Below are 144,179 nucleotides of genomic sequence, written 5' to 3' on the forward strand. Positions count from 1 at the left end.
CATCTGCAAGCGGAGCCAGCCTGCGTGGGGGGTTGCCGGGAGGGAGGCACGGACTCTCCCTGAGGTGATATCTTCCCTGCGAGGGACTCTCCGGGGTTTTGAAGCGTAGGCTGCAGAAACCTGTTTGATTCATAGATACATGTTGCTCTTTGAAAGAAAACAATCCCTTTCCCCGCCCCTCCCTGGGCTACTTTAAAATCTTCTTCTCCCATGAGGACTTCATCCAAAGAGAGAAGACTCTTCATTGCATTAAAGACAGCCCTGCTGGGTGTGAGCCACTGCACCAAATTCAAAATAATCCTGGAAAATATTGTCAATAATAATAATAATAATAGCCTGTGTGGTATGAGAAAACAATTTGCAAGCAAATTAAAATAGGAAAGCAAGGGGGAGTTTTCCTGAAGTGGAGCCCAGAGGATCTCTTAGGGCAAAGCCTGAGTGTTGCTGACCCATCTTCTGCCCCTCCACTCCTGCTCCTGTGTCCTCCCAGGTCTCCTGGCTCTACTCCATCAAACATTAACCAGTGTGCCGGATCCATCCCACTGCCCTCATTGCCCCACACCAGAAAACATGACAGCTTTGTACATAAAGCTTGCTGCAGATTTACCTGCCCCAAAGTTAGAGCATAGTACAGACTAGGAAGAAAAGCTCCAAGCTCCTCTGAAAGTCTAAGTTTATGTCATCGCAACCTGCTAATACAGGAAGAGGGCCAGCTATTATCTTTTCATGCAGTGCATTTTGTCAGCTTGAGCATGAGTAATGGCAACTCACTGATATTTTTCATGCTTTTATAAAATGCAATCAACCCTTTGGGAACAGCATGCATTTATATTTTCTCCCTCAGTCTCAACCACCTTAAAAAACAGCAGTACCAAATGCTAGGCAGTTACCATGACCGACTTACAGTCACTGGCGATGATGGACCAGATAGGAGAGAGAATACTGTTTTCTCAACACCACTTTTATCTCATACTTTAAACCCCCATCAAAGAATTTCATACATATTTCTCTACATACTGCAACTTGTTGTAGGGGCTGGACTTGGATTGTCATTTTAGTTAATTGTTACTTCACCTTATATTTTATTTAAATTCTAAGAAGCTCTGCTAGCAGGTCATTGTCTCAGGTACTGCATAAATGTCAGCTATGTTTTCATTTGATCCTTTATTTCTTTTTCTTTTTTTTGTTAAGATTTTCCTCCAAGCCATTCCCCCTTGAGGTTCAGAGTCCTTGAGCCTCTGTTCCACCTCCTTTACTTGCCAGCTCAGCATCCTGCTATCTTCAGTGATGTAGTTCCAAAATGTGCACATTTCTTACAGCTGAGATAAGAATCTTTGGAGTTTTCTTTGAGTAGTCTCTCTTCCTTCAGCCTTACATGAAAATGTTGCCCTTCATAGGCAACAAATTTGCACCGCTTTGATTCACAAATTCATCTCCCCTGTCCTTGCGGACCTAATCCTGTAACTGGATCCAGACACAGAAGCTACATGTACACTGGTAAATTAAACATGCCCAGCAGTGTTCCTGGGCACTGCAGCCAGTTGGCATGGAAAAGGCAGTGCCTGTGCTAGCAAACTGCCTAGTTAAAAGTGTTCACATGGTAACCACTTACTGGAAATGGTCCTTGGACGGGTCTAAGCACTGTGCCCAGGAACAAAGTTAGAATGGGCTAGATACATGTCAGGGATGCTCTGACAGTCTGCCAGTGCAGGCAGCGCTGGTGCCCAGCGCCTGGGGATGCTGCTGCCATGCCTGAACTTACTAGCACAGCTGTTGCTGCCTGGGTATCTTGCTACGGAGACAGTGCTGTGGGAGCATGCCATAAGGATCAGCCCACTACTTATCTGGGCAGGCTGTTAGTACTGTGGTGCAATGCACATCTGCTGTACGTGGCAGCGTACCACTGGCAGCACAATTGCGTGTCAAGGTACATTTGTCTTAAGTACTGCCAAATACACTGTGAAGCTTAAGCCATTGCTAAATGACACACGTTATCTGGATACATAAGTAGGTAGGTGGGTAGGTAGGTAGATAGATAGATCAGGTTTTTTCATCCTTTGGCTCTTTTCCAATGTCTAATTAGAGAAGATGAGGTGGAAGGGACCTCAAAGGGATCTCAATCCTCACTGCAGAGCATCAACATAAAAAATCTTACACAAGGTCACCCATGAGTCCAGGTGCCCCAGGACCCGGTCTCTGACAGTGACCTGCAGCAGGTTTGTAGAGAGAGTCCAAAGCAGGGCACGTTACAGTAATCCTCCTGTGGGCATAGCCTCCCCTCAGCTTTTGGCAATCAACAACTTCCTGAGTCTTTGCGTCCAATAGACACTAAAGGAATTTTTCATCATAAATGTTTCTATTCCTTTTCTGAAACCAGTTATATTCTTGGCCTCCATAACACCCTGGGCAAGGAGTTCCACAAAACCATTAGATGTGGTATGAAACAGTATTTCTTCTTGTTTGAGTTTGCTGCTTGATCATTTCTTTGCATGTTTCTCAGTTCTTCTATTGTAAGAACAGCTGTCTTTATTTACCTTTTCTATGCCATTTGGGATTTAAAACATTTTTCTCAGATGTTGCCTTTCATCATCGCTTTTTTCCGTAAGGAATATTCCAGTCTACTTGTTCAGTCTTTGCATAGAAGTTATTCCTCCATAACTATCATACCCTACTCTATCACAGTTACAGATTTAGTCTAGTTCTGCTCTGTGCTTCTGAGATGGGGGGACCAGACCATTTAAATATACTTGGATTCAAGTAATGGCTTAATACTATTTTCTTTTTTTTTTCTGTATTCTTTTTCCAATAATTACTAACATCTCATTTCCCTGTTTGATCACTACTGAGCACTGGTGGTGTGATAGTTTCATAGGACTGTCCCCAGTGGCTCCAGTTTCCCTTTCCTGATTGGTAATAGGTATATTAGAAGCCCTCATTACATATGTAATATTCAGATTGTTTTTCTCTGAAGTGCATTACTTTGCACTTTCCAACACTGAATTTCATTTTCTGTTTTATCATCCAGCCACTCAGTAATGTCAACCTCTTCTGGAACTCTTTGTTGTCAGCTGTAATTTTGACAGGCAGGTCCTACCAGATTTGGTGGAAACACCCTATGCTGAGTTTTTATTCTACTTTTGATTCCTCTCTTTAAAAAAGTCAGTTCACAGAGGAGCCCATCCATTCCTTTGCAGACTCTGCAACCTACACGCTCTTGCTGTCGTCCAAACAGAAATCTTGTCATAGACTTGCCACTCTTCTCCAATTGAGGTTGAACTAATGAATTAAATCTCTTATGCATGTTGCTGGGAATAAGATTGGACTTCTCCGACTCTATAAGTAATATACTGTGCTCCATTGGCCCTCTGCAGCAGTTTTCATCTCCACATATCAAAGTACTTGCAAAGATGGGGGAGTATCAATGTCTCCAGGTGACAGCCAGGGAAACTGATATCCCTTTTAGCAGTAACAGTATGCAGTGTTCTAGAGTGGCCTGAATGCTATTTGTTGAATAAATTAGTTAATGAGTAACAGCAATAGTTGCTAATTAACATACTCAATGAATATTTATGCTGGCATCTCGCCAGTTGTACATCTTATACAATGTGTCTTTCACTCTCACTTTCCCCTTATTTATTTCATACCATGAGCTCCCATCGGAAACGACCTATCCTGGCTCTGCCTCCCCAGCATCTGTTGCAAGGAAAGCCGACTTCTTCCCACCCTGCAATGGCCAGTCATGGTCAAATGTAAACCTCAAAAATCATCCACAGCCTCACTGCGTCCCTACTTCCCAATGCAGCAGTCGATCAATGGGTCCTCCACAGCACTGCTAGGATTTACAGAGTCAAACTGTACAGGGGAAAGAAGATCCCAGCTTATGGGATGAGACAGAACCGACAAGTAACCTGTGGGATTCAAGGTTACACCTGCACATTTTTTGCCACTGTCACAGACCAACATCAGAAGAGGTATGCCTTCAAAACATAAGTGTGCTGGGATATTTAAAGCTTCATAAAGCAAATCAATAGCTTAATTGCAACCTGGAATCCAATCTGCAGCCTGCATAGCTCCAGGCCCATCACTGTACCCCACAGCCTGGATTAGCTCCAGTGCCTGGAATAGCCCCAAGCGTGTGCATTACACTCATCTCACTAATCAGGCATTTCAACTCTGTACTCCCTGTAGTATGATGAGGTAAGAACTGGTGTTTGTAATTCAAGAAATGAGGGAGTCTGTTGGTGTCATCTCTCCTTTTGAGATGTCCAACATGTCTTTGGTTCAGAGAAGAGCACCATACAGGCACTAAACCCAAAGCCTGATGGCTTGCGTCCAAAACTACCCTTAGAGATGACACTCTAAGTATTAGCCTTGTATTAATCTTGCCCAGGTTACTAAAAAGCTAATGCTAACTGTGAACATTAAAATGACTAATGCTGGTTGTGAAGAGTCACAAAAAAGCTCACTGTACCAGTGACTGCAATCTCACATTAGCAAATGATAAAATAGCAAATAAAAGTTTCATGATAACAAATGCAAACTCATGCTTACAGAGAAAAAAAACCCGCACCCTAACTGTCTATATAGTAATGGACATTACATTAGCTATTACCACTCAGGAAAGACACCCTGCAATCACTGTGGACAGTGCTGTTAAGTACGTAACTCAGGGTCCAGAAGCACTCAGAAAGAAAAACTGAACATAAGGAACTATTAGGAAAGAAACTGAGAAAACAAAGAGACGCCTGTCCTCATCCCTGTGTTGCTGTGTACATTGATGGCATGTGCCCTCTTCACCACTGCAGGCAGGAAAAACAGAGTAGGACCAGAAAGGTTCACAGGAGATCAACAGGGATGATCAAAGCTACGGAAAGCCTTCAAAATAAAGAAGTATCATATGGGCTGGGACTGTTCAGCTGGAAAAGAGACCACTGGGACAGCAGATGAGAGAGGTATGTGAAATCAGGAATGGCCTGGAGAATGTGATAAAAGTGTGTCTCATAGTGCAAAGACTGGGGAGTCTTTACGTGATTAAGTGTCAGGTTTAAAGCAAACACACCCAATGCATAACCACATTGTGACACCCGTTGCCGCAGGATGTCGTGGAGGCCAAAAGTATAAATGGGTTCAAAAAGCAATTAGAAAATTCTTGAAAGGAAAGTCCATCAAAGGCTCCTAGACTGCAGAGATGAAGATACAGCCCTGGCTCAGGAAGTCCCTAAACTCCAGATTGCCAGAAACTGGAAGGATGAAGTGGAGGAAATATTGCTGTACTTGCCCTGCTCTTGTGCTTTTTTGCTGAGCATCCGCTACGGGCTGGTCAGAGACAGGATATGGTCTAGGTGACCCCTCGGTCTGACTCAGCACTGCTGTTCCTGCGGCCTGGCTCTTTTCCAGCTGGGCTAATTCACGTGATGGCTGCTTGGAGGCTGTATTTCTTCATGTCCCACCATCATGTGTTATTCAGGTTATCCAGAAGAGAGGACTGTCTCTGCCAGTGGGGGCAGACCCTCATTGGGATCAAGTCAAAGGGGCATAAATTTTCAGACGCAATGACCAGAGCTGAGGAACTTCATACTAGGAGGTCAAGGGTCCTGACGTAGCTGCAAAGGAAAAGCGATGACAAGGACAAGAACTAAAATGGACCCTGGGCCTCTGTCCAGACCAGAACTGGCTACATCATTCTGGCAAGACCTCATCAGGCTGTAGGAAATCGCACTCAGATCCATTTCTTCTGAGACCTGCCCCATCTCCAACCTGTGCCACACAGGGTGGGATATGGATGTGTAAGGGATTTTGGATCCATGCCATGCCCAGCACTTAAACACTTTCCACTGACTTCACCTTCTATCAGGGCATAACAGCCCTGGGTTTTGCGCTGCAGGTCCTCGCTAAACAAAAGAGGGGGCGAGTATTGCTCTGGGCTCCTGCCAGGTTCTTCTCCGAGACTTCCCGGCCTTCCCATGGCAAATGCACAGAGCTGCAGGAGGTTCAGATAAGGCCTCATTCCAAAAAACCCCCAAAACCCAAACCACTTGCGCACCCAGGTAATGAGCAGCACCTGTGCACCTCTAGGCACATGGCGCTTCCCAGAAGAGCCCATGGAGCTGCTCCACGTGCTGGAAATTATGCCTGTGCTTCAGCATTTTGTTGTATCAGGGCATAAAATTGTGCAGAAAAGCCCTCCTTTGCCTTACTTTGCAGAGCTACAGTATTCGTGAACATCCTGGTGCAGATAAGAAATTTAAGTGCATTGTAGCAGTGCGGCTGTTTTTGAATTACTAAAAATCTCAGCACTACAAGCTTTGTCTGTGATAAGCCTAATCTTCTCTTCTCATCATTATCATGCTAGAAATCATGCTGGAGGCCTCTATAATCCTACTTCATTTTGCATTAACTATAATTGTGAGAACTTGCTTTCTGCATGCGTGTTTGGGCAGAGATTGTTTGCCAATGACTTTATACAATTATTTTACTCCCAGAAGTTAGCCAGAATTAATTTCTTTTGCTTGATTTAAAAAATAAAAAAGGAATTATCCCAGGGGAAAAAGAAAAGAAGAAGAAAAGAAAGTCCCTGTTCTACAGCTGTTCTACATTGAAGTGTACAGTAATAGCCTTAGTGGCACAAATTACAAAGTCAGAGATACAGAATAACCAGGCTTGACCAGTCAGCTTGGTGTACGTTGCTCCAGTGAACATTGCTGTGACAGATGAAGTCCCAACATACCAGCTCTCAGTGGGGGAAATATGTAATGACATGTATTGCAGATGTATCTTCACCTTTGTTACCCTCTAATTAATACAGATACAGTGTTGGGTTTGGACATCTTTTTTTTTTTCCTTCCACTTTTACCAAATCCGCACTGTCTGTTCACTCATTACTTTTTCCTTTACAGAATGTCAGGACTTTTCCTTGCCTCTAGGGACTGATCCTATTCCTATTAAGCCAACAAGAGACCTCACACGAGGTGTGGGACAGGGGCATGGGTTGGGATGGGAGCTGCAGAAGAAGCTCTGCACTGCAGAGGGTGTGGAGACTGAGCATTGGCTAACAGCTCTCTGGAGTCAGTCAGGAGCTACAGGGCTCAAAAAGCAGAGCCAATATTTGCAGTTGCAAAGCAGACCTGATGCTGATCTCAACTCTTTTAGATCCCAGTCTGATATGAGAAAAAAATATTTCATAGTCTTTCCATTGAACACCTTATCAGCAACGTTAAAGCATCTGGAGTGACTGAGTGCTAAGGAGGAGACACTCATCATAAGAGAAGTTTATAAAGAGGAACACCTAAGAACATGAAACCAAAGATATTATTATGGCTAATAAAACAAAGGCATTTGATTAATTACTGACATCGCAGAAGTACATTTTTAAAAGTGATTACTGTAACTAGAGATGTCGAATGTGATAATATGCACTAAACAACATACAGTAGGGCTGGAGAAGATTTATGAGATTCTCCTGCACCTTGGCTGCAACAGGGTAAGTTCATAGAGTCCCAGGAGTTCACAGGAAGAGACCTGAAGAGCTGTGAGTCTTCTCTGAACCCCTGGAGAGCCACATTAACTAACCGAGACTGTCAGTGATACAGATAATATACTGTGAGTCACCTACGAGGGGCAGAAGGCGGCAAGGCTGCTGGACTGAGGTCCTGTTCCCAGTACAGGGGGTACGGTGGCTTGGCCCTGACCAGAATGCCCAGGGAATTGTCTAACGAGGAGCACATGGGGCAATCACGATGCTCACACTTTGATGTGCCACTTCTTCCCGGCAGTCCCCATGGACCAGTTTGGAGGTAGCAGGGCATTCTGCCACAGAGGGACAAAACTGAGTTTTGCTGAAGGGCTTCGCCATGGAAAGACCTCCAGCACACGTCAGACCTCCAGCTGTCTGCTGGTGCTTTCCACCACCCTGGCCAAGGCATGGCGCAGTCACAGGGCCTCCCTCTTCGCTTACATTGCCTTCCAGCGCTTGGCCGTGTACATTTTGCTCAGGGAACACCATTACACATGAGCTTCATCCGCTGCAGGAGAGGGAATGCATCCTGCCTCCATTTGCTGCTGCAACCCCAAAGAGATGGGGAAACACTGGCCCAGGGAGGGGAAGCCCTCTGAAGAAGGGCTCTTGCAGCCTCCTGCTTCTAGACCAGGATGTCCCCAAAAGCTGAGGGCTGTCACTTGCATGATAGATAGAAGTGTTGGAAAATGGGTAATTCTTCATCAACACCTTATATGTTACCAGTTGCCATACCTGGGTCAGATTAGTCACTGGTAGTTAGCAGAGCAGCCTGGAGAAATACTACTATCTGCCACCCTGTTATTATCCTCTTCCACAGACACCAGTCCCTGGCTGCTCTCAGAGAGCACCGACACATAGCCTAAGCTCAGGGCACACGTTGCATGTTAATTTGTAAGCTAATTTTGCTCTCTTTGCTCTGTTTGTGCTCTGGCTCTGAGTTCCCGTTCACAGTTAGGACTAGCCATGCATATTTAGACAGTGACGGTAGGGATGGTAGAGCTCAGGACAGCCAGGCAGCCGAGTCTTTAACATTTCCACCTGCATTCAAGTTTAGGACAGTACCTAGAAACACTGCTCCTCTCTGCATTCTGCATGGAAATACAGCTTTATAGATTACAGGTAGGGCTGCAAACAAAGCATTTCTGAAATGGCAAACAAATGGTGATCACAGAAAGAAAAACAAGCTATAAAAAAAAAAAAAAAAGAATCAGATATAAGAAGGCAAGTTGCAACAGTGAACACTGGGGATTTGTCTAAGGGCCAAAAACTAACCCAGTGTTGGTTGGTGCTCTTGGACAACTGCAATGTAAAGATTTGGAGCCAGATACTCTGTCGGGGTAAGCAAGCAATGAAGTAAATTGCACTAATCTGATTTATAGCAACAGAGACTCTCTGCCATTAAAAGCACAGATCCCTCCAGAAGAGCAAGGGGCATCTTTTATGAGTTGCTGCGTGACAGCAATTCCTTACGCACTGGAGAAATATCTCAATGATTTCACTGGCAGACACATGCCCGTAGGGATGTGTCAAAAGGTGAAAAAAATAGCAATATCCTTAAGCTACCTGTAACAATTGCTAATTTCCAGCTACCTGCTTTTTTAATCATCGAGACTGGCGTATGTTGACATTCCTTTATGGTTGCTATTAATCAGATTTGACTATCTCTGTTTAACTACCACCTTCATATGCCCCATGGCATTTTTTTGCATTTGTATGACAGCTCCATAACCTTAACTGTGTTGCCCTGCGCTAACGACACCGAGTGTAACGCGATAGGTTCAGATAAGGTGCTAATAAAATATGCTTGCAGATGCCCTTAACGTCGCGGGGTTGAAGGAAGATTATAGGCCCTGCCCTTGCCAGCAGAGGTCACTGCAGAATGGATGTGTGAACATTCACCCAGAAACCATTTTAAGTAAAATACCCAGTGAGTTCCTTTCTTCCTTCTCAGACGCGCACGTGTGAACTCACACACATTAAGTCTTCTTTTAAAAAAATATTTAGACTTATGGAGCTCTAAACCCGAACAGTGCCAAAGCCTCCAGGTAGCACAGTGGATCGCCCCAGAGCTAAAGTGCCCAGACACAATTGTGTTTCTAACGCTCCCAGTAGGCCAGATCACACTGGGTTTAGCTGAACGTACCCACTATAACCAAAAGCAATACAACATTTTCTCAAAATAACAATATATTTTAATACCATTGCTAGCAGATCGGTTACTTTTGATAGCAGACCTATTGTGTGAAAAAAAAGGGAGGCTGTTTTTTTATTCTTTATCTCAGTTTCTGATGTTGAATGCTGTAATCTCAGTGAGATTTAATTCTGACTTCCCAGTATGGAAACATTTCTCTCGTTCATTTCTCGGGGGTATATAAAGACAATGTGAATATGGATTTCACAGTGCACCCAGGGTGACACAAGAGTTGTCAGAGCAAGGACTGAAGAGGATTGGCATGGAAGATCAACTCTGCTGTACATTCAGTTTTGTCATGGGATTTTTCATGATAATCACCTGACCTGCTGTACAACCCTGATATAAAATCATCTCCCATGAGCTCTTCTCCATCTTCAGATGTTGCACAGGAGATTTTGGGAAGTCATCCACCCTTGATTTAAAGAGAAACTGAGAATTCAACTTTACTCCAGTAAGTAGTGGTTAATTACCTGCAATTTTTTTACTTGACTTCTGTTCTGGATGTGTCTAGCATCAACAACCAACCACTTGATTTTATTATGGGTTTATTTTCTGCTTGAAACATCTGTTCCATTTTCCCCATGCTTATACTTGTAGACCGCAAGCAAGTCACCCCTTAGCCTTCTTTCAAACAGATGAATTCCACTGAGGTCTCAGTCTCCTACCGTAAAGTTTCCCAGATCTCAGATTGCCATGTACCTTTCCCTGATGCCTTTCCAACCCGTCAACATCTTTTCTGAAATGCAGACTTGAAAACAGGAGAGCGTTCCCGCGGTAGCCCCGTGCTTTTGTGCACAGAAATAAAGCCGGGTCACGGCTCCTCCTGTGCGTGTTCGGGAGGCTGACATTCATCTGGTTATTTCCCATCACACCTGCGTCTTTACAGCTCCCCTATGGTGCAAAGAATGGAGTCCTCTTCTTTTCGGAGGGATCTTTGACACCCCCCTCGCCAGCTCCTTACACTGCAATGAAAGGCCAGCCCTGAGCTTGGGGAAGAAAATGGCTCCCCTGATCCTTGGACCATTTGGCCTAGGACCAGCCCCAGGTTTAAGTTAGAGCCTCGAGGGAGACTCCCCAGCTGCAGCAGCACAAAAAGGATGGAGCTGGGAGCAAGGGTGGAGCCTGCATTCCTCAATCTAAAAGGAGACTTTTAGTCTCTTCCTCGCCTGCCTTTCTTTGAAATGTCTCTCAAGAGATGGTTAGAGAACAAAGGCGAGGAATGAATAAAACACACATTATCAGCACTTTGCATGAGTCCTGCAGGGAAAGGTGGCAAGCTCTCTACTTTTCTCCTCCCTTGTTCCTCCCTTGCCATAGTGACTCTCCCAGTGCGGGATGGCTTGGCATCCTCCTTGCAATTCTTTGCAGATCTCCCCTTGGAGTCACAGGAGATGCTGGCTCCCTTCTCTGAGGGCCTCACTGCTTTGCTGCTGCTTGTTAGCAACCCAGTTAAAAAAGCCTCGCTTGGAATGACACAAATGGCAGTAGTGGAGGGAAGCACACAAGAATGGGATCAAAATGCTGCACAATGATAAATGAAAAGACGTAACTGTTGGGGGGTGGTGCACACCACTGACTCACTGGGGAGCAAAGCACAGCCCTATCACTCACTGCCATCGGGAAAAACTGGAAGGACTAATGTTACATCTTAGAACAATTACATTTTTAAAATTAATATAGTCTTTCTTTTCTGTCTCTTGAAGCATACTTTTGAAAACTACATTGTCCAGTGCTGCACCATACTTCTTTTCTTTTACATAGGATTTTAATGGAAATTACCTCCTTTCCAATCCATAGAGCTTTACACAGTTTCTCCAAGTGTAACTCCATTAATGCCATGCAGTGGAAAAGCAACTACATCTTGTTCTAATGGTCAGAGTTATTTGTATAGGCCAGAAAATCTTTTGAATGCATTCTTTTATTAGCTATTAAGGGTATTGTGCATTTTCCATGCAAGTTCTGCAGAAGATAAGCATTTGCTAGCCTAGAATATGTCCGCATAGATTCACGAATGATGTAAAGCCAAATCTGAATAATGCCATTGGTGTTAATTTGCATGATTGCTTAATATAATCACAGAAAAGAGGGTAGGGATGGATTGTCCATTATTTTTTGCTGTACATGAACGGGTTCAAAACAAACAAGAAGTGGTATTTTTGCATGCGATAGGTAGTAGATCTATGGAATTGCTTGCCAGAAGATACTGTGGATGACAAAAGTTAATAAGGGTTCAAGCAGTGACTGGACAAGTTCACCGTAGAGAAACGCACTGAGGCTACTAAACGTACAGAAACCACACCTAGCCCAGAGAGTCCCTGACCTGAGAATAGCTGGATGCTGGAAGTGTATCAGGGGAACATATCTTATAGGTTTGCCCTTTCCTTCCTCTTCCCAAGGCATCTACCAGGCTAGATGGACCTTGGTGTGACCTGTTATGGCTACTCTTCTGGTTTGATGTTTGTGGTACAGATAGTGGTGATAAGGAGGCTGTAGGTGTGTTTGTATTTCCTGAAGTGTTTAGTTCTTATGAGAAAAATGACCTAGATATTTGTATTTATTTCTACCATTACAGTATGTTTTGGCTTATGCAGGGCTTTCAAGAAGCAGTATTGGTTAGTGGCAATATTACCTATATTTTCTGTGGAGGAGTTGTGTCTTCTTTATTCACAATCTCACAAGAAAATCAGGACAGTAAAAAAAAAAAAAAAGGAAAATTAAAAACAATGAAATTGAGTACACGTGTTATTTTGACCCAAAACAAGTCCATGACAGCTTAGTACACACAGACATTTCAACAGGCATGTTGGCTTTATAATCCCTTTTTTGGCATCAGCATAAGTGATGAAAGGTAGCCATGTGTCCAGATAACTCCATATGAGTGATGAGAAAACCTGGTCATTTTTCCCATGGCACAGGCCCCTACCTGCCTTTTTAAAGACAGCCTTCATCCAAGCTGCTTGATGAATGCCAGCTTGTTGCGGTGTTATCAGTAATGTCATATACCTGTGAACATGCAGCCCAGCCCTGCAAGAAGCAAGTGCCAGGGAAGAGGATGAAAAGCGGCTCCTAAAAGCTTGAATACTCCAGATGGGCATACTGTCCCCAGGGAAGAGCTCTCCTCTTGTTTCTATCAGCAAGCAGAGGGAAACAGTTAAAAGAGACAGGCCTTGTTTGCATTAATATTTAGAGTGTTTTGCCCAAAACGTAGCTAAATAATGAATCTGAAGGTACTAAACACTGTTGTGTGAAGCTGGAGCTCAGACCAAACAGAGGAAGAGAGGTGGCAGGAAGGCATCTTGGGGAAGCAGAGACTCTACTTGGCCCAGTGTGCCATCAGGGCCATCTGGAGGACTCCACAGAGATCAGGCTGTGAGACCATGACGAACCTGACAGCAACCTCAGAAGGAAACACTGGTGTCAAATTAATGGCCAGTGGAGAGCTTTTATTGAAGCAGCTAAGGACTGCAGCTCAGCTGAGAAAATCCAGCGAGGGCTTGTCTATGCAGCAAGCCAGAATCACCTTGGCTGAATTAACCAGTGAAAGCAGGAGAGGCATCGCTTCCCTGAAAGGCTGGAGATCACCTGAACTTCCCCAATGCCAGTCAACGGGAGCGGTGAAGGAGGAACAGGCGCTGAATGAACACCACTGTATGGGATGTTCAAACTACAGGTGGAGAACTGAGCTCAAAAACTACTGCCAAGATGCTGCTGGGGGTGGGGAAACAGTGAATCTCACTTAGCAGCCGTAGATTAGATCTAGATGCAGATGCAGATATTGTTGGTTTATTAATGTGCCTATTCTCGAACTGGGTGGCATGTCCCCCCCGGGGGCTGGAAGGCACAGGGTTGAATAGTTTACTTCTGCGAGGGAGAAAGCAAGTCTGAGGCAAATCCCTCGCACCACTTCCCCCTGTGTTACTGCTTGGATCAACCAGACCTGCTGTTCCAGGACGCCAAGACCCACAGGCCACATCCGACGTCCACGTGGAGCCCCCGCCTCTGCATCGCCTGTCCAGCTGCTCTCACCATGGCCTCGGCACTGGCCTGGCCACATTCCCGACCCTGCACCAAACAATCCCCAGCGATTCCTCCTGCTCCCCCAAATTAGGATATTTTCCCTGGGGACTGCTGTCTGAGTGTCAGTTTTTCCCAGTTGAGACTACGCCAGCTTTTCATTTCCTTTTCTTTCCTCACGCTAACTCAAGCTTTGTCTGTGGGAAGCGTTGTCTAATAAAAGCACCTGGTGAAGACACGAGTTTTCCTAGGCCTCCAGGCTAGGGCTCATGCTGGTGGTAGCCATCATCCTTAATGAAATTACTAGGCATTTAAACCCATCTCTGCTGCTGCCAGTGGCAGCTGACAGGGGGTTGCAAGGTATACAATAGCAATTTATAACAAATGAATAATGTACAAAAACTGACCAAAGATTGAGGTACAATGCCTGATGCACATAGTTGGTCCCACTGCCGAGAAAGGCACTCTGCACTGACCAGATATCCTGACTTCTTTGATTCACTGCCACCCATTTTACTTCTGTTCATGCAAGTATTTGAGTTCATTCCTCTGCTTGCACTGTAGTGCAAGAGGTTGGTCCTGGTTCTTGCTCAGGAAGGTGTGCTGCCACAGTGGTCTCCTTGCCTTTGCCCAGGGTAGAGCCAGAGAGCTAGTCTTCACCACCTGGGCACTTCAGTCCTGCGTGAAGAGCATGGACACCCACCTGCTCATGCTGCTTTAGTCATCGGTGTTCGAAACCCTCCTTCAGTTCCTGGGTCATCTGGGAGCAGTGTCAGTACAGAGGAGGTGTGCGGGTGGGTCAGAAGAAAGGTCTTTGGTTTCCAGTAACTTGATGCTGGTTGAGGTCCTGTCAGAGCCCATGGGTCTTTTATCACAGCCTAATGGTTGGGCAGAAGCTGCCATTGGGATTGTCTGATGGGAAACTGAGGCCAGAGGTGGGTTTAGTGACCAATGACCAGATCAACTCACCAAGGCCACAGTAGTGGAAGTGCATAAATCATATAATAAGAAATATCAGCCAATGCTGGGTGAAAGGAGGAAGATATTCTGCTGTAGCCTCTCCTGAGGATCACCACAAGTTTAACTCCTGAGTGTAGGTTCAAAAAGGCTCTTAATTTTGTGATGAGAAATGCAGAGATTTGATTTGATGCTGGAGAGCTCAACACCAGAGAGCTGGTGACTTTCAATAAACACCTCCTATCAGCAGAGCCTGACACGGCTTCAAAAGGAACTGAATTTCATTCTAAACAGATATGTTTGGTTTGGAAAGGTGTCTGTAAATCTGAACGAGGCGCAAGTATGCTGCTGGCGGTGAATTTTCTGGCAGAGTCCCTCCTGGCATGCAGCAAAGTTACTAGTCCAGTCCCGTCGTTCGTGCTGGGCCTGAATCACCGGCGTGTTGCTGCAGCTTTGTGCTGGTACTGTTCCAGAGAAACGAGTGAGTGGCTCCAGAGAGCCCGAGCCATGCCATGCTCCCACCTGCATGGCAAGGACAGTGGCAAAGCTGCCCGCCAGCCGCTGGCTCTGTGCAGAAATGCCCCTCTGGCCACGTCAGGATCCTCTCGGTGGTGTTTGCCATCTGCCCATCTGTGCCGCGTTTTCTCTCCTGGTCCTACATGAGGCTGGATGGGCAGGGAGAAGCCCAGTGGAAGGGATAAGCAGCTGCTGTGTCTCCTGCAAACAGTAAGAACTGCGTTTCAGCTGTGTTGCAGAGTGATGATGACAGGGATGCTACAGTGGAAACTGGGGGGAGAGGCACAAAATCCCGGTGAGGTTTGCATCTGACCTATGCTCAAGGTGAGTAGCGCCCTGCTTTATTGGAGGAAAGGGTCAAGTGGCTTAGAGTCAGATGTATGCCTTGTACATACAGGCAAAGAATTATTCTGAAGCTATGACCCTTAAGAAGGACTTGAAATAATAGGATTTAGTTCTCACCACTGTCACGACTCTCATGTGTCGCCAAACAACATTATTTCTCCGGGTTTCAGTTCCTTCTCTGTGGAATGGGGAATTTAATCTTCCTTCTCCCATCCTTTCCTGCTCCTACCTATTTAAACTGCATGCAAGTTGTTTAGGCCAAGCACTTCTTCTCATAAGGTACACGTGCAGTGCATATGCCTAGGAATAAAAATGGAAACTTAGGACTCCTCTAAAACTGACAACTCCCATTAAGGAACCTGCTCACCCTGCAGGCTGTGTCACCCAAGTGGCAGCATATGTGGTCAGTGCTTTGAGAGGTATTAATCTGACGTTTCCTCGTACCCTCAGTCTCTCTGACCCCCTGTGCTGCCAGACATCCATGGCTACAGCAAGCCTCCCTAATCATTAGCTGCTGGCAAATACACAATCAGTCACCAGCCACTTTTGAAGCATGCCAGACACGTAGTGGAATATGTGCTCCTCTCAACCCATCTGCACAACAGGCTACAGATGCCAGCTGCTTTCCTTGGAGTGACATGGACAAGAGAGAAAGAAGGGAAAAGGAGAAAACAGAGTAACTGAAAACCATATTCTCCATGCTTCTTTTAACTCATTTCCCTCTCGCCTGCATACTATTGCCTTGCTGTTGCCCCCATTTTTTCCCTCCTTTTCATTTTTCCATTGACTAATTAGGCTATCATTGAGTTAATGAGATTAGTCAGTTTTTATCGCATGACAATAAAATATGAGTTGTTCCTAAAGTGCTCCATACTGGCCTTTCAAAATATAGGACTTTTATTCAACATCTCCCCTACTTGATGGTTTAGATCGGTTGAATACGCTGACAAGAGCCGCCAGTTCTGAGAACCCTTCAGTGTAATTCACCCTTCCTTCACAAAGAAAACTGACACTGCAATTTTCCTTGGGAATATTCCTGATTTAAAAAAGGGTAAGATACAAAAGAGCACTGGGGATAACGAGCCTAACCTTGTTCTCCTTTATACTTTCCTGACACTGCTCTGACTCCACTGACCATGATGAAAATACTCCTGACTGATGCTGGCCACCAGCAGTTTGAAATGGAAGTTGGGTAGTGTGAAATGAAATCTAGCTGGTCTACAGCAGGTACACATGAAAATGCAAATGTGCAAGTTCTGAGGCATGCTGGTATGGCAAACTGTTGTGAACAAGGCTACTAGGTAAGTAGCTGGTCACCATGTTGCAACAATATTAACAGGGTAATGATGTCACCATGACTCTTGTGCAGGATCATACATATTTTGTGCCAATATTTTAGGAAGAAAATTCATGTAAAACTTTTATCCTCCTGGTGCAAATCTACATGCAAATCCTCTTCTTTTAAAATAAATGTAGCTGGGTATGATTTTGAGTACGAAGGCACATGAGCATGGCTGTATCACCTGAATAAATTCCAGTTCAATGGTATTGAACTAGTAATACAAAACAAAGTGCATTGGACCATTTGGATATAGGAAAAAAGAGGAAAGAGAACCGCACTGTGTGCAACTTTTCCTTTTGAAAACAAAATGAATAAAAGCAAGCAAAGGTTAATCATTCCATGTGCCCTCAGACAAAGGTGGTTGATGAAGACAAGAAGTCATTCTGGGAGTTTGATTTTTCTAGCACACAAATTTTTGTGAAATTCTGAATTCGGATAGCATCTACCACATCAAGCTCCCCAGCTTATCTGGGAGCCCTACAGACCCTCCCTGCATGTGTAATGCATAAATAAAGATTGTGAACAGCAGAAGCCACATTTCTTCTGAGTGAAGTCTGTCTGCACAGACACACCATATGAATGAAACCATTTTCAATTCACAACTCTTATTAATTTGGTGGCAGAGGGGAGAACACAAGACTGGTGGGTACAATGAGCTAATTGGATAAAAGGCATGTGAAAACACTATACCTATAATGTACCTTGTTAGCATATGCAAATGAGATAATTATACACGCTGATAGCAGTTAGGCACAGTAATACATAGTCCATGTGAACTGTCCACAAATACTTTTGAGATCAAGAAATGAAAGTAAATTCTTTAAACATCCTAATTGGTTGCCAAAAGGAAATTCATTCCAGCTAGAACTTAATTCAGTGTAAAGTAACGTAGCTCATTTGATCTCAATGAAGATCAAAAAACACAACCATGTCCAGACAATCTTGGATTAGGACGCATTGTTTGTATATATTTACTACATAAAGTTATTATGCAAAAACAACATAAATGAGATGAAGGCTCTGTGAGATCATTCATTACTATTTCTCATGTGTTATTAGTGAGTTGAACACTGCCCTGTTTGTGCAAGGAGACACCAGGTCTTCCTAAAATCCTGCATACAGGATTTCTACAAGTCAAATGGTCAGATGTTTCTCATTCCCTCAATTGCACTCAGTGATTTTGCACTTCAAATTTAGGCCAGCCTCTCACCTTTCAAACTATTAATGTACCTCAGAGACATTTTCTAGGGAATTATTCAGGTAGACAACATTTTTTCTACTTGATTTGCTATGAAATGACAAGCACTGTTAAACCAAAGGTTAATCATTGATTAAGTTTAATGACACTAAAAGAAACAGGTCATGTGAGAAAGCAATTGCACTTTCATTTTTGCTGTCACAGGTCATTTATAGCTTTTGATTCAAATTCCACCCCACGCAAAGAGTTGCTAACAACATCCTACTTCAAATTCTAATGTACTACAACTGCAGAGCAAGCATGTGAGCTGGCAGTAATCAGGCCGTTTGTAAAGCATACATAGATTCTTTCATTCATCCTGGCCATTAAACTGTTTGAAAAGATTATTTTATTGTTCCGCATTCAGAGGCAGTACTTTTGACAACTTGTTTTACAGAGAAATGCCTCATTTTATTTGTACGCATGACTGTTCTGCCATTTTCATGCATTTAAGAACCTCAAACTCATCATCACCTGCAGTTCTTCCCACTTTGGTATGGACTCAAAACAAAAAACAACAACAAAAAAAGGAAACCAGCTTGAAAAGAGAGCATTTATTTTCTCTCTGACCAGTAGCTCTTGTGCCCAAAATACATGAGAAGCTGAAAAGTCAACCGTATCTCTCTGATTCTTGCAAGGATGGCTACATCAGCAGGGAGCTGCTCATAGCAGTAATAGAGCTTGCTTCTGATCTCATCCTCCTTTGTACCGTGGCGTATCCATTTGGTTCCAGGACGTGACTCTTCCTTTACGCCAGCATCAAGCCGATCAGAATCAAATCTTCCACCTGCTGAGGGAGAGTTAATGGGCATTGTTAATCCAATATGCATCTATGCTTTGGCCTACTAGCCAAAATAATTAGTCCTCTAACAAAGAAAGGAGCCTTTGAAAACTTAGACGTGGGCAGGAAATAAGCAATAGAAGTAGATCATGAGGCTTATAAGGCTATATAAAGCCTCTGTAAGCTTTCTTTTCTTCCTTTTCATCCACGTAATATGAAAAAGAAGGGCCTACTGCTCTAAGCTTTTGGGCACTGACATCAGGACCCACATATTTTATGCACAAATACCAAAGAATTTTCAAATCTGACCTTGTTTGAAAGAAAAAAACATAAAGACAGTGATACTGGCTTGACCTAAAAAGTCAGGGTTTCTGTTACAAAGAGCACTTCTAGGCAAAGTGGAACTGTGCTTTCAAAAAACTAATGGAGGGTCAAAAGAGATTGCCTTTATTTGTAGATTGTACATGAATTCAGGGATGAGTCTGGCTCTCTGGAACTAGACCATTGCCAGATGCAAAACTGTGGAGAACGGCTTGTCTCTGAAGCATAGCACTGAATGTTCATGCAATGGGCAAACCACTCCAGGTGTGATTTGATGAAAATGGACTGTTGGTATAGATCAATCCTGGAATATTACTAGAGTCGATAGCAAGAAATTGGCGTTAAAATGGTAGTAGAACTGATTCAACAAAAGGAATGCCTTGAAGCATTAAGATATTTCTCATTTCAAAGCATTGTTCAAATACATAAAACATGAAGAGAGCTCTAGTTCTGCAATATTGACATGACTTTTTTTCCTTTAAATCTAATTCAGGAATGATCATGAAAAAGTCTGCACTAAAAATGCTTATTTTCAGTGCTGCAACACTGGAGCATTGCCATGGGCTTTTTGGAGAGTCACTCCACATCCACATCTATTTTCACCCTTTCAACCCAATTCTATATTGTTACTACTGAGTGGTGGAGCTGCCTTTGAAAACATACAAAGCAGGTGATTTTCAATTGTGTAAAGCCGTGTTTGGCTTTAGGCATTTGAGTTCATGGGAATAGCCTTTCAAAGTGCCTGGTCCAAAGTACAGTGAAGTCAATGGAAAATCTCCAGGTGACTTCACTGAGCCTTGGATCCAGTCCAAACTCTGGAGCCTCGAAGTCTGGAAGTCTCAACTGGGCTTGAAGTTAGTCCTAATTGTTCAAAAACAGAATAAGAATTTTGCAAGGTCAACCTCCTCCACACATGCTGTGCCCTATTTTGCAACGACTTGAGAGTCTCCTCCAAGGCTGCAGGCATTCAGCACCTCACAGAATGAATTCCCATCTTAGGATAAACCTTCTTACAAAAGTTACAGCAGTAGATGTGCAGTGGATTCATTACATTGTCTCAATCCTTCTCTGCCAAAATTCATCCAGCTGTGCAGTTTAGTCATCTTTAGCCACAAGTTGTGGTTGCGGCTCATCTGCTGAACTTAGAAAGCCACATGGAAATTCACTTCTGACTATTCCCTCCAGAAATCAGCTAAGAAAAATAAATAAATAAAACCAAAAATACGAACATTTAAATTAAAAGTGTGATCCGATCTCCGAAACAATTCTTCATCCATAAAGTTCCCACCCAAGGAACCAGTTATATGCGTGTTTCAAGGAACTATATTGTTTAAAGAAACTGTAAGTGTCACACAGTTAAAAGAGAGATGCAGCTAGATTTAGTTAAACAATTGACTAATAACTCAGTCAACAATATTCTTATCCTAGGTAGTAGTTATCAGCTTAGACAGCTGTTACAGTCTTTCACTGTAATACTTAAAAGGCAAACCACCAAATTCAATACCATATTGTTTGTGTAGTAGTGTTTGTTTAAAGGTAAATCACTCATAAAAGTGTAATTTCCTGCTGATACATAATGGCGGATAGCGGCAGGAAGCCGGTCCGAGCAGACTGAGACCCTGAGATATGCAGCGCTAAATCGCCCAGCAGTACTTTACCCCAGCTCTAAAATGATTGTGTTTTTACACTCAGTCACATCTAAATTAGCACCAGAATATTAGGCCTTCTTGCAGACGCCTCTCTTCTCTTTGTGCAACAGCAAAAGATAAGAAAAAGTGCTACAATCGACACAATGAAGTCATGTTTCTCCAAATAAAGATTCCCTTCCTGCTGGGGAGACCCTGCTGGGCAAAATTCCCTCCCCAGTCTGTTTTTCTTATTGATTTGTTACAGAATCATACTTATATTTTGGGTTTCCTTCTGCTTGCTTTCTGCTGACACGCTACCTCATAGGTTCTCATCATTTTTGGAACTGCCAATTGAAGCTCCCAAATTCACAGTGTTTCATTCGCGGGTTTCTGAGTGTCGGCAGCATAGACAGAGAGCAACTGCTGTTGGCTTTGGAAGAGCTGCTCTAGATTCATGTCAGTATAACCAAAACCCCAATTAACTTGTAAGCATGTTCTAACTCTCACCCAATGGCCCCTCAACCCATATAGGGACTGGCAGTATGAAAGCAATGGGGATGCTCCCAGGGATTAAGCCTGAGGCGCTGACTTCAAGCATAGGGTGAAACGTGCCCCAAGAGGAATCACCTGTTGTTCCCACCTTGGTCCTTTGAGCTGAATGCTTTTTGCCCAACTTTATCTGCCTAAATCTCAGGTTGCTGAGTCCAAGCCAGCTCTCTACGTGACATATTTTCAAATATAATCAATGGAAAGAGAGGCAGAAGGCAATTCATGCTGTGCACTCTGCATACCTTTTTTATGCAGAATGAACCAGCATCCATCTCTCAGATGGTCCCTGGTGTCCAGAGCAGGTGGATATGTATTTTATTTTCCTGCATTTCTCTAAAGAGATATCCCGGGATGCCATCAACATGCCTCGATGGCCTGATGCCAGAGCACTCCCCATGTGCCATAAGAATGCACTGGATAAAATCTTACAGCCTACAGCTCAAGCCCACGCAGAGCAGGGAGGAAAGGACTCGCACTGCATCTCTCACCCCTTCTCTGCCAAGAGCCTAATTGCTCAGCCAGCTTAAGAGAGGAAGCACAACTTGTGTCCTCTGCTCTCTCTTACCCGTCTGTACCTGAAAAGCTGGACCCAGCCAGACCTGGATCTAAGCCACAGCGTTCAGAGGAAGTTTTGACAGAGTAAGGATGTTGAGCCTCGTTTGGTAGGAAGGGCAGTTGCTGTGGAATTTGTACTGGGACTCTCTTGTTCTTTTGGACAGGAGAGGCTTCTGAAATGTGTATATATAGATATTTTTTACAAAATTCCTTTTAGCAGTACACGGAAACGAAATAGGAGTCCTGCAAAGATCACAGAAAAGTGAACTACTCTGCTAAATTTAAAATGATAAAACATTAATAGAAGACTAAATTGGAAATCAGTTCCATCTTCCTCCATCTGCCAGGCTCTGCTTTCTCAGCAGCAAAGCATGTACCTCAGGGAAATTCTCCCATCTCTCTCCATTACAGTTTGATGTTATCAGCTTTTTCCTGTCACACACAAAAAAATTACCTTTAATTAGTTCAGTTTACAGCTATACTGTAAAGGGTATGCCCAGCCTTGGCAACTTGTTTTGGGATATGAGGAACCAGTTGTCTTCTCAAGTGTCTTGTGAATCAGCAGCAGCAATAAATACACCAAAGTCCTGCAGCTCAGGAGGGCTGTCTGGCACAACTGAGACCAATACTCAGTCCGGGAGATGGAGCTCCATCGAACATGCCATTCCTTGTGCAGCGTCCCACATCCAGTCCAGTTCAGCCATCACTGCCCCTAGGCTATCTTAACATTGAGAGGAACAAGAGCAAAAAGATACCTTGCCTTCCCATGTTAGCAGGTGTATCCCAAATTATGACCTAGATAGACAACTTGCTTGCCTAAAAAAATGCGCTTTTTTCCCAGTTGTTTTTTTTTGTTTTAACACAAACGCATTTAGGAACATGAGTTTCCAGTGCAGTGTGAGCTGCTCACATTCCCTGAAGTTCATCCTGTTAGAAATGAAGGGGGATTCGTTTCCTGATAAGTTGGATGAAATCCTTTTGCAGGTTGCATAGTTCATAACTAAATATAGCATTTGTCAATGCTTTCCTCGCCCGGAGGAAGAGAAGATTGTCTATTGGGTTTCCTCTTCATTAAACAGTTGCTAAAATAAAATGTCTTTGTTCAACTGAATGCCTCTGCAGACTTAGTCAGGTGCAACTCCTATTTCTTCAAACAAAAGGATAACAATGGAAACATGCAACTGCCATATAACCTTGTCATTTGCTTTGAGAAGAGGAAGAGTTACATGCCAGTCATACGTTTCCCTTACTGCCTCAAGGACAGAAGGAACAGCTGTCAGTCTGGGGGCAGCAGGATGGAGGAGGACCACACACTATATAAAAACAGAATAGGATCTGGAGTTAAATTGCAATTAGCAGGGGAATGGTTTGGAAAAGGCTATGAGGTACAGAGTTTTGTCATGGCAATTCTTTCTGCTGGACCATCAGGTTTCTCCTGTGGTAGGTAGTTCCTCACCCAAAAAGTTCTCTTGAAGCCAAGTGAGATTTTACAGTGACCCTGGTGTGAGTGAAGATGCCATAATTTGGCATCACTTGTGCAAAATGGACCTCTTTGGTATGAGGATTGAGCTACTGGCCTGAATCAAGGATTGGGTAAATGTCTGTCCTTTTTTTAATAAATATTATTTCTTATTATTGTTTGCACTGCAACCCTGACTGAAAACAAGAGCTCTTCATACTTACAGAGGCAGACTGTGCCCCTCTGGACTTGCATTTGAAATTGGTGAGAGATGTGGTATGGCAAAGATAATAGAAACAGAAAGGAAAGGAAAGAAGTAGGTTGTCAGAAATCACACAAGAGGTTAGTGGCAGTGCCTGAATGCTGATTTTAGGATGCTAATGATAGAAGGTAGGAATATGGAGAAATAATTAAGGAAATCTCCCAGGAGTTCATCACTCAGTTGATGATAAAATTCAGGGTTTCTGAATAGTATTCTGTGTTATTTATAATAACAGAATTCAGAATAACACACTGTCAATAACATACATAGACCCATGTTTTTGCAGTCTGTACTCTGAAAAAGCATAGGAATCTCAGCCTTTTCTTTTCTTAATTCATCAGGTCTGAATTTGTTCTCCCTTCAGTCACAGCAGGGGCAACTTTGTGGAAAACCACTGAGTTATACCAGAATGGAATTCAGCAAGTCACCTGCCTTGTAGTCACAGTGAGACTCTGCTTGCATTGCTGTTATAAGATATGTTCGCTAGCCTGTGAACTGCTTCCATATGAACCTGAATCTGTCCCCTCTTCCCTTTCTCCCTATCTTAAATGGTACAGCACAGGCAAAGCCCCCCGCTGATCGCTGGCTGTGGCAGCCCGTGCATTCATAGCTCCCCAGGGTTGAATGCCTTCTCTAGCAGTAGAAGAATAAATCTGGACAATGATTGCAATTCACAGATTTGTAATCATACAGGTTTTAAGGCCAGAGAGGCTGTCATGATCTCGTGATCTGATAGTCTGACCTTTGGCGTAACCCAGGGCAGAGAAATTCATGCAGAAGCTCCTGCACAACCCTGTGGTCTCAATTTGTGGTTGTTGGTGGTTAGAAACTATGGCTTGCTCCCATCTCCTGATGATGGAGAATCACCACATCCCTCGTCAGGTATTGCAGTGGTTTGCTACACTCAGTGAGTCACCTTAACACAAATCCTCTTAAGCCTCACAGGCCTCCTATCCGCTTGGAAATCTGGAAACAAAGACATTTTGCAGATTCTGCTTCAGTACAATACAAATAAAAATCTCATGTTGGGTCTATGGCTCAGCCTCAAGCATCCAACAGAAATTAGAGCTGGTGCTCAGAATATATGGATATTCTCTATAAAGTGTCACTGAAGAGAGGAAAACCTACTTTCTACTTACATCACAAATTTACAAACTGGTGTATTATCAAACCAAGACATTGTTATTTAAGCCAGTCTTGGCCTCAGAGAGAAGGTCTGACTTTGCCAAGAGGCTCCTAAGGACATTGAAACTGAATTTCTCTTCCTATTTGAAAACATCTCTCGCTGAAACTCTTTGATGGAAATCACAAACGCAGGAAACAGCAGCTACAGTGCTGCATGTTTGTCCGTATAGAAGGAATGTGATGATATCATTTTGGAATGTGCTTTCTTTCTCAGGTTTTTGTTTTGGTGGTAGCAATGTCACTTTCTTAAAAAGTAAAGCACATTCTTGGCCATTCTCTCCCTCCCCTTCCTTCCAAATTTTGCTTACAAATCAATATTCCCATCTCCTGCCATGTGTTTTTCCCAACCTGTCAGATACCGTTCTCATGTTACTAGTACAACCATCTGATGTCAGGCATCCCAACAGGCAATTATAAATAGTCATTTACTATTAGCTAGAGGGCTTATTTCTATAGATATAAGTTTCAAGATGTTCTTTGCTATTTTAACTTGAAAGCGTTATTTATTTGTGTTTGGCATAGAGGATTTGACCATTTAAAACATGTCCATTTCCATCATGCTGTGGTAAAACCCCAAGTGAAATCTTAGCCCTCTGAAATTAACTGTAAACACCTCGTGTTACCCATTTTCAGAGGAACCCAAAGGCATGTGATGTCCTGTTCTTCACAAATCTGACTGGGCACCTCTCTTTTACAGCTCTGCCTGAGAGTGCTCATTTCCCAGTGGACATATCCTTATAGCCAGATAACATTTGTCAGTGCTGATGAAGCTGGCCAAGACATGGAGATCTCCTTTGCCATGTTTTCTGTGGAACTGTCACTTTTTTCCCCATTTAAACCTAACCCATGCGTTCTGCACTTCCACTACATCCCCTATTACATCATGCTTTTATGCTTCTACTTCCACTTGTTGTTAAGACTAACTTAAGGTTAAGCAACATCCTAAACCAGTCTGCCAAGGCCCCCAAGGACTAACGCCCCAAAGGGACTGAGATGCCGGAGAACGCACTTCCAAGAGGCAAACCCTGTGTCATCACGCCAGGTTGTTGTCTCTGGGAGCACTTTCCATCTCATGGAGGAATGAAAATTCAAAATTGTCCAGGAAACATTCAGACAGAAGAATCTGAGAGTTTAACACCATTTTTCTCATCTGAAGTGGCTTCCCTCTGCGGATCTCAGTGTGCTTTGCAGATGATCAGGACAGAAATGACCCTTCCAGGAAACAACATGGGGAAAACTCTACGTGGTTCGAAGGTTCCCTTGTCCACATGGGGAAGACGAGTGTGGCTTTCCAAAGAGGCAATGCTAGTGCCTCAGGAGCTTGTCCTGCAGCAGTCTGGGACTTCTTCAAATGGCAAGTGGATCCCTGCTGGTTGGAAGGACAAAATGAGCTTCTTGTCCACCCTAGCAGCCAGACTCATGGTGTTTAAATTTCGATATTGAGAAGGGCAATGTGTATCAAAACAGTGTGTTTCAAAAATCCTGCTAATCCCTAAAATCAACATGTTTTCTGAAGTGTGTGCTTCAGCAATGTACATCTGGTAAAGAATACAGTAGAAGAACAGCAGGGCATTGCCAACATGGGATTCAATTCAAATGCAAAAACGTTGATTCCTGTGTAAATGTAAGCTGACTCCAGAAAGCTGAGCCTTAGTTTTCTTGTCCTAATACATCTCATGTCTCAGAGATGACATGGTGTGTTTCCTAGGTCTTTATTCTCAGAGAACAGCAACATTAACATGAGTCCAACTGGAATTTCTGATCAGGATCATCATGTCTATAGTAATGAATGCAGCGCGAATGAAACCCATTTAACTGTCCTTGATCTAATGTTCTGTCTGATCTCCAGGGTCATTTCCAATGAACGCTACTGTGTTCTTTTATCATAAAAGTCTTTCCTTTTGTTGAGGAATGTTTGACAAAATGCTAAGGATCTGTAATTGGACAGAGAATCAAAATTATCTAATATAATCAAGGACATTCCAATATCAAATATTGACGTTGCACTAGCAAAGCCGTTGCTACAAAAAAATTGAGAAGCCTGGCAAGGCAGATGTAATCCTGCAAGCATCAGCTAATAAATTTTCTTAAGGCTTCTATACTGGCTACAAAATGATTATGCAAAACCAAAGGCTTCCTACTGACTTAAATCAGGATTGTGTGTGGGTGTAAGGGTGTGCTTTCACTGGAGCAGTTACATGGCAGGGGCAGAAACCCAACTCAACAAGCCTCTGTATTCTTTAACAAGTAGATAAACCAGTAATAAGTTCATAATTGCAATTCCACCAGGCAATTTCATGTGCCTGGGAGATGACAATATGCATACAATTAAAAGAAGAAAACTTTTCATCCCTGCAAACCATATTACTGAATACTTCAGTCTTTCTGCAGCACACAAGCAGAAGGGAGGGGAGGGGTCACCCCGAGCAGTGTGGAGGTACCAAGTGGGGAAGAGGGGAATACTCAAGGCTGTAAATTCACTGAGTTCAGTTCAACAGAAAATATGGAAACACAGCTCACTGATACGCTACCTCTTAGCAATTTTCAGCTCTTTGGTTGTATGCAAGAGGATATGTCTTGGGATAACGTTCTTAGACCAAGTATAGCAAATAGGGTATGAAAAATCCCTTTTCTCTGACCATCTTTGAAATAACAAAGCAGCTCAATTTCTGAATTATTATATTTAAGCTGTCTTTCAACTTTCCTTTTTCCCCCAACAGCTTTAAATCTCTCTGTGGGTGGAGGTCTAATGTCAGCACACGCAATTCTATACTTTAATCATTTTTTAACTACAAGATCAAAGCAAGCAGGTTTTTATTACTCCAGTGTCCGATACTTCATAACTTAACTATTGAATGTCAGGCAACAGCTCTTCTCAATGCACTGCATTAAAATAAATCTTTCCAGCTACACTCCCCTTCCACGAAGAAATGTATTAAAGAAAAAAAAAAAAGAAGAATATTTTATTAATCATACAAAAATTAGTAGTAGTACAAACAAAATATAACAAACTTGTTTCGACATTTACTCCGGGGCTGTGCGAGCAGTATACTGCCTAAGAACAAACCCTGTGGCAGACATTGTTAACATCATCTTATTTCAATTTCTAACACTTTTCTTCACTCTCCCTGCTCCCAGACAGGAACCCAGAGAAATTAATACCTGGCCTGTAGCCAGATTGTCTGGGTGAGTAGTCCCCTGGCGTATTATTCCTCTGGCCACTGCAGTGCAAAGCCATCGCACCAGAAGAATGAAGGCATCTTTTACTCCCCTGGTGTCAATCCCTCCCTAACTGTGCCTGAATGCCATCTATGCTGCTGGTCGCTCTCCACTGCTCTGTCTATGGGAATTCCTCCCATCCATTTGCTAGTGTCTCACTCTCATGGCTGGGTATTACGGGAATAAAATTTTCTGGACTGACTGCACACTTGTTCGTTCTTTTGTTGACATGACTGGCTTCGAGTTTGGGACAATAACTGCAAGACAGGACAAAATTTTGATCACTCCTTTATATTTCTGGAGAAAAGCTTTCACTTACAATTACATGACTCGTTAACGTGTTCACTACTGCTCACAGGAAAGTGACACACTCTGGTTTACCAGTCCAGAGGAATCTTAACAGTGGCTGATTGCGACTACAGCATAAACTCTGAGCTAACTTTTCTGCACGTGAATCTCTTTAGGCCCCCGGGCAGTCCCACTGACCCTTGCCATTCAGCTGCTCCATGTGCACGTGGATTTGCCAGGTGGCATTTCCAAGCAAGCAGAGCACGCGCAACGCTTGCACTTTGTTGTCAAGTTGAAATCTTCCCAAATACTTCTCTGTCACAAGCTGTTCCAATTAAGAAGGCATGCAATAATATCCCTAATTACATTTTACTTTGATGAGAGATCTAGGCGTTTTTTAAAAATGCATGCTGTATAGGGTTAGGAGAATCTTCATTTCCATTCTTTGCATATTTTGGCACAAGCCGTGTCTCCGCCCTTCGGCGGGCTCCAGGCCCTGCAGGGGCAAGTGCATCTCTTCTGCTACGGCAACCCAGGCTCTGGATGCCAGACGCCAGCAGAGCGACGCAGGGTTATTTTATGCTGACTCACCCCAATGCTAAATCTGTGAGCTCTGACTGCTCCAATGCAAGAAGAAAAAAGACCCTGAGCAGTCCGGGGGCTCGGATGGAGGGGTCCTCTGTAAAATGCTCCCTCAGAGCTGTCAGGCTCAAGTGAGTGCTTAGAAGGAGATTTATATTTTGTTGATTACAATGGTAATAAGCCACAAACACAAATTCAAAGAGTAACAGTCAACCAAACCCATGTTCTCTTTGAGCGAGATAAAATCTCTACCTTTTACACGCCTATCTATTGATGTGTTCCTGGATAAAATGTGTAATTTTAATTAACTGAAAGTACCTGCCTTTTATATTGAACTTGGTGCTAAAAACAAAGAAAATCATACAGCAAAAATGTCATGTTGGCTGAGTGCATCTTTCTTCTGTGCTAAGAAATTGGTATGCACAGCGCTTTCCTCTCAATCAATACACATTAGTGTGTAATTAGTGACTATAAAAATATCCTCATCACTTTGCTAATTCTCTTGCCAAACAGGCACAAGCATTTATATGTTAAGCCTCTCTGATGCAGGTTCCACAGATAAATTTCTTTCGATTAGTGAAGCAGCTACGGGGAATGCAATTATCCCTAAAATACGGAAGGAAAAGAAGAAAACGTAGAAACAAATGTGTTAATACAGAACTAAAGTTAAGCACAAGGAAATTAGATTCTTCACTGTAATTGTTTAACACTATTCTGGTATGAAATATTTGTCTCTATTATTTAAAGTATTATGTCAAAACCATCTCCATTTAACACACATATGTAAGTACGGATAGAGGTATACATATTATATTTATCTGTGTATATCTCAAGAATGCTGTGTTTTTGTTGGATCTCTCAGGATTGTTTGGTCAGTACAGATCCCTTGATCATACTAAAGAAGAATTTTAGGTCAGGAATTAATATTTACTGAACCAAAAATCTGAGCAAATGGGTATTTCATTAGAGCTAACTTTTAATCTCCATCCAGACCCAGGTCTCAAACACCCCTTCCTGGATATCCTCTGTTTTCTCTGCCCAAGGGTTTTGCCATCTCACTCTCTCTTTCGACACCACCCTGTTGTTTGGCTAGCGAGACACATTGTTTCTCTAACTAGATCAAGGATTTTGCCAAGTCCTGTTGCTTCCACTTCTGTAGCATATTTAGAATTCCTCCAGCCCTCTCTATCTCGAAATTCTTGGCCCTGCACAACTGTTTTATTTTGGCTGCTAGAAGCCCGCACTAACCTAACCAGATTTTGGCTGGCAACACAGATCTTTCTAACCATGTCTGTTTTTCCCTGGGCACATCCTTGTTTACCAAGTCTGGTGGTGGTGGAAGCAGTAGAGTAAAACTCAGCATATAAAGACACTGAGGAAAATCCACGCTGAGTCTTTAAACAAATAAAAGTGCCACAAAACAGAACTGAGAACATGGCTTAGTCTAAGACTCAGGTTTTCTTTGGTTTGGTTTTTTTTTTGAGGATACCTGTATCTGTCTACTGACTACAGCTTCTTTTTAATGTGTCCAAAATGTAAGCATACGATGCAGAATTTTAATTTTTCCTGCCCAGTTTGCACACAGGTGAATGCCCACAAGCAACTGTCTCTGGGTAATTGCAAACATGATGCAGAGACTCTGTGATTCTCCCATTAAAGCTGACTGAATTGGGCTGTTACAGCTAATAATGTCTGTTAATATATTAGTGGATTGCTGGTTTAATGTACACTGGTAGATAAATGTAGATGTTGGTATTGGTGATAGCAGTAATAAAAATATAACAGTACAAACACACTGTCTTCTGCTGCAAATCACTTCTTCCTCTATTACTTTCCCCAGTGTTTTAAGTAAAATTCAGCTTCAATTTTAGTAGCAAATCTTTAAGCAGATAACATGTATCCCATGACCATTTTTATCAGTACTATCTTCCTCCTCTGGTTGGTTAGATGATAGAGCACTAACCTCAACAGTTTTCCTATACACAAGATGCACAAGATTGCTTTCGTTTAAGAGTTGCCTCAGTGGTTTACTAAAAGACAAAGTTCATCTTTCTTTTTTTTTTTTTTTAGAGCTTTTTATAAAACCCATTTTGGCTGAACTTGGAAAATGTGACTATACAATGGGAAAGGGCAGGCCCTTCTTTTTTTTTTGTCTGAATACAATGGCAGGATAAGGGAGGCACCGCTCATTACAAGGAATATACTTTAATCAAGTTGCCCAGCACCAAGTATTTGTCTTCCACCACTCTAGATGCCAATGTTTGTTTTCTGTCTGGGAGAAGAAACAGACAACGCTTTTCATTTTAATAAAAATCTTCCAGAATAAAGCAGATGACCAATTTAGAGTATCTACTTCTTTATTTGGTTTGCAAGTGACTTAGGAGGTAAAGATGACTGGAGGTCTCCCATTACACAGCATTGCTGGAGGAGTTTTAACACTTTCCTGCTCAGTTTGCTAGCTGAGAAGCGTGAGATTGATTGCGATGGTGTTTGATTCCACTCTCACTGCTTCAGCAACATTGCCATTACTATCACATACAGCTTGGCTTGAGTAGGAACTGTAAAATATATGGCTATGACTAAATCTGCAGTTGGAAAGGTGGAAATCCGGTTTTATTAAACACATGTGGGTGCCTGTTAAAATCACTTCTGCAACTAAAACCAGGACTTCATCTTCAGTCTCACAACAGTCCCATTCTCTGGTATGATAGCATCCAGTGTTGCTAGTTTTAAGGATATCATCGCAAGTCTTCTTATATGTTTCTTTATCCTACAGTACTGGGTGTCTAAGTATATGAAGACAAGAAATCATAATCACAAGAAAGACTCATCTTTCACCTAAATAATTCATTTCAAGCCTCCAAGTTTGTGCAGAAAAACACAAAAGCCTTAAAGACTCATAGTGCAGGGAAACTTAAATGCTTGTTTATTTTGAATCCTCATTATATCATGGCCAGTCTCCAGGACTTGGGGGCTCGAGTGCTACATTTTTTATGTTGTTGGCTGACAGCAGATACTGACAACACTTGAGGGCTTCAAGCATCTTGTCCTGTCTGGATGTAGCATCTGATAACAGCAGAGACTTACTTTATTACCTGTGACCAGGTAGAAATAACAGCCTGAAGACTCTTGTTCTGTTCTAAGATTCATCTCCTTTAAGGCCAGATCTCCCACCCTTTTCTTCCAGCAGCACTTAACTCCCCAAAATCAAGGGAGGAAAGGGTAAGAGGAAGGGTGAAGAGACAGAAACATGAAACCTAAGTGCTCTTTCCCCTACATCACCTTGCACACCAAGGGACCAGCCCTGTTGTCACTGAGCTGCAGGCACAAAAGACCGCAGCACTGCAGGTTGTCCTCCTGAGACTCTGCTGGGAACACAGGAGGGACACCAGGGAAGAGGAGACAGGAGGTAGTGGAGGACTGGAACCAATGTGTTTTCTGCCATGCACTTCTCCCCAGATAAATCCCTACTTGCCTTGCTTCACACAACCCGTAACAGCTGAAATTTGGTGGAATTTCTCAGCTTGTCTACAAACTACCAAAAAATATCATATTGATATTGATATCAGCCATCAAGAGATGGTTTCCCTTGGAACTTGTGCTCCAGTGGTAAATGATCCCCACTGTTGGAAACACACGTCTTATTTCTCATTTAAACTTGCTTCACTGTAGCTTTCTACTGCTAATTCTTGTTATTGCAATGCCATACAGCATCTCCCTGCAAGGGTAAATTAGGCAAAAATGAGGCACACAAAGATTCTGCAAATTTTTTTGTGAGCAGAAGCTGGGACGTGCTCTTCTGCCTGCCTGCACTAGAGAATACAGCAGGTATTACTGACAGCATGGAGCTGCTTTTGAGGCCCAGGCTACCTGTGCAATGTAGCTAATGTACAAAAATAAATGGTCTGTTGTAAGGATCTTGCAGCAATATCTGGCAAAACATATACTGGACACTGTACACCTTGAGGGGGGCATTGACAGGTGACAAGCATGGGATTCAATCTTTGTCCCAGAGCCATCCATGAATGGATCAGTCCTCATTTTCATAAAATCCTTGTTCATTTTACTGGCCCACTAACTACTAGTATTAAAGCAAATGGTACCATGTATGGTCTTGCATGTGCAATACTAAGAGCATCAACAACCTAGAGCTGACAGGCACCTAGGTGTGTTGCAAGGTGCTGCATGCAAACATCCACACCCATCAGATGGATATTTCTTTGATTATCCCTCTGTTTTACCTTTGCTATCTTTTAGGGCAGTTCCCCTCTGTGGGCACTGCCCATACTGATACCAGCTGCCTACCTGTTTTAGCCATCAGTTGCTACCAGTTCTGCACTATTCATTTGGCAGAGCTCTCACTCCCGAGTAGGTTGTTATGGTTATGGGCATTTTCCTCTGTTGGAGGGACCAGGAGTGAAGGTGCTTTCATGTACTTTTGGCCCACATCACCTCTGTGGCCCATGGAATATCCAACTCCCTGAAGCCACATCCCCTGTTCACTGCTGACATTGGGAATTCATCTGGATTCAAAGGTACGAGATGTAATTTAATACGTACTTTTCCTCCCAAACACTGTAAACCACCTTAGGATTTTTTTTACCATTTCAGAAGTGACATCCAGGACAATGTAGGATTAATTTTCCTCTACCAAAACCAGCAACACTATGTCAGCAGAGAGTTTGTCCCATAGGCTGGACTGGAGCTGGACATGCAGCACTCCTACTGACAGGAACAGCAGATTATTCTGGAGAATAATGTGTAGAAATCCTGCTAAATCTCACCCACAGAGATGTGTCAGAGATCCCAAGCTGGGGCAAAGGAGTAACCCACTGGCACCCAGAAGGACAGATTCCTGAAGACATCACTACACATAAAGCAGCCACCAAGCTTATCAACTCCAACACAAGAGTTTCATTTAGATCAAAACAGTTCAATTCAAACATCTCATCATTCATTAGTCGTGTTCTTTTCTCTTTTTATCTTGTTGTGAGAAAATGTTTTTCTTCCATCCAGAGCTTTTAAAACAGTTTTCATTTAGCAGTCTGTTGTCCCTGCTTGGGAAATGCAGAAAACAAGTGGAGAAATATAAACTTATTTTTTATAGACTAGAAATCTTTTTTTCCATTCAGCTCCATTACTGAGTCAGCTATCTGTGTGCACTGCCAAAGGAAGTAATGGAAGTTGTCTATACAAAACAGAGGGAGCACAAATCAACAGGAGAGAAAATTGGGTTTCTCTTGAGCCACCAGCAAAAACAAACCTGTCAACGATGTAAAACGAGTCAGGGCTCACTGCAGACTTGCAGATTCCCTGTACTGTATTGATGATATCTAAGTTGCATGACTGCTTCGCAGCTCTTTTTCCTTTAATCCAAATACTATCAGCCTTCAGACTGCTTCTCAGCATATCTGTCTGCTTGCAGACACTACTACATTGATTTCCATCTGGTGCACGTTTTAAAAGTTTTCCTCGCAACCTTAAGGATTAACTGCCCTTTTTTTTTTTACAGAAGTTTAGATTCTGAAGCACGCTGAAGAAAACAATCATAGCAAAGAAGCACCAAATCTCTTGCAAACTCTCCCCTGATCACTGGGCATTCAAAGATCTACCAGCAGCTGTTAATGTAACGTTATGGATGTTTAGCAGGACTTCCTGTATCTAATGAACATAGCTCTTTCAGCGAGGAGACAAAGTGCAATGCTGTCCGGGGAAAATAAAAACGATGTTAACATTCAGTCAGGAATGCACTTACTACATGGCCTGGAATGGTGAATTGATCTCATGCTTCTGTAACAAAGATCTCATCTGTAGTCCCCATGCACTGCAGGCACTGGCGCGGCTTCAGAACGAGCGCGATGATCCTGCTCCCAAAAGGAACTGATTAGGAGGGATGTTCCCAGGAGCTATTTGATACAGGCAGCACAATCCAGAATGCCATTTATAGGGTAAAAAAAATAAAATAAAATACAGCAATCTTAAACATTTTTTATGTCTAAGAATCCCAACAGCATCATCTAACTGACAGTGAAAATAAAGGCTTTTTAAGCACTCCTATAAACATGGTGTTCCTGGATTGGAAGTAGGCAAAGCGGATGGACAGATGTTTTGGTGTGAGCATGGCACATAAGATAAAAAGGTTCAGTTTGTTTTCCACTGCTTTCCTCTTGATTTTAACAGGAATTATACATGTCAGTCCATTTAAAATCCTACTGCTCATTTTTCTATGCCTTGTTGCACACAGAATGTATCCAGGGATATGTGAAGCAAAATGTAAAGTTTTGAGGTGACCCAGTGGGGTTGGAAACAAGGACAATGTAAGTAACACAGGCAACTTATAAGAAAGGTTTTCAGCATCTTTTGCCAAATATCCAACTTGTGGCAACAGTGCAAGCAAGGGACTGAAAATGTACTTGGGAGTTTTGCTTCATCAATACTATAAAATAAACCCAAGTTAAAATGGGTGTTGCCCAATCCAATTGTCAAACATCACTGACACAATACAAAGACAAATGTTTATTGGCTTAACTTTGAAACTGCAGTAAATGCTCTTCTATTCAATTAGATAAACAAATACAGTACTGAGTATATAATAGGGTGCTTTCAAGTAAATTATGCTTCCTAACTCATGTGTAAAAGAAAAATGACTTTTAATGTTTATAGTCTTGTAAAATAAGAAACCATCAAGGCTCTCCTTCTGTTATATTCCAAATATATAAGAAAAATAAAGATGGTTTAAATGATGTCCATTTTATGACAACATGAGCAAAGCAAAGAAGTATAGCCAGGCTGACATTCTAGCTTTTCTTCTCACTCTTATGAGAGAGAGGGAGAAAAAATTCTCCATTCTCTTCTCATTTACAGTAGCACAAATCCCCAGGAACTGCACCGACTTCAGTTGGTTTTTTTGGATTTACAGCAGACTGAAAGAGATTACAATTTTGGTCACACATGAATGAAGAACAGAACATCCACATTCACTCTAAATCTATTTTCCTTTCTTAGGTACACAAAACAGCAATGCTGTCCTCAGCAATGACAGATTATGTGCTATTGGTTTACCTGATTGCCTAGAGATACTTATACAGGTACCAAGCGGGATGCCTCAGTGAAGGAAGTACTTAGTTACCTTTTCCAGCAAATGCATCCACATCTATGTCCAGAGAGAACTGCATTCTCTACAGGATCAGGGCGTTAGGCAAAAGGCTAAAATACATACATACAGCATTATGCATCCAGTGATGAGAACCACCTGTTTGTGAGTCTGTTCTATTGTTTCTGCCAAAGATTGGCTCTAAGTCTCGACAATCTCTCATGCAGATATATTAGCATACAAGGATTGTGTATCTTTAAAATACCAAGTAGAAAACTGTAGTAGTTACTGTGGAGCACTATGATTGAAACAATATATAATTCCTGTTCTTGATGAAGAAGGGCATTTTCTTCATACAGTCTGCTTAGTTATGAGAATCTCAGATCTACTCTCAGCAAAAAAACAATGCAGCAAATAGCTCCCTATCAATTTAAAAGCAATGATACCCCTTGCACAGCACAAACCAACTTCAGACCTTAATGCCCCATGCCTTGTCCATCTTGTTCAGCTGAGGTGCAACATCCTTCCACACAAGCAGGCAGCCAAACAAAAAATGTCTTTCCTTTGGTCTTGACACCTAACAACATTAAATACATCCGCCTCTTCCATTCTGCAGGCTTTCTAATGAAGTGGCTGCAGGCAAAGAAGAGGCATTAAGAGAGGGAGCATCGCAAAAGTAAAGTGAAAATAGACTGCTCCAGGAGATCGACAGAGATTAGGGTTGGATATCCCTGGGCTCAGTTTTACTGGGAGGATACTAATGCCCAAATCTCCAGTTGAAATGCTCTGGAAACCCTTTCTGCAGCCTCCAAGAATACAATGCAAAACAATAAATCCAGCAAGATGGTTCACAAATAGGAAAGGGTTGATTTTTGTGGGGTTTGGGTTTTTTTTTGCTGAACTATAACGAAAGAATTGAAAATGTCTAAATATGTGGAAGATTTATTAAAAAAAAATAAAATTGACAAGGTTCCAAAGTCAAGCACTCAAAAGGTAGGCAATGTGAATGCCAACAGTTTTGAGAGTCCAGTGTAAGATGCCTAGGATTTTATTTTGCAGAACCTTGATTCTTATGGATACCCAATCTCTTAAAGACCCGAACCCTAACTTTCCAGAGAGCTCTCAACAATCAGCTCAACTGCTTGCAGGTTACTTGCTAAATCACGTCAACTCAATCGGTCTGACCCCTATATTGCTTCCTGACTTCAACTCTCCTATACTGAAATCCTGCTGCCCCATATCTCCAGCCCACGTCCCGCACTGCCGTAGCGCTCCCAGGCTCCATTCTCCATGCTGTCCTTCAATCACACATCCTCTTTGATGAAAAGTTACACTCCCTTGAACTAAGTTGTGGAGAGCTTACCCTGTCCTTCCTCAGAGCTCTCCTCCAACTCACTTCTAACCACAAGAATCTCACAAAAGCATTTAGGCTGTTTTGTTCTGTGTTTTGATACCACTGAGCACAATAAAGTTCTGGATTCCTAAGCACTGCTGCAATACAAATAAATACGAAAATAATGCTGTGTGCCTAATGAAGAAGAGGCAGGGAAATGGCCAGTTGTGTCTCCTTACCTTTCTATCTCATAAATCACCTATACATGTATTTATATTTAAATATGTCAAAATAGAAGCCAGGTACCTGCTCCCTACATCTGGTGGAAAAAAAACCTCTGACTATTCTTTTTCTTTGGAATGTCTCAATTTACCAAACAGAAACATTTCATACAGATGAGTATTCAATTAAATTCCTTTGGAAAACAGGCAAGCTTCCACTGGAGCTACGCCAGCCCCGGCTTCTGAGCAGCCCAGCTGGTAGTCTCCTGAGGACCGGGGCTTCCAGCTCCCACAGCTTCAACAAATCTTGCTAGGCAAACTGCCTGAAGATTAAGGACCCTTGGGCTTATAATGCCTGCAGTCCAGGGCAGGCTACCAGGCATAGCACAGTGTCATGGTGATTGGAGAGCTCAGAGATACCAGGGTCATGGCTAGAGCCATGGCCAACATTCAAGTATCCAACAACTCAGGCTCCAGTCCTTTTTACAGACAATTTCAAACCATTGGAACGTCAAGGTTCCCTGAGAAATCAAAATACTTTTTTCCTTCCAGCTCTATTGCATACATATGGGGCAAACAAAAGCAGAGTCTTCTTATTCCTTTATTCTCCTTCAGGTGTTCCTTATTACTGTATGTTAGTCTTGTTCCTTTGTATGATTAGTTTGCAGCTCTTTTGGGAAAGACACCATTTTTCTACCTGTATTTGAACAGTTTCTAGCATAATGAGACCCAGATTGTAGCTGTATATGTATGGTACTGTAATGCAAAAAACAAGGTGTTATCATTTTCTTTTTTCCCTCATTAGAGAGGAGCTTATTAAAAAATCAAAGTATTCCCTGTAATAATTTTCACTCTGTTAGCCGTAGGCAACATTTGTTGGACAGTAATTAAAATAATTTAAAAGTATCTAAATTTTGCATGCATATTGTTTCTTATTTTTTCACAGACTGTGTTTGTTCTTCCCCCAGATGAAAAGCCAGAAATCAGAATTTATTTCCCATGTTCTCACCTCCCTCTCTCTACTTTATACCATATTGCAACTTGTCATATTATATTATGAATATCTTATGAACTGTCTAATTGACATATTAGTTACATATTTATGTTGAAGAGCTTTTTTCCTCCACTATTTTTAGAGACATTGATTTTACATGTCATGATATCCATATCTATATTTATACTGAATATATCTCAATTATTTTTTTCTTACCCTATTTAGTTCAAGGATTTTAATGATGATATGCACTGAAAAAAGAGCTTTGTATCAGCCCTTCATTTCACAAGGGAGATGGATAAATTTCAGATCTTCTGGGAAATAACACTATTCTACCAGATATAGGTGAGTTTTCCACTACAGCCACGAGACAGCACTTGACTTTGCAAAGTAAAGACCAAGATGGTCCTTTCTCATTAAAAGAGACACACTTTGTTTTTCTGAAAACAAGGAGGAGCTAATGAAAACATTGAAGGGAAACAAACTGAAATATTCCTCTAACTTGGGGTGGTGCACATCAGCAATACCACACACCATTCCCATCTTGCTCACGCTGTCAGTCCTTATGAACCAAATTCTGCAAACCCATACATTAATAATTACTCCATGTTCTTCAGGTTGAGGCTATTCATGTGATTAAAGCAGCTCTGAACCAACTAATGGTGAATAAAATTGTTGGAACATAATGTTATGTACTATAGTGCGGACCTCTAATTTTATATTTCGTAATAGAAATGTAAATTATTTTTAAAAAATAGTCGTCTCTCAGAAGTGTTACTACTAAAATAAAAACAAATTTCTCTAGGGCTCTATTTACAATGCCAGAAGAATTGCATAAGCACGATTCCTGACTTTCATGAATGTAACGAGCGTGGTTATGCCCCAGAACTGAATAATTAAAAGCTAGATATTGGCAGCTTCAGGCTTGCTTTTCCGCAGGAGCCTAAGGGGTAAACTTTAGAAGGCAAACTTCACAACAGCCACTTCATTATGGAAAGAACCTGCATCTGATCCCCAGAAAGGCGCTCAAAAGTATCATCTCTGTGGCAATGCAAGGATGGCCCACATGAAGAGGACAAGCTTGCATGCTGCCAACCATAAAGATTCCTAACATGAGATTACAAAATATACCGAATTTTGGACATTTTCATCCATCTATCTCACTAAGCCTTTACAGCAAAGGTGTCCGACCTTCCTGATACCCTTGTGTGACCTTAACAAAAACTGCACGTGGCCCAGGGAGCCGAGGAGGAAGTTCTGGGAGCAGTTTCAAGGCAGAACACAATGGCTCTGCGGGCATCCCAGCTGTCTGCTGCTGGATGGGGCTGAGCCAGGCACACAGCTGGATCCTGGGTCAGCTAGCACCCCTTGGCTTCAGCAGCCTCTGCCGGCTTTCTGCTGCCCAGAGCTGGGAATTCAGGTTATCTGTCACCCCAAAATCAAAGCCTTTCTACTGTATGTGTGGCATTGCCTCGGCACAGGACCTGTGCTTAACAGCTCACAAACCACAGGTTTGCCATCGTTTACATTTCCTGACTTTTTTCCTGCAACCATGAAGGTTAGAAATTGGTTTTTTAAAAATGAAAGCTGAAAATTGCAAGTCAACGTGCCTCTAGTTGCTGAGGCTTTCGTACTTACAGTATCTTAGTAACTACAGTACTCACAAATATCAAAAGAAATATAAGAAAGTAATGATACTCTGCAATATATGAAGGACTTCTCTGGAGATAAGAAAGTCTCAGGACTTGATGACTTATGTTCATGAGCAATGGCATGTCAAAGAGCAAAGCGAGCCTGGTAAGGATTGACTGAATTTAAAAGCACACGCACAAACGCACACGCACACAAAAATCACTACGGAAAATGTGCTGCCTAACTGTGCATGAACGAACCCAGCAGCTCAGGCACTTTGCTAAGCTCCAGCAGGAAGAGGGAAGCACTGCAAGGGACATTCCCGGGTGCCCACCCACGGTAAACAGTGGGGCTGCTGCCTGAACAGATGGGTCGGGGCAGGTGGCGAAGGCCTGTCCTGACTCCCTGCACACCCGTGGTCTGTCCTGACTCCGTGGTCTGTCCTGACTCCCTGCACACCCGTACCTGTGCACGCAGGTGGAGGCGAGAGGGTGTGCTTGGCTCCCGGAGCCACCACGAGCAGGAGAAGGGCAGTAGCGCCAGGCTTGCAGGGGAAACATTCCCCGTTGTGTCCCAAAGCAAACAGCAATAAAACAAACTGCTAATGAGGATGCAACCTGACCCTCCGCAAAGTACATGCCCAAGGACTATGTGTCTGCCTGTGTTTAAGGGGAAGGGAAGGACTGTCTCAGCGGAAACTTCAAGCTCAAGGGGATTTTTTTAAAAGAACAACAACAAAAATTGTTTGGATATTTTGCTGGTAATAAAAGTTACTCACAAAGAAACAGAGAGCAAACAGTGCTTTGAAGGAAAGAGAAGTCTGTTAAACAAAGAACCTTACCCTGCGGAAAGAATTCCTTTTTAACACTAACGTTAACATTTCATTTTTTATAAGAAATCCCAGTGGATCCTCCCTTAAGACTCTTCAGCTCCAGACAGGACACTTCTCTTTTTTCCTCTCTGCCTGTTGACCTACTCTGCTGATCTTTCTTTCCAGGAAAGAAACAAACTTTTACTCACGTTTTTTGCTTTTCTTTACTAGGCTGTTTGTCACACTGTTACACAAACCATTCTCAGACCCGTTAGAGCCTGTGCAGGCAAAACATCTAGATTTTAGTCTTTTACAAAGCAAGACCAGCAGCTCCAGGAAACTAAAGAACCCATGAGGAAACCACTCATGACAACATTCACAATCTTATATCTGTTATTTTAAAAGGCAAGAAGACAACATGTAATACAGAAGGCACTTCTAAGGAAGATAAAAGAATGTGTTTAATGTACTGAAAGGCAACCTGTCATTCTGACACCCTCCTGTTTTTTGGGGAGTCAAATTAACAATAACACTTAACAAGGAAGACGTGATGGCACAAGGTAGCACGTTTATTGAAGCCTATCATTGGCAGCTATTTCAATTAGGAGTGTAATGGTAAACCTGGATAGTACTCTGCAAAGAAACTGTGATGGTGGAGAGTAATCCAGGATGTAAGAAGTTTGGGATGCAAGAAGTTTGGGAACTGATGATCTAGGGACAGTATCATAGAAACGTAAACAATACTTTATGGAGTACTGCTAATTGAAACCAAAAGATTTTGCAAGCATTTAAACATGGGCTTAAACTTAAATATTGGAACCATCTCACTGAAGCTAATAGACATCAACGCAGTTCTTGAGCACCCTGGAATTATGAAAATCTATTTTCACAAGTTTCTGGAGGAACACCACCACTAGCACTTCTTCTTGAAAAAAGGAGCTGACACACAGGGATGTCAAGTAACACACAACAGAGTAGTTCAGAGATCTGCTAGCTGATCATTATCTGAGGCTATAAATCCATATGGGGCAGTGCTCTGCCTGAGCAAACACGCCTGGTCTCTCAATGTCCTTCGGAATCAAGTTACTCCAGCAGAAGTGGTGAGTGCATGGTAGACACGTCTGCCCTGGTGGGACTTTATGTGTGAACAGAGCTCTCACGACCCCCGAGCCAAGCTGCTGAGTAGCATCTCTGCATTGTATCCTCTCGTACTTCTTGCTGTGAAGCCAGTGCATTTACAGCCAGGTCAGAGTCACTGCACCAGTCAGCACAGGCAAGGCACAAAAGCGGTGCAGGGGAACAGGAAAGCAGGAGTGCAGCTCACCCATCCAAAAGTAAGTTCTTCCCCTTCGTTATTGTCCATTGGACTAAGTGGGAGCTGAGGGGCGTTTCCTTCCCAGGAGTATTCCTGGACTAACAAAGGCAAAGCCACTTGCTGCATGGGGTATCTAGGCCTTAATGAAGAATTGTCATGAAATTCAGGTCCAGCTGCTCAATGCTAGTCCCACTATGCAGGACATATTTTTCCCATTTATTTTCTCACTCAGATTTCACCTGTAAAACAGTAACGCTAATGCAGCTCCTCAATTTCAGCCTGTTAAATCCTTAGTTCAGCTAGCATAATTACAAAGAACATTTTCCGATAAAGAAGTCTACAACTTTCAATTGCAATTGTAACAATAGAGCACCCTGAAATGTGTTTTCCTGCGACACTGCGCTCAACTGTTCCAGGTATGTTAGCAAGATCAGGTCTGCGACACATCACAACCCCAAAAGCTTCCCACCTAAGACTAAGAATGGAATAAGCAATCCATCACATGCTATGACATGTTCCCCAAAACACACACACACTCAAAACCTTAAAGTGGTGTCAGAATGTTTATTGAAGAGGGCAATCTAACTGGCTGAACCGATCTGGGTACCTGGTAACTTTTAACATAAGCAAACAGAGATACTGTAAACTTGCTGTGCATGGAAACTGTGTTTATACTTGAATTGGACTTGGAAGACTGAAATAATTTAATAGAAAAATACAGCTTAAGTTCCCAGGAGCTCTGAATGACCTCAAGATCATTCTGAAAAAACAGAAATATAGGGATATAACCAATGATGCAAATGGAGTTACACAGGTATTTTCAAAGTCAGCTAAAAAAATACATTTAGTTGCCTATTTGTTATGATAGCTTTGCAAATATACTTCTAAAAACACACTTTTCAGTGCCACCAAACATTTTTTTGTCACTTGCGTTATCAGAACTGATAGTAAGCATTCTGCAATGTAAGTGCTGCCTCATTTACTTGTGAGTTTAGTAAATGCCGGATCTTTTCTTTCTAGCCATACTGCCAAGATTCTTACTATCACACGACAAGATAATAAACTTTCTTAGTGATGCAGTGGAAGTAGATTAGAAGAGAAAAAAAGAAACAGAAGCAAGAAATTTCAGATTATTCTCTGTGTGGTTGATATATTGATGAAATTATTTATATAGTAACTAAAATAGCTGTACACTGGAACATCTGCATGGAAAGTGAATACAAATCAGAGATATAATAACCATGACAAATCGTGAGCTCTGTTGCTCATACATCTAGAAAATCACTATCAGGAATATTAAAACACCAAGAGAAATTAAGCCAATGTTGCATAAGGATGATCAAACTCCTATGAAAATCAGGAAATTGTTAAATCTAATACTGATTTGTTTAAAAAAATGAAGTAAAAGGGGAGGGGGCAATTATTTTGTAACTTTTGCCACTGAAAACAGCCAGATGAGTCTAATGAAGCTGCATTTATTCTTCTGCCATGGGCTGGGTGCGTGGCTGCAATGGGAAGCTGACCCTGAGAGGGAAAGTTTGAGAAGCACCGAATGACTCATTGCAGGTTACCAATGAACCTGTATTTGTACCTGCATTTTCTACACCACTCATACAACTCCCATTTTGACATGAAAACATCACGCAGGCAGACCTAAGAGATTGTGCTTGTAACAGCAAGGTCTTCATCCTGCAAAACCTTACGTACGTCCAGGATCGGGATGACCCGTGGCAAAATTCAGCACCAGGTTACATCAAGTCTTCAGAGGAGGGGACCCGGTTTCTATTTAGTGCAGGAACACCCCATGAATTTTGGTGTAACGTGTGGAAATCAACTAACCCCGGAAAACACTCGCCAACCTTTTGAGAAAACAGCATCACGAACAAGTGTTTTTGCGGAGCACAGGCGACAAGGCCCCCGTGTGCTGCTGCCGCATCCCCGTTTTGGGGGTGAAACCCCGCATTTCGGCTCTCCTCAGAGGGAAGCGGGCAGTCGGGCGCCGCAGCCCCGGCCGGCCAGCCGACCGGCCTGCAAGGGAGGGAGCTGCCGGGCTCCGTACCGCGCCGGGGAACCGGCCCTGCGCTGCAGCCGGCAGCCGCCCGGCCGCGGGCACCGCCGCGGGCTCTGCCCGTACCGGGGCCGCACCGCGCCCTGCCCGGCTCGGCTGGGCCCTGCCCGGCTGGGGTCGGCCCTGCCCGCCGCCCTCGGCCCGGCCGCCAGCGGCTGCGCACGCCTCTCCCCTTCCTCCTCCTCCTTCTCCTCCTCCACTTTCTGGCGGCCGCTGCCCCCGGCAGGGATGGAGGCCATCGAGGAGCTGGCGCTCAAACCCTGCACCTCCTCCCTCTACCTGCGGCCTTTCCGCCTCTGTTACCGGCAGGTGAGTGGCGCCGGCGGCTCGCCCCTTGGCGCCCGCCCAGCCCCTTCCCTCACGGCCGGGCCATCCCGTCCCGTCCCCCCGCCCCTTCCCTCCGCTGCGGCCGGGCCCTCTCCCGCCTCGTCGCGGAGCGCAGAGGCGGGAGGCCGAAGGAGAAGGGCCGGTCGGCCCGCAGGTCCCTTTGGTGTCCTGTCACACCCCCCCCCCCCCCCGCCTCCGCCATTTTGGGACAGCGGCGGTGTCGCCGGAGGAGCGTGGCCTCAGCCTGATGGCGCCCTCCCGCCCCGCACCGCCCGGCACCGCCCCGCAGGCGGCTGCTCTGCCCCTGCCCGCCCGCCGCCGCCTTCCCTGGCCGGCGGGGTGAACGGTGGAGGTAGCCCGAAAGATCGGTTGCTGTGGAGGGCACTGCCTTGGGGTGTGCCAGCAGCTCCGGCTCCTCCACGGGTACGCCGTGCCCCCGGGTGCCCGCTGCTTCACCGGGGTCCGGGGCTGTCTCCTGAACCCCGTTCTGGTTTTTCAGTTCACCTTTGAGCGGGGCATCTCCTGATCTGGGCCTTGCTTTGGTGCTGAGAGTTTGCAGATCGAGCCCGTTGCTGGCCAGCCCTCAGCGCGGCATGTTGTTAACTTACATCGACAAGTTAGGCCGCTGCTCTGCCAGGCCAGCCTCGGTGCCGGCAAGTGGGAAGCAAGGAAGGAAATCCCTTTCCTTGTCATGTTTGTATCAACGTGAGTCACCTTCCACAGCATCCCTGAGAACTGGTACCTCCAACAGTGGCAGGAATGCAAGGTGTGAAAGGAAAGTCGCTTCTCGCAGCGTACAGTGCTGCATGTTCCTCGAACGTTTTCTGCGAGCGAGGTCATGCACAAAAGCGTTTGTTTTTCTAGCTGATGATGCAGTATTGGCTGGTCCGGGGTGAGCTTCTTCCCAGGTAGAGGGGTGGAAGTGGAAATACAGAAGAATTTGGACAGCCCTAGAAATGCATGCTGCAGACCACATCTTCTCTTATTCCTTCTTTGCTTTGCTTCTAAATGCATCAGTTGAAAAGGCAGAAGAGGGAATGTATATGGAGGAGGTGTAAGTCCAACAGTGAGACAAGATACAGAAAAGGAAAAGCAAGGGTTGAAATAGCTTGCATCAAAACAGATGAATTGATTTTTTTACCTTTTTTGATACATTTTGTACATGATTTTCCTGAAGAAAGCTCTCTTTTAATTGGTTGGGAAAAGTAAAACATTTTGATTCGTGAACAGCTGAAAGCTTTACACTGAATTAATTATTTCTTTATAGGTATCAGAAGAAAACCTGAAGAACATTCTTTCATGTTCTGAATTTTTTTCTGGCTTAGTTTATAAGTGACAAGTCTTGCTTCTTAATTTCATTTTCATTTCTGAGTCATGCTCTATTTGCATGAAAAATGGGATTTAATTAAAATGTACAAAACAGTATTACAAAATTACTTTTAATTGAATACAGGTGCCTTAAATGTGATGAGTATGGTAAAGAAGAAATAAGGATGTGTTTGGTCACGTGCTGTGATTTGACAGATACCAGCATTGCCACCAAAAGAAGTAGACTTGCTCTTTCTGCACATCTTGCTACTTCCTCTGCTTGCACAAGTGTTTGTGCAGCAAGATAGTGAGCTGGGTCAGGGATCTGGTCCAGGTCAAACATAATCTGGCCAAAAAAAGGAGTTAGTTTTCATCTAAAGAAAGTCCCTCAGTTCAAATGCTTATGCTGGCAGAGGGGAGGTGGTAATATGGTGGTTAGGGATGAGTGTTTGGGGGCTGGTTGAGGGCAGAGATTGTTTCTCTTGGCTACAGCACTGTCTTAAAATGAACGTGAAAATGTAGTTTATATGGCATCTGTACAGAAGCTGGCTTGGGTCAGGCCTACTGAGTGCATAAGCTCAACAAGTGCACAACTGCCTGCACCTGACCTGAGGGACAAGCCCTACATTTACTGAAGACACATTTTGCATTTAAAACCTGACTTACTAACCAGAGGAAATACTAAATATTTTTAGTCATTTAACTAATTGTTTCAAAGGCATTTAGGCCTGCTGAAAACCCCATTAAATACCTAAACGGTTAAGTGTCTAAAATCTAAGGGAGTTAGGTGTCTGATCTGCTTAAGAATTTTTGAAAATTCCACACTCATCTAACACTGAAAATTATTTCCAAAATCTAGCCCTTGATCTTAATGGTTTTATGCTGAGGAGGTCTTCCCCTTGTCCAACATTTTTTTTATTCACTAGCTGGAAAAAGAAACTTTTCTTCTCTTCAGTTCCTAATTGGTGCTGTATCTTAAATTAGTTTCCCCTTCCACGAATTCCCTGCACGTGCTTGCTGAACTTAACCCAAATCTAATAAAAAAGTCTTTCCGAATAACAGAATAATCTGAATGAGGAAAATTTAAATAATGGCATTTGTTGCACTGTGAAAACTGAGATCAGTTTGGATACTTACTTTATGCAGTATGTGGCATCATGCTGTAATTGGAAGGCTTGGGGCGGTCTGACAGGTATTTTTGTGAAGCTATTACATGTCCTCTATAATTCACTGCAGTCTGAAGAAGATTCATTGATGCGTACTTTTGTGTTTATTTAATATTGATGAAGAATAATTTGGGCCTTGAAGATTGAGATTTTGAAATCTATTTTCAAACAGATACATTCCTAAAATAGACACTGATATTTCAACATAACTCCTCTGTCCAAGGATGTATATAGAATGAGAGTTTTTTATTTTATTCGTTTGGGTTTTTATAACTATTGCTTTTCTGTACAAACAAGAAATTGAAAGAATTTTTCACATACAATGTGATTTTAAGATTATTTCTAAGCATTCATGAACAGTTAACGTTACAGCATTGATTCCTAGACATTTAATCATGAACACGTACATTACAGCATTGATTCTAAGACATTTAATCTAAAAATTATGCTACTTGTTTGGAGGTAACTTTCATCCCATCGCTGTAGCTAAAACAGTTAAGTCTTCAGCAATTAAACATAAATTTAGATACAATTGATTTGTATCACAGTTTACCCTACTGGTCAGATTTTATCCGTTCAACTCGTACCCCACTGAGTTGTAAACCACTGTTCTTCTAGCAGGTTTACAGACCACCAGAAAACTGCAGGACATCAGAAAGGGATCCATTGGGTGGGTGGGGGAGGGGTAGTGAAATCTAAACAAAATGCTGAGTAAATACTGTTGTAAGCCCACACAGGTTATGCATGTGAAGAAGATTGTGGTCACACCTGATCAAGAGTGGAGCCAGACTCAGATGGTCTCCTACCTGTTCGTCAGAGGCACCTAACACATTCAAAACTGTAGGCCCAAAGACTGGATTAGTGTTTTGGCCAGCTGAGTGTTTTCCTGGATGTTCAGGCAGGGAGTTGTGGGCACATGCACGAACAGAGTTGTATGCACTTAGAATCAAGTCAGTGGTTACTATCATGTTAGAGAAAACTCCATCAGTGTCTTTCTAGGTTTGTGCTTGAGTCTTAAGTTTTCCTGTGTTGTAAGAGCTTGAGTCGTCCGTTGGATTGAACCTGTTATATTTGGTTACATATAGAAATACTCTGCCAAAAGACCTTGAGAAAAATGTTGGTTTCTGGCTATTTAGCTGTAGTGAGGATTGTAATAAGTCATAGGAGTTCCTGAAGTTACAGCAATTTATGCCCACGGTGGATCTGCTCTTCCAATACAGGGTCATGAGATCTTTTCATATGAGGTCTTTCATCTTCCTATTCCTCTGCCCACTCATATTTTAAATGGAAGTGATGAGCTCTGAATGTTTCCTATCGAGTGTAAAATTAGGTGTACACCCTTCTGAAAGAATTCTAGCTTTTGAACCATGCGGGTTCAGGCAACATGCAGCTTAGTGTTAGGCATCCAAGCTATGGGGAATAGCCTGGCTCTCCAGACAAATCACTGTACCAACCACTTTTTTAAATTATTTGTTCTGTCTTCGTATAGTGCAAAGATAGAAATGGAAGTGCAGTAAAGGAGTCATGGAATTCAGCAAGCTGTAGGCAGATTTGGTTAGGGCCAATGGGGAGGGGTAAGGTACAGTTTAAAACTGTGTTCTTCAAAATAGGCATCTAACAGCTCCTCAAAATGGACCTCACTTTCTGCTTGGGATTTTCAGCTGTCAGCCCTTCCTCAAGATGGGCACCTCAGTCAAGTAAGCTATGTTATTTTAAGTGGAGTGGCCTGAGGGCAAGAGATGGACAAGGTACCTCATGTAGCCTGATGAATATCTTCTTCATTTTGTCAGTAGGAACCCTGTTTATATATTTTTGTTCTGCTTGTAACTGAAAGAAGAGAATTAATTTATCTCCCATATAGGATAGCATCTGGGTAGTTTTAATGTGCACTTGCCCCTAAAGTGCAAATTGATTTGTTGTCTAAAGGGGCTTTTTTTTTTTTTTTTAAACATATATCACCTCCTGAAGAATTAGCTTCTTTACCAGGAACTCCATGGTAAATCTCTTTTCAGTTTTTCCTATTGAAGTTTTTCTGCTTTTCATAAATAATTTATTCAAGAGACCAGAGGGATGGCTAATGAGAGATTAACTGAATGCCCAAGGGCTAGGGCATTTCCCTGGGATGTGGTAGAGTCAGGCTGCAAGATCTTGCTTCAATTAATATTGCTTCCCACATCACAGGAGAGTGTGCTCACTGCTGGGAAGCACATTTGTGTGTAAATCTTCAAGCTCTCTTTTGTGTGTGTTAGCCAGGCACTGGCCCATATATTAGACAAAAAAAATACCAAGTTTAAGAATTCTGCTGAGACTAAGTCATGAAGTAGTCTCTGAGTACTAACAGTTGAGCAGAGCTGTTAGGATTTTGGGCAGCATTAAGTATCCAATTGGGAACTTGGATTCAATGTAGTCTTCTCAAATCAGTACCTGAGCAGGGATTTCAGTAGTTCTGCATGTTGGATTTGGACTCTAACACAGGGCTTTGACAGACAGAGCTGTAGTGAATCTTGTAGTAATTTAAGAAGTTACTGCATGCAATTGTTTGTCCCCATGCTAGCAGTTATTACCCTCTGAGAATCAGCAGAAAGGAAAGCAGTTTTATGCCAGCTCTTACTCTGCCATTCCAGTTCAAACCCACCTCCATCAGCCCTTCAAGCTAAATTACTGAGCTTTGCATAAAACTAAGTGAATTGCCTTTGCAGTTCACTTTGGTGACCTCTGTGCTAGGGACAGTATCCTTCAAGGGGCGGCAGAGCATCAGCTGGGGGGAAGCATCTAGCTGGAGGAATATATCTTGAGCTGCAACAGAAACTTTTGCCCAGAGCTCACATATCTGGATCTAGCCCAGACTCCTATAGCTTTGTTTTTAAAGGTTGTTCTGGCAAGGGAGCTCTTGCCACTGTTTCCTTGCATTGTATAAACATATATGTGCATTCTGCCCAGGAACTTTCAGAAGTTTGCTGCTAATATCAACTGTCAGTAATTTTCCCAGTATGTATGTGAGTTTGTATTCGAATATGTGGAATGGTGAATGGGCATCTGTTTCAATGATGTGGGATAAACCTCAAAAACTCCGTGCATATCGACTGAACCATAAAGTCAGTAGTGGTAAATTGGAACTATTTGCTCTTTTGTGAGCTTCACATTCCTTCCACACTTCAGAGTAGTCCAGTGCCTGAGCATCACATATCCTCTATTGATTTAATGTTTAGAATCATTAATTTTGAAATTAGACATGAAAAATGCTCCCTTCAATTTCATTTTAATGCATGATGTTTTCATTCAGTGTTCAGGTAATTCGATTATAATCTCCTTGAGTTTTACATCATTCTAAAGTAATTTTCAAGACTATTGTAGATTTTAACACATCATGAACTTTATAATGGGTAGAAAATGTACTTCGGGAGTAGTGCGCAATTCATCAGTGAAGAAGGCATTTCTTATTTCTAATCTTAGATTTGCTACTGCTTTCTTTTGTGACCATGAGCAACCACTCTGTTTCTCTGCCTTACAATTTAACTGTCTTGGAGATGTCATGAGATTAAAATATGTATGCATGCAGAAAGAAGTGAGGCCTGTATCATTAATGTAATGAAAACTCTGAAGAGGAAAAAAGCAAAGCAGTGCAGTGTTGCAATAATATTAACAATCTGATTTTACATTCAGAAATTTTTTTTATACAGTAATAGGAACATGAACATGCCTAGCTGCCTAAAATGTTCTCTGGAACTTCCGTCTGCTTTTTTATAAACATAAAACATTCTTTTCCATTTTGACAGTTAAAAATGATGCTGTTGAGGGAGTAAACAGATTTTTAAGTTACCTGTTCAAACAAGTCAGTCTTCTGTTTAATCTTCAAAAGGCTCCAGTAGTAGGAAATATGCTACTGAGTAATACATTTATTTGCAGTTCATTTTTTCAAAGCAGTAGTGCAATAAAAGGAGATGCCATTTTTGCTGCAAAATTTGTCTCATTTTCTTCAGCTTGTCAAGTTTGTTGTCAGTATATAGTATTAATCTTAAATGCAAACATAGTGCTTCTAGCTCAGGAAGTCCCTGACCTGCAAATTGCAGGAGGCTGAGAGTATTTTAACAATACAGTCTTCCTTAGGCATCTTGGCTTCTGGCAGAGGTAGGATCCTGGATAAGACAGATTTTTGATCTGACTGATCTGACTGCTGCTGTGTTAACTGGGAATTATGGTTGAAGTGCAGTATAATTCTTTTATATGGGTAAAAGAAAAGAAACGTGAAGTTTTTGCAATGACAGCATTAGGGAGTTAAATACCGAGGGAACATAATTTCCTTTGAGAGAAACAGTGTTCTTTGCAATTAGAGCGCAGGTTTAAGAAAAGAAATTAAGGAATCTACGTGTATCTGCTTCTGGCTCTGCCATACACCTTGAATTCAACTCTGGAAATTTGTACAAGTTATTTTTGTATGAGACATTTATGAATTACTAAAGGGGGAAATGAGAAGAATTAGTTAATAAGAGTAGTAGTTGAAAACAACTCTAGTGCTTGTTTTTGTTTCAGTGAATATTATGTTGTATTAGTCTTAATTTCTTTATCCAGCATGCTTTGACAAGTGAATGTAGGGTTCTTTGAAGTAAATACATGAAAACTAGTTGACAGTGACAAAATTTAATATTTTTAGGTCAGTCATATTATGATTTAACAAACTTATGACAGCAAATGTCACTTATTGGAAAGAATAAGGCTCTGTCAAAGCATCTTTTGTGGCATCCTTGCACAGGGCTGAAATGTGTCTACACCTGCATAAATGAACATTAAAATCTCATTTAATGTCATCAGTAACTAGACTGCTTGGGTTACCGTGCAATAGCTATGAAGTTAAGATTGAGTATTAGGAGGAGGTACGTAAGTTGTAGCTAGCTTAAACCAGTATTTTTCAAGTTCTGATACATAGCTTACTGGGGGCTTGTAGGTCATCCATGTGAGTCAACTAAGAAAAGCCCATCAATTATCAGCAGATTTTAATGTGCTACCAAGGTCTGCAGCTTCACTGGAAGATGTTTCCAGGTCTGCAGATGAAGAGGTTGAAAACCATTGGCTTTGACAATACCGCTCCAGTAGCCTCATCTGCAAAGGCTTGTCTACACAGGACTTTCCTGATTGCTCTATGTCTCATTCTACAACAAAGAGTCTGGTTCTGTTTACGTTAAACCATTTTCAAAGTATGATTGCACTTTGAATTCGTACCCTACCTTAATCCATGTTAACTTTCCAGTGCATGCCCTAAGGGAGCAGTAAACTAAACTGAATGACTGTGTCCACACAGGGGTTTAATGGAGTTTAACTAGCAGAATTCAAGTTCATCAAGGTACTTATTTCAAATTCATTTTCTTGATGCCCTGGTGTAGACAAGCCCTAAGAATAAAAGTGGTTTAGTTCTAAGTGAATGAACCATGTTATAAAATCCATCACTGAGATTTTATTATATTTTTGTGTGTGTGAAATACAACTACTGAAGGGTATAAAGTAGGCTTTTCTGACTTGTTTGGTACCGTCTTTTTTGTAGTAATTGCAGTTAGATCTGAGAAACAAAATAGTGTTCATGTTCTTCAACAACTAAGTGCTTTATTTGTTTTTCAGTTTGGATCAAAATACATATGTTTGCTTAAATAGCAGAAACTTCTTTTTCCCAGTACAAAAAATCTGTCATCTGAATCATAATTTCAGCTATGACATTATGTGTATTTGGTATGTTTTAAAGCAGATGAACACTGTAGCATTTTAAGTGTTTATAGCAAATCTGAATATTATGGAAATTAGACATTTTCTGTAAATGGGAATATTCTTTAAAATGTCTGGTTTTGATGGTCCATATGGGCTGAAACTACGCTTTATTACACTCCTGAAAATACAAGTGTGTTTTAAATAACAATTTTATCTCAGCTGGTGCCATATTTAAAATACATTTGTATTTTCAGCTGTAACTCATAAAAGGTCAGGTCCCGTGCTTTGAAAACTCTACACAAGTTGATGTTGCATAAATACGCATGTTTTACACAGCAGGCATATAAAGTTAAGTGCCCCTCTGACTTGCATTCAGATTAATTATTCTTCATAATTTTTAACCAAAACAAGTTAAAGAACTTAGCTTTTTGGTACTGTCCTTCAGACATAGATCAAAATCTTGTTAATACAGTAACACTAAAGTTTACTGAAGTTTAAACAAAGTAAAGCTCAGTTTTTCTTAGTGGTCAGCTCATGTCACACTAAAGCCCTGATCACTGATCAAAACAGCATTAATTATTTGTTTCACGTTGCGGTTGCTGTGTCAAAATCCTTTAAATACCTCTTGGAGCTGAGAGGGAATCTTACGGCCTGTGACAGAGCAGCTGGTCTGGACATGGGCTGATGCCCCAGTTGACAGGTTGTTGGATTAGAAAGAATATCAAAGGCAGTGAGTAAGATTAGGGATAAGTGAACATCTGACAGCAGTTTGCAGCAGGGGAGAACAGATGATAAACAATGGGAGCGGGGTGCGTGGGGGGGGGTGAGAGGTGAGAAGGCCATGGGAAAAGTGTGGCGGCAATCACTAAAGCTCCAGGTTGCTGAGCCTCATGAATAGAACAGGAAATGGGATTTGCTGGGACAGATGTGCTGAGCGGTGATGAATACATTATAGGGAAATGAGGCTAAACTCCTAAAGGTGAGAGATGTTCTTTCTCTGAAAATAGAAAATATCAGAAAAGAAAAGTTTACCCTCCTGGAGAAGTAAGCATTAATACTTGAAAACTAATACAGAAAGAAGTAATGCTAATGGTAACTTTAATTAAATGGTTATTCTGCAGTAGCATGCATGATGAACTCTAGGTCATGTACTTGTAGCATAACAGTCTTACAGTGCTATTACATATATAGTATTGCAAGTATTTTTTTAAACCCAAGATTGCACAAATGGTAGAAAAATTTGAAGGATGGAGCAGCCTGAATGGAGGCTCTGACTGGATAATGCTTAGACACATATTCTGGATCTGGAATGTATTATATAGCACTCACATAACATATGTTTGATCCTGCCACCATTAAGAGAGTTGTACTAGTGATCTTGTGAGGTCCTTCCAGCCTTACATTTTTTCAATTCTGTGAAGTGATCATATGCTTGTAGAAAATTGTACATAACTGTTCCTGTTCCTTAGGATATTGTTTCTGTGCTTCTCAAACTTCCTTAGGTTATATTCTTGATGGATCCTTTTCCAATATTTATGACATGATTATCTTGGAAAGCCAACAGAAGCTTTTTGTGTCTTTACTGACAGGACTGTATGTCAGTTCACTGACTTAGAATTTCTTATGTGGTTTGGTTTTTTTTTTTTTCCCCAAGGAAATCTTATTTAGAAAACAGATCTCACATTAACATTTTAACAGTGTATTACTTTAGCAGAAGGGGGAGATGCAGAAAGTATGATTGTTGGCGTTGCTCTGAGAAAGTATCGATAAGATTTGTTCTCAGACATCTAGAAGTTTATTCCACAGTGTATTTTCCCAGTTTGTTTTACAAATATGAGCTTGCTAAAATAAAGTAGAAACACAAACTGTGAGAGTCACCAATTGGAAAACATAAAGCTCAGTGGTGTAAGGACAAGAGGTGACTTAGCTATAATGGAAATGCCCACCATCTGTCTTTCCTGACCTCGAATCTCTCATATGTGCTGCCCCTGTCCTCAAGATGAGGAGACACATATCTGGCTCCTTTAGTCCCTGTTTGCTCCTAGCCACACGTACTGCAACTGTAGCTCTAGTTTTTAAAAGAACAATAGATTGTAACTAGAATCTGGGATGAACAGCCATGTCCTATCGCCCTGCTTCAGGGAAGTAGCTGTTCATGTAGCTGAAATGCCATGTGCAGTATTTTGACCACAGCGGCATCGCTTGAATACAGCAACTGAAGAGTCCATAGAGCTCTGGAGTTCCAGAAGTTCCCCAAAATTAGTGATCAACAAAGACTGTCCTTCCAGTGGCCATAATAATAACTAAAATGGTGGTGAGCACAGCAAAACATAGATTAAAAAGTATGCTTTAGTGATTCTGATCAGCATAAGTACTATGCTAATAGTTCTGTTTTCCATAAAACTTTGATTTCTACATTTGCATGAAACTGTAATCAAAGAACTTACCATTTGTTAGAGGCAGGTCCCATTTTTAAAGAGTTGTTGAAGATTATTTGCAGTTGGCTTGCATAGTTCTTTACTTTATATCCCAAGATTTAAACTGCTACAGGGTCACTGTCATTATGAAGGTTTCAGAAATACTGCAGTAAAACACAGAACTACATATATAAATCACTAATTAATCCAATTAATTGAATGCCACTTGTATATGACTTTTAAGCAACAGGTACATTTCTCTGTACCAGTGGTCTCTTCAGAATAGATGACAGGTTAGAAGATGTTCCCAAGTTACTTCTTGAATCTTTCTGTGTATCACTTTTTCCCGACGGGAGGATGATGAGGAGATGACCACTGCTATGGGAATCAGATTTCAGTGGAGTCTATAAAAATTGAGAGGTAAAAGTGAAATTAAGAAAATAGCAAAACCTGGAGCTAGTTGCATCCGTCACTTTGAACTCATTTTTGGGGCGGGGGGGGGGGGGGGAGAAAGGAGAGGATGAAAAGCCCTGAGGATCTTTGTGAGGAGGGTCTGTGAGAAAGTCTTAGGAGAAAAACCTAAAGATTGTTACTAAGCCTTGGCTTCTATTAGCCCCCTGCTGCTGTTCTTCATCAAGTTGTTTTAATGGCTTTCAAAGCAAGTGAGTGGAAAATGGTTTCTCTGGAACTTTAAGGAGACTGAACTGAAAACTGTCATTGCTTTATAAGTAAAACACATCAAAGATTGATAGAAGAATTGCTTGTTAAACACATTGTAGATTTTAATTAAAAAAAAATGGGAGATATCATAAAAGAGACATCAGATCATCATAACTACCTAAAGGTGAAAGTTTAATGGCTTGTCATCTGTGCAGGAACCTGTGTTATGTATCTCCTTCATAGCTTTTGTGACCCTCTGTGTGTGTGCATGTGAGCAAGATTTTTTTTTTTTTTTTCCAGGAGGGTTTTTTTTCCTAATGTACAGAGGGAAAAGTACACAAGCATAAAAATGTAGGTGGTGGTTACTTGCTTTTTAATTTTATTTCCCCTCTATTTAGGGATGCCTTCTTCTGGTGTTTTTAACTACCTAGTGCTTCAAATTCTTACGTATTTCTGAAATAGTTATCTTTCTTTGTGTTGCAGCGTATAAGATAAGTTTCATGTGTTCAGTGTGTGCAAAGTGCATTTGTGTATCATCTAGTAAGTGCGTGAGTGTTTCTTCTGGAAGCTGATCCTCTCACTTCCCTCTCCTGTCCCCTTCTTTTCCCTCTACAGTCCTCCCAGACAGTAAATAGTGTGTTTTTTAGAGTTGTGTGTAGATCCAATTTAAAAAAAAAGGTGAAAAAAAAAGTATGCATAGAAAACATTTCCACTGAGACTTTGAGCTTCATTCTTTTAAGCCAAATGCTTGTTCTGATATGTCATGCTGCATATGATCAAGGTGCATATTTAGTAAGCAAATACAAACAATTGTTTTAAAAGACTAGAAGAATTCCTCAGCAAGCTGATAAAGCACACAGTTCATTATTCACTATCCATCTTAAGATTTCAGAAATGTTCAATGTTGTAGTTTCAGTTTTAATTAGTGAGTTCTTTCTGGAGTTAAACAGCTACATCCATGCATGATTCTGACTCTAGATCTGATTCTTAATGTAGAAAATTGTTTTTGCCAAGAGCCTAATATGTGATGACTGTAATTACTGGATTTTCTGCACATGATATGCTTTGAAAAGGTATATATCATCAAAAAGCATAACATTATTTGACTGACTCTGTAAGATTTTCATGACGTACAAAATCATTTAAATTAGGAGTATGAATATTGCACATGAATGTATGCAATCAACTACATAGAATTTGCTAGCTTGGTGTTATTATTTTAAGGATTATTGTCAATGATATTTGTCATTTTAGCTGATGTTTTAGTTAGCTATAATAATTATTTGTGAACTTGGAATGGATGTAGTATTTTTGTTTTACTGCATAAAAAGGGTTAGCATATAATGGATCTGGACTAGGAAGGGCCAGACACTAAGATCCTTAGTATGTATTTTTATAAACTTTTGAAATTCCAACCTTGCTGAATGCAATGGTATTTTTGCTCCTCTCATTGGTAAGGTCAGGTCTTCACTTGCATTGTTTCTACTTAATCCTAGTTTAGGCAAACTCTAAAGCCATTTGGCTAACAGATTTTTTTCTAATTAGAAAATAAAGTGATTTGAGTTGCAGCAGTTCAGTGCTTTTTGACCAGGAATTACATATTCTGACAAACTGAGCTAGAAGTCACGATGTGGAAAAAATAGGGGAAACAGGTAAATTTGTATATTGAGTATAACGTTGTAAATAATTTAAAAATTTATTTAGGATATGAACCTATGTAGCTTTTGTATATATTCTTATCTTGAACTGCTGAAATAAACTATCACTGTTGGCTTCATTCATTTTTGTTTTGGCTTTAAGACATACCTTTGTTATTATTTGGTCATTTAAGCTTGTTGAGCTTTTGAAGCAGCAGGATTAGAAGAAAAGTTGGCTATCAAGTCTTTTGGCAAATCTGTCTTAGAATTTCATATGTAGGTCTGCACTTAGCTTAGGTCTGCTTTCAGTGTTTTAACATTTCTGACACTTCAAAACATTGGACATAGGTAGGCAGTTTCTGGCTTGCTTTGTCTGCAACGCTTGTGTTGCTCTTTTGAATTACATTTCCAGAGCACTGCAGTTTGTACGGCCTAAAATTTGATCTGTAACTCATCTGATGTGTACCACTCATATAAGTTAAAGAATAACGTGAGATTATTGGCCTCCTATTCAGTGAAACCAATCAGTAATCATTAGTACAGAAATGACTACTATACTACTTTATGGGACAGTTCCGTCAAATTTGAAACCTGATTGTCTCCCTGTTTGTTTCTGTAAACCATCCTTTTTTTCTTGTTGAGGAGAGACGGTTGACCTGTCAGTCTGGAGAACCCTGTTTCTTTTTATCTTGTTACTTTCTCTTTGATCTGTCTAGGAGTTAAAACCTCTTGGCAGAGCTCTCACAAGACTCAGGGGAACGTGTGAGCCTCCCTAGAGCATTATGGTACACACCATAGAGAAAGATTAATTTGTAAAAGTAATAATATGAATGTCAAGATTTAAGTGTAAGAATTATGTTGGGGGGTGGGAGAGTAGAAATTTAATCACACCCAGGGGCTGAAAAAAGCTAGTCAGGGAAACTATTTCACTAAACGGAAAAACTGTTGGAATATTTGCTTTTGAAGTATTTCTCAAAAAAAACCCAGGTGAATGCCAGTTGGCATTGTGTATTCCCTCGCCTCTGTCTGTACATTCTTCTCCGGCCCTTATGATAGAGCAGTGGCATGCCTTCCAGTACTCCTTTAAGTGGGATGACAAACCACACCTAACAGTTGTGCCTTGGGGAGAGGATGAAAGAGAAAAGAAACAACTTTCTGCAGTGCTGTGTTTTGTATTCTTTTTAGTCAGAGAAGTGTGTCTTGCTCTTGCAAGGGAAGGTGTGTAATTGTCTGTAGTACTTGTGGAAGTTAATTCTTCATTCTCAGAGCAGCCCTGCTGAGTCTGTGGAGTGAATTTGTGACCTTCATTCTTTAACTAAGATTTTAGGCTCTTCTGTATATGCTGGGTTCATGCCATTGCATGCTCAGGGTGAAGTCTTAGAGCTTAAGGTGTCTTGGTATTCTGCTGAAAGAGCCAACAGAAATGGCAATAAACAGTTTTAACATGCTTACAGTATTCAGTACTGCTGAGGAGACATGCTAAAAATCCCCGGACCTTGTCTATGAAAACACTTGCAGTAAGCGGTAACCCTAACTTCCTATGAGACTTGGTGTGTAGGAGGCATCCTTCCCTGCTCTTACTTCACCATGGAGACACCATGGTGCTGCACCTGGCTTTGTTCCCAACTGTGTTGAAACTTGGGATCTCCCGAGTGCTGCTTGCTAACCTTGGTCAATCCTGTTAATGCTGGTTTTTTGTTGGCGTGTGCCAGACTGGTGTGTGATGCAAGATGTACAGTTCATTGAGCTATATTGTTCCTGCATTGATTTGAATACTGCATCAGAAATATTTTGTCCTTCATAAATTATAAATAAATGAATAGATTAGTTAATGACTCTTTAAAATCATACTTATGTGATCCACACTATTGCTTTACAGGTGCATTTGCAAAACCAAGTAACTTTGAAGTTATGCATGACGGATTGTTTTCTGTGTTGTGTTTTTTTTTAATCCAATTTTAATGATACAACAGTTTATACACAGGCGTTTTCTTACCAGTGTTCTGCTTCAGGTGGCATAGTCAGTAGTTTTTGTTTCTGAAATTAGAACAGCATTCATCAACTGCATAGTTTTTGAATGCAGCTTTATTATGTATCTAAATATGGAGTGGTCCAGTACTGTGGTAGAAGGGGGATAGTTTTTTTTTTATGCTGGCTCTTTGTCAACCAGAGAAGATTTTAATCAGACCCTGTATAAGTTGCAGTAGAATTTGTTAGAATGAATAAAGAGGTAATGAGAAATATTAGACAATTGATGGTGGTGATTAGCATTTGGCTGAAATACCAGTGGCAACTTAAACTGTGGTTTTATGGTATTGTCAGTGTTGTTTTCCTGAATGGCATAGTGAAATTAATGATGAAAGGACAGTTTCTTTCCTTCCTCTTTTGGATGAGGGTCATGACCTAGGGTAGCAAAGAAGAAATTATGCTTGTAGGCGTAGTGGTTGCCTTGGGACTGATGATTTTAACATTCATTTTCTCCTTCTACTTACTATACTTGTGTTTGCTTCTCTCCCTGCTGTGCCTGCAGAGATGAGGTGAGAGCCCTAAATCCTGGCGAAGTCAGTGGGCTGAATGTCTCTCTGAGTCAGAGATTTTACATGAGGTTGTCTTCAGCAGTCCCAAATTCTTTGGGGTGCTGTACCAGTCAGTGGTCACGGCAATCACGAGTTGTGGGAATGTGATTTGGACCAAAGAAGTGTTTGTCCAGTATGTATCATTTGGAGAGTCCTCTTCCTAAGGGGTTGAAAGGGTATTTTGACTAATGAGCACACAAGAGGAGTACAGGAAGGAGTTCAAGAATATCAAGTGAGATTTCTCATCTACTGTGACGTCTTGGACTCGAAATGGGTACTTTGTACTCAATCTCACTCTGTCTTGAAACAGCTACTACAGACATAATTGATCTAGGTATGTTAAGGCAAGTGCGGAATTAATTCCCCTGCCTGTCATTAAATAACACTAGCCTGAAATTTCACAGTCAGGCCCTTTATCTTGATAACTCTGTGGTCAAAAGAATCAGCTGCCAATGGACCAGAAAAGATTAAAACAGGTTTCCTGGAGAGGTTTTTCATTCTTGTGGTCTCTTTAAAAAAATTTTAAACCAATAAAATTTAGCAGTTTGGAAGATGTTATCTTTAGTGACTTAGGAGTCTAAGTGCCATTTTCCAAAGGAATTTGCAGGAATCAGTCTCACTGAATTTCACTAAGGCTCCATCAGGTAGCAGAGCAGAAATAGTTTTGTAATCTTAGGACAAATATTGCAGTTTAAATCCCACCACAGAATATACATTATTCAGTGAAGGTGTTTAGATGTTATTTGGGAGTTCTGGTGTTTGCCTGAAATGACAGTGGTTCAGAGTAAAGTCTAAATTCAGATCATCCATCTTTCTAATGAGTGCCTTAAAAGTGAAGGTTATTGAATGCTACAAAGTACTTTCTTAAATCTCGTCTTTTGGAGTTGTTCATGAATTATTATAAATAGGAGGAGGGATATGAACCCATGTCTCATTCCCCAGATTCATTTATTACTAACTACAAAGGCCATGTTTGTTTGTTTGTTTCTAACTAAATGAATATGTAACAAGTTATACAAATAGGGAAAACTCCAGAAAAAGAAATGAAACACAGAACACCTAGGAGTTCTCAGCAGCTCTCTGGTTGAGGTATTTCCTTGGCTTTTACTCTCTGAGCTGGAGCCAGCAGATGTGCCTCCTGGATCTGTGTTTCTCAGCCTCTTAGGTTGTTCAGGGAGTTTTATTTTTCATTTCCCTTAATGCTCACTGGATGTGTAATGTGTACAATAAATTGAAAAAAAATACTCCATGCTTCTTTTCCACAGAGATGTGCTTTTAATGTTAGTATCACTTTTGCTTGTCCTGGTACAGAATTCAGAAGACAAAATGTTACAATTTCTGATCATGTTTTACCCAGGACAATTGTCTCAATTGCTTCTAGCTTCTGATCTTCATCAAAGATATATGTATTAATCCCCTTGAACATCATCAAGTCTAGTATGTCCTTAATTATTTGGCAGATCAGAATTGTAGAATGTGAGACATGAAATTACAGGTACAGTTGTCCCGTCTTTTGTGTGGCACATACCTTTATGCAGTGGCAACGTGACTGGCAACGGAGAAGCTTTTTTGTGCTGAGTTGGTTTAGGCACTGGGTGACGTCTTTAGTGTGGCTCAGTGTGTGGTTGCAGAAATGTTTTTGCTGTTTGCATGCAGGAGACTGTGCAGAAAGCAGGGAAAGGGAGGATGATACTATTTTGATGGAAGTGCTGATTTAGGTCAGATTAAGCAGAAAGTATGGCAAAAGAAATCAGTCATTTAAATTTCCTGAGTTTTTGTCCTTTTGATAGTAATTTTGCAAATAAATAGTTATTGCAAATTGTGTGAGATTTTTTTCTTTAACAGTAACCGAAAAATATAGGGAAAAGATTACAAAAATAGCCTTTGCTGTGCAGGTTTTCAGCAACTATGGATATAAGTGGCTCTGTGAGATGTGTAATACAACTGTTTGAAAGTACAGTAATTATTTACAGAAAAGTATTTTGCTGTGACATCAGCTGAATGCACAGTTTGTGAATGATATTATCTCTGTTAAAACATCTTTCATTATTAGGAATATATTCCTTAACTATGTCCAGTCAAAGTTTCAGATTTCCTGTTTTACTATAACTTTGTGGAAAAAGTAGTGTTAGTAATTTTGTAAATATGGAAAGTGTATGTTCCTTTTATCCCTGCAAAATAAAGTGTGTCATAGACTTCAAAGGGAAAACACAGTTTAGTGAAAATGGGAAAATACATGCAGCAAAATTCAATAATATGACAGGAATTTAAGTAAAAGAGCAGTTTAATACTTGCTTTAAATTTAGTCATTTATATACAATAACTCTAGAGTCTGAAAACTCTTACCTACTAGCAGTCGGTTCCTTTTGCCAGAATTGGAGTTAACTTAGTACTAGGAAAGCCCCATCTGTATCTCAACTTATAACCTTAAATTATATGCTGACCTGGCAGTAAAATGATGTGAGAAAAGTCATAAATTTGACCTTTGTGCATATCGTGTTTCTTAACGCAAGCACCATATCCTTATTCTTTGTAGTATAGATTTCAGTATGCTACTATGTATTTGCCTTGAAATAAAGCGTGTTTGATATGTATATGCAATTGTTCTTACTAATGATGTGTACTAAAAACAGAAAAACAAGGCGAGAAAGGAGATTTGACTTAATTTAGTGTACTTATATATGCTTAATTCTCATGTTTTATAAATTTCATTCAAAGGTAAGTGATCTTACTGATAGCTGAATGCCAAGCTAAACTGTAACAACTCCATTGTTGAAAAGTACACACAAAAAACAAACTGTGACCTGAAAAGTAAACTTCCAGAGGATTATATGAGAAAGTTTACTTACACATCAAGTATCTTAGTTGTAATTGTTCTGGCAGTTGATGTACATAAAATGAACAAAGTGGCTTGGCCCAGTATTGCATTAACAGTTGAATAAATTAATGCATTCTCCATTGTTTATTTTACCTCCTAAAGTGTGAAAAAATTGCACCTTTGAACAGTAAACTCTATTGCCATAACCATCTGTTTGCAGTTTCATTACAAACTCCTACCAGAATAACGCTCACTTTGAAGAGAAAATTGATATGGGTTGTAAAAATTACAGTTTATGACCTTAGGTTTTATGTCTCTTGAGGTATCCCTGGTGTGGTCTCCACTGGTATACATTATGATTTCTTCGAGAAGTACCTTTGTGTCTTCCAGCTAATTTCAGACAAGAAGTCCAGTCCATGCTTCAAAGAGTTTGCTATCACATAGAGCTGAGCACCTCTGTCTCTTGTTCAAGATCCTTGTGCATAAAATGAGTGTAGTGGAGACTGCAGCAACTTTGCTTTGCTCTGCCCTGCTCAGAACTGCTGTGTCAGCTGGAGCTGCCGTGTTGTTCTTGAGTGTATAGCATGATTTGTCCCCATGAACTTTGCTAGCTTAATCTTACTTCTGAAATTGTTAATATTGGCAATTAAAGCCAATTAGCAGCAGTAGTATTTGTACTTCAGATAGAATGTTCATTTTTAATGTTGTTGAAAAGTCATCGGTTTGTGTATTTTTGGATGCAGATTCCACAGAAACACTAAAACCAGTCATTTCTAACTGAAACATTTGAATAGGGGTAAGTTAAAAACTGGAAAATGCCATTATTTGTAATCATGGTGCTTTTAAAATAAACATTCTGGGTAGTTTAGTAATGAAATCTTACAAGCTTTGTTTAAAAAACAAACACTCACCCCCCCTTCCTCCTGAGCTTAAACAGTGGCTTGTTTAAAAAACAGTAAAATTCCATAACACTTAAACTCCTTTGAAGTAGTTCTTCAACATCAGCAAGTAATTCTGCAAATTGCTTTTGAAGATGAGGCTTCATTTACTCCAGCGTGTGCAGTCTGATGGAATGGATTAGTGGGTGTGGACTGAAATTGTAATTCAGGCTTTTTTGTGTGCATATGTCTTTCTCTAGAATGCTCCTTATCAGATACATCTCTATCCTCTTGGAGTAATTTTGAATAGACCAAGGCTGTTCTGTTTAATAGTCATTGGTGAAAACTTGGTATGTATATAATGGCATTACATTCATGTTGACTACTAAAAATCAATTTTTTCACCAGTTTTTATTGTAAAGCATTTTTTTTTTTTTTTAATCAGATCAGTTCCCAGAACCAGCTTGCTGTGTAGTTATACAGATGTCAATGATGGGGTAGGGGTAGAACGGACATGTGCAGCTGGGGTGGAAAAAGGGGCAGCCTGGATTTAAATTGACTTACAGTGTTACAGGACTGTACCCTAGGACTGAGTGAGTTTAACACCAACACTTTGCATTTAAATTACTAGTTATGTAGTATGGTAGCCAAGCATAAGACAGTTCCCTAATACTGATGTATACATTCAAAAGGAAAAAAAAAGGGCCAGGCACTCAACTAATGCAAATTAGAATTAATTTTTGGGGGTTTTGGGGGTTTTTTTTTCAATTGAGTTGCATGGGGTTTTGCCAGCTAAAAGTGCTTCCTTTCATTTTGAAAGATATGTAATACTTTCTATGAAACTTCTAATTATATAAAAAGAAGACAGCTTTCTCCCTGCTCATGACAAATCAAACCTTTAAAGGAGACAAAAAACCTATGATAAGTCATTATTTCAGACAGATTTCATATGCAAAATAGTCTGTTCAGGACACGGCTTTTCTTTTAGATGAAAAAGTTGAATATTAATTGTCCTTGAATTTTTGACTGTTCCTTTGCACTGTTTTTTTTTGTGGATGAAGAAGATTTTTAGATACAGCATGGCAGCTGTCTAGCTTCTGTAAACAAAAAAACACCCCGCTAACTTATTAATCCAATAAAAATATTCAACAGGAAGCAATGAAACGTTTAAAGGGTATGGGACAGGTATTTTATTTTATTCTTATTTGGAAAACTTCACAAGTCCAAACTTGCTTTAGTTACCTTTCTCTGTTTTATTTCTGTTCTTCATACAGGTTCCACACTATCGTGTTGACTATTAACACTTTACTTCTTTAAAAAAATCCCAAACTATGGATTTTTGGGGGTCAAAGCTGGTGGTTTATTTTTTTATTTATTTACATAATTTGTGTGTGTGGCATAGTGCTGAAAATACTATGAAAAATATTCAGACAGTGCAAGGTAATTTGTTCACTGTGGTGGGTTGACCCTGGCTGGATGCCAGGTGCCCACCAAAGCCGCTCTATCACTCCTCTCCTCAGCTGGACAGGGGACAGAAAATATAATGAAAGGCTTGTGGGTTGAGATAAGGCTGGGGAGATCACTCACCAGTTACTGTCACGGGCAAAACAGACTCGACTTGGGGAAATTAGTTTAATTTATTACCAATCAAATCAGAGTAGGGTAATGAGAAATAAAACCAAATCTTAAAAACACCTTCCCCCCACCCCTTCCTTCTTCCCAGGCTCAACTGCCGGTTTTCTCTACCTCCTCCGCCCAGCAGTGCAGGGGGACGGGGAATGGGGGTTGGGGTCAGTTCATCACACGTTGTCTCCGCCGCTTCTTCCTCCTCAGGGGGAGGACTCCTCACTCTTCCCCTGCTCCAGCGTGGGTCCCTTCCACGGGCTGCAGTCCTTCAGGCACAGACTGCTCCAGCGTGGGTCCCCCGCGGGGTCACAAGTCCTGCCAGGAGCCTCCTCCAGTGTGGGCTTCCCATGGGGTTACAGCCTCCTTCGGGCATCCCCCTGCTCCGGCGTGGGGTCCTCCAGGGGCTGCAGGTGGATATCTGCTCCACCGTGGACCTCCCTGGGCTGCAGGGGGACAGCCTGCCTCACCATGGTCTTCCCCACGGGCTGCAGGGGAATCTCTGCTCCGGCACCTGGGGCACCTCCTCCCCCTCCTTCTTCACTGACCTGGGGGTCTGCAGGGTTGTTTATCTTACGTGTTCTCACTCCTCTCTCCGGCTGCCATTTCTGTGCCCGCCGCAACTTTTTTCCCTTCTTAAATATGTTATCCCAGCGGTGCTACAACCATCGCTGATGGGCTCAGCCTCGGCCGGCAGCGGGTCCATCTTGGAGCTGTCTGGCTTTGGCTCTGTCGGACATAGGGGAAGCTTCCAGCAGCTTCTCACAGAAGCCACCCTGTAACCCCCCCCGCTACCAAAAACCTTGCCACACAAACCCAATACAGTCACTAATTGTATGATAGGAAAGTGAAAAGCATAAAGTATTCAGTCCTGAGTTTGTCCTGGAAGTACAGCTTCTGTGGGCACATCGTTGTGGACACTGGAAACATTAGGTATTGATTATATATAACAAAGAGTTATAGCATTAATAATTCAGCTGGCAAGAAATGGTTTATATTAGATTATAAATCCTCATACGTTTCCACTGAAAACGGCTACAGTTGTGACATCAGATTCCATTAAAATGAAAAAAGAAATGTAACAAGGAAATCTCAGCTGATAGGAGCACTTCTTCTGTAGCAGGTGGAGAAAGGAAGGGAAACGTTCATTTACAGAGGGATGAGGGCTTAACTTTTAGCATCCAGTGTCTCCTGTATTGCTGGGTGGGGAAGTCCGCTTTGTTTAGCCAAAGAACTGTGACTCAAGGAGAAGCAGCAGCTAATGCATATCTTCAGGGCATATTTTCCCATTGTAGGAGCATATATTTTATAAATCAAGAAGTACTGAATTACTGAGTTGGGTTTACTGTGAATTTACCTCTTGGCAGCTTTTATTGGTCATAAAAAGGTGAATATGACTGAAAAGCATTAAGCTAAGACCACTAAAGGAAATAAAGGTGGCAGGAGGTTGTAGGAGCTGGCTGCGTTGGTGCAGATTTTTGTCTGTCTTCATGAATCAGTTACTTGATTCCTCAAGCATGCTGCTCATCTGGATTAACCTGATGAAAACCAATCTAATAAGTGACAAGTTTGGTGTTCTCTTGCCATGCGGTTCTGGGCAACAAGTAGACACCTCAACAAGAGAATGAGTAGTGAATTTCCAGATAGAGGCATTGCTGTGCACTTTGATATTAAACTGTGTAGATAAATTTATAGAAGATTGGTTGAATGTGAAGACGAGTGCAATAGAAAAGCAAGTTTTACATGTGTTTTTAAAGAAAAACATACTGTTATAGCTTTTTAAAAAAAAATTGAGAACAGAAAAAACAAAACCTGATTATTCCTCTAGGGAGTTTTACTGTTTTGTTACATGTAAATCATTAAACAGAGACCGCACACTTGCTTGGCTTTGCTGACTCTGGTTTAAGACCGTTATTTGCCAATTAATTCTCTTATCTGTTTTTCTTTACCTATAGTGTTGTTATTTTATTGCATCAAGAATGGTCATAATCCCTTTGCATTAAGGACATTAACTGCTTTTGTGTCTTAGGAGTGTGGAAACAGAGTAAATGGAGCAATGAGGACAGAGTTATTTTTATGTTACAATTGCTTCAACTTCTCGAGTTGGATTTTTACACAAACATGGAACATTTGCTTCTTGGATGACTGCTTTAAACCCAGTCCAACTGGTAGAGGCTAGGGGATCATGACTGTTGTTTGTCATTTTAACCCTCATAACCTGTGCATGTAGCTTATCTATACCATAATGTATTTGTCATTTTTCCTTAACTGCCTCTGTTTGTTTACACCAACTTTTGTCTGGGCTCTAACTGAATTGTAAGATCATTGAGCAGGAACTGTTCCCACTACATATGTTTAGTGCGTATCACAATGGGTCGCCAAACGTCATGTTGTCTCTCCTGTAATGTAAACAGTAAGAAGTTAATCATTGTCACAGACAGATTTTTTTTCTCTTTTAGTGGCATATGTGAAGTTCGTTTCTTATTTGGGGCATATATCTCCAGCATTTTAAGTGATCTGCCTGTGCGGCCTGTTAACCAGTGTCCTTAAAAATCTGTAATAGAAGGTATGAACCCTTTTTACTGAGGTGGTTTTGGTGTGACTTTACAGTTCTTGGCCACTTTGGCTTTGTCTGTCCAGGCAGAAGTTTTCTGTGGATAAACATTGGAGATGACATGGGGCAGTGCCTTTAATTCAGTCACTTTTTAAATTATTAAATATTTAAATAAGGCAAATAAGATAGGAGAAGCTTTAAGTAGATTTTGGGTAAAGATCGTTTCTGCTTCAGTCACGTGTTGTCTGTCCAGAGCTCATTACAAGAAGTCATTTAAATCAGTGCAAATCCAACGTAAATTTTGATTTGTTGAATGGTCTGAACTCCCAACGGAGTAACTACAGGAAATCTGTTACTGTAAACCTGTGTGTTGAGGATTTATTTTAGACACCCTCACGGGATGTTCTGAAGCAATTATTACATAAAGGAAGCATTTAAAGTGGTTTTGTGAGAGTTCTTGCACCTGTTACACTAACATGTTTTCAGTTTACTCTCAGAATAAAACTTTTAATAAAATCTAAGAAGTATAAAACTTTAATTATGCGTGTTTAAAACATACACGTAATACAGTTTGCATGTAGGTGTTTCAGAAGCTATCAGTTAATTGTTTTATACATAAAACAAGCAAGGCAAACTTCTCTGTGCAGCTGCTAGACTTCAGCACTGGTTCCTTGAAAGGAGATAGATCAGTGCTCATATAAGACTTAGCCCTTTCTCCTCAGGTAGCCAACTATGACATAGTGCTTCTATTTTATGAGAAATAGTGAATAATTGGTTCACATTCACCATCTCCATGTCTGTCATGATTTTACAGACTCCTGCTATGTCAGCCCTTAGTGTGGCACTGTACCTAGGTTACCTTTAGCTGCATGGCATCGTCTGCTGCACCACTATCCCTTTCTCTTCCTCATCTCGAAACTCAGTAGCATTGGAAGGGTGTAGGTCTTCTTATTTATAACTGGGGCACCACAGCTCTAATTCACTTCTATTATTTCTAAACAGAGCCCATTCTTTGGGAGAGTCCTTGGAGATGGTCCTTGAGGAAAGGCCTACATCTGTCTCTCTAAAATTGTGTTTAAGTATTTATTCCATCCATTTGAAAAAGCTGCATCTACAGAGGAATTGTTGTGAGTCCCAGCAGGGCTGTACTCAACAGTAGAGACCACAGCCAGACTGAGGGGGGGCTGGTTTGTTTGGTTTGGGGGTTTTTTGAAGACCCAGGATGGTATCAGTATAAGACTGACTATTGGTACATGTGGAGACACATTTACCTGACGTATGAGCTGGTTCAAGAGCTTCTCAGGTGGCGGACCGTGTATGGGTGCTGCCCTCAGGGAAAAGAGGGAGAAAGTCATTCAAGCTGCTGCAAATGAAGAGTAGAGGGAAACTCCCAGGCGACTTGTTTCAGAGCATGTCCAGGGTCTGTCACATGTGGAGCACACCCGGTATCACCATAAGATCAGTGCCAGTGAATGTTTCTTCCTACATCGTTAGCATAAGCTGTTCTTTTTATCTTCTTGATTGGCTAGCCTGGGATAAGTCTTAGGTGAGTTTATCTAGTAAGCAAAAGTTATCCTTCCCGTAGGTATCCTGACAGCAATTTGACATGTTGTTCAGACATTATATTGCCTAAGACAGTGGAAGAAAGCAGATGACAGTGATATCCCTGGTGCAGTGGTTCTTAAGGCATTTTAGCCAGAGACAGAGAGTGTAGGTGGGAAAAAGAATGGTATTTTGATTATAGGCTGCAGACAAATCCAACTTATCCATAACAGACGGTGTGAACGGGCTTCTGCCTGTAATTATCGCAATGAGCAGGTGCAGGAAGAGTCTTAGGAAAAAGATTTCAAGGATGGAAGCAGGACTGAGAATGTTGAGATCAAGTATGGGTGGCATCATAAACAGCTCTCTGCTGGTAGGAGTCACATCTGCTGAACTTGCATCCACTGTCAACACTTGTCTAGCAGAGAACTCTTTGCAATGCATGGTTGTCCTGGAATCACTTGAACCAAAAGGGATTGAGTTTTGCTTGTGCAGACTGTCAAGCTGGTAGCATACTGTTGTAGTTCTAAGTTGTCAATACCATTATCAGGTCAGTCTTACAGACAAGATGAGCAGGACTTATGACACACTCTTGCACATGGAGATGGTATAGAAATGTCTATTTGTACTTGCTTTTTGGGGTTGGGGGAGGACTGTGTTTAATTTGGATGCCTTTTTGAGGGATTGTCTTTTGACACCCTTCAGCTGTCTTTTGTCAAAGGCTTGGAAGAGTATTCTTGGGAGGCATTGCTGTATGCTTCCTCTGTTCTTAAATTTTCCTTTTGCTGTTAGAGACAGGATACTAGGCAGGATGGACATCTCATCTGACCTGATACGGCTTTCTTATGCAATTTTTGCTTATGTAAGTAATCTGTATTCTGTGTAATATGAAACGAAGTTGTCCCACATGCTGCCTCTCTTGGATTACAGCTTTATTAATTTACACATACTATATGTACTAGTTCAGCATTGCAACATCGCAGAACCCAATCACTGAGCACAGAACTAGAGTGTGATTACTTTGTGATTAAAGATTTACCAAATCAAGTACGTGTTATACAAGGTTGTTGCAGTATCAGAACTGCTGTTCTGAACAGATAAAAATTAACATAAAATAACTTTTGACATGTTTGTCTTTATAAAACATCACAGGACACATTTCCTATTTGAAGAATAATTTTTTAAATCTTTCTCAAATGTAAAAACACACTTTTTTCTCCTTCCTGTTGTCAGTGTTTAGACCTCCCAGCGATCAATTATACTTACTTCTCTCACTTCATTGAGAGATACTTTGATTGTTCCTTATTAGACTCTAGAGAATGGACTATTTTATAATAATGCAAATATATATGTTTATTAAAATGAAGAGCGTTAAGGGTTTGAGAGAGCTTTTGTGTTTCACAAAGATACTTCTCTTTTTTGGGAGTGATGTTGACCTTTGATACCTTTAATTCTTTCCAACTATCTGTAACTGTGGTGATAGGAGAGCATTGTCAAAGGCCAGGATATAGGGAATGGAACAGTTTAACAAGTAATCATGGCTACTTCGCTTTTAAAAGCATGAATCTTGATCAGTTTCAGCAATTAATATTTTTGTTTTAAAGAGAAGATAGAGATATTACATACAGCTTGATATAGTTGGTTAGAAACTGGTTAGAATTAATGTTCTGTAAAGTATGTAAAGCAGCATAAGAACCATTGGTAACTGTTTACATGCTATTAATAATTAGCAACCTTCATACTAGACTGTTAGGAAAGAACCGCGCATTGGGTACAATAGAAACTCAACTCCATACGGTTGGGTTCAGATTACATTTGACTTGGACAATAGGGCATGAATGGGGCTCATTTGAGTTTCTGCCACTGTAAACAATGAGATGTTGGAATGTTTCATTTGTTTATTGATTTATTTATTTGGACAGGTGCAGGTTGATCATATGAAATAATTTTTTATTCAAATACAGGCAGAAAATAGCTTAACAAACATTGTCCAGTCAGAGTATATGATGATAACCAACATCTTGAATGGACAGACTCAAATTAGTTTAGCCTGTGGCTTGTTTTGAATTTGGGTCTTAAACTAATCAAATCATGTTCTAGGGAAAGCGCTTTATGTGCTGTCCAGCCACTTGGAAAATAGAAAATATAGATTTTATTTTCTGACTAATTTCTTTTTAGTTCCTTTTTTTTTACTTTCAGTTAAAAATTACGTGCATGTCTGTGAGGTAGGTTCTGTTAATGCTAACGGAGCTCATCCTTGAGAAGAGGTCATTCAAATCTGATGTATCCCATCTGGATGAGGATGACTCTCTAGGGTGTAATTTTCCTCAGCTATTTGAAACCCTTTCATAAGTGCTCCAAAGCAATCAGGTTCTATAATTTGCAAAATGATGGCAGGAGGAAAGAGCCAGGAAGATTGTTGCTGGGATCATACGTTAGGAAGTAGTATCACAGGACTAATAGCCTAAATTAATGTAAGGAGAGCATTGATTCAGCCTTTTTTGTCTTCTCCATCAGCTGGACACCTGCATTTCTCCCAAGTGGACACTACGAAGGGAGAATGGATGATGGTAGCACATCTTACCATTTGGGGCAGGGGAAGGTTGAAATTGGAAAAGCAATATGAAGGTACATGCAGAAGACATTATCATTGATCCGCAGTTTCCCAACTCAGTCATGTCAAATGGAAAATTGCACAGCAATCTGCAAACGAGAAAGTCCCACAAATACATGTCTTACAGGTGGAAATAAACCTACAAAAGGATTGAGCACGTTACACATTTAATACCTTAAATTATCTTACCACACAATATAGCCTATGCTATTAGGTTCATGTGTTGCAACTGTGTGTTGTATCATAGTCCTTTCAAAGTTGTTCCTCTATCTCTCACCAGGTGGAATGGATTGGATATACACCCAGCTTGATAAACAGCAGCTTTAGTATTTCAGTTCACACTGAGAATTTGCTGTCTTTATTCCTCTTTCAACATTATATTGCATTTAAACAATGACAGGACTTCTCTTCTAATGCACACGTTTGATTCCTGTCAGTCCTAACAGAAGGTATGCACCGACACCAGCGGAAGAGTACACTAGAGTTTCTCTTGAGGTGAACAACTGTTTATAATTAGAGTTGTGGGAATGAAGAAAAACCCAGCTAGCAAGCAAACAGTCACTCTTCCAAAAAGCTTGGTAAACTCATAAAGCTCAGGAGCTTACTCTCTGAACCAGAGTGCTTGTTATCTAATCCCCACCAGCTGTTGTGTACTTGGTAGCCATGACATCTGTAATAGAGCTGAAGGGCCTGTCTATATTGGTTGGCACCTTTACCCACCAACTGAACTTGATTCTTCTTTCACTGCTCACATTTACCTGCTTTAAATCATTAACCAGTTGCTCAGTGTTTGATTATCCATTTAACCATACTTTATAATAGAGAGCTTGTGCTGCTTTTCACATTAAGCATATTTTAGGTATGTAGGTTTTCAGCAAGTCTAGTTTTTGCCTTGCTAATAAGAGAAAGGTGTCAACCAAAAGAATTTCCTCTGATTGCATACTGATTCCTTATATAGACTTAAAACTGACCTAGGAGTGAAATCTCTTGAATTGTATTTCAGCTGAAAAATACCATCACATTTCTAATCAGCAGGGTAAAGAATTATGTACATGTCTGTTAACTGGTGTGCATGAATTGGTATAGGTGATTATAGAAGATAGAATATAAATGTAAGCAACTGTGTACGTGTTGATTATAACTGGAAGAATGCTTACTTTCAGGGATCAGCTTCAACTGTGCTGTAGTGGATGTCGTTCTTTTTAAGATAGCAGAGGACAGAAACTGGCCCAACTTGAGAAAATAATCCATTTTATGTCTCCCAGTTCTTGGGTGAGTGCTGTGACTTCAGGCCTACTGTTAGACAGTATCCTCACCACCACAAGCAGTGCAGAGTAACAGCTGTTGTGTAGAATGGAGTGCGATCTCTTCATGTTAGGCATATCATGGACAAAACTACTATTTTGGGCCTTGTAAGGGGTTAGAGGGACGGATGTCTTGTTCCTGGATCCCAAATGAGTTTAGTTAGGAGGTAAGTGCTGAGCTGTCCTCCTAAGACCATTTCTGGACATGGAAGAACATAGATCTATGGGTTATTTTACTGGTTAGAACTTAGCTGCTTATAGCTTCCTAGCACCTGAATGATTAGATTGGGTATTTGACGTTGATACTGTGGCCAAAATCTGGCCCGAAGACTACCATAGTCTTTAAGTTAGTTGTCAGCATAGTATTGTGGATCTAAGATTTTGAACTGTCATAAAACAGGTCTCAGTATCTATAATACTTACTATCAAAATCCAGAATAATGGTCTTATAAATAAAACCAGCTATACCAAGTTTTCAAAGAAATGCCTGTTAAATTTTGTTAAATTTCATTATAGTCATTTTTCACTTCGAATTAATTTTACTGATGCATTTATTTATTTTTTTTTCCCCAGAATGGCACTAAGAAGTTCTGGGATTTTATGAGGACACATGACAGGTAACAGGTGGAATCATGTTATTTCCTTTTGTGTTTATGTTGTATTTCATACTGTATTCTCTTCCATTGGTGACATCTTGTTGATGTGGAGTCACTTCTTTTTCCTCCAATTTCCTCTTCAGTTTTCACTTCTTGTATAATACTTCCAGGTAGTTCTCTACTATTTTAGACAGAATTAGCAGAAATTTTTAACTCTCCTCATGGTTTATTATGTTTTCAGAAAGTTTTATCTGTGCTTGACTTTTCAAATATTAGAGTATTGACACATGATATATTGTACATTTTAATGATTACATAGAAGATGGAACTGAAAGTTTGGATTGCATGAAATTTTCTGAGTGTGCATATATCACCTGAAGGAAGGACTGTGCCCCCCACATACTTAACCCTGTTGTTATTTGTGCCATTAAGTGGTCTAGTGCCAAGTATGTGACCATACTCTCTCACCTATACAATGCCAGGTATTGCCTTTATATAAAGACTGTTAAAAAGCAATCTAAAGTTATGGTGATACTGTCTGATTTTTTTCACTGGCCATTACTTGGAATAAGGTAGAGATTCTGTTTTATGTTTGAGTAAATCCTAGTATTATGCTAACTTTTTTATTTTAATCCTCTCCATCACTGCTATATATGGATGTTCTAGGCAAAGCCTAATTCAAGTAACTTCACAAATGTCTGAAACCTTCCAGGCCCTCCATTCTGTACACCAAAACCCTCTCCTAAGCACACAGGAAGAAATGGATGGCCAGCAACTTTGTTCTGTCTTTCCAATTGTATTTCTCCTATCAGGGAAGAAAAGCAGTTAACTCCTGACTTCAAATATCCATTCATGCAAAATTATAAGTAGGGTATATGTGAAACAGACCCACTCTCAGAATTATTAAATACTAAAATATTCATATGTCTTTTTTTAAAGTATAAATATTTTATCTAGCCACTGAAAATTCAGGTACTAAAAGATAAAAATAAAAAGCAAAGGTAACAACATTTCCCTAGAAAAAGCTTTTCTAAATCTATTAAATGTAAAAAATGTAGCAAAACACTAATGGCAAAAGAAATTGTGATTTTACAACCAGAACCATGTTGAGAGATGTATTCTTCTTGTGCGTGAAATAAGTAGGCAAAATCAATAGCATTTTTGGAAATTATTCTCTGTTGGAACCCTCTAAATCCTTACAGTGAGTCTTTTTGGGGGGAGGTACCTGGGATGGACATAAAGTGACAGCAACACTTTTTATCAGTATAAAGATTATGAAGGTAAAAGTTCCAGGAAGACTGGGAAAATATTAGATAGATTAAAAATGCCTGTACTGCTTGAGAGTGAGGACAGAAAAGGGAGTGATATTCCGATACTGAACTTCACACTTGCTTTTGGAATTTGCCTGGAAGACAGTTCTGTCTTTGCACTTTGTCTATCCATATGGGCATGTGCCTGAATTTATGATCGCAGATACAAAGGCTGAAATGATAATTGATTGCTGGAAATTTAATATATGCCCTGTACTTTCAAGTAAGTGAATCCAGCTTCAAGTCACAGTGCTGAGAACATGACTTCCAGATGAATAATTTGTATTACTATTTTTGTTTAAACTTTAGTTTATTGCTCTGTGATAATGTGTGAATATATCCAACTAACTGAGTGGGGTAAATATTAAAGGATCAGTTTTCCATGAACTTCTTGGGAACAGTATTTCTGAAGAACTTTTGTGGACATTTTTAAAATAGTTGAGAACATAACTGTATAAAAAGGCTACGGCCACATGTCATGCCAGTCATCTCTGGTCACATAACATTTGTTAGCTTCAGATGTACAACAGCTGCCATCCTAACTTTTTAGTGACTACTGTTGAACTGTAGAATGTCTAACGCTCTTTCACAAGTAAATTCAATGAAACTTCTGACACCGAAGGTAATAATGTGAACTTTCTGTATAGGAAATCCATGGTTTTACATAAACTCTATTTGTGAATATGAAGCCAATTATTATCAGATAAATTAGTCAGGTTCAAAAACTCCTTATAATGCATTAAAGCCCTACATTTTACTGTATTTTAGTAGGTGATGCTAGTTATATGAAAAGTCATGTTGTCTAGTTGCTGAAGATTGTAGATGACTTCATACTTTGAGGGCTCTTAGAGGTTCATTACTCTTAATGAAGGATAAAATCTTGAAGAAGAGGAGTGGTTTCTGGGACACATGTCCTGTTGGTCAGGATTTCCTAGTGTGTATGTCTTCTTCAGGAAGATTGTAGGTGTTTTCCATAATTAAGATCCCTCTTCTGTAATACTTTTTCAAAAGTATTCAAAACTTACTTTACTTCTGAAAATGCTGTAACACTGTTAAATGCTCCAAGTTTTTTTAATAAGGCTGTTTACCCAAATTGAACATACACACTGGAATGCCAGATCTGTAAGTACACATATATATATTATATATTTACATATAATTGATATGTATAATGAATTTAATGATGCTGAATAAAAAAAAACAACTGTGCTAATCATATAAAACCAGCCATTGAGCCTAACTCATGTCTTCATCTGTCATCCTCTTTCAGCAGCACAAGTAAACATGTGCTTAAGACTGACTTCCTTGCTGTATGACAGTGAACTGAGAGTTTGTATGCTGGGTTCCTTTGGGACCCCAGTGTTCTTTCTCATTCCAAATGAGGTCAACATAAGCCAATATTCTATAGATTTGTATTAGAATATAGACTTGGTACAGGAAAATATTTAGCAAGAGAGATGAAGTTATTTTTGTATAAATTTATCCTTTCCAACTGTTCAGATGAACAGCTGATTAAATTATACAAAGACAAAAAACATGAGGACTGCAGTAGTCATTTTGTTTGCCTTAAGTGTGAGTCACCTTTTAAAATCTCACTATATATTGCAGTAGGACAAGATCATTTAACCATATGCAAGCGGGTATAATGCTAGCACAAGCTGAAATAGCAGAATTTTTATTAGATACTACTTTTTTGTTTGTTTTCTTTCTTCTTAGTTATTGCAGATCTGGGCTTGAGTCTACAGTGTGTGGCTCCTGAGCTTTCTTAAGATCAAGACAATTCAGAACTAGAGTGTCAGTACTGGAGTCACCTCTGCTTTACATAGTTTGTAATTTATGCTGAACAAATAATTGCTTACTCTCAATCCCTCTGTTTTAGGGTGGTTTCGCAGATTCCCGAGAAGGTAAACACACACAGTCCTTGGGTCAGTATGTTAATAGGGTTTTTTTTTGCTTTGTAAGATACCCTTAGCGTAATGCATGTGTGTAGTTAATAAAATGCTTGCTTTTTGCCTTATAGTCAGTGTGTGTGTGTTTAGCTTCTCAGGAATCCTCGAAACCACCCTAAAACACCCTCCATGCCATTTAAAGACCAAAAAAAAAAGTTTTGTGCAAAATTATTACTGGTCATACAATAAACTGTTACCAAGGCAAACCTTCAAAACCTGTGCTGTCAAAAGTCAACTGAGTGTCAGTATAGACAAAAGAAGCAGCATTTCTTACCATATTTAGGTTGAAATTGTAACAGAAGGAAGACCCAGGACACAAAGACATACCCATGGAAAGTAGTTAAGTCGTGAAACGCTTTGCCCAGAGAGGCTGAGGAACCTCCATCCTTGCAGAAATTCAAACCTTGACTGGACAAAGCTCTGAGAAACCAGACCTAACTTAGAAGTTAGCCTGATTCTGAGCAGGAGGTTGGATCAGATGATCTCCAAAAGTCTCTTACGACCTGAAGGTTTCTACAATTTTATAAGTAGATTAAGTACTTAATGGATGTTACTGTTCTCATCTGACAACTGTAAAAAATTTGTAAACTTGTCAAGAAATCTGTCAACTTATAAGTCATTTTTCTATTGGAAAATAATGCGTTTACTATCATTCTTGTCCTGCGGGGTAACATTCAAGTTAATCTTTCTTTGAAACATGCAGATGAACATTATCAGAGCTCATTGCAAGGTTTTATCATGTTATTAGAAACAACAGTGGAGATTACTAAAAATGAATGAAGAAAAATAAAAATCCTTGATTACCTCTTTTCAATTGTAATTATTGAGCAAGTTTATTGAGGTTGTGCTTGTAAGTGTTACATAATTCTGGCCTGTTGTGTTAGGCAGTGACACACAGCAAAGGATGCTTTCTGCAGTTATTTTATGCACTGCTTGCTTTTCTAATTAAGTTTACTTTTCCTCTGAATACTCAGCTGATACGTTTGCTCATTATGAAACATATCCTTATGAAAATCAAGCGGAGTGCAAGCAACAAAAATTTAAATGCAAGGTGTATTTCAAGATGCTTCTTAGACTTGGGTCTGTTGGAACTAGTTAGCAATTTGTGGTGGTGTGATTTGCGGGGGGAGGAGTTGTTGATTTTTTTATAAGGTCACTGCTTTTAAAAATAAAAGAATTGATTGTTGATTTTTTTATAAGGTCACTGCTTTTAAAATAAAAGACTTGATCAGAAGGACATTTTCCTTCTGCAAATTTATGGTGATTTTCTGTCGGAAATAGAAACATACCAAATATTACAAAGTAATCATCAATGCCTGTAACAAAAAATTATTCTCTAAAACCAGACTCATGTTCCACTTATATTCTCCCTCATCCTAATTTTGCTATATTTAGTACAGTAATAGCCTGAAATGTAATACTTAAGTTTTATATTCATCTACTTTATAAAGCAATAGACCAGGTTCGTTTCAGGTTTCAGCAGCTCCCCTTAAACAGATTCAAGGCTTTTAAAAGACATAATTTGGGAACAGATGAAGGTCAGTGTACAGTCATGTGCTCGCTTTTGTGCTTTGAGTAATAACGTTCAAGAACAGGAACATAACCGTACCTTTTGCTAGTTGACAAGTAAAAGGACAGCTTTCCAATTGCACTGTGAATGGATATAAAGCAAAATTATGGCTACTTCTCTATTTAAAATTCAGAAAAATTCACTGTAAAGTACACTACATTTAAAGGAAGACAAATTTGAGGAGACTGAATTGCATGCAAGTTTGTTACACGAGTTCCTCTCAACTCTGAAAATATCAGGTGACAAGGAAAAGGCATTTGGACTAAAAAACTTACAACTCTGCATGTGCGTTGGACCCTTTTTATGCCGTGTTTTTACCTACAAAGACATGTCACAGTGGCTCAGTAATAGTTCCCGACTTAAAAATTCTTAATGGAAAAAACTTAGAGTCTTTTCTTATCTCTCTAAAAAGAGAAGGAAACAATATTCCTGCCTTGTAAGACTGGCATCTTTTAAGTAAAGAGATTAATTTATTCCACGTTTAGAACAAATTAATTCCGAATTTAATTTAATAGTTTGCTCAGAAAAGAGGCTTTATTACTTTATCTATTACAGAGACAACTGAAAAGCGTAGTTTCGCATCAGGAGGGAGTTTTCAGGACGAAGGAAAGAAACCAAGGCAATCTGCTCTTCGGCATGTTGTCTCCTGCAGGTACCAGCGCTGGGGGTAAACAGAAAGAGGTTCTCGAGGCAAGTGAAAAATGAACATATCTCGGAATGGGAAGGTGAATACACCCAACCAGTCACCCTGCGCTCTGAAGTTACCTGGCCGAGCGCGGGCTTCTGCTTGCTGCTGAAGTTGGGGAGCGCGCCTGCCCGGGGGTAGCGAGGAACGCTGCTGCTGAACAGCTGCGTCAGGAGCCTGCCGCATCCCGGCCCTGGCCACCAGAGCCGGCCAGGTGATGGGTCGCTAGAGCCACGCCAGTGGCCTGCAGGAGCCGGGGTTGCTATTCTGGCTCCGTGGCTGTAGCAGGCAGCTATGGAGACAGGGTGGAAGTCATGTGCCCTGACCACATTATAGGAGTGGATTAAATTCCTTCTCCTATTTCATACGCCAGATCGTTTGGGCTTTATGGAAACTTAATCTTGTATGTATTTTTCTGGTTTATGTCCTAGTGTATTATAAGACACCATGAAATTTAACTCAGATGCCTCCTTTGTGCAAGAATTATCACAGTAGCTTTAAAATGGGTAAAATACAGCTTTTTAACATATTTATAGGTAAAAAAAAAAAATCTTTCTTGGGTGGCATGTGCCTTTTATGTGCAATGATGTGCTGTTGTGCTGTAAACCTTGTATGTCTTGGTAATGTCTCCTCCGGGGTGTCAGTGGTGTGGAATTTTCCTGACTATCTTCAAAGATAGTGCAGAAGATAATGCACCATTTAAAATAAACTGGATGTAGTTCAACAAACAACAAAAATGATGAGAAGTTTAGGGAAATAATAGCTGAGAGAAGGTAATGATGGCTGGGCATGTTCGTGCAAAGGATAACACAACTGAAGAGAAAAATTACTACTTATCACAAAAATGTAAAGGAATGTTATAAAGCAGGCCAGAATAATTTAATTTCATCAGTAATCAATGACAAAATGGTGTCTCATGTGGAAAGCATTTTTTAAATTAAACACTAAGAAACTGTTTTTAGCAATAGGCAATAACATACTCTAGGAAGGCACATTTTGCAATCACTGTCATTGAAAACACTCAGGTCTAAACTTGATATCTGTCTATCAAGGATGCTATCAGGATAATGATATTTTTTCCTGGTATTAGAAGGAAAAAACATAGTAGCCTATTAGTTTCCTTCAACCCAAGTAATTACACGATTTGTTTGCATATGATATTTGCAAATAAAATGCACTTAATGCTTGTGTTTTTTTGTTTTTCATTTTGGGGGTTTTTTTAAGTGAAGACTTGACAGATCCTCTGCTTATGTGCCAGGAATTCTGCAGGCATATTTACTGTCTTTTAAGATGTCTTATTATGTTGTTACCTTAGGATCCGATCTAAATAAAATCATAGCAACGAGGCAAAAATAAATGTATTTGCTGTAAAGTTATCAGAGAGAAACACAAAATCAAAAGCCAGATTTTCAGATTCTCATTTCACCTTTTTGAGTATGTGATATGAAAGCACTGTATAGCATATAAGTTCTTCTCTGCTGTATCACTGAAATAGGGTAAAATGGCAATAAAATCTTTATTGAGGGCATTGCTTCATTAGGAAGTTAAATATTTGCCTAATTTTAAGAACGGAATCCATAAAAATTCTTAAAACTAAGGAGGTACACAAGAGTTTGGGCTGGTTAGCCATAAATTTCTAAATACAGGTTTCTGGTATCCAGATTAGAGGCATCTTGTTTTTACAGCTTTAGGGATTTCATTTTTTAGTATTTGCAATAATATGCAAAATAAGTGGATATGTTTATTCTCTTACAGTCACTGAAATCAGGAAGAGTCTTCGCTCTGCTTCTAGGTGGTTTTGAAATAAACCTGTTCTGTCTGAAGAGTGCCAAAGGTTTTTACATGGTCTAGAGACAGTAGCATGGTCATGGCCTACATTTGGGATTGGTAGAAATAATCTTAGGAAAGCTAGGAAATGTTCTGTAATTGGAGTGCCTGTAGTTTTAGAATTTTATCTGAAAATATCTCTTGGAAAAGAGGAAACTATTGACATTGTTATTCTAGAAATGGGAAAATTAGGTAAAATGTGAACAACTGCCAGTTTCTCGGTCTACGTTTCTCACTAATGGTAGTGAGACTATACATTTAATACCTGGCAAAAGATTGTGTTATTCACTTCATATTTGGGTTTTGGTCGATAAGAAACAAAATTGCTGGTTTGTCCCTTACTTTAGCTAGGGCAGAACACTCGAGCTTTTTATTTTGTGAGCTGTCCTTGAAACCTGATACTGTTTTAAAACTTTGATTTTTGCCATTTCAGAATGGAGTCATACTTATGCCTTTTAGATGGATTATTTATTGGTTGTCTTATGTGATAGCATTTATAAATGGCAGTTTCACAAATAATTAGAAATTGGAACAAAAGCCCATCAGGCTCTAACATCTGTTGCACATAATGCCCACAAAGCTTTATTTAATCAAATAAGTTAGCATAAAACCTGAATTTATTTATTAAAATATTTTGTTGAAAGAATCCCATTGAGATGCAATGTGTCATTTCCAAGGGTATCCTGGGATACAGGCCAAGATATGACACTTAAAGAATGTTATTGAGAGCAACGTGCTTTGATGTCTCATTTATTTTGCAGTTGAATTTACTTTCTATTTTTTTCTTTGTTATATGAAAACAGGGTGCTGGGAGGATTGTTTATTCCAAAGGAGTTGTCCTGCATCATATTGTTTAGTTGGGTACAAATTACTACTTTACAAGTAGATAGAGATTATGTTTTAAAAGTGCATGTGTATGGATTTTTAAACACTTCGTAATTCATTCTTCCACCGGTCTGATGATTAACCAAACATATGCTTCCTGCTTTATGGTGTCACGAACAACTTCCTGCTGCAGTTAAGTTTATTGAAACCAATCTTCCTTTTGATTTTTTCCAAAGTAATGTTTATTTTCTTAAGCATATGTGTCTCACCACTTTATTCTGGTTTTACTTAGTATTATATATTTACGTTGTATTGGAGAAAGCGTTCAAATTTCATCAGAATACAGAAGTCTTCTAGACGTCTCTAATTATCTTTTGCCAAATCCACTTTATCTGTGATTAGTATGAAAGGCTGAATGTTTTTGTCAGGAGCTTATAGCTTTGCTTTTGTAATAGGCTGCATTTTAAGCAGCCAATTGGATTGGTGTTGGCCTTTGAAAAATGTAAAATGCTTTGAAGGAAGACTTAAATGAACCAGTAAAGATTGTGCAAGCACACACATTTAATCTCAGGACTATCTGCATTATAGTTGAAGCTCTGGGAAACTAAAGGAATTGCACTGGAGAATAATCAAAGGGTACAGCTTTATTACATGTCTGTTCTGAACATGAAGGGACTGTTTTCTCTGGCTTAAGATACTAGGTGCTGCTCTGATAAAAGGAAGACGACAGCACTTTAGATACCACATTAGAAGTTTTCAGGGATGTGTCCAACTGTGAAATGGATGGCTAATTTGAACACAAAAGTGACACAGGGGCTACCTGCAATTCTTTCTCGTGGTCACCAAAAATAATTTTGAAATAACTTCAGATGAAGTAGGCCCTCCTGAAGGATGAATCCTCCCAAAGAATTACTTTTGATTGTTAGGTTTTTTGATTATCACTTTAAAATTGAAAGCGCAGTCGTTTCTGATTTGAACAAGAAAAAGGAGACTTACTCACTAACATGCTTTAATCCTGATCTGGGGTGTTTCTCAAACATGGTATTTTAAAAAGACTAGATGGTATTCTAGTCTTGACATGGAAAACAATATGAAAGATCAATTTGTCAACACTGTATGAACAAAGAAACTGAATTCTTAAAACTTCAAGAAGAAAAATTTATACTTTAAAGCTAAAATAATTATAGGACTTCTAAATTATTTATTTATTTTCTTAGTAACTTTTCTTGTAGTACAATTTGTTAAGTCTTGACATTTTCTCCCTTATGAGCCATATAGGCAAAAATATTACATGTATGTTTTATATTCACATGCTCTCTGGCTGAGATGAATAAATCTCTAAATACTTCTGTGGTTGCATACTACATTTGATTATTTTCTTCTGATTGTATCAAAGGGATTTTTAATGCCAAATATCTGTTCAGAGTCAAGGGGACTGATTAAATCAATTACTTGCTTTTATTCCTGCATGCCATTTTTGTGTTTCTTTTTTGGAATCTGCCATTCTTTTTTCATTGTCGTCTTTGAGAATGGTAACTGAATTACCACAGGCTCTGATGGTGTTGTGGGGGTTTTAGTGTTTTGTCTTGGTTTTTTGTTGCGTTTTTTTAAAATCAAGTAACATTGCTTCCTCAAGTCTCCACTGTGGAGCTGAGATTATTGTTTGTAAGCAGCACAAACAATATTATGAACTTTCAACTAATTTAGAGATAATCTTTAGCCTTTAAAAGTCGGTGGAAGTGGCTGAGGTGGAGGTGTCTGGGAAGCCCTGGCTTTCAATGTTAACATCAGTCTATTTTTTAGGTGCTTTATCTTCCATTATTCAATTTTGATCACAATTTGTGTGTGACATACACATACCCATGTTAGACACAAGGAGATCCTGAGTTGCTCTTACAATGATTAAAGAAAGGTCGGTTTCTTTGCCCGTATTACCTCATCAATTACTTAGCATACTATAGTATTAGTACAAGATTATCATTAAAAATCCTCATCTTCAGCCTTGAGAGTCTTATTTCATTCACAAGAACACAAGAGAATCTTGTCCTTTTCTTTGCTACTACTATACTATGATTTTTTAAAATTATTTTTTAGTTTTGCAAGTTCACATTTGTAAAGTATTCATTAAGGTCACATCTAAGAATAATGAAAGGCTGAATCAATCTTTATTTATTAAAGGATTTTAAAAGTTTGTCTCCTGAAAAGCAATTAGTAAGTGTTAGCAGTTGCTTGTGGATCAACTGTAGCCCAGGTCAACAACTGGCAAATTGTTAAGATAGAGGATTACCAGACCGATGACAAGGTGAAATTACATTTCTACCTAAAAAAAAGCCAACAACAAAAAGTAAAAAAAAAACCTACAACAACAACAACAACAACAAAAAAATCCCTCCCCTCCCCCCAAACCTTCCTTCAATATTGGAGCTCTAGAAGTACATGTTCTCGTAGCTTTGGCAAAGCTCATTTGCTGATCTTAATTGCTAGGATGTATTTCAAAAGAATTAACTTTCTGTCCGACCATATGTGTGTGCACATTTTAACAGGATGTCAGTTTTCATCTGTCCCCTACCTCGTAACTGCTGTGGTCAAATACTGCGTTTTTTACATTGCTCCTAGGAACACCACCTTCCTTTCTCAGGTTTGAGTGTGTGAAGTTGTAGTATTATTTCCATATAAATGTCTGCTCTGCTGGGATGTCATAAAGCATCAGTTACCGTGAGTTCAATACAGAGCTGTGCTATGTTGAGGGACAGAAAAAATTTGGAAATAGTTTTCTAGACCAATGGCATACAACGGAGCAATTTTCTAAACTCTTATAAGACGTGTTTTCCACTGTAAAGGTTGCATTCAGGTGGATATCTTCTCTTTCAATGAAAGTCTTAAAGGTGGAGGAGAAATTAAGATTCTGGACTCCTGTGTTGCAGATGTCCATGGGTCAGTTGTATGTAATTTCTGCTTTTAGGGAAGCCAAATATCCATTAGAGAATCCTAATACTTACCTATTTCAGTCAGGGTTTTCTTTGAAGTTTAAATGGTTAAATGCTACGTGAGATCCTTGACTGAATAGTTGGAATCCCTTTAAGAAAACATTGTGTTAGATACCAAGACCAGGCACACTTTAACTGCAAGCTTAAGTACAGTAAAAGCTCAAGTACATGTTAGCTGGTCTTTGTAGATATGTCTTGCTGACATTTTAGATATATATCTTTCTTAAAATATTTTAAGGCTACCCTTATTGTTCCTATATTTATTCCTACATTATTGCACAGTTACCTGTTTACATGCATGCTTTCTTTGGAAAAAAGCCTCCTGTAATTAGTAGTGATTTATTGTATGTATAAAGTGAGCAGGAGCTACTGCAGGGGGAAGCCGAGGCAGGGTTGGGCTGAAGGCTGAGCAGGCCTGTGGTCTTCACCAGCACTGGAAGAAGACGCTGTACAAACCTGTGTCATCTCTTAATATGTTGTCTTTCTGTTCCGTCGTAGTCCCAAAGCAGCCACCAGCAGATGCAATGCAGAGGAGCCAAGTCTCCTTCATTAGTCCAAGGTCATCTATGTCTTACAGAAGCAAATTAGAGCTCCGGAATGACACATACAGCACGTTTCAAAGAGTTTTCTTCTCAGACACCTCTTGCCTACAGAGGTGGCAAGCCCACTGGCAGTGGCAGGTACCGAACGTGATACCTGTGTGCAGTAGTTGTGCTGTGTGCTCGCTGAGTCCCAGGTGCAGGTCCGTGGCTCAGTGGCATTACGTTTGCATTAATGACCTCTCCTTTTACACCAGCAATTTCCCTGAGTGTCAGCTGCTGGAGGAATAGCCAGCAAAGATGTACAACTGTGGAATATGGTAAAAAGTAATAATCTGCCACCCAAAATGAAAAGGTTGGCTGAGACAGTGTTTCATTTGTGCAGATGTGTTATAGCTTGTTTTTAAGGTACGGAGGCAAGTTTTGGATCCACCATGATCCTTTTATATCTGAGTATTCTTTTCCTTCGTAAAAAAACAACAAAAAAGTGGTCTTGTGCTTCTGTTTGGGACATGGGCAAATGAAGGCTGTTGCTACATTAGGACCTCTGATGTCCATTTCAGATTAAATTCTTGTCTAGGATTCCTGCCTTTTTAAGGAAATTTGGCTGGGCTTTTTTTTTCTCTTCTAGTGTTCTGTGTGATTTTTCTCTGATAACGTACTTCTTGGGCCTTGTTTATCTTCTGTATCCTTTATTTGTGGAGATGTTCCCAAATGTCATTGTGAATGTTTTAATTTTTTATTCTATATGTTTATTGTTCGTAGAGCACTTTAAAGTTTATAGATGCATATATAATATTCTAAAATAGGATTGGTTGTAACATTTTAGAGGGAATTGCCTTCAAACATCAAATACGTTTGTAATATCCTGTGGTAGGATACCACTGAAAGATGTATTCGCACGTCTGCTTTTGTAGTAGTCCTTTTTGGTAGCCTGTATCATCTGTAAAAATAGTAATCTCGAAATAATTTGGTAGTGAATTCTTTGTATGATGATTTAAAACTCCAGATGATAAATACTCCCTTTATCTTATAGGCCAGACCAAACAGCTGAACCCACATATCTGGGTTGTTGCAGCAATAAGGGAACCCATAGAACAGTCTTGCCCTAACTTTCTGTAATTCTCAAATAATGGTACTGAATGCAGCTTCAAATGGGTTTTCAGAAGTTCCAGGCCTAGTGACCTGTGGAAATATTTCATGTTATATTGTTTCTTGTGGAACAAGAAATACCAAATGGCATTCGTAATGTCACATTCTTCCTAAGAAGGTGTAATTCTGAACTTTCTCCTCCATGACTCTCCACCTCTGACAAGAAATATTAGAACTTGTGTGTTGTGGTTTGTTAAAAAATGTAAATTTATGTTCAAAATTGTTTGTCAGTCTCTCAGAAAATTAGAAGTAATTAAATAGAAAATTCTACAGATTCGTGCCATTTCTGTACCCTCTCATCTCAAGATGGTGTGAGAAGCAGACAATTGTAATAACTTGCTGCTACTCCTTTCCAGCTTAATTTGATCTTGTTCCTTAATTCTGACAGATTGTTTTTAATTTTCCCATCTGTTCCATAAAAATCTCAAGTGATTGACTCTTAGGAAAAAATAATGTCTAATAGCTGAGCCATTTTTAATGAGTTGGTATGAGTTATTTAATGAGACGTGCTGAAGAAGGCAAGCCAAGTGAAAGATTGGGCCTAGGGTGGTGGATGTAAAGAAAGTTAAAGGGCAACCATATGGTTCAGGGAGTCTCTACTGTTCTCTTTAACCTCAGCTTTAGACTCCTGTTGTCTCCAATTTCAGGCAGTGCGGATCCTTAGACCCATGGACAAAACCCAAAAGGTTCAGTAGCAGTATTTCATTTTCCCCTTTTATTTAGTGCAATGTCTACCCTCAGACAGTACCACTTTGGGGAGAGGAACAGTCATGCAAAGGGGGGGAAAAAAAAAAGATCAAAGAATAATACTTAAGTAAACTTAAAAACGTTGTAGACTGTGGTTTAACTTCATTTCTTATAGCAAACTACACCATAACTCCCAGATATTCTAGTGTTAGGTCAGAAGGAACGCCCATGCCAGTAAACAGAGTGAATATTCTTCTCTAGTCTCTCTGAAGGCTACAACCTTTGCTTTAAAATTGCCTGCAAATGACATCTCCTGGGGCAGGAAGCCATCAATATGCAGTACGGGTCTTTGAGAATAGCAACCATGAATATAAATGTTAATACATGGACTTCTCCCTTCTGTTTTGGTTTTTATATATTAGTATAATAAACATTAACATTATTTTTAATAATCATCAAATCGCAGTTTCTCTGGCAGCTTGAGACCTCATTATTAAATCAAATAGTGAAAATAAATATACAGCTCTTTTACATGGAAAGTTGAAAGTTTGACTCAACTCTGTAAATATGCCATTGTTAGTCTAATCTATTGTAGAATTCATAGAATAATGAATTAACTTTCCAACTGCATACGGCGAGGCATAACAAATGAAAGAATGCTACCATGGTAATGAGCAAAATATACACTTGTTTTTGCAGGGTTTAATAGGCTACCAACTAAGGAGAGAGACTTTTGTCTGCGTTTTTTTTAACTAGTAAGATCTGAGAGTTATTTAAGTGAGCAGAGAACATCAGTACTCCACACTTTCAGAGCATCTCCAAATACTCAGCCAGTCAGGTTTCCCTATGACATGTATTTCAAACAACCAAAGGGAATGGGGAAAGATTAAAGTGTGACTTTTAAACCATTGAATGTAGTAGCACTTAAAACTGCTGCTGGTTTAAATTTGGACAAAATTGGGCTTTGGTAGTGTCTGTTCTAAGGCCCAAGCTCAGCAAGTAGCCACAGATAGGAGATGCTCTGTGCATATATAGAAGTCTCTGGCTCTGAATGAGACTAGACTGTGCCTAAGAGTTAGACTATCCTAAGCTGGGACTGATATAAGGGAAGAAAATGTTTTCATTTTTAAGGGTTATTTTTTTTCTTGTTATTACTATCTAGTAACAATGTTCCTAGAGTTGGGACTTCTCTTTTTTTCTGTTGGGGAGAAGGAACTGATTGGTGTCTTACTTTGCATGGCAGGAGACAAAAGTGGCTTAATTTTGGATAAATTCTCATGAGCTTTGTGAACACAACCCATCATCTATCATTCTTGATGGATTTTTGACAAAGATCTTGTTGCATTGTGGCTTTAGTAATAAATCTTCTATGTATTTATGTAGTTAAAATTAAATACACAAGCTGTAAGTTTAATAGTTCTGCAGTAATCCTTCATAAAACATTGATCTTTTGCTTTTTATCTTCTTCCTCAGTGTGTCAGTCCTGATCTTTAATACTTCTCGGCAGTGCTTTGTTGTGGTGAAGCAGTTCCGCCCAGGTAATCCTCTTTTTTTAGATTTACTTTTGCTCTCTAGTGAAGCAAGCTTTTAAGGGTTTAGCTGTTAAAAGTTGGTGCATCTGTGGTGATAAAATCTTTGTTCTATATTCTGTTTCTTTGTATGATAGCCCACCCTTTTCAGTTGGTCAGAATTTCTAACCAGGGAAATTTCCATTACAGATGAATGATCAGGGTAGCCTTACATACTGCTTTTGGGCTAGTCATTGTCCTCTTTTGGATGAAATTGCAAACAGCTCTACAATGATCATGCAATAGATTGCTTTTATTTGAAGTTCCTTCTTGACCTATCTAGTACATACTAGGCAGCTTCTGTGCAGAAGCACAATATTTCTTCTTCTTTTTTTTTTTGTCTTAAATATTCCTTCTTTTTTTTTTAATGTGTTACTGTGCATTGTATACTTGGGAATTTAAAATGAGGGAAATTCAGGACTGTATGCTTTTTCATCAGTATTTGGACAGCTTCATTTTACCAGTTATTATTATGAATTTAGGTTAATATACTATTTTTTTTTCTGAGTTTTTGTATCGGTTATTTTGATTCAAAGCAATATTTACTTTCTGGAAGTTAAAAATGAAAAGCATATTCTCTGCATGTTAATTAAAAAAAATCACAAGATATTTCACTGACTGTTGCTAAGAGACCATTTCAAGACTGTTCATGGTAGACTTTATAGGAAACTTTCTAGGGTGGTGTCATGCTGTCCTTTCTTACTGACAGTGATTGACAGGCTGTTCAGTGTTGTGCAGCACTGTTATACTGACGGTGCATACTTCTCATGAAGCACTATATTGACTATTATAAAGAGAAAGTGTTTGTTTATTTGTTTTATCAATAATGCAATGTCTTTTATTTGCCAGCCGAATAAAATGGCTCATATAGCTGTTGCTCTCTTTGAGGCAATCTTAGGCAGAAGCCTTCATGTATGTGCATATATATATATGTATATGTACTGAACAGCGACATGTTCATTACATCATCTGTATGGAAGTCTCAAATCTGCCTCAAAAGACTGGACTGTTCTTGGAGTTAAACTGTTCCACAGGCTGGAGCTGCTCAGAAACCTGACCTTAGGGACAGGGGTCAGTCAGACACCCCATAGCAGTTCGGTGATCGCAACCATGCCCTGACATTACTCACATCACTATAATTATATTTCCATTTCATGGTTATGGTCTGCCTTGGTGCCTGTTCCACAAAGCAAAAATAAAGGCTGAGACTTTACTCATTGCTAGCTTCTCTCAGGGTCCCACCAGGAAGGCGATAGCTCATTACTTGTGAGCAAACAGCTGCCACTCACTCACCAGGCAAGTCCCCTGCACATGTGCTGGTTGACATATGTGCTTGCCTTTCCGTAGGGTGTGGTGTCATGATCAGGTTTTCCCATTGAAGTCTGTACTGCTTGTAAAGGCAGTCATCCCTCCCTGTATGTACATTCCCACCCCATTCCCTTTGCAGCACCAGGCCTTACGCAGGCACAGCAGAGGTCTTACATGGCTGCAGACAGAAAATTTTGAGGCTTAGCCAGCTTATCGGACTGGCCTGAAAGAGTTCATGCTGGCTTGAGGGGTGGCAGGAGCACACAACTGGGGCGAGGCAGACAGGGCCGTATTTTTCAGTGTACTGTGGACCTAGATCGTTTTGATCATCAAATCACATATTTGGAGGGAGCAGAGAGAAAAAAGTTACACATACATCTCAGTAGTTTCCATGGTAGTTCCTCACCCGTGACTGATTGGCAAAGGTCTTGGGCAATGCTCATTTTGGTAGTCAGTTGACCACACGTTTTCAAATACAATAAAATAATATGTTCCTGGGAAAGGCCAGGGTTAGTACCTATGAACACGTGCCCTGTTTTTTTCCCTGTAAGTATAACGACCTTTCAATGGATTGTGATGTTTGGTTTTGCATTGACTTAAAATAAACAGTATCAAAGATTTGAATCATAAGCCATGTTCTGTTTCAGGAGGTACGAAACACTGGTGCAATCAAAGAGAAATCAGAAGTTTAAAGAAAAGCTAGCACGTTTCCCAGTCAGCTAAACCCCACTAACCCCTCAGTCCATACTGTTGTTTTTGTTCTCTTTGGGGATAGCAAACAAGTCCCTGTATGAGTCATCTAACAAGGCTGCTTTGACAACAGTTATGATCTTGTTTGATGCCTTTGGTTGAGCCATCTATCCTTTGTCCCAGCTTTGCAGAAAGGAAGGCAAGTACATCAATTCTACTGGAGTTTCTACTCTGAGACTTCTTATAGCTGAGTGGGTCCGGGATAATTACTCAAGAAGTTTAATGAGCACTAGATGGTTGTTTGAGTCCTCACTGTGCTGCTGCTCGTTGCATGTGTCCATCTGATGATGGAGGAGACTGCCCAGTAATGATGAAGTGACAGTTTCTGACCAAAGTAGCATAAGCCATCGGAAGACAGAGCAATCAGACATGGGACTAGTGGATGGGCGACTGTGCTGGGACCTGAGCTCGCTTCTAGTTTCTGCTCTCCAAACTCTTTGTGCATTTGCGGTAAGCTGACAACCTGTGATGAGGAGGAGGAGAGTCACAGGTTTCCCTCCAAAGAGTGTGCCCTAGCCAATAGGCCACAGGCTACTTTTCCATCCAGTACTTTATCTCCCCTGGCGCATCACTTGTGCAGTCAACTTTGCACCTTCAGGAGAGGTATGGGGGACTCCTCTGTTCCCTGATATTAGCAGGCACCTTGGTTTTCTAGGCTTTGCTTATCTGTGAGAGATGAATTGAGTTCGAACCTTTGCAAGCCTGGTGATACCGAATTCATACTCTGACTCCTTGGTGAATGCTCTAATACTTGGACTCTCTTACAGAAGTGGCCGGTACCGCTTCTTCCTTATCTACAGAGAAAACCTGTTACTGGGCTTTAAGTGTTGGCATATTGCAGGTCTTGGCTCTGAAGTGGACTGCTGGATTAGGTCCCTCTGGGAACATAGGTTTTGATCTACGTGGAGCCCAGTTGTGCTGAGGGAGAAGGAGAACAGCAGGTGCCTGCTGGAATGACAGGATGGGTTTCGGGGATTTAACAGACTTGTAACAGAGAGTTATTTTAATCACATTTCTGTACCCTACACTCTTACCTGCATCCTGTTTTGATGCCCAAGTCCCTTAGTAGGATGCACGTGTTGTTCCTTTTTGTATTTACTGATACGAATGTCAATACTAAAAAGGCGATAAAACCTGAAGAGTATTTGGCTCATCAGAAAGATCTTGGAGGTAGTTGCCATTTATGATAATTGACAAAGCTTTTCGAAGCTTTTGGAATAATGACAATAGGGACCCTTCAAGGATCTATCCCTCAAAGTCTGCATGGAATATTTTTTTTGCTGCCTTCATGCTGCATTTTAGAAAGAAAACTGAGCTCTAGTCATGTCTTTCAAGTAAGAAGTGGTGCCTCCTTTCCTTAACTGTTTGAATCTCAAAGGCCTAGATGTACCTACTACAAACAGCTTTGAAAGTTTTAACTTCTGGAGAAAGATTAGGTTTTGGACAATAGACTGATCTAGACATCTCCCTTTCAAGTGCTGATCTTGCTATACTACACTTCTGAGGTGTCACAAGAAGCATTGCAGAAGGAGCCTAGGCACAGATTTCTGGGGTGTAGACTCTTCCTCAGAGACCATGCGCTTGAGAAGTCACTGTGGTACTTTACTTTTATGCAACAACATTTCTCTAGAGACCTTGTATATCACAGTTTTAAGAAATAATAAGCTAAATCTAGTAACTGGAAGAACAAAAGGTTGTCCATTAAACTTGAGCTTTTTTATGTACCAGTTCTGCAAGATTTAGAATGGGATATAAAAGATAAGCTCATTTGAAAACCATGTTACGTGTATATGAAATACGCATGTAGAATATTTTAATGGAATAAAAATAAGTTCAAATTTTAAAATAGTTTTATTCAGGTTGTTTTATAACAACCTCATGGTAACCTTTCATGAAAAGCAAGGAGATAGACATGAGGAAATTTCAAAGAAACAAGTGGGATTATACCTGTAAGTTAAAGTTAAAATGATCTGGAATTGTCAGTAGCGATTCTTTGTAACGTCCAGTCCTGCAGTTCTCACTCAGAAAAAATTTCTGTTGACATCAGTGAGAGGTTTTGCTTAAATAAGGACTAAAATCTGGCATTTGCACTTTCTTTAGGAGGGCATTACAGTGGCAGCTGTTTGTAGATTAATTCAAGAAGTCTTTTTCAGACTCCACACAGGAATCTGTGCAAGGAACTATATGTTCAAAAGAGGATTTTTTTTTTTTTTTTTCAAACAAACATACATGCTTTTCATACCCTTTCTAAATAACAGCTGAATTGACAGGCTGAAAGACTCATCATTGTGCACATGGTACATAATGTACAACCCAACTTTCCTGCAAGATAACTGCATAGTTTAAATTAAATCCTGATAGCCACATTGCCCAACAAATGGAAGCTGTATGGTGCTTCTGGGACTTAGACTTCTTGGATGAACTGCTTCCTTTTTTTATTTTTATTTATTTTAAGGTGTGCATGAATTAATTCCAAATGATGTAAGCACAAATAGACTTAAAGAATAATTTTACAGAAATGGCAAAAGAACCTTTGTTCTCTAAAATTCCAATTTCAGTGTGTCATAATTTTAACAGATAACACGACTGAATTCCTTGTTACTCTCAAGTGCTCTGATGGTTATAAATTTCCAGGCAAAATTTGTGCACCATCTTTCTTTCTCTTTCATACGAATGAATGAACACCCTAACACCCTCCCACCCACTCACCCCCCCCTTGTTTCTTTTGTGGTTTGTTTTTTTTTTAAGCTGTTTACATGTGTGAAGTAGAAAGGCATCATCCTGACGTGTTTCAGAATCAGGAGAAGGAAAGCTTCTCTCGTCTAGAGGATCCCTTACCTGCTGTGGTAGGAGTGACCTATGAACTCTGTGCTGGCATTGTAGACAAACCAGACCTTTCTTTAGAAGAAATTGCATGCGGGGAAGTCTTAGAAGAGTGTGGCTATCGTGTTCCCGTTACAGACCTACGGAGGATCACTTCTTACAGGTAAATAGCAGTAAGTTAAAACACTTTGCATTTTATTGTTTCACAGATTGCTGAAGTGGCTTGAATGTAAATTGATGTTCCCTTTTCCCTTATTAAAGCAGTGTGTTGGAGGAACATGGACATCTGAAAGTATATGAAATGTGTAATTTTCAGCAAGTGAGAGGAGTATTTACAGAGACTTAAGGAATTATAAACTCGTAATTATGGGTTTGAATTCCCAGTAAGAATGATACTATTGTGATTTATTCCAAAGACTATTAGAACTGGGAAAAGTTGCATTGGGCCCTTCAGAGGAGTTTGTAACAGCGCTAGAAAACAGCCCATCTTTACTGTGTCAGGCGTTTTCCGTCTCCGATTCTTACTATTCTGATTAACAATAGAAGCTGCCCAAGATGGACTCTGATTTACCATTAACACAATTTTGCAGAAGCATGAGAACCTGTGCCATTAGATCTCTTCATAACATTTGGGTTGTAATGAAGCCTTCTTTGAATTTGACAATAATGAATGTTATATATGAAAATTTTGCTGATTTCACTGTGAAAATTTTTACATTATATTTTTGCAGGGTTTCAAATAGTTATTGAAACAGATTTTAACATGCTTTGAAACAATTATGAGGAGTAAGAGGAAAACTTAATATGTAAGAGGAAGAATGTAAAATGTGAGTTGTTGTAGGGGAAAAAAAAACCAAACAAAAAACCCTCAGAGGAAATTTTGCACACAGCTTTAATCCCATTATATCTCCTTCCCAGCTTTTAGTACTGTTATCCAAAAGGTATGTATGTTTGTATTTTACAGAGAAAGCAGCAGGTTTTTTACTTTCTTTATGTTGCTTAATATCACCATTGAACTAGGCCCTGTCATTGGTTTTTAATTTGGGAATTGAATACAAATCCACAGCTGTCAATCCTGGCAAATGTTATTTCCTGCTGGATTAACAAGCAGTGCTTCTGTTGAGGGGAGGGGGTGAATCACAGGAGCTGTCTTTTACAACTCCTTGAAACTAGATTAAGGGTTTGTTCTACTGAAAGAAAAAGTGCCTTCTAGATTTATGAGCAAAAGCTGTCTATAGAATTTCGTAGATTGGGTGACATTGGCACACTATAGCATGCAGATACATACATACATGTATGTACGCATGTATGTGTATACCAACACAAAATAGGAAAAGTAGAATATAATTTCTGTAGTTGTAGAAGTTTGTAGCTTCAGTGTAGAAGTTTGGCTCAACAGTAACGATTTACACCTGGCTAAAACACCTTATCTTTTTTGGTTGATGAGTGTCTTTGTATCTTACACCTGGTTGTTCTTTCAGTTGCTTTTTTTTTTTAATTGCATTGACTTGTGAGGAGAGTATACAATTGGAGTTTTCTCTGTTGAGACCCATGCAAAGGCCACTTAATATATTAACCCCCCAATCCTGCTTTGTCGATGTGGGCACAGATTTCTGCCCATGGAGATCCATGCTGAAGTCAGAAGGGCCTGTATAGTATTTACTTTTTTAGATTAATATGAAAGAATGAAGCCTCAAAGATGGTATTTTACAGTTTCTTTTGTTGGCCTTCCTGTGCTCCGTATTACAATTTTATTCTAAATGTTATGGTCTTCCTACTAGGAGTGTCCTGTTCTTCTTCCTTCAGCCAAAGACTGGCATATCTGTCTGATCCTTGAGGATTTCATGCAAAGACAGGAAGTAATTAGTTCCCCTATGGTCTGCTAAGGACATTTTTTCTGTAATCGCTATATTAAATATAAGAATTTCTGGGCTTTTTCTAAGTGTAAGAGGTTTTTCCAAATGGTTTATGCTGCTGTTTCCTGCTGTGACTGTCAATACAGAGCATTGACATAAAGCGTTACATTAATGCATATGCATGCTGTAAATAATTACAATATATCATGCGCTTCTACTGTTACCTGCAATCCCAGTGATCTGTGTAATAGTTGCTCTATATTATTTATTGATCCAGTGCATCAGGTCAGAAAGAAGCCTTAGAAAACAGAATTGGAAGGAAATTTGGGAGGATCTCCTCTAGATTGCTCCTCTTCCAAAGATAAGGCTCAGCTGGATTTAAATCACTTCTGAAAAATGTGCATCTGTGCTTTCTCTAAAATCTGATCATTTCACAGCCTCTCTTGGAGGGTTTCAGCATTCTGTCTGAAGTGTCTTAACTATCTGTACCATGAGCAAGTTTTTCCTTCTGTCTTGCCTAGATTTCCCTTTCTGTACTTCAAGTCTGAGACTTACTACCCTGTTCCCAGTGGACATGAAGTACTTCTGCTCCTTGCATGTATTTGTTTGAACATGTCTCCCCTTTATTTTATTTTTGCCTATGCAAAACTGTCTTAGTTGATTTAAGCTTTTTCTTTAGACCATGTTTTCTAGATGCCTGATCATTCCTTCTGCTGTCCTCTGCCTTCTCTCCATCTGATCTGCATATTTCTTAACAACATAGTGCCCGAAGTGGAGCACAGTAATTTTGTGGTGGCTTTACCAGTGTCAGATAGAGTGGAAGCGTTATTTCCCTAGTCTTGCAGATGATTTTGTTTATATGCTATAGTATGATTGCCTTTTTTGCAGTGGCATTATGTTGTTGACTTACGGGCCACAATGCTTCCCCTGTCTCAAAACTATTTTCTGCAGCAGTACTGCACTGTCATTCACCTCCTGTCTGTATTTGTGCTGTTCGTTATTGCTGCCTGAACACAGAGCTTTGAACTTGCCTTTACTGAATTGCATCCTATTTTTTCAGACCATTTCTCCAAGTTGTTCGGATGATTTTGAATTCTAATGTTCATCTCTAGCTTCTTATAAATTATCTATCTCAGCTTTGCTACCTGCAGTCTGTATTTCAACATACAAGTCCTAAAACAAAATATTGAATTATATTGAATGGAGGATGGTCCCCAGTGGAATCCTATTTTGTTTGTATTTCCAATTTGACAGTGATATCCATTCCATGAGTATCATTCTCATACTAGTTTTTCACCTATTTCACAGTTTCTTTGATTTCTAAGTATGTCATGATCTCCTAACTTCTTAATGAAACTGTCACATTAGATAGCATTCAAAGCCTTGATGAACTGAAGTTACATCGTTTGTGTTGCTGCCCCGATCCACAAGACCTCTTACTCTATTACAGCTGATATTTGTTTGACTGCACTTGGTATATTCCTGACAAACATTAGCTGTTTTTCCTTTCTTGATGCAAGTAAAACCGCATTAAAATATTTAGATAACTGTCATTAATAATTACTGAGTTAAGTCTATTAGATTTTTTGTAGATAAAAACGCACAGAGTTGTGTGCACGGTGAAAAGGCTTTTGTACAAATATGGGTTTCTGTGTCGTCATACCCTTTGGTCTGAAAGCAAGGAGTCGTCTTCTATTCCCAATGACACCCCTTTCTGGAATCATGGTCATGAGAGGAAAATTGCCTGACTGGAATAAAAGCAGGACTTGAGCTAGACCTGACAGAAGGACTTGGAAAGCAGAAGATACATCAAATTTAAAGGGAGAAATGGTTTTGGCTAGGTAGGTCAATACAGTTCTGTGGCTAATGGATTAAGAGAGGAGGGCATGGACAACACGTAGGGGGAACTTAGCCTAGGGGGAAAAAATGGAATAGAAAACCCTCGAGTAGAAAAAGAGGAAGAAGAGATGAAAGAACAACGCAGAGAAAAAACATGGGCTGAGAACTAGATGGACTTGGGGAAAGTATGTTCATTGTGGTGGAGAAGAATTCTTTTTAACAAAATGAGGAAAAAGACTTAGACTGTATTCAAGCAGAACTTTGCTCTGTTCTCAAGCAGTGGAAGCAGTAAAGATTGGAGGTAATCTGAAGATAGCTTTTTTTTTTTTTTCTCATTTATTATCAGGGCTTGCAGCAGTGGTTTTGGGGGGAATTTTTTTTTATGTTTCTCAGCTAACTGGAAAAGGTTAACTACAATACTGCTACAGATATTTCAAAAGCACATACAAATAAGCTGTTGGACCCCCTTCTTAAGCTCTGTCAAAGCTCCTGTGACACGATACTCATCAGATAGAAGTCAGGCACTGCATTAGGCAGATCTCAGACTTACTTACCTTGAATGATCCACAGAGTAGCTTTGGAGTCAGTGAAAAGCCAGGAAAGAAGCCAGGAGTTGGGATCTACGCTAGTTGAGTGAGAGTCTTCGGAACAAGCTGTTCCAAGCAGCAGGAGGACAGTATGGCATGGGTGAATGAAGGAGACTGGATTGGGGGTAGATAACGAGAAAGACAAACATATTAAGAGGGACTTGACTGGAGGAGGTCGGAGGAATCACACTTTGAAGAATCAGAAGTATCTGTTCCCAGTACAGAAAAATGCCAGCCAGAAGGTGAATTTAAATGTAAGTGGTTCATTTTGCTGTGTAGATAGAGGCAGGAATCATTCTGGAAAAAAATCTGTATTGTTCGCAACCTGTGTGGTGAGTTTCCTCTTCTCATCGGGGCTACACAAATTGCTATTTTTGTGCTTGCGTACAATGAGTAACCTCGTTTTGGTATTACAAAAAAAAAAGTTTGTTCTCTATTCTGGCAGCAGCTGATCCATTTTTGGAGGCTTCTTTGAAAGTTTTGATGCCTACTGGTGTGTTGAGTTCTTGTCAACTATACGTATGGCCTCAGTCAAAAATAGTATAGATGGTAGATGCGATGGGTGTAAATGAACCATTTAGCTCAATAATAAAATGAAGCTAATACTATAGTAGTACAATTGTAAACTGAGGCTTCATGAAAATGGTTGCCAGTTAAATTGTTCATTTTTAAAAGCTCTGAAGGAAATGTGTGAGCTTCCCTCCAGTTTGGGGTTTTTTTTTCTCTAAATGCAAAATTTTGTAAGTGAATGACTTTGGACTTACTCATATATTAGATATAACAAATTTTCTATCTGTCATGGTATCCCAGCAGTTTTCAGTTTGAATCCCATGTGAAATTCAGCTGTGAGTTAGTTTCTTAGGGTGAAGTACTTCCAGCTATCCTCCTTGAGACTTGTTTCCTTAAAAGACAGGGGCAGGGAAATTTGTTGTTGTTGTTGTTGTTAAAGATGTTATTATTGCCATTGCAACTTACTGTATTTTCTTCTAGTTCTTGAAAATGTTGATCTTCTTGAAGAATATTTATAAAATTAGTTGGACTCAAATAACACCTCAGAGCATCAGGATAAAGTTGAACCAGAGCTTCTGGTTCAACTTCCTTTTCCCTTCATTCCATCTTATTTTCTCCCAGGGGTTGTAATAAACTCTTGGCTATCAATTGGATACAATAGGAGCTGCAGGTTCTCAGCCCCGCTGCAAAAAAATGAGATGGATTAGTTTAAGGGCCTAACTATATTAACATAGGTACTTACTTTAATCTTCCTACATTTGATTTTTTTCCAAAAGTATACAACAAAGAGGAGCATTCACAGAATTAATATTGGATGTTCCAATTACTGTGCTATGGCTATTAGTCTCTGTGCAATGAGGTAAAAATGGTTTGTATTCACAGGTTATTATGTAGAAAGAATAATAGCCTTGAAAATGTTGGAGTGTGTTATAATTAGAAAGATCACCTGCTAGTACACCTGTTGGGTGATGGCATAATGTAATATAATTTTATGTTAATTACTTCTCTGCTTTTTTCCTGCACCTGCTGCTTATAATGTCAGAACTGTACAAAGGTCCTAAGAAGTGACAATAGGAACTGCATGTCACTGTTCATCAGTTTACATGTTGCATGCCTAAATAGATCTTGATTTCAGCATAAATAACAGAGATTTGTGTTGCATTTATTTGTAAACATGAATTATGTATACACTATATACCCAAATTCTGCATCCAGATGGCTTACATCTTATAAAAGGGTATATTGCATTTAGGAATTTTCAGATTAACTATGTCAGATTAAAATCAAAAAACGTATTTCTGTGTTGATAGGAACAGGTAAATGTTGATTGTTTATAGATTTTATATTTGTTAAATATTAAGAAACGATGGGAAATTTAGCTTTCAATTGCTGTCTATCAGAAAACTGAGTTAAACTAGTAAGTCTTCACAATGGTAAGTCAATTTATTTGTTCCCCACATAGCAGCAGAGGAGTAGAGTATAAGATATTGTTTGTTTTCTCATACATGTTTGTTCCTTCAAGTTAAAAATGTAATATTTATGAATGTAATAATCATGAATGTAATAATTGGTTGGCATAGATGAGCATCCAGACATAAGAAGGCAAAGCTAATCTTGAGTATGTGCTTTGAATTCCGACCCTGCTTACAAATGTGCACGCGTGCATACATGCACACGTGCTCACACACTCAGTTTGAAGAAGAAACTCACTGTTACTGAACATCAGCAACATATAAGGTGGACTCAATCTCATTTGTGGCTTTTAGGCACTACTAAACTTTTTTTTTTTTAAAAGCAGTAAGATACTGTTATCCACTTGTGATAAAAAATTTAATGTATCTTTATGTTTATGAACTTAGATATGACAAATGAAAAGCGCCATTTTGTGAGCTCTATTTCAACTGCTATATATTTCCTCATGCATTTAATAAAAGGGAAGAGCTAAACAAAGGCTTTGTGATAGCTGCTATTGCCATGTTTCCAAAACATATTGGAATGACAATCTATCTATCTCTTGTGTTTTCCCTGCTCTAAGAAGGAAGTAGATAGAAAATACTCTAGTTACAGCCTCATTCTGCCAGCCAGTCCCACCCCTGGGCGGGAGGTGAAGAGAAGCACTTTGCAGTCATTCTGCAGAAACTGCTTTTCTGCTATGCTGTTGCCTACAAGTGTGTTTCCCACAGCTTTGAAAGCCTTAGCATGATTTAATCAGAGTGTTTCAATGTTTTCTTTAAAATGAAATATGGGAATGCAGCATACTATCTTGTTTTGATGTGTTAAACTTAAATATAAGTTACTATTGTGATGAAAACCATACCACTTTGGTATCCTTACTTTGACGTGCTCACATTCTTAGACTTGCTGTTGTCAAAGGTAATGGAGGTTTCTAACTGTCTCTGAAGCAACGCTAAAAGTTTAGTCCTAATAGACTTTTGGTTTTAAAAATACCCCTCTGTTGAAGTTACAGGGTTTGTGAGCTTAAGCCCTAATGATTTGACAAAGTATTAGTCAGCCATGTAGCTGTTAATTGAAACAGCTATAAACTTCTCAGAGGAAACTGATCCTTGTGATAAAGAGACGAGGAAAACAGAGCTGTGTTTTGTATGGATCATTTGCATTTGTCCCACAGTGGTAAATAAGAGTCAAGCACCGTACAGACACATCAAAATACATCTGGAACGCTCAGCTAGGTCAAGCCAGGCTTAGTAGGTCTGGGTCAGTAACAGCCATGAAATGCCTGGTCTGGGCACCATGGTGCTAAACCCATGGAGTGAGACTGAAGCCTGAAGTCTCACCGTGGGCCGGTGCTGTGAGTTCGGACACTGCTTGTCCTCCCCCAAACCAAGCCTCTCTTGTACTGGGAAGGGGAGACACCTTTATCGGGAAGGTGGTTTTCCCAGGGTGAAACTCATCACTTGCAGTTCGGGTGTGCTGACCCCTGCGATTTCCACAGATGCAAAGCTAATGAATATAGCTGTAATCTGTTAATAGGTGACTCATTTCAGACCATGGCAAAAGCATTTTATTTGTAATGTGAAATACTAGGGCAAGGAAAAGCATATGTCACAGACTTGGCATAGAGGAAGAAGGTAGCAGAAAAAGGAATAGAACTGTGATTAAAGGCATAGCAAAATTCCTTAAACATACTCGGAAAGTGCAAGTAAGTGTGCAAAAGCATAGGAAGTTCCTAGTGACAGATAAACCTGAAAGCATACTGAAAACATAATAGCTGCCTATTTACCAGTGAGACCTACCTTCTCCCTCTCTGCTCTCTTCCTCCTCCAGCCCCAGTACCCCAAATCACTGAAATGTATACACATTTTCCAAGGGTATGTGTTAAATCACCTTATTACTTCAACCGGATGGAGGCTCAGAAGAGCTTCAAGGCAACGAACCTGCTAACTTTTGATTTCTATAAAAATCAAAAGTACTAAGACAAATGAAATGTCAATAGCATTGATTTTTGGACAATTTTCTAAAGACAGGCAGGATACATTGATATCTAAGAGTCTGGAAATGTTGTGAAAGACAGCGGTAGCAATTTTGGAGAATGTTTAATTTAGTAAAGGGCATTCCAGGTGGATCCATGCAAAAATGATCAACTGGCATAGTCAGCCAGAGCATTTAGAGAAAGGAAGATCAAATTAAGAAAGGTAAGAAACTTGCCTTTTTTATGAATTGAAGTATATTCCTGTATTTTTCAACTTCTTTCTGAAACCATTGAAATGGACATTTAGGTAGACAATAAATAGTGAGGGGATTCTAAGTAGTCTTATAAATGTTAAATTTGCTGGGGGGGAGGGAAGAGGAGAATAGAACAACATGAGTATTAATACCAGCTCTCTTTGATTTTATTTATAGGTCATTTGGAAGTTTTTATTAGTTTTTAATGAACAACTCATGGCAGAGTTGCACTAGAGAAAGATAAGTTAGGTAATCAAATAAGAAAGAATGAATATGTGGGTATGTCCTCCTTCAAATATGTATTGTTGCAAATTTTTTGTTGGTTTCTGTGGCAAATTACATGCCGGTATACGTGAAGAAATCTCATAACTTTGGGCATCATAACAAAGGAAAGACATTGATGTCCAGTGCTTTCATTTTTTAAAGTATATTCAGTGTAGTAGCCACTCTTGATGTATTTAGTTTGTAAGAAGAGAAACACTGATTTATTAGAAGTATCATATGAGTAAATACAATGAAATATCAGCATATTGAAATCACTCTATGCTATTTGAGCTACAGTGGCAAGAAACTGAATCTTACAGTGTAGCACCATGGGAAGCAGTTGTCCTGTACTTTAAAGAAAAGATGTGTGGAAAGTGAACTCCTGTGATTTCCACAACTGCAGCTAACTCATAAGTAAATGGTCACAGGTGGTGTAGAAGGAGATTATGCTGTAAATAATCAAGCCAGAATGTTCTTATAGAAGGGCTTCTTAAATAAAGACTCTATGTTTTTGTATATAACCTTTACATAATATCAAGTGGATATGGATACAGGTATACTAAATTTAGGATCATTTTAATTCTCCAGGCGGGGCAACCCAGATGAAGCTCAGACTTGACACTCATCAGAAATAACAGAACATTAAATATATTATGCATAGTCCTGTGTTTTTTCATGGTACCTGTGGAGACTAGCGAGCTGCATTCTTTGTCTTACAATTTTTACAGTATTAATTAACGTGGGTTTTTTTATTCTTATTATTAATTACCAAAAAACAATCCCTGAACCCCAGGCTTCCTATGTTTATTTAATTACTAAAAATGCAATTCTTGCAGAAACAATTGAAGAACAAGCAATCACTATTTATAGAGAAAAACAGATCTGCATCTCTAGTGGATAAAATAATAAAATCCTTTCTGCCTCCTCACACAAGAAAAGAAGAAGGAAAAGGGGGAACAAAACCTGAACAAGCAATCTACTATTCCATCACAAAGACATTCTGTCAGTGAGGCTCCTTCCAACGGACATGGGTACAATAGTGAGGAGAGGGTAGCACACGGGTCAGTGACAGATATCCAGGTGACTAAGCTGAGGGAGAGTGTTCACTGAATGACTAGAGCTTAAATAGCCAGCTGTGATGGATTGTGAAATAGATCTCTTTGCTCTTAATCAGTATTTCATTTCCAGTGTTGCTTTTTAACATTATATATTATTGTGTGATAATACCAAGCAAAATATATTGTATTTTAACACAAAGGGAATCTAGTAAAGTGTGCCACCATCCTCACGGCAGAAAGGGCACTGATAGCACATGAGCATAAAAAATGACATTCCAACTTTTGCAAGCTGGTTGCTGATAGCAACTTGATGAAAGATGAATCTACCTTACTTTTATAATGAGATCAGAATGATTAAGCCAGCACGCTGGGCCCAGTGTGCAACTCCTGCTGCTTTCAAAGGCTGCATTTGTGTTGTGCTGTCGGCTAGTTGGATCTTCAGTTGAGGTGAGATGAATGGCAGCACGGCTGGCGAACGGCATTACTCTTCCCGGCAGCTTCCCGGCAGAGAAGGGAAAAGGGAGTGTGGCACAAGGAGTCCTGAGAAGACATTTGATCTGGTGCCAGTGGCATGTAGAGTCTGTGGATGATTGTCAGCCCTGGATGGCTCTTTTAGTGGCAAACTATCTCTGATGGTCATCAGAATAGCGTACAAATACCAAGGACAGTGGTTGCAGAAAAGAGGTCCTTAGGGAAAGTAAATACTGAATCAGATTGACTGAGGAAGGAGGTCATGTACTTTGGTGGAAGTGGAATAGAGAGGGAAAACTCTTATTCTGGCCTCTTGCTGCCTCCTAGTACGTCACATTTTGTTGGTTAAAACGTGTATCAAAAAAACCACTACTGGCACTGAAATAGAGTGATGAGCCCAGAATGAAAGGAATCGCACAGCAGCCTTCAGAGTTCCTGGAAGTGCCAAAGATGCTTAAGTTTCTCTTCTTAGATATACAGGAATGATCCTGGAGGGATGAAACATCTTGTCCAAAGTCACAGAATGTATCAGAAGTAATTTTAGGAAAAGAACTCACAGGTTCGCTCCCTATTCTGTGTTTAAAAAAAGAGTGTATATTGATGTAAGAAACCAACTTCAATAATCATTATTAATTCTTCAAACAAAATAATTGCCAGTGTTCTTAGAAAATTGAGAGTCAAATTATTAATTCCTGCTATGGGGTGTGATGTATGCTGGATTAATTGAAAGATTTAGTTGACTAATGAGTGGGTAAGTATGGATCTACTAAAATCATAACAGTGCTACAAATCTTAGAATCCTCTGTATAATAATATGGAAGCTAATTTTTCAGCTTGCCCTAATGCCTCATTCATAGTTTCAGTGGACTTTGGGTCCAGATTCAATGTGAAAAGTCACTTGTAATCATGTGAAATGAAGAAGTTGCGATTACGATGTGAGTATTTTCTTGGAAGGACCAAATGAGTGGATTATGTACTTATCCCTTATTTAATAATACCTAAATGAAATAGTCCTAAGGGAATAGAGGATTAACAAATAAGAAGTATAATACACAGCAAGCAGTCTAGCTGAAGAAAGACGACATAATCTGAAATATCCTCAACTAAATCCACTGTAGCAAATTTAGCAGGGAGACTGAATTACTTGAGATAACATGCGTGCTTACAGTGGTCCATTTGGGTCAAGGCTAAAGTTCAGGAGGGATAGAGACTCTCAGGCTGCCTTTCTGTTCTTGTACCTATCCAGTTCATGAGTAGAGGACTCCAGCTGTGAATGGACATAATCTTCTTAAGAGTAAAGAATCTAAATATTTGTGTAAAAACAAGCAAACAAATGTAGCATGATAGCATACAGATACACTGAGGAGCTTCATTCTGTTGTTTGTAAATCTCTGTAAGTCATTGTGCAGTCCAGTTCTCACTAAGGTCAGTTGGAAAAACTTCTGTTGACTTCGGTATATGTAGAACAACAGTTCACCAATTCAAAAACTAATTTTTTTATTTTCTCCCAAACTAACATTTTTTCCACAGTTGCAGAATATATTTGAAGACAGATCCATTTCATGTGCAACTGTATTCAAAAGTGTTGGGCTTTCTGTGTGAAAGTTACAGTCAATTTCCATATTAATGAACTTGCCTTTATAGGTTCTAAATGACATTAGCAGAGAGTAGCAACATGCATTTTGATGTTGCTTAGTGACACAAGTTAAGGACACAGGTTTCCATTCTTAGTTCCTAGCTACCTTCTTTTTATCTAAAACAAAGTTTCTTCTCTGCCTTTTTCCAGGTCTGGAGTTGGTGTGACAGGTTCTAGGCAGACGTTGTTTTATGTAGAAGTAACAGACCAGATGAGAACTGGTGAAGGAGGTGGCCAGCCTGAAGAAGGAGAGCTGATTGAAGTTGTAGAAATACCTTTAGAAGACTCCATGAAGTTTGCTTATGATGAGACTCTCCCGAAGACGATGGGTGTCATCTTCAGCTTCATGTGGTTTCAAAACAACATAGCACCTAAGCTACCAAAAAAATAAAATCAAAGCACCATGATTTTAAGAAAAGCTCTCCTGCTGGTTCTGTGGATGCAGGAAACTGCAAATCTGCCTTCCTCAATCAACTTTTCACAGAGCAAATCTTTCTTGAAATAAATTTGGAAGTAAAATCTGAATTAAAATCCTGACCCAGTTTCCATCATTAGCAAAACACTAGCTTCACTGGGGCCAGGATTTGCCTCTGAAAGGCAAATGTTGATTTTTGCACAAAGACAGACTAAATGTGTCCAGTTCTCCTTTTTCATGACACTGCTCTACCACTATTTTGAAGAGTTGCTCAGGACCTCAGTGCAGCTGCTATACGAGCCTGTCACTGTGGTCTGTACTTATTGGCAGCTGTGTATTTACTGTAGTTTCTGATTTTTTGGGGGGGGGGGGGGACGGGGGGGGGGGAGGGCAGCAAACCTTAATAGTCACAGATACCCTAACTACGTCCCTGAGTTCTACACAGCTTTCAGGAAGCAGCTTTCTTTGTGGCATGTAGCTCCTGTACAGAGAAAACGTTTGCATTTCTGAACATGATGCAAACCTTTATTTCATAAGCAAGCATGTCTGTAAATCCTTGTGCTAATGTGTCATTTTGACAATAGACCAGCTGTAAGATTATGTGCTTCTGTTTGTTCCCACTATAATGCTGAGCAGCAGTGATGGCGATCGAGGGATGAATGATGGGGGCTTCTACTGGAACACATGCTTCTTTGTTTGTTTTATGGGTAATATTTGATTAATTATATCAAACTTTGTCCTCTAGAGCGAGACACGAGAAGCCAAATTTTTTTCATTTGACTCTGAGGTGACTAATACAAGTGATTTCTCTGAGGTGTTCTGTGGTCTCAGTTTCCTTATCACCCAAATGGGAAGAATGGTACTTGCCCCTCAGGTAACGCTCCTTGAAATCTAATGATCGAAGTGCTTTATTGAGAGATTTTATCATCATTTGTGCAGTTTACATTGAAGCCCGTGCAGCCTGCACAGATGTACTGAGTGACACAATTTGATGTAATAAAAAGTGGTCTAATTGGAGCGTATATTACTTGTTCTATCAGTGTAGTTTAGATGCGGACTGTTTTTCATGTGAAACTGTTAAGAGCATGAATGAAAGAGAATCAAGTCTGGCAATTTAATTATGCACTGGTTTATGTTATGCACTGACTTAAATGTTAATTAACATGCCTATATTGTATGTGCTTCTAGGATTACTGAGGTACTAAGTATGTTTAGAAGATGAGTACTGTGAATATGCAAACTTTCATATAGCAGCTGGAATAAATGCAGTACAGGTGCCTGATGGTATCCAGTGGCTGATTAAAAATCACTGCATATCTAAATAGGTGTATGAATAAATAATTTTTTTATAAAAGCTTTTAGAACTGGTACTTGATGGTTCTCCTACTGACAGGGAGGAAAGGTCCTTGGAAAGCCGCCGAAGAAAGAGCAGCCTTCGTCTGTGGGAGTCAGACACCTTTTGTGAAAGTTCAGACACATTTGCGTTGAACTGTGCCTGGTCTGTGGTGAGTCAAGGGCTGAGTTATCATGAAAAGCAAATAAATTCTGTCTAATGTATTTACATTGGAAGGTGGTTTAGGGCGGGGTCTCCACTGCTCTGTGTCTTTACGGTCTGTAGTACAACGTGTCCTGATTGCTGCGGAGGCCTTTACGAACTACTACAGTTATTTGTAATAAATAGTGTCTTTTATTCCAGGCTGTAGTTACCGAAGTATCATCTATTTGATTGTGTCAAAATTATTACAGAGTAGCTCGTTGATCTGTTTAGTGTCAAGCTAATAAGTGTGTGCGTATACACGTCAAAAGCCTTTTTTTCTGTATAATGCAGTAATTCGGAAAAATAAATCGGTGTAGTGGAGGGGGGTCAGAGTTTGAAACTTTTCAAAGCAGCATTTATGTATTTATATCGTTTGTCCCAGAATTACAAATGGACAACAATCCGCTTCTAATGAGTCTCTTCACGTGATGCTGAGAGCTTTCCCGCAGTCAGACATTCCCTCTCCTGCCGCATCCAGGACCTGGAGCCGGTGCTTCGCACGGTGCGCTCACATTGCATTAACAATCTCGGTGAGAGCCCATGGCTTTGACCCACCCGTGCGGGTGACGAGCGCTCAAGGCGTGATTCATCAGACTAAATACACATTTTGCTGATTAGTCTGTCTAGAAATGCCTTCAATTCCCAGGTCCTGCGTTCGGTTTGGACTCCTCGGACCACCCCTGGAGGAGGCAGGTCAGCCAGGGCTGGATCTGTTGTGCCACCGCACAACGTGCACGTCACGAACTACGGGCTGCCAGGGAGAGCACTCGGCCGTTCCCGGCGAGGGGGAGGATGAAGGTCCTAAAACCTCGGTGCGCAGGGAGACCCACACGGCACCAGCCCTCCGCTGTGCTCCAAGGCAACCTCGCCAATGCAAGCTATGGGCAGCAGACTAACCATTTTTTATGCAACTGTTATTTCTTTTCTGGATAACCGCGACGGAGGGCAGTTGCATGAGCTGGACAGTCCCTCAGCCCTTCTCCATGATCCAGAAGGCTGGGCGAGAAGCTGAGCGGCATTGCCCCCACCTCCCAGTCTGTCCCTCCCCAGGGGTCTACTGGGCAGACACCTACAAAATCCTGGGGGACTGCGGTGGTTCTGAAGCCTTTACACCCCAAGGGATGCTACACCCTGGCCCTGTGCTCTGCCGGCCCATCCCCCCACAATTTGTAATTCTCAAACAAAAGCAAAATGGTCAAGGGATTACTTTCGTTTCCTTACACAGTTTGGGAATTTTCCACAGAAACATCGGTGATGCAATGTAGTGAAAGCTCTACATAAGGCGATGGTGTGTCTGGTGTTTGGCTTTGCAATATTAAATATAAATGTACCTTCATCCTTTTCCTTTTTCCCTGTTAATTTTGGTGGGGATTTTTATAAGGAATTAGGAATGTTTGAAAATGCGGGAGAAAGGGCTTGAACTTTTTTCAAAAGAGTAGATGATTCATACTTATAAAAATACAACCAGAACAATTCAGATACCAGTTCTCTCATCAGGGCTCATTTCAAAGATCATAATTAGAGCAAATCCGATATACATCGGCCAAGCCCAGGCAGGAAAAAAGTGCTTCTAATGGAAGCTTGAAATCACGTCTGTGTTTTAGACGCGTCCTTTGGACGTGCCACCACACATATGTCCATGGAGAGCAGACAGTTTGGAATAAAACAAGGTCCCCATTTGCTGGTAATGAATACTGACTCCAGCCTGCAAAAATCTTATCTGATCTCATCCAACTATCCCCATGAGATCAGCGTCTTTCCTTTATTGAGTACAGTCAAGTGGTCCTCATTTAAAAAACAAATCTTGGCATCTCTCACATCTTTATGATGTGGCTTTGGGATATAGAGATAATCTAATGAAACTGAAATTATGACTCAGGCTTCTAATGAAGCCTGAAATTATAAAATCTTGAATGTAATGTCACTGTCAGGCTCGCTATTAGGTGGCAGAAGAGACGTCACCAGCACCTTGGGAGTACCCGGACCTCGTTTGTTATTGTTGTTTATTACCCTCTTTGTAAAGTATCTACAAGCCCTGAGCTACTCCCAGGTCTCATGGTATTAAGCACCGAACAGTGGTATGATTAAAATGCCTTCTCTAAAAGTCTGACACGGAGCCGAAACGAGCCGAATTACACCGCGGGGTAGGTGGGGGCAGGCACAGGGACGGGGCGCAGGGTCCCGCGGCCGCCCTTGCTCCCCCGGGCTGATGGGGATGCTCCTTGCGGTGCTGGAAGCGTGCTCCCCTGGCAGGCGGCCGCTTGCCTTTTCGCCTGCTCCCTCATTACCATCTCTCCCCGCCAGCGATAAAAGCGGCGTTCCCCCACTCCCCGCAGGGCCGCGGCCGGGGCCGGGCCAAGGGCAACCGATATAATTGCTCCTGAAATACACGTGCTGACCGAGCAGGGTGACCCGCTGGACAAATAGGATTTTTGCTAAATTAGGACAATTGCCAAGCACACTTCATCCCCTCGCTGGGGCTCTATACATAGATGAAAGGCACACCCAGTTGTGAAATCTGTTGAAATGGCACACCTGGTGCTGTCTGCAAGTCTATTCACAACCGTTAGCAGGTGCGACTTGGCCTTTGTGGCCATAAAAGTCTGGCTGCGCAGCTCCTGCTGTGCTCCCTGCGCCTTCGCCGCCCTGCGCGCTTTGGCAGGGGAGGCTGTCGCAGATTAATACGGTTGTTTGAAGCTGTTAGGAGCCACCGCCTGAAGCACGTAGCGGCTTCAGAGGGATCAGAATAAGGCCTGTGCGCACAGGACGGATTTGCAGCTTCGGTCTCGGTAGCTGTGCCGGGCTGGAGGTAAGGGGCAGGGCTGCTGCCTGAGCAGGGACGCGGTGGAGCACGGTCCCCATTTCTGCAGTCCCGGGGATGCTGCCGAGTGGCCCTGCCAGCAGGTACCAGTGATTTGCAATCTAGCCCCTGTTTGGGCTCAGCCTCTCCAAAAAGGATTTTGCTCGCTCTGCTTTGGGATGCTACATCTCAAACAGCGCAGCAGTAAGGTGGAGCTCCAAAAACCCCAGCCCCAGTCCAGACTCGAATTTAATTTAAGGAAGGGCGCCGTGGACTTTGGAGCAGGTTTTCAGCAGGAGTTTTCATTCCCACTCGTTCACACAGAATTGTGCTCGATACGAACAGAAAAAGGGATGCTCATACAAATCCTGCACTACTGCAAAAGTTACTCCTCAATTTGTCTAATCCTTCAGAGCCAGTCTCACTCTTTAATTGGGAACACATTTTTACAAGGGCTTTCATTGCTCTCCAGATGAATCATGAGGGAGGAGAAGAAGTCATAATGTAGCTAAATGGCCCAGATTTGCGGCGCTCAGAGCTCTCTGGCCTGCCTCAGCACTGGCTTCAGTGCATTTCTCGTAATTGGAAATACAATCAGATACATATTAAACCCTGCCAACCACGCACTGTATTGCTTTGCTGCTGAAGTACTCAATATCCTGTGCTGGCTTCGGTCTCTAATAAAACATTCAAAAGCAGTAGTGCTCTGAGAAACCCCTTTCGGACACTTGGTTATGATGAAAATGGGCTGGGAATGGGCAACGCAGGAATGGCTGTCAACCATCGTCAATTAATGGCTACCCTCATGCCCCAGCCTCGTTAACAGAAAAATCCCTGGGCTCTTCTCGTGCCCACCTGTGGTTCAGTGCTCGGGGTATGGGTGCGATGGGTAGAGCATTCAGCAGTAAGATAAACACGATTTTATCATTTTACAAGAGCAAAACGTTGCTGCGATCGCTTCGGACGTGCTTGTGGCAGCCAGGAGCCAGCCCCGGCTCGGCCACATCCAAACCAGCCGGGGATGGACGGGGTGCTGCGTGAGCCCCGAGCCGTGTGTGCGTGCCTGGGGACCTCCTGGGGTTGAGGCCACCCCTGAGAGAGCCTGACCCCTCCGCACGATGCCATCCGAGTGCGTGTCCGTCACGCTGTAAACACAGCCTGGTTTTAACCCCGTTCCCTTGGAGCTGTGGAGAGGGGCTTGGGAAAAGAGAGCAGTTAGTTAATGCCCCTGAAAATAAGCCTAGGAGGACAACATCCCACCTGGCTCCAGGTGCAATGGAAAACGCTGGTGATGAGCCTTGCCCCACTGCATCGGCGTGTCTGCCACAGCGCCGGTCCTGTCTCCAGCCCTTTCCAAAGCCCCCAGCGGGTGCTGGTGGGCAGAGCTGGGTGCTCACTGTGCCCCATGGGTGGCACAGCCCAGCCGCCACCTCCAAAGCCTCCCCGGGAGCCACAGGCAGGGGCCGGGGCCGTGGGAAACGGTGTGCTCCAGCCCGCTGGTCATCTCCGGAGCTCCAGCTGCTCCAGCTGCTCCTACGAGCCTGGGGATAGGGACGGGTTTCAGGGCCAGAGTCACTAATCGGGTTTCCGATGCGCCTGGCCAAAGGCAATAGCGGTGAATAAAACATGCCTCCAGCTCCTGCCCGCCGTGCCGGGTCCCTCCGGCAGCCCTGCCCTGTGTTTGTGGGGATGGGGTGTTGGGGTAACGCTTTTGCTCACGCCGCGGTCGCTAAAATAGCTGGACAAGGCACAATCACGCACTTGAGAGTGCTAGAAACAATTTAAGAAATGTTCTTGGGACAAACGGCGGGCACTGTGCAAACAGCTCCCCGGGGTTTGTGAAAGGGGCCCCAGCTGCCCGGCCCCGCAGGAATGCACTCGCACCGATAACCCGCTCCGCTCCTTTCGTAACCTCCTTCGTTTCGTCCTTCAGGCTCCCCCCGCTCCCACCCTGGGGTTTCGGGGTGCTCCTTTTGCAGTAAAATCAGGAAAACAAACCCAGAGGTATCGCAAGCCCATGCCACGCTATCTCCAGCTCCTCTTTTCTATTCAACGTGAAAGCGAGGGTCTTTTTGTAAGGACTTCAACACTCCCCGCAGGTCTTCCCAGAGACGTAACTCAGGTTTTGCCCCTCCGTGGCTTCCCGACTTCAGCAGACTTTAAGTTCAAGCTCGCTGGCCTGGCTGGGTTTGTACCACAGCCCGAGTGCTGCTGACCCCAGAGCTGGTGGTGCAGCAGGGATGCGAGGGCTTGAGTTACAGCAATCCATCAGCTGCTAATCCACTCTGCCAGCCCCACCGCTCCATGCTGCTATCAATCATGTGCGGAGCCCCGCGGCGGGTTTGCAGCACGTTTGCTCCTGCTCCAGCGGGTTAGCACGGTTGTGGCAGCGCAGGGGAGCCCCAAGCGTATGGGGGCTATACGCAGCCCCCTGGAGCTGGGACTTTCCAGAGGCAACAGGAGAGGGAGGGGGACATCCACAATGTGTCTCCCTGGTCTTTGGGACTGGTGTCAGGATCTGTCCCATCTCTTCCTATCGTCGTCGGGGAAGTTGGGGGACCAGCATCAGTGCACTTCAGCAATGGGCAAAGCGGCCGAGGTCGTGTTCCGGATTTGTGCTTAGTCATGGAAGTGCTTCAGAAAACCTCATTTGCTGGGGTGAGCAACCTCTGCCTCTGATACTTTTGTCTGATATTTATGAAATATCTTTAAAGAGCAGGGAGAGGGGCTTGCAACAGCCTCCCAGCGCAAAAAGGGAGCAGAGTTGGGCCGATGCTGGGTGTGTATGAAAATTGCACGGCCTCACGTTGGCCCTCCAAAGCAGCCACAACCCTTCGCATCCCTGGCCAGCTGAGGTTGTAAGGGTGGAGGCTGTCCCATCTGCAGCAGCTCTGGTCTGCGGCAGCGGTGTCACGCTGAGCAGTTTCTGGGCTGCATGCAGCCGGAGCAATGCGCAGGAGATGGCCAAGCCAGGTACCAGCTTCGTACCCAATGTTCTCATCTGCTGCATCTTCCCAGACACGCTGCCAGCTTCGTGTTTTCAAACGGCTTTCTTTTACCTCTAATGACTTTGTTCGGGTTTGGGGGTTTTTTTTGTTCCTTCTATTTTTTTCCTTCTTCTATTGCTCTTCCACACAATCTGATCTCAGTCTCTCAGATGAGCACAGTCAAAATAACACCAATACATCAAAATAATAAGATCTGATTCCAGGGGCTCTCACAGAGCCAAGGCACTAAGCAAAGGCTAACGGGTTTATTGATCACAGCAGAGTGACAGCTCTCTCTAGCACAGAATTTAGCTCCTAGATGGACACTAATGTGTAGATTTGTTTTTTCTCACTGGCAAAAGCGATGTGTAAATATTCTGCGGTTAATGATACAGGTCTGTTCCTAGTTTGATTAATGGGAAAGCAAAAAAATTGAAGTGAAGGTCTTGCTTTCTAAAGCTGCACGACTGATCCTAATGCCCTGTCCTTTTTCTATCAGTCAAGGCTGACTGGCAAAGCTTTTTAATTCAAGTCCCTAAGCAGGATGATCAGCGTTTACTTAGCTAGTGTTGGTTTCCACTTGACCAGGCTGCTCTGGAGTAGGGTATCATCTTATAGTGCAAACCCTCTTACAAGGGATAAAGAAACCGAGAACGCCTCGATCCTCCTCGTTACCTCCTCAGACCTAACGATCATCCCGAGCAGCTCTTGATGTGGGTCGAGGGTTGGGGGTCCCGCGGGAGCCAGGCTGGCAGCCAGCGAGGACCGCAGCTCGGAGGGAAGGGGTGCGGGGCACAGGGCATCGCGTTTGGCCGCAGCCCAGCTGCGGTGGCTGCCTCACCGCCCTGCCCTGTGCCCCCCCAGCCCCAGCCCTCTCCCCCCGGCACCGTGCGTGCCCTGGGCCCGAGTCCCAGCGCTGCTGCAATATAAAACAAACCTGGCACGGGGAGCGTGCAGCCTGTGGCACATCTCCGCCGGCTATTTTTAGCTGCTTTTCCAGAGAAACGGGGCTTACGCAGCCTGCCTCTGAATGCAGGGACTCCGGCTACTGCCCACCCCCCCGGCACCTCGGCCTCTTGGCTGGGCTAGTCGCTGCAGAACGGTTTAACGATGCTATGGGAGAGGGCATGCCCATGGGGCTGAGACACAAGCATCCCACGGAGCCGGTCCCCAAGCTCTGCCGCTCGCAGGGTGACAGGTTTCTCCCGGTGTTTCTCCTGCCATCTGCACCCAGGCACCCACCCAGGGCCGCCCAGTGGGGAGAGAGGAGATGGAAACATGAGATGCGACTAGCTTAACGTTAAATAAAATGACTCATTTTTATGTAGCAAAGTTGTTTCCTTGTAAAACATGTTGTTCTGTAAGGTCGGGTTTCTGGAAAAGATCAGAGAAGTGGGAGCTGAGCGTGGCGGTCCGGCTTTGCTGGACTGGCGCTTGCAGGGCTGGTTTTGTAAAGCATACGTGAAATGTGCATACAGCAGTGCAGAATTAACACGGAGCATTTACTCTTGATGCAAAAATGAGGAATTTTTTTTTTCCTAGGGTACTATATTTAGATCTTTTATGTGGAATAAGAATTTGGGTGTTTTTTTTTTCTCAAGAAAAGTAGAGACCCTATGCTGAGCCCCTGGAAACAGGTAGGTCTGGGAGGGAAGTCTGGAGCCAGGCAGGACCGCTCTGCATGCTTCGGGGGGCTCAGGACCCCCCTCCAACAGAGACTGCCACGGCATGAGGAAGCCTTTAGTGCTTGGGAAGGGTCCGCGAGGCCGTAGGGGCAGTAGTCTGGTGTCTCACGCAACATGCCCTCCCGCTACAGCCATCCTCCAGCTGCAGCTATCCATCCTATACGTTGTTTAAATCAAAAGCAAAGTGCTTGCCTACAGGAAAGCAATCAAACACAGCTCCTCTTGTTTCACCAGCAAAGCAGCGCACGTTCTGCCATGTAACGCCAGGCTGAGTTACGGGGATGAGACAGGGGAGTCAGCAGGAGCCATGTGTGCAGGTTAGGAACTAACTAGTCCCTTCCCTTTAACTGGTTTCAGACCAGCTGGGTGGTTCTGGGGCACAGGGGTGTGCCTGCCCCTTTGTTCCACCTGGAGATGTTAGAACCCGTGCAGCAGCATCTGATACAGAGCGGATCGATGGTATTCCAGGTCATTAAACTGATGCAATGCTCAGCCCACCCGCCAGCCATTTGCGTGCAGACCATGGATGCTCTAGAGCAAATCAATTCTTCTAAAATTTCTGCAATTTTCAACACTTGTGTGCATAAGTCCAACAAGTAAAAAACAGTCAGCAAAGCACCAGGACTTCAGGAACTGTGTTGTGGCACGAAGGCCAGGATCCTGTTTTCCTCTCGACCCATTTCTTTGATCCATCCGTTTACACGCTGCTGTGGGATCTGTGTTTGAGCAGTGACTCTTTGAATGCACTCACCTCCTTTTTACCAAATTAAAACATTTAGCTGTTGCTGTTTAGTGTACTGGTGTATTCATATATTCACAACAAAGATCATGCATCTCAGCTCATAATACTGACTTAGCTTGCAATAGTCTGGCATTCACGTTTAAAGAAATGTAAATGCCAAACAATAAAAATATTAGGCAATTCTTCTAAGCCTGTGTGTACACTAATATTCCTGTTAGGCTACAAAACACATTATTAAGCACGGAAACACTATTGCACTAATGCCCCTTATAAAACCAGCCTGAATTTGAGTACTCAGAAAGCTGACTATCTGTTCCTTTGGACTAAGAAGACTCAAATGCTTTTCAATTATTAAAAGGGCTGAATTATGTCTTGGTCTAACCTTGGAAGTCAGAGGAGCCACAGACTCTCCGAGACCTCTGAAGGAAGTAAAGTCCTTTAAATCCAAGCTCAGCTTTTCAGAAAGAGCATGCAACTTCAGGAGGGATCCCTCATTTCTTTATTTGTTTGTTTGTTTTCAACCAAACTTATTTCCAAACAATTTGCATTAACATGCTTTATAGGCTTGGGCTTTCCAGTGCTTCAAGGAAAGTCCCAGCCTCAAGGACTGTGCTGTCCAGATGATCACAGATGGATGTGCAGGGAGGGACTCAGCACCCAGCCCTGCGTCTGCAGGTCGGTCTGACTCCCTCCCAACATCATGCCACCAAACAGCCTTTTATAAGGGACGTTGTTTTCACCTGGAAATTTGGAGACCAGGAGGCTCAATCTGCTTATTTAGTACAACCTAACGCAGCACTGTAATCCTGAGAGGTCTCTGCATCAAAGGCAGTTATGTCACTTGCAAGCTGCTAAAGCTTTGTAAATGGAGTATTTCTTTGTAGAACACCAGCCCTGGGTAAAAGCCAAGGTCCTGAAGGTTAAAGGACGATAGGGAAATACAGCAGACCTACAAGGATACTGGATATATTTTCTATTTGCAGATTTATGTGTCTGTCCTGGCATGTGTTTTTTGTCATGCATACAGCATGAGCGCTGTATTTGACACTTTAAATCAAGGAACAAAGGACTAAAACAGTAGAGGGACTAAATTGAATTGAATTAATTTGTTTATCCTGCAAATCAACATCTGCTCAGACCTATTTCTTTCAACTCTGAAGTTGTCATAACAGAATATTTTGCCTTCTGCTCAGTCTAATTATAGACACACGAGCCAAAAGCTCTTAATTTTACTCACAGCCATCAGCAGGAGCTTTGCTCCCGCACTGAGAGTGGACAGAGTTAAACCAAGCTGCGTTTAAAAGGCTGTTTTTCAGGAAGGCGTTTTCCCCAGTAACTTGCGTGTTGGTACCCAGCTAAGGGGTTATATTTACACTGAACTCGTTGTGCTTTCACCACTGATGAAAATCATCACAAAAGAAGACACAGGATCCAAAAGGATTGGGTCCACTCAAGCAGGGATGAGAGGAAAGTGCTCGGTGGCACACAGCTCTCTGTCATCGTCACCCTGCAGCGCCCAAGAGGAGATGGACTTGTGCCACAGCACAAATGAAGCACCCCCCACCACCGAGGGCCCCAGAAAGGATCATAACTCCGTAAATATCCACCGTGAAAGCCTTTCCTCCGTCCTCATGTGGGAGTGTGGCTCCAGCAGGATGGAGGTGCCCAGGCTGGGGCAACCGCGGGGCTGGTGGCTCCACCGAGCCCAGCACAGACATGCCTGCAGGTTCAGCGGCATCAGCCCGGGGAGCCTGAGCCTGGTGAGGGCTCGTCCACACACCCTCGAATGTGGCATGTATATGACCTTAGCAAACATGGTTGCATTTCCAATCATCTCAAATTATATGCTTTTCCTGCCACCTCCACGAGAAGTCCAGGTGTCCCACACTGTAATGATAAAGCACTGTGGCTTAATCCTTTCAGGTTTCACGAATTTTCTTGGAAATATGAGTCATCCCTGCTTCAAGAGGTCTCTGAAAGCAGAGGGAAATTTTCAGCTGCTCGCTGTCCTGATGGAAATGACACGGCTTTATTTGCAGCCTCGGGGCCAAAGCAGGTTGGATGCAAATAAATACAGCTCCATTGTTCAGAGAAGGGTCTATGTTGACTTACACGACACAGGAAGATAGCATGACTTTTCTTTGCCGTGATTGCTTTGGCACAGGTCCTGAAGCAACGTGTCTGGCTTACAAGGAACTGTCAACACCGAACTCCAGATCTGCTGTGGAGGAAAAGGAGCACTCGCAGGGTTTTCAGGACTTCTGACCACAGACCCGACCAGAAAAAGGACATGGGGATGGAAACGTGCAGAGAAATTGCTCTTCCCTCCCTCCAGAGCCATACCTGTCTCTGAGCTCCCCCCAGGACTTTTTTCTGGTCAGGAAAACGTTTCGAGCGTTTGTCGGCGGCTGCCCCCGGCGAGGCCCTGCCCTGCGGCTCCTCGAGATGTTGTCTGCCTGCCTTACCACCTTACCACTGCTGCTGCTTATCAGCAGCCCTGGCTTGAGGCTACCCCAGTAATTCTCAGTTCCAATGTACGGCCATTATTTCCTCTGTAGAGTTGCAGAGTTGGGTAAAAGAAAAAGCTTTTCCCAACGTTTGATATTCACAGCTGTGGGTTGCAAACGAATTAACGCCCCTATCTAAAGTCATCTTCAGCACACCAACTGGGTCTTCTTTAAGTAAGGCTCATTTAAAAAAGAGCTTCTCTTTAGCTGTACTGGGCCTCATACATTTAGGGTTTTTCAGAGAGACTTGGAGAGATGAAAAGTTTTTGCCCTTAAGTCACAGTCTTCAGATTTGAGTGCTTTTCTCTCCGTTAGAAATATGCCCTGGAAAACGCAGCTGCTGAAAGCAGTCCCTGTGCATGGGTCTGTATTGGCGTACACACAGGAGGGGTCAGGATGGTTGTTTAACTTCTCTCCATGGACCTATACCTGCTGTCTCTGGATCCTCTGTCAGTGTGGTTGCCTCAAACATCCCGTGGATCTCACCCCTGGATATGACACATTGGACCAGAACTTACAACAAAAGTTTAATATTGCCATTTAAATATAAAGACAATATTAAAAAAAAAAAAAACCCTCCTCTGAAAATCAGCCTACCCATTCACACCAGGTAGCTCAGCTGCAGGTTCATCCTCCAGAATCCCTGGAGAGGCAAGGGTCCCTCAGTGAGGGCAAATGCAGGAGTGGTCCAGATGTTCCCTCTAAAATGCTGGAGGGCAGTTAGGGCTGTGGTTAGCTATTGAGATGCTGCCTAGCAAATGGGCACAAGAGACCCAGGACAAAGTGACATGGTAACCATCCTTGTTCCTCCAAACACTGGAAAATGTCTGCATTTCTCTGAGTGGTGCCTGGCTGGTCTGTTCAGTTGGATTTTAGGTTCTAATGAGCCTTTCTGGTGAAACCCTGGCTTGCACAAGTCAATCCACTAGTTTTGGTAGGACTTTGACTCTCTGCCAGCTGCCCTGTGTCTATAATCCTGTGTAAGGAGTGTGGCAGTAGCTGGACATAAGTGCTGTGTCCCAAACATCTGCGGGACCTTCTATGCAAGTGGCACAGGCTTTCTCCAAGCTGAAAGGCTTGGAAAATGAAGGTAGCACTTACGCAATATCCTCTCCCAGAGACCGAGCAGGAATTTGGAGCACTTGGATAGTCCATCCCCAAAGAATCTTTTCCAGGTCTGACCCTGATCCTGGTGCATGCTGAGACAGGACTATGCGAATTTGTAATCAGTGCTGTAGACATGATTTAAGACCCTATAATATGTATCTCACTATCACATCACAGTGCTTTGAATCGAGGAGCTCAAAGTATTGTATTTTCATGCATATAGCCTGCATCTCAGATAACTCACACCACTGTAAAAGAACTGTCCTTCGCAAACAAGTACTTAGCTAATCTGCATCCTCAGATAACCCGGGGGTCATCTCAGAGTATCAGTTATGTATGTGAAACCATGGGTATAGGGTAGCAAGCAGCCGTCCCCTCCTTCCCCTAAGCCTCCCCCATCCGTTCCTGCTCCCGCCTCCTTCCCACAAGAAGACAACTTTTCTGCAGTCCCCATCTCCCGCCCTGTGCGCAGCAGATGTGAGACGGGGCAAGCGAGCCAAACGCATCTCATGCCGCTCACACGCACCCTCTGGTTCAGTTTTGTTTCGACGTGTAAGTCCTGGTGCTGGCACCGAGCACGGACCACCCCACGGGCTCCCGGGGACGGTCAGTGCGGTGGCAGCCTGCAGCTGCCAGGAGCTGATGTGAGGAGGGTGGAAAGATGGGGGGAAGTCACAGATTTGGCCCTAAAACTGTGCTGAAAAACAAAATAGCTAATTCTGTCTCTATTGTATGTGTTGCCCTTTCCGAGGTAGCTCTATCCAGATGATCTTTCTGCGTCTTGTTTTCTTATTAGCAGCTCGGAGTGCAGACGGTAAAGCCTCCCTGATGCAATTTCCACTCCAGCCTACAGAAGCTTGGCAGAGGAGCTGCGCATTTATAGGGATGCTTGCTGCAGCCAAGAGCCTAAAATTAGACTTTTAATGCCACAGCCAGCACCCAAGAGGTGACCTGATTTTCAAAAGTGGGGGGAAATTTCAAAGCCTGGTCCATGTATGGCTTGACACTCCACGGAAGCGGCTGAGTCTGCTGCAGCTCTGAATCAGCTGCTTAAACCCTGTTTTGCACCAGTCGGGCAGGTCTGCAACACAGAAGGACACCATGCATCTAAAACATAACTGCCTTCTCATTAGGGGACTTTCCTCCAGAGGTGTTTCATCTGTGGCAAATTTATTCACCCCCCCTCGCGTCCTCCAAACTCTTCTCACCCGCAAAAAATGTGAGCATCCCTTTCAAGCTCTGCAGTTGAGTAACTTTGCACATGCATTTATTCAGCTGATAACAGTGTAATGTATTTGCAAACATCAGCTCATGGGCACAGAAATTTGCCAGGCTATGGGGTTTATTTAAAGCATAAATATATTTCATGGTTTCCAAATGAGCCAAAGAAATAGTTAGCTTCCCAGCCAGCAGCAGCAATGCTGCTGGGTGTACACAAGGCCAGCCAGCTTTGGTAAGACAGTGACACATAAAACCTTTTTTATAACAAAAGCCTGTGAGTGTATCAATCCCTTTGCACATGCTGCACCTTGGGGCCTGTGTTTGTTTTTGACCAAGGTCATCAAATGAATTATATCCTCATTGCAGAGTTTGTTAGAAAAGTCTCTGAAAGCAGATGGGATTGTGAAATACTCTTTTACTACACCTAATGCATTGCAAATAACAGTGAAAAAACTGACAGCAGGCTGGAATGCCAAGAAAACTGCTTTGATAAGCTAAAGTGTTTAAAATAAACTTTAGCGTTATTGATTTTATCCCATGTTGGGAAGCCGAAGCAAGAAGCATTCTTTCTAGAGTAAATTAGTTCAGCTTCAAGTCTCTGTAAAATTGAAAAACAACAACACAGGGAGAAATAATTAATCTGTGAAAAATTAGAGATATGTGAGCCATCTCAGAAGAAAATAAGCACAGGCTGTGCATCCCTTGAAACTTGCTCTGGTTTTACTATTTTCTTTCACAAAGGAATATGAGCATCCTACCTAGCGCCGTGTGCCCTAGCTTGAGAAGGTGTTGGATGGAGGATGCAGACAGTTGAAGCCCACCGTCCCCGGCAGCGCTGTCCTTTGGGCAGGGGAAAGCTCACGTAATGCCTGTGCCAGGCAGCACCAAAGGGCCATCACCTGTGCTGGGCCTGGGCCAGGACCCTTCCAGGCAATGTGTTTTAGAAGACATCTCATTTGATTTCCATTACAAAGCCACCACCGTGTCTTTGGTAGCTCCTGTATTGCCAATGGAGATGGTGTCCCACGGTTCAGTCTCTGAAACTGAGCTGACACAAGCATGTTCCCCACCAGGCAAAGGCAGGGGAGAAGGGGGCGGACCCTGTGATCACATCAAATTGTCTATTCAGGCTGTGAAACAAGAGATCAGCACTCGCTGGAGCAATACCTTCAAAGAGCTGCTAAGTCTCTGGCCCTCATCTCATCCCAAGCTTGGGGACATGGAGGTTGTCTTTGCACCCCTACAGACTGGGAGGAACAACAGTGACAATCTCCTACGGGCAAATGTCCCCAGAGCCATCAAAATACATAGAATCACAGAATCATAGAATACCTTGAGTTGGAAGGAACCCATAAGGATCACTGAGTCCAACTCCCCGCTCCTTGCAGGACTACCCAACACTAAACCATATCACTAAGAGCATCGTCCAGATGCTCCTTGAACTCTGACAGGCTTGGTGCTGTGACCACTGCCCTGGGGAGCCTGTTCCAGAGACTGACCACCCTCTCAGTAAAGAACCTTTTCCTAATGTCCAATCTGAACTTCCCCTGACACAGCTTCGTTCCATTCCCTCATGTCCTATCGCTTGCATTTCTCCTGTCCAGGGGAGTGTTTGCAGCCCAAGGGACGGGGCATTGCCCTCCCATTCCTCCTCCAGCAGCGATGTCTGTTTCAGGGAAGTGGCAGCACGCAGGGCAACTGCTCCATGGATACGCGGCCGATGGATGTGCCGCGCTGGCATGGACCAGTACGCCTGGAGGGTCAGGCCCATCGCACACCAGTCCTGCCAAGCAGGCTGGAGGGGCAGCCAGCCCCATCCCTGGGCACTGGGATATCCCCTGTGCCAGCTGCCTGTGTCCTCTGGATCGTCCCTCCTGCCCCAGAGGTTGGCACTGATGGAAGCTGCCAGCGCTTCTCCAGCCATTGTCGTTTCTTATCCAAGTGGCTGCTCACTTGCCTTCAGAGATGAAAGCAGAACATATCAGTCTCTCTCCCCTCCCCGGAGCTTTTCTGCGGCTCCTCCTTCCTCTGACCCCGTCCCTCCTTTCTGGCTGTGCAGGTCCCATTTCTGCTCAGGGATTGTGTCAGCTCCATCCGCCTCTGTTCAACGGTAGTCCAAGCAGAAGACACAACCTTTAAACAGCCACAGAAACTCTTATCGACAGCCCAGGAGAGCTGGGAAATGCTTCCTCCTGCCCAGGCCATGTCACAGAGCTGGGTTGGGACTGGGGTCTTTGAAGTGACCCCAGATTTGGGCTTTAACGCCCCATCCTGCCCCATGTCCAAATCTTCTTGCACTGGCACTGAACTGAGCAGAGGGTCAGATTTGTAAAGGCTGCTTGCTTGCTACTTTTTCCTGGAAATCTCCCAGCCAGCTGCTGCCGTGGCCTCGTCTTGTTTGGCTCACGAGGTCTGATAGGATCACAGCCCGAGATAGTACAATCGCAGGCCAAAACAACTGGTGTCATCTGCTCCTCACTTGCACGAACGAGCCCCTGAGGACCCGATGGTGACAGCTCTGTAGGGTCCCTCTTTGAGGTCCTCCTGTCCACAGCACCCTTCTCTGCAGAGAGCATGTTGCTGATATATCTTCTAGGTCCCTCCTTTCAAAAAAGCACAAAATAACCCTACATTTGTCTCCAGGTTTTGATAGATATTGTTATGTAAAGCAGCTGCTTAACCCCTGAGGGCTCCGTGCTCTCCTTTTGGCTCAGAGTCTCAGGCTGCGGAAGCAAGATAAAACCAAAATCTCTTGACGAAACATCTCTGCTGGACTCAGGGCCTGGGGACCCATGATGGGAGTGCAGGACCCCCAGCTCCAGCCCCATCCTGCCGCGGGCAGCACAGTGGTGTCATCCCCTTTTGTGACTTGATCTGTCTGTGCCATAACCCACTCCACTTTTCCACAGCAGCTGAGGCTCTGATGCTTTGCTTTTTGCACAGACCAACACAACCCCTCTGGGTATTAAATCCTACCTCAGGTCCAAGTCTTTAAAAATATATGTCAGTATGCGCCACTTCTGAAAGTCTATTGGAATTGGCAAAGCCCCTGGTGCTGGATTACAGAGATATGTAAGGGGCAAATAATAATAATAATAAATCTCAAATTAACCTGTTTAGGATAATGACTGTTCCTTGGGTGGTCACTGCAGGCAGGGCCCCATATGACAACATCCCCCCATCCTGCCCCGTCCCAGCGTGTGCTGGTGGCCATGGGACTACCTACCTTTGGAACCGAGGAGCCAATTGTGGGCCAAAAATGGCAGAGCACGGCATAAAAAAAAGGGTGTGATTTGGCCCTGCAGATATATTTTTAGACTTTCTATTTTGGACTACTCATCTCTAGCATAACATCTGTTGGATCATTTTATAGCTGTGATTGTTTACTGGTGACCAGCTGACACCGACACTGCAGGGATTCGATAATAGTATTTTTTCTGTGTATCTGTAGATACATGTTACTGGAAGGCAGTGAGGACGGGTAAAAGAGCTGTATTTAAACACCACAGCATAGGGAATACATTTTTAAATCAATCATTTTCTTGCTACTTGTAGGATTGTGTAGTCTGTAAAAGACAAAAGAAGCAAGCTCTAGGCTAATGTTTGCTATTCAGAGATTACCTTGAATTTGACCCTTCTGCTCAATTTACTCTGTAGAAGCTGCTGAAATGGTCATGTCCAAATGCCACAGAGTCAATTAATCCAGGCTTTGCAGTTGCAACTCTGTCCAGGGACTCCATGGTTTCTGCACTGTCAGTTCCTGTGAGAGCCTTATCTGCAGGGCACATCAGACAAAGGAGAGTGAGGGGTTTTTAAATGATAAAATTGTGGTTTATTCCAACAAAAAAGGAGGGAGAGGGAGGGAGAGAGGCAGAGAGGACAAGCAGTTTCCATGAGAGGAGAATCAATCCGGGCAGAATTTCCAGCAAGGCACATTTAGACGCGGCGCGTAATGGAGATTACATTGATTTTCCTCCATTTACTGTAAGGTAACTGTGAGTGAAACTGTAACAGGAAACTTAGAAATGCTCTTCACAGAAGCTATATTTAGGCAGACACACTGACATGATACCACTGAATAAAATAAACATGCAGGAGACAACCAGTCCTGAGGGACTTTCAGCTCCATCCGCATGACATGCAGCAAGGGGAGTGCGTTATTCCCAAGCCATCTATGCGTCCTTTGCTGTAGAAACCTATAGAAAGCCAGCAGGCTGCTGGGCAACGACCCTGGTAAACTGGGGGCATCTCACTTAAACGCAAGGGTTTTGCCCTTCCCTCTAAAACAAAAACGCCTGCTAGCTGGCCAGAGCACAGCTCCTCAGGCTGCTGTTCCCTTTTATATAACAGGATAATTTATGGCTTGTTGTCAACAGAAAGAGCAACAATTTGTTTGCTGTGCAGGCTAGAAGAGATGAGTTTTCTCAGAAGTCCGAGTGATTTCTGGAATTAGGGGGCAGCTGCTTCTTTAAAGCCTTTGGCATCGTCTCCCGCGTGAAATTAAGCCGTGCACCAGGTCCGGCCACCGGGTCTCAGTGATGCCATTGCAGTGTATGCAAGGGCCTGATTTTTCACGCAGCACCCAAAGCTTTATCCAGTTGCCTGTGCTGAATTCCCTATTGCTCCTTTCCCACTGGCAAGGGACACCTTTCCCCAAAAGGATGGCTCCCAATGTCCCAGGGAAAGAGAGCAGCCCTGTGCCCTGGGGCTCTGCTGAATTTTAGGTCCTGCTAGGGTCTTTCCAGAGCAGCCATGGACAAGTCACTTAACTCCCCTGTAAGCGGGGGCGATGATGCTTTCCCTACTCACAGTCTGCACGTGACATACGCTATGTAAATATTTAGTATTTGAGCCAACTAATGCTTGCCGGAGCGGCACAAGTGAATATCAGATCTGCAAACATTACGTCCAGGAATGCAGCAGAGAACACTGTTTATTTTTATGAGCTAAGTGCACACCTTCTCCTCTTGGCTGCAAAGGCTGCTCTGTGATGGGAGGGGAAAGCAAAAATCTGAACACTGTCCCAAATATCAGCGTACTCCTCCTTGCACAGCACCCACGCTGAAGTTAGCCTTGCAGGCATTAAGGACAAGATGTGAAACAACCTTCCCACTAGGCTGGAAGACCTCACGTGCCACCACCATTCCCCGATAGCAGGGCAAGACAGGGAGTTTCGGCAGGTAGCGGTGAAACTCTCTGCCCAGGCTCTGAAGAAATGGGTGTTGAGGCCAAATACCCTCAGAGATGAGAAAGCAAAGCCAGAGGATTGTGTGGGGCTGGCAGGGTCTGCAAAGGAGAGGAGGCACGGGGAGCTACACCAGCTGGTCTTTGCCGTGATCCGTGCTTGAGGATCCCCCCTGAGCAGCTGGGGAATAAAGATAATCCACACAGGCGGAGGGTATATTTCAGCCCAAGAAGGTGACCCATGTAATCTACTCTTCTTTATCAAGCAAGCCCATTGTTTCTCATCTTCTGGTTTATACCAAGTGCCAAAATGATGGATTCATTTGTGGGAGTCGGCCACGTGAAATCAAGCCTTTGTTTTTGCATACCTGGGGTTAAGTCACTTCTCTATGCATTAAAGCAAGTTTTATCTATCTGCCCACCAGAAAATAAATTCACGACTCTTGACCCAGATTGATTGCCAGGTTGGGGGGTTGCACGAGCACCGCCTTGTTCCATTTCATGCACACACTTAACATTTGGCTACATTAATCACACAAAACAGATCGCTAGGCCATTTCTTCTGCCAGGCAGAGGCAAAGCCCCCTTGGTCCGTGGTTACAGACTGCAGAACACGCTTAGTGCTGAAGCCACAAGCTAAGATAGATATGTTGCGTAGATATTTCAAACATTTGCAATGGCTCGAAATCCAACTGTTTCCAGGACGAGCTTCACTTGTTACAGACAAGTGTCTGTAAGGCACCTCCAAGGTTTTTATCCTGTGCACGCTCCATCTTTCAGATGACTACTGCGGTAAATCAGCACGAGACATCTACTGTAAAAATCTGCTGCACGACAATTAGATGTGTTTGCTGGTGCCACTCATCCCCGTTATATTTAGCAACACGAGCACCAGGTGGGCCAGCGAGGGCTGACCCGCCGCAAGTGAGAGTGTGGATGATCTCACTCCCCTGCAGCCCGATGGTGTGGGAGGGGAGGAGGAGGTGTCAGCGGAGGCCAAGGCTAACAAAGGATATATGTCATTTTTTCAGTTATTCTGCTGTCTTTTTTATGGTTTCTGCAGGTCGCAGGGAGGCCACTGGCCAAGGCAAAGAGACATCTCTGCCACCTCTTTGAGGAACACCTCTCCGCAGCATCAGCAGCTTGATCCAAGTGGTACCCGCTCGTTAGGAGCCCACATCCACTGGTGGCAGCTGGGTATCTTTAAACAGGAGAAAGAACGTGGTCCAGCGGTTGCACCCCCAAGAGATGATGCGATGGGGCACAATGTTGGGGGAGAGAACTGAAGCCCAGAGAAGGGCGAGACATGCGTGAGGAGTCGCGGACACAACACAAGCCGTCGAGTGCCATCTGCTGCTATCTGGAGATCATGTTAGCTCTGCGAAGGGCACGACACTTAGGGGTCTGCCTAATATGGAAGGAAAAGCAGGAATGAGCTCAGTGGTGCTGCATCTGCTCTCCCGGGCTAAGGACGAGCAAGGAAGGGGTCTGGAAATTGTATAGATCCACCAGCTGGCTCAGCACAGCCCCGACGCAGAGCACAGCCATGCCCCAGCGCTGGGGAGGAAAATCTTTCCCAGTGATGTTTTCCTTGCCACCAAACGTCAGTAACGTGGTGTGAGGTCCTTGCAGACAGACAATTGCTGCCCTTTCTCCTCCCGCTGCAGAGCTCTCTGAGGTGACGTTTTTCACTGCTGCAGGGACGGCTGGTTTTCATGGCCCCCACTGACACCGTGCAGGTCCTCCCGCAGCGGAGAGGGCAGAGCGAGGCTGGCAAACGGCTCACAGGAGCAAAGGAGCAGCTGTAGCTCCCAAAATAGTTGAGTTGCGCCGTTTCGGTCGCAGTGGGCCAAACCCAGCATCCATGCGGAGCAGTCGGGAAGCTGTTTGGGCAGTGTTCGCTGCTTGCGCAACCCTTCCTTGTCTTCTCTGGATGGATGGAGCTGCTGCACCGGGATGTGACCTATGGGCCACCAAGGGAACTTCACCGCAAAGAGGGGGTGTGACACACGGTTGCCTGCTCTCCTCTCCCACAGCCCACCCCAAATCACGCCTCAATCGTGGCAGGGCTTTGCCAGAAGATGGAGGACGCACCCTGCAGCAGCACCGCAGCCAAAATCGCCTTGCCCATGCCTGACTCAAGGAAATGCAACTCCTTCCCCTGACTTCCCCCTCGACCTCTCCCTACATGCAAAGCAAGGTCCAGCTGTGGTGTCCATGCCTTGTCTCAGTGCACGGTGAGCTGTACACACAGGGCTGAGGCTGCCAAATTACTCTACTCTCAGGCAATGCAAGATCTGCAATTTTCAAACAAGTGCTCCAGTGATTATTTCATTACAGCATCGTGTCAGTTTGGCCCCTCCTGTCATTCCCTTAAGAAAGACTGACTCGGTTAGGAAGGCAGGTTCATTTGTCAGTGGCGTAACAGCTGCAGTTAAATCCAGTTCTCATCCTCGCCACGCAGCTGACCAACTTGTTCACAGGCCTACCCTGATCGCCCGTCCACGATACCATAACTTGCTCCATGCAGTACTCAGCACTGAAAATGGTGATTTCTTTAGAAATACAGATGCATCCCAGAAATTATGAGACAGTTCCTGGGCGGAAAATGCTTTGTTTTCTGATGCTAGACTTCCCTTGTGAACTGCAAAACCCTTTCTTCCTCATCGAGAGGTAAAGCAAACAGCGAAATTGCTTTTTTTTCACCTAGATGGGTCATTGGGTGCTGTGAGGTACTTCACAGTGTCATTTCTCTGACCCCACCGGCAGCAGGACAGGTCTGGGCAGAATCCATCCCCGACACTGGGGACGGGGGATGGCGGGAGAGCAGCGCTGGGGATCGGTACAGAGGCAGGGGTGGAGAAACCAACACACACCATCTCTGCCAGCAGCACCTGCTCGTGTGTGAGTCAACTGCGGAGCGGGAGGCTCTTGAGAGAACATAAGAAGGAAAGCAGATATTTAAGAAATTAGTCACAACCATAATGGCTTAATCAAGAGCCTGTTGGAGGCAGTTGGGCTCCGTGGGCTGCTCTGGCCACCTGGGCCAAGACGCAGGGGTGAGGGGGCTCGTTCAAGAGCATGGCTGGCTCTCAGCATCCCTGCCCCTCTCCCCGCCTTGTCCCTCACCAGCGCCAGGGAAACCCTCCTGCCACGTACCTGCCTGTGCGGCACCGCCGTGAGCCACCCAAGGAGACTCATCCAGCTGGAAAATAACGCAGGGAAGGAGAAAAAAAAAAAAAAAAAAAAAAAAATCACATTTTCCCCACAGCCAAATCTGATCTCTGCCACTGTCCTCACCAGACCCCGGTACTCTCCTGCAAGCACTGCCAAGAGGATGGAGCAGGGCAGGAGCAAGTGGCTGGGAAGGAGGGATGGGAAGTATTGGTTTGGCTGAAACTCAGCGTGGCTGGAGCTAGCAAGCCCAGAGATGGGTCGCTGGCCTGGGCCGGTGCATCAGAGCAAGGTGTCACACCACCCTGTACTGTGCCAGTACCTGGGCCACCACGCTGAGCCGTACAGGCATCACCTTCAGGCCTTCAAAGTCTCCAAAAGAGACAACACGGTGGTGGCCTCCCGTCCCTCGCACTGCCTGATGCTCCTTTAGCTGTTGCTGTTTATCATAACAGCAGGTCTTATATGTATTTATAATGACAACCTGGGCATCACTACAGTACAAACCAAGGGAACAGAGGGGTGGGATGCTGAAAACCATTTGCATGTTTATGCTGTTCACATTTGGCAAATGATTAGGTCTTCAGTGCAAAATGGACATTGAAGGTAAACTAAGTGCATCTCCCAAACAGGAAAATAAGGATTATTGCATGAACAGAGAAAATTTGGACTGAATCACCTGAACATAAGAATTCAGGAATACTACTTTGTATTAATAGCGCTCTATGTAGTTGCAAGTACAGACTGGACTATAGCCTACTTATAGGTGAGAACAGAGGGCACACTGCTATTGGTAAATCTATTTGAGACATTTCTGCTGAGACATTTTTGCTAGCAGAAACAGTAATTTTTACATTAAAAAAACCCATTTCTCTATTCCATAAAAGAAACTCAGATTTTCCTGAGGGAAGCCAAAATGCTTCCATGCAGCTAAAACTTCATTTTGTTGAAAAATATCTCAGTTGGAAAAGGGGAGGAAGAGATAAGGAGAAGATTTTCCTAGTCCACTCTAGCCATTAGCCACTTTGTTGCCTGATATCTTGATTTCATGACCTCTAATAAAAAGTTAAGCTACAGGACGGGGAAGAGTCCCTGCATGATGAAGTTATTTTTTCTGTCTCTACAAAATGCCTCAATAAATGTTTGGCACAATGCAAGAAGTTCTGATAAGAGATATTGCCAATAAATTCCCAGCTGCATTAGGTTGTAAACATAAAAGACAAGCATTACCAAAAAAAAAAAAAAAAAGTAATAATTTATGTTAAGAGCATTCAGAATGGAAAAAGTAGTTGCTGTAAACAAAGCTAGAGGTTTGAATTAGATCTTTAGTTTGGTTAGCCCACCTACTTCAATCTGGCTCAGGAACTGAAGGCAGAATCTGTCTTTTTCAGTGTATATCTACCATTTGCATATCAGGTGTATGAAAATGTGCTATCAAACTTAAATTGTTACTTCTCATCTGTTGCCTGAATGCGAACCCCTTGCACAAAGAAGTAAGACTACATGGCCACATTTTCCTTACAGTAAAATAAATGAGAGCAAGGAGGGAATAAAAGCCACCAGCAAACCCCACTCCTTCTGTTTAAAATTATAGATGTAAGCAAAGAGCCCAGGGAGCAGCCCATATTAGGCAAAGTGCACTCTTTTCTTGTAAAAAGTTTGAAGAATTGAAGGTCTGCTGTCCCCACTTACGATCATCAGCGCGCTTGTGTACTGCAAATGAAAACAAGAGAAGATGCGAGGATACTGGAGCAAAAGGAGGGGCTTTAAACTCCTTGCTGTAGGGACTGAGGGGTGGATGGGGCGATGAGACATGCACAGAGGGAAACCATGGGGTCACCCCGGCTTCGGCTTGGTACCCACGGCCGAGCTGGGGTTAGCATCGCTGCTGCACCCGCGCTGCGACCAAGGAGGGACCTTTTGGCCGGGGTCCCCCGGAGGAGGGGCAGCTGCCGGGAGAACCGCGTCCCGGGGGGTTGTCCATGTTTCCCACCTCCGTGCTGCAGGTAGCGGTGGTGGGCGACGCTCGGCCCCACAGCCGATGCTGCTTTGCTTGGCAGCCCGGCAAAGAGCACCCCGCTCTCCTGAAGAGCTGTCAGACGGACCGTGGGCACCTAAGACGCAACGCTCTGCCTGTGAAGATAAAATCAAAGCTCGTTTTAGCTCTGAGAGCTTCGGCGTACGTGACAGTGCTGGGTAACCTAGCGAGGACATCGCAAGTAATCAAACCTGTTTGAAGCATGATGTAACGCTATACCTGGGTCAGGATCCCAGGTATGATTTCTGCCAGCTCTGCAGCTGAAAATGTGCTTTCTGGTATCTGGTCTCTCTCAAGCTTCAGGGATCAGATTGGTTTATGAACCTGCTTATATTAAGAGCAAACAATTCATCACTGCAGATTTTCCGTGGAGTCACCTCGCTATTGTTCCTCTGGTTTCACAGCTACCTGCCCCCGAGAGCTCAAACCTGGACCCACGGCTTCTGGGAGCTGTGCAGCCTGTGGTGACTCCGTGGGTACCTCTCCCTCCTTCTGCCCCCAAGGCACACCTCAAATCTGGCATTTTTAGCCTTTCTTTTTCCTTTTCCTGTAATTCTTCCTGCAAGGTATCTTCAGTCACCAACATTGCAAAAAGGGTGCTGGTGCATAACATGAGCAAGGATGGTACACTCTCTGTCCTTTACACACAGTTTTCTTCTTTACATGCCATGGCTTTTGGGTTGGTTACACCCCAATCAGTAAGGTGTGTGTTTTTTCCAGATAGACTCGACATACCATACAGTATGTTTAAAATTGCTGCATCAACAAATCAAAGTAAACAACCTTCTCTCCTCTGTGAGATGATGAAAAACATAAATTATGTAGTCTTTAAACAAATGGTAAAGAGTTTCCTTATTAGGCTTCAAGGTCCTGTGTGTGTATATGCCCCTTGTAAAATCCTTGTCATTCCTGGGTCTGTAGGTCTGTATAATGTTCTTCACAGGTTCAATCGAGTGGTCAGCATACCATGCTTGGTCTGGGGGATTTGACATAGACACACACCCCCCCCCCCATGCATATTTATATAAATAAAAATATATATTTATAAATTACAGTGAAAAAATTAAAACTCTGCTGATTCTTTTGCAGAAATTTTCTTGAAGGTGAAAGCTTACCTTGCTTTTGGAAGGAAATTTTGTCTTCCATTTGCCTTCCATAGCATTTTCTCCTTTCTTGGCTTGCATAGAAATGTCTCCTATGTTCAGCCTCTTGCTTTACCAGATAAGAAAGACGCAGGCTGGGGACACGACCTTGTCCTTCCCAGCCACGCGAGCTCTAGTCCACCTCCATGTCCCCTAAACAATGGACTCAGTCACATCCTCACCCACTACACTTCCCTGCCCACCGCCTTCTCCTGGCCACAGCCACCAGGGCACCTGAAAACCGGGGAAGATCTTGGTTGAAAACTGAAAAAAGACACGGAAAACACTGAATAAAAACGTATTGGCAGCTTCTCTCAGTCTCTCCGTGGCAAGCTGGGCTGCAGCAGACATCTAGGTGAGCTTCCCAGGGGCAGTGGGTGGGAAGAGCCACGAGGTGCTGTGCTCGCTGCCCAGGCCGGCAGGGCTGCCCGTGGGCAGGGGACCGGGGCGGCTCACCGCAGCCCTGCGGGAAACGGCTCCTTTGAAACAGGACATCGCTGTGACCGTTGCTTACCCGAGAGTGCCTGCGAGCATGAGAGTCACGGTGCTGGCCTTCCCTACAGAAATAATTTTGCTTAAACAAATAGCATCTAGTTCATTGTACTCGGTATGGGAAATATCTTGAATAAGGCAAATACTGAGGTTATCAGAGAGATATGTCTTATCTAAGGCAAATGGCAATTTTTAGGGGGGTCATCACTGTTGACTGATTAAACACAATCCTGATGGGATGTCTGGCATGTACTTATCCATAGAAATGCCTCACTTTTTCTGGGTAGCCTTTGAGAGCAAAAGCCCGTCCTGGTCTCTTGCCCAGCTTCTATTTCCCATGCAATTACCTGTTATCTCAAAGCAAATGTACAACAAAGGAGGAGAACCAACAAGAACTTTGCAAAATGGGGTGCCGAACCACAGCTAGGCCTCCAAGGATTACAGCAACACAAATAAGAAGTGTGTGTAGCCAAATGTACTTGATATCTCACCATCCTGGCAATTCTCCATCTCCTTTCCACAGCAGCTTTTCACCCCACCATGTTGCTGTGTCTCGTTTGAGATGTAACTCACACTAAAGGTAGAAAATCTTCCAAGTTACTTTAACTGAGTCAATGAACAACCATCCCAGGATCAAGCCATGAAACTGTGATCTCTGAGGATGATCTTTTTTTTTCCCTCTTATTTCTCATGGGCCAGCAAGGAACTGTTCATATCTTTGAAACTATAAATGGGACTGGAAAACGAAATACTGCACAGGTAAGGCAGCAGGATTAAGGATGTCTTTAACTACATCATCACCTCAGTTTTCTTGCCCCATTGCTAACAATTGCTCTTTGCAGTAGCTGAGCAGTTTGCCAGCTTTGAGGAGCCCACCAGCATGACGCCCTGAGAGACCTGGTGCCATTAGCTGGTTTTGAAAGCTGGAAAAAGGACAAAGTAGGAGATTAAGGTCAAAATTGCCACCTTCCCAATTACTAGGAGTGCTCAGCTTGAGATTTTTCTGAATGCTCCATCTTTTACAGCATCAAGCAGACTTTGTGGTTTGAATATAAAGACTTCGCACTGGCTGTGAGAACTCAGACATCTGGAAACCTGAAGTCAAGTATTAATCCAGTGCTTGTGCCCTTACATCCCCACTGAAGCCCAGCCAAGTCAATGGATATCTCCCACCTCTCCCCTCTCTTCCCTCCCCCAGTGCATACGTACCTGCATGCTCAGCAGACCCGTGAAGGGACAGGAAAGACAAGAGAGCAAATAATGCAATGATCATTGATGTCCAGGGACTTCACCTTGGCTCCCCATTTCATGTGGAAGGCACTGAGGTGCTATAAAGCGGTGGCAATGTATCACAGTAAAATAAATGAGTGTCTCATGCTGGGCACATACAAAATGAGGAATACATTAAAAAACTGCATGCAAGTAATTTGCCACTTACTATGTGCAACTTGCATGATGGGAGGTGCAGGGAAAAAAAACGGTCTCTCCAGCCTGGTGTTCAAACACCCTCCTCAGACCATCTCTTGTCCCTTATCTAACTCACCACCTGCTTGCTTTGGCAGACACTGAAAAAGGCCCCCAGAGCCCCAGCGAGCCCCCAGCCCCTCCTGGAGCACCAAGACTGAGAGGCTGGAGGGAGGTGGCACTCAGCATGGGAAGCAAGAGTCACCCACCTTGTCTTACAATCAACCGAGACTCCAGCTGGCTGGATTCGCCTCGTGTCCAGGAGCAAAAGAGAAGGAAATCACCTCTGTCACCGCCACTGGGTTTGCCCCTTGCACCCCGCTTGGCACAAGGGACATGGACACCAGGTTGTTCACCATGCCATAGGAATACTGGCCACATGGGAGATATCCCAGCTGCATGCTGAATAAAGCCTTGGCCAGATGGTACAGGGTCTTGACTGAAACCAGTCTCTGAGTTTAGTTAAGGAGATTGTTTTCAATTAAATGGGCATTTTCTAAGTTGATGAGTAATTTGAAGGTGATTTTTGGCTTTGATGTCTTAGCACATACTGCAGTTGACTTCTTTAAATCACTGCTTTTTAAACCCCCCGAGGTAAGACTATCCACAGTTTCTTCTCTGCTTTCAGTACTACCAGTCTTTCAGGGTGCCACATTATTTTTATCTGATTACTCCTAATTTTACCTGTCCCACCTGTTGAGAATCCCCTGGAGTAACAGCCCTCACATCCTCACCCTTGGCTTTGAAGCAGAAAGGTTCATGATCTGGAAAAGTGGGTAAAGACTTACTTATTGGGAGGAAAAAAGCAGCTCATGCAAGGGAAGCTAGACATATGCATTTAAAATTCTTAAATACCTGCCATTTTACCTGAGTTGAGATTTTCTGCCACACGTAGTTCAACGCAGTTTAACATAACATTAGGGACCTGACTCCCATTTCATTTACCTCACTCTAAAAAACAGAATAAATCCATTCTAGTCAGAGGAACTAAACCATTTTAAAAGGGATTGGAGGTCACCAGTAGGCGTATGAAATCTAGGCAAATTTACATGATGTAGGAGTCCCCAGCTTTTCAGCCACAGTGTAGCTATTAAGTGAACGATCAGCGGTTCATTATATTAGTGTTGGCACGCAGTACAAGGTAGCAGATGACTGGGTAACACATTTCAAACGATCGCTGTGAATCAGATTTAGCTCGCGCTTTCATTGAGGGCTGCTCACCATTATCTCCTGCCGAGATCTTTTCAGGCTTCAGCTCTGGGGGAATGTGCCCTGATATTCTCTCTCCCTATAGATCGACACGTGTAGAGAGAGATGGAGCAGCAGGTCGATGATCTGCACACCTACACCCGGCAGGACCAGACTGGGCACTGCAGAAATCGGCCCCTGCGTGGACCAGCTGCCTTCAAAGCCCCATTGCAGCACTGCCTACCCAGGGGGGAAACCACTGCCCATCCCTGCACTCCCAGGACAATTTGTGCTGGGGCAGGACCAATAAATAGATGCTGTTTACATCGCCACTTCCTCACTCTAAATGTCAGGAGGTTTATGGGGTATATTTTGCTTTCGTGCGCAGTGTTCGTGAGGTGCATCCCACATTTCCTGTTCTTGGTTTTGCCCGTGCATGTACTGATTGTGTGGATACTGCCTTATCTCTATCCCAGCTAAGCTTTTTTATCTGGACTCTGCTGTTTATTGCTTAATACATCCCCATATAGTCATTTGGTGCCTGAACACATGCCTTGTGAAAGGAAGGAAAGAAGTGGAACAGCACTTACAGCAGATTTAGAGACTTATTACAGTAACCAGCAGTTCGTGCCAGACACTATACAGCCAAAGCATTGAACAGGACTCCAAAACCTACCAAAATCCAGAGATTTTAGTCTGATTTTTCTATTATTTCTCTACTCCCATTACTGGCTCAAAATAGCACTTTTCAGTGTACAGACTGGTACCAGTACTACTTTTCCACATGGGTAAAAGAAAGAACCTGAGCACAAGCACACAGGTCTCCAGCAGAGATAAGAATTTGCAGCTCTGTGCCTCCAAACAGCTCCTCGGCAGTGGTGGTGGCTGGACAAAGCACTCTTCTGAACGCTCAGGGAGGAGGAGCAGCGCCCATGACCCAGCAGTCTGCCTCAGAGAAGAACCGCTAATGGCATTTTTTATCTCTTGGCAAAAGCTGCTGGCGATCGCAATTTCCATTTCCACCCATTCTCACCTCCCATTAGACCAATTTGTCTCCTGCAGCAAAGTAGAAGAATATTTGAGATGCTGGTACACGCTCACGTCAGTGGCCAGCAAAGCCAGCCATGCAATGCAACTTATTTAGAAAGTCATTGCCATGATTTAGAGACATTGTGGTGTTTTCTTTGCTTTTTCCTCACTCCTCCTTCTTCACCCCTCTTTTTTTTGCCACCAGGACCGCTGTCTTCGTGCCTGGCTCCCACCCACAGTGACCAGCTCTGCCCGGTGTGTCGCTCAGCCTGAGCCGATACCTGCACAGCTCCTGGAGCAACAACGTGCGCCGTCTGGGACTGATGGTCAGGTCACAGTGCTCCCCCCACATCCATGGGAAGACTTGGAAATAGCGTAAATGTTGCTGCGTCCAGTATCCAGGTCCAGGAACAGGGCTTACAATCCCAAAGCTGGCACCTGACCTCTCCAAACTGCTTTCTGACCCATCCCAGTTTGTAGACCCTCCGTTCCCAGGAGGTGCCCTGCAGGGAAACCGAGGCCTGCTGGCAACAGGGTTGCATTGCTTACGCTACAGATCCACATCCATGTTGTTCGGTGGTGAAGTCGGTTGTGCCTGCTCCACGGATGGATGGGATGGTGAGAGTGTGGGAGCATCAGGGAAGCCTCCGGGGTCATGAGGACTCTTTATGGTGACACTGTTGTCACTTCTACTGCACTGGATGAGCCCCAGCTGTGGATCTGGCCACGTACTGTGTTTTCTTGACCTCCCAAAAGCGGGGTGCAGAAGACAGCTCTCCTGAGCACTGCTCCTCGCTTTCTTTTCCCCGGAGGGAGGGCAGGCAGACGAGGATCGGGCCCCCTGAGGGAAGCCACGCTGCAGAGCTGGGGCTTGGAGCCCCTCAAAGGGCAGCGATGTTGGGGTGTAGGAGCTTCATTCAGTCTGCAGTGAAGACAGAGCCTGTTTGCAAACCTGGATTTCAGCAGGGCTCAAAAATCCCAAAGTAAAGACAACCTGTGATTTAAATAGGGCATGTCTTACTTAAACATTCACTGGGAAAGAGTTTAGCTCTTAATCCTTCCTTCTCGAGCCAGAAGGGAAGGATCAGTCCCCTCTGTTTTCCTCCTATTGTATAGCACCCTCTGAAAGATCGTTAGACCCTTAGTGATGTTTAGATATAACGGTGACAGGCACATCACAAACTCCTTAGAAAAATAAATTTGCTTTGACTGTTGTAAGTTAATTGGGGATTTATTTTCTTTAAAGCCCGAAGCCCCACCTCTGCAGTGTCTGGGTTGGTTTGAATAGGACTCGGAGGCCCAATGTTCAACCTGAGTTTTGAATAGGATCCCACAAAGCATTTGTTTCGTTCAGACCCCGAATGCAATGGCGAGTGCCCAACAAGTGAGTCAGTGAGGTTCTGTGAATCTGTTTATCAGACAGCAACAATCATTTGTGGAAATGTCTTTTGTAGCAACAGAAGAGTCTATTTGATGGTAGCACTGACTAATGTAAATGAGGATTAATTAATGTTTTCCTGCAGTGATGTTGGCACTGATAGCGCCTTATTCATGTAATTTAATTTCTATTGACAGGCTGCTAATGGAAATGGATAGCAATGGGTGTCTCTTCCATCAGGCACGCTCTGCCACAAAAATAATTCTCTGAACTGGCAGTTGGACTCATTCGTTGCTGGAAACGTGAGGCAGTAAAAGAGGACGAGTCAGAAGTGGGAAACAAAGGGACTTATTGTCTAATTCATAGCAGTTATCTCCCAGGTATTTGAACCAGGATAAATTTGGGGGCTCAGGTCTGGTTTGGGCTCAGCTGCCCCTGAAGGCCAGTTTCGATTCAGCCCCAGATCACGGATGTGCAGCTTCACAGTGGGAAGGAGCATATTTAAAGCGGTCGGGGGGATGCGCAGGCAGTCCCATAGCTCAGGGCTTGGGAGGACAGAGGCTCAGCTCCTGACCTCCGCCTCCCTCGCAGCCCAGCACCGCGGCCGGGGGAGGAAGGGTGCAGCAGGGTTAATGTGCACTCAGTCGGGTCCTTCCCTCCCCACAGGGAAATCCTGCATGTACAGATGCAGAGCAGTCCCTACTTTGAACAGATCCCCAGGAAAGCCACTGGTGTTATTCTAAAGCAGTAACCAGAAACGACTGCTAGTGTTCAGGGGATGGTTTGAGTCCAGCAAAAAACTCAGGTTGGGACCCCCTTATGAACTGAGAAAAATGGGCCAGTTTTCTTCTGATGTTCAACTCCACACTATCCACAACTGCTTTCCTTAATGTTTTGAAGTGCAGCTGGGGAATTGCAGTTCATCAGAAATCATGGAAGTAGGAAAGCAGAAAGAAATATTCTGGTGAAAAAAACATATTCCCTCTTACCTAGCTAATTCATGTACAAAATCCACATACAAATATTTTTTTCTGTTTAATGTAATTAATTTTGCACATTGCTTACTTCTTGAGCAAAGATACAATTTCTAAGTGTCCTTTTGTTCATGGGAACTCATGGTGAGTTTCCAAGGGACCATGATTTTAACCTGTACTGAAGAAGCCCCACGCAAGGCGGACTGAAAGGTCCTCCGAGTGAGTGAGGAATTACCACTCCATCAGAGCCCGACACATGCCACCGCCCCTCTCCTTGCAGAATGGAATGACAGGAAACCATCTTTCACCACCCCTGCATCTTCAAGCCCCACCAAATGTGTGACACTGAAGAAATTTTACCTGTTGAAGGTCTTTCATATGATCACTCTGAAATACTCAAGGCCACGTTTTGGGTCATACTCCCGCTCATATGACAGTCAGTAGAAAAATACTTCAAAATGTGAAATGTGCCATAAGAAGTCATAATAAGTGGTCATAATAAGTGGTAAGGCTGCCACAAGAGCAACATACCAACCTGCCACAACCAGCCTGGAAACAAGGCTCAGCAGCACCTCTCTGAGAGGCAGGAGCAGCCAAAGCAAGAGCCCCTGGCCGGTAGCTGCCCTACAATTCCGCTTGTCCCCACATGTAAGGGCCTGCAGCTCTCCCTCTAATCTGATCACCCATTTACATGCTCACCATTAGCATTTGCTTAATCCTCATACCTTCGCTGAACTCCATCCTTGTCCTTTCAAAGGAGAGCAATAACCTCTCCCCTCCAGGGATGCTGCTGCTGCTATCCCCATTCTCTAACCCAGCTGGAGGCTCTAATTTGATGCTTCTGATGGGCTCTGCCCTGATTACAGCAAGAGCAAGGAGAGTCTGGCAGCTCAGAAAATGAAACCTTTGCCATCTAAAGTCAAGCACCCAGAACCAGAGGACACTGAAGTCGTGAGGGGCTGTGATGTCCAAGTGAACTGCAGTGCTACCCCATACTTCGAGGTGCGGGTCTGGGTGAGATCAGCCGTGCCCAGAGCTGCGCCCTGGGTGGTGACAGCAAAGCTGCAGTGGCTCAGCCTACACAAGCCTCCCAAGATCCTGGTAGCTGAAACCATTGCTGCAGTAGCAATTTATCTCCCACTGCCTTCTGGGGTATCTCCGTGTTGCTGTGAGCAAGGAGGAGCCCAGCTGTGGGGAGCAGACCCCCTGGTTCCCACCATGGGCACATTCAGACGAGGAGTTAAACCCACTGGAAGTCCCCCAGGAGGGCACCCACGCCTGGCTGGGATACAGCGGTGTTCTCCACCCCTCCTCCTGCTGATGCTGAAACAAAAAAAAATGAGGCTGTTTTTAGCCAGGAGATGAGGAGTGGAACCAGCTACCCTGCCTCATGCTCAGGGCACCCCTAAAGGAAAACACTCTGCATTTAGAATTAAACAGATGCTGAAAGATTTGGGGGAACAGGGACAAGAGCACAGGGCTTTCCTCTCCCTGCCATTAGGCAAGGGCAGGGTTGTATGGAGATATAATGACCTTCATCAGAAAAGCTCACGTGGTTAGAGAAAACAGGCAGGTTTCCAGGTCTAAAAGCCCTTCTTTGGGTTTGAAAGAGAAGCAGCAGTTCCAGTCTAGGGATATCTGAGCACAATTTCTTGAGTTTAATTTTGCTAATTACTTAAGGTAAATGAAAAGAAGGGTTAGCACCTGCACAGACAAGAGGACTATTAGCAAAGTGATAAGGTTAGGAAAAAAAAGAGCAAGAATTACTGCCTAAGGAAGGGAGAGAGGTTAGTTCGAGGTAAGACCTGAGGAAAAGTGTTAATAAAAGACTGTGGAGTCCTTGGATTTTGCAGTCAGCAGAGCTATGGAGGCTGGTTTCCAGGCTCACCTTTGTCACGGAGGTATTTCTGCCCCTTGCCCTCCCTTCCTACAAGCACCTGCCTGCACAAAGTCCTAAGCATCCCATCTGTGACTGGACAGCTATTGCGCTCCCCTAAAAGGCGAAGGGATGGGGCTTGGACCTGTCCCTCTTCCTTACAGAAATGCTGTAATTAGGTGATGGTATGGAAAGTGACTCCAGCCCACCTCCCTTCCCCTCCCTGCCTAGGGCAGGGACCTGAGCAGCAGCCCTGGCCCCTTTTAATGGGCATGCCAGATGGGCTTTATGCAATACGGCTTCTCTTTCCTTTTTCAGCATCTTACAGCTGCGGCTGCTGCCTGGATTGGGCCCCTCATTGCCGACAACATCCTAAACCTCAGTGGGGCTCTGGCAGCAGGTAGGCAGGGGCAAGCAGGAATTCCCACCCAGATCGCAGGCTTGTAGGGGACGTGTGGGACAGCGGGCAACATCTTCGGGTGCTGGACAGAACTGCAGCTGCATGCCCTGAGATGCTTGATGCTCAATGCTCGATGCTCCCAGTTTGTGCTCTGGCCGTGCCTGCACATGCCCCTTCTCCGGGGATTTGGCTGTGCTGGGGTCTCATTAGCTGATTTTACAGGGCTGCCCCGAGGCTTTGCTGCCAGGGTGCATGCATGGACGGTTTGCTCTCAGTGCGCAGCACCCATGGGACACCACAGCTTGGAGAAATTGTGCCAAGGCTGAGCATCGACCTGCTCCCGCCTGAGCCATGGTGGGTGCCCAGCAGCAACACTGTGTAGGTCTTGAAAGCCATTGCCCTGACAGAGGCACTGCTAAGGTGGTTGGGCAGCTCTGGGGTGGGCAGGAGACGTTCAACCTTGTGTGCTTCCTCCTATTTTTATCACCTATATCCTTTGCTGAACATAGCTTACAGCAGCTCCACACTAGGTTATGGCCCGCTGGAAGCACAGGGTTGCACAGAGGCTGGCAAATGCTGCATTGCTGGAACTGAAACAGTTGCACAGATGACGGGAGGTGTTTTGTGAAAATCACTTTTGCACTGTTATGCGATTCTGCATTTTGGGCATTGACAAGCATCTTAGAAACCACTTCCATACATTTGATCCCTGAGAGGCTGAGCGCTGAGCTTCTATCTGCAAGCTTGCTTATTTTCTGCTGGGGTACCAATAATTTCTTTTTTTTTCCCCCATGCATTTGCTGCTTGCTAAGCCCATGAACTGACCTCTGTGAACACGATCACTTAGATTATCTGTTGAGGAGATGTGACCGGCAGGACTCACTTTCTGCTGGATCCATCAAGACCACCTAGCAGTGTCTGACGAGCATGCTTGCTGATCTTCCAATAATAATACCATGTCACCCTACCTCTTCAACACTCCTACCCCACGCAGGCTTTCCGTATCTGTTTCATTTACAGAACACAGTAATTATCTGCTTTACACATGAAGATACTAGCGGCAGCCCAGCATTGTTCAGCTCAGGGTGTTTTGCTGCAGGTTGTAGTCTACTCTCGCAGCCTGAGAGGTAAACAAACAGCCTATTTAATAAGTACCGAATTCTGTCAATGCCAGTAGTTGCTATGGTGAGAATTCCCGGCGCGGTGCTGCAGCCCTTGGTCACTCCAGGCAGACAAACGTGGGCGTTTCGGATCACAACACTCTGTTTACCAAGGTAGGTCTGAAATGCATCGGAGGGCAGGGGCGGAGGTTGCTGGAACGGGGAGCCTGCTAAGGAAACTGCCAGAAACAAACACTCGCGGATGGGAAGATTAAGGAATAATCAGAAAACCAGCTCAGGTCAGCAGCACTGGATTCAGGACTGGCTGAGAGCTGTTCGGTTTCTGTTGCTTTGGTATTTTTCAGGGCAACCCAGAGTGTGCAGGGATCCAGAGTACAAAATCCCTCAGCATAGCAGCCAGCAAAGGCACCGACGAGCAGCTGCAGATGGAGAAATATCTGCTCTTTCAGCCCTCGGGGAAGGCTGTGCAGAAGAGATGAGAAGGCTGATTGCACGTTGCTTGATCTGCCTGCTGCATCCTCGCTGCGTGAGGAAGATTGCAGGCTCCAGGGCTGTCAAACCGTCAACTTTCACTTGGTTTGACAACAAACTCACTTCACTTATATGGTTACATTTAAAGAAAATAAGAGGAGGAAAAAAAGAAAGCTGTTGGAGCAAGTAATGTCCACAGATGCTTCCTAGAAGTAGAATGTTATTTTGCGATCTGGCACCAACATTTTAGCAGCCTATAAAAGGTAAAGTTGGTACTACAGCCAGCCATTTGTACTGTACAAATAAGAGCTGTGAATATATTCTGGAAGTAATGTCAAAGAGGACCAGATGGGAAATGAGCAGCATTCATTCTAATTTAACAAAGACAGCTAACCCAGAATATGCATTAACATGTAGCATTTTTCATCTGCCTCCATTCAGAACAGATTCTCGGTATCATTTCCAAGCAAAGGAAATTGAAGGAATACTTACTCCTTGGTGAATTACTGTTCTCTCATAATTGGAAAAGTTTGGCATTCGAAGCTAGGTGTAATATGTTTTGCCTGGAAATGTATGCAAGGACACAATACACCCACAAAACCCTGCGTTTGGGCATGCAGCCAGCTCTGTGTGTTTTGGTCCACGCTGGATAGATCCAGGGTTTTGGAGGCCCCGGGCACGTTGCTGGCCTGCGGAGGGAGATTTCATACGGCATGGCAGCGAGGGAAGGCTGCCCAGCCGTACGGTGGGTCCGACACGGGAGCTGGGGGGTCTCTCTCCAGACGGGGTTCAGTTTGCACATTAAAGTAACAGCAGGTCTGATTCCCTGTTTCCTTGCATACATACATCAATCACGGCTTGTGTGCGACGTACGCTTTGGACATACATTTTGAGGGCTGAAACCAAATTTGGAGGCTACCAAATCCTAGATGTACATTTTTAAAATGCAAACTCATTTTTGGCTCTTCAGGACTGCATTGAGTAGGGTGAGCCTGTTTGAGGGGAGAGATCCCAGGGTACAATAAACCGTGGGATTTCTTCATGTGTTTAGTAGAACATCTGATCCTATTTTTAAACAAAGCACCATTTCCATTCCCTCTCTTTTTTTTTTTTCTTAAATATTTAGAAGGGATTAACTACAGAAAACAAGCCACATCCTGAACATTTTTTTGCAGCATGAATTCAATCTTTTTATTCAGAATTGTTCATTACTGGAACCTCTTTCAACTTC

The 144,179-nt window shown here is 42.4% G+C and overlaps 1 protein-coding gene across 2 annotated transcripts; it reads left to right on the top strand.

Annotated features, from left to right (window-relative positions):
- Positions 1-43,828: 43,828 nt before the first annotated feature.
- NUDT14 (nudix hydrolase 14) lies at positions 43,829-109,304 on the top strand. 2 transcript variants are annotated; one of them, XM_030002844.2, is made up of 5 exons: positions 43,829-44,726; positions 74,109-74,152; positions 89,136-89,200; positions 94,037-94,274; positions 108,898-109,304. In XM_030002844.2, the coding sequence occupies exons 1-5, from the start codon at positions 44,070-44,072 to the stop codon at positions 108,899-108,901; spliced, it is 1,008 nt and encodes a 335-aa protein (XP_029858704.1). In that variant the 5' UTR covers positions 43,829-44,069; the 3' UTR covers positions 108,902-109,304. The 2 variants fall into 2 exon arrangements, with proteins under 2 accessions (XP_029858704.1, XP_029858697.1); XM_030002837.2 differs by lacking the exon at positions 108,898-109,304 and adding an exon at positions 106,167-108,308 and having other exon boundaries at positions 44,055-44,726.
- Positions 109,305-144,179: the final 34,875 nt, after the last annotated feature.

Source organism: Aquila chrysaetos, chromosome 2 (genome assembly GCF_900496995.4).
Source record: "Aquila chrysaetos chrysaetos chromosome 2, bAquChr1.4, whole genome shotgun sequence".
Classification (NCBI taxonomy): Eukaryota; Metazoa; Chordata; class Aves; order Accipitriformes; family Accipitridae; genus Aquila; species Aquila chrysaetos.

Coding starts and splice junctions, on each gene's coding strand:
- NUDT14 (XM_030002837.2), top strand. CDS start 44,070: ATGACCCGTGGCAAAATTCAGCACCAGGTTACATCAAGTCTTCAGAGG. Junction 44,727..74,108: donor TCCGCCTCTGTTACCGGCAG/GTGAGTGGCGCC, acceptor TTTTTTCCCCAG/AATGGCACTAAGAAGTTCTG. Junction 94,275..106,166: donor CGGAGGATCACTTCTTACAG/GTAAATAGCAGT, acceptor GCCTTTTTCCAG/GTCTGGAGTTGGTGTGACAG.